The sequence below is a fragment of the Salmo salar genome, chromosome 10 (assembly GCF_965601325.2).
Source record: "Salmo salar chromosome 10, fSalSal1, whole genome shotgun sequence".
Classification (NCBI taxonomy): domain Eukaryota; kingdom Metazoa; phylum Chordata; class Actinopteri; order Salmoniformes; family Salmonidae; genus Salmo; species Salmo salar.
Window position 1 is genome coordinate 115,904,504 of NC_138300.1, and position 144,179 is coordinate 116,048,682.

The following is a 144,179-nucleotide window of genomic DNA, read 5'->3' on the forward strand; positions in this document are numbered from 1 at the left end:
GCAGGTCCATTTGTTGGTGCTTGCTTACTAGTCTAGAACTTGACTGTAGCACTAATCTGGTTGCTCTTAACATCTTACAGTAGGGGGAAATCTGTTGTTTCACTATTGTTGGGCCCTTCCAAGAAAGCTGTTGTGCATAATAGGCCTCTTAGCCCTACCCCTAACCCTTAGCCAACAGTATGGCCTGTGGACAATCTAGATACAGATTCAGATTCAGAAAACGTTAATGACCTCAGAGAGGTAATTCATCTTGCAGCAGTCATAAAACATATCACATCTAAAAATAAATAGCAAAGGATATGTACTAAGCAATAGGCAGGGTAAGTGCAGTTTCATAGTGCAAGTGCTAAGTACAATTAGTCCAACATGTTAAGTTGCAGAATTGCATTCGGAATAAAAGAGAACTTGGCCCTATTTTTTTTTTTACCCTCGGTAGTCCATACTTGCGGAATTCAGGGTGGAGTGGATATTAGATAGGATGACTCACACGACAGTAAAATCATTCAGAGCTGGTCCGATGACAGATAACTTGCACTTGCTTATGTTGGGTAATAAACATTATTAATAAAAAAGATTGAGAGGGGCAGTGGTTGTACTGTAGGCTATTTGGCAAAAGGCTCTCTTTTAGTTCTTGTTCCTTACAGAGTACATGCAGTATCAAATGAATACCATCGCATTTTGTTCAGCTTAGTGTAAGACTATGAGCAAAACATGATTGGATTAAGCCCACCCTGAGATATTAAAACGCAATTGTGACACTTGAGATTCAAAATCTTAGTATTGCCTCCACATAGCAACAATCACCGTACGCTTCATTGACAACAATCCCCACATGGCTTATCCTATTTTTACATTTTAGTCAATTAGCATACACACTTACAGGAGCAATTAGGGTTGGGTGCATTGCTCAAGGGCACAGACAGATTTTTCACCTAGTCGGCTTGGGGATTTGAACCAGCGACCATTCGGTTGCAGGCCTAGGGCTGGGCAATATAAACTCAGCAAAAAAAGAAACGTCCTCTCACTGTCACCTGCGTTCATTTTCAGCAAACTTAACATGTGTAAATATTTGTATGAACATAACAAGATTCAACAACTGAGACATAAACTGAACAAGTTCCACAGACATGTGACTAACAGAAATGTAGTAATGTGTCCCTGAACAGAAACAGTCAGTATCTGGTGTGGCCACCAGCCACATTAAGTATGCTGTGCATCTCCTCCTCATGGACTGCACCAGTCTTCCACCAAGGGACCTGCTATTTCCAGGACATTTCTGGGGGTAATGGTCCTAGCCCTCACCCTCCGATCCAACAGGTCCCAGACGTGCTCAATGGGATTGAGATATGGGCTCTTCACTGGCCATGGCAGAACACTGACATTCCTGTCTTGCAGGAAATCACGCACAGAACGAGCAGTATGGCTGGTGGCATTGTCATTCTGGAGGGTCATGTCAGGATGAGCCTGCAGGAAGGGTACCACATGAGGGAGGAGGATGTCTTCCCTGTAACGCACAGCGTTGAGATTGCCTGCAATGACAACAAGCTCAGTCCGATGATGCTGTGACACACCGCCCCAGACCATGACGGACCCTCCACCTCCAAATCGATCCTGCTCCAAAGTACTGGCCTCGGTGTAACGCTCATTCATTCCTTTGACGATAAACGTGAATCCGACCACCACACCTGGTGAGACAAAACCATGACTCGTCAGTGAAGAGCACTTTTTGCCAGTCCTGTCTGATCCAGCGACGGTGGGTTTGTGCCCATAGGTGACGTTGTTGCCGGTGATGTCTGGTGAGGACCTGCCTTACAACAGGCCGACAAGCCCTCAGTCCAGCCTCTTTCAGCTTATTGCACACAATCTGAGCACTGATGGAGGGATTGTGCATTCCTGGTGTAACTCGGGCAGTTGTTGTTGCCATCCTGTACCTGTCCCGCAGGTGTGATGTTCGGATGTACCGATCCTGTGCAAGTGTTGTTACACGTGGTCTGCCACTGTGAGGACGATCAGCTGTCCGGCCTGTGTCCCTGTAGCGCTGTCTTAGGCGTCTCACAGTACGGATATTGCAATTTATTGCCCTGGCCACATCTGCAGTCCTCATGCCTCCTTGCAGCATGCCTAAGGCACGTTCACGCAGATGAGCAGGGACCCTGGGCATTTTTCTTTTGGTGTTTTTCAGTAGAAAGGCCTCTTTAGTCTCCTAAGTTTTCATAACTGTAACCTTAATTGCCTACCGTCTGTAAGCTGTTAGTGTCTTAACGACCTTTCCACAGGTGCATGTTAATTAATTGTTTATGGTTCATTGAACAAGCATGGGAAACAGTGTTTAAACCCTTTACAATGAAGATCTGTGAAGTTATTTAGATTTTTACGAATTATCTTTGAAAGACACAGTCCTGAAAAAGGGACGTTTCTTTTTTTGCTAAGTTTATATCAAATGAATTCGAATGTATGTTTTAGCGCAATGTTCCAAATGCCTGTATCTGTAACGATTGTCGTGTGTGGAGGACCAAGATGCGACAGGGAAGTGTATACTCATCTTCCTTTTATTAATATTGAAGAAGGTGAAACAAAATGAAACACGTATACAATTACGTTCTGGCCATTATTATGAGCCGTTCTCCCCTCAGCAGCCTCCTGTTCTCAACTCCCAAAATATAGAACAGAGCAGACCCTACTCGAGAGTATCAATGAACATGGTTGTGGTAAATGAACGTGCGGTACCACGTACCGCCAGCAGCATTTTAGCCACAGACTGTTATGTGCTACCTGTCTAGTCTGTGTTTTATAAATGTGCAATGAGCATAAAAAGATGCATTTGTATAAGGAATTGGCAACTCGTTCTCATTCTGAGAAATAAACATCTTGTTATCCAGGTAGGCCACTTGATTGTCTGAACAGGCTATGTTGTTCAAACAGTTAGAGACGGACAGGAGGGTGTATTCATAAGAGTTCAACTGTTCTACCTTGTTAGGAAGCAAATAATGTAGATCCAAGTTTACTGGTCAACCAGACTGTGTTTACTGGCCAACCAGTCCAAAGAGGAGTGCAACAGTGGTTCCAGTCCAGACGACCAGGCCAAAGGGGTCAGGGGGTGACACTCTGCAGTTACTGTCAAGCTGCTGCATCGGGTACATGTCATGCACGATGCACGGAGCATGGAGTGGCGAGCCGACCGAGCGACAGAGGTTCTTCAGACAGGTCCATTGTCTGAGGGCACTGGCTCAATGGAAAGACAAAAGGAGCACCTGCCAGATCACTGAACCCCCAACCACCTCCAGCATTTTAGCCATGGTCCAACTGGGCCCCATAATGGCCTGCCACGCGTCAGGCGCAAGGCTACCGTTGTCTGCTCCCTCCCTCCACCACCCTCTCCATCCCCTCTACTCTCTCTCTGTCCCCAGCCAGCACTCATTCTCCCTGGGATCTGTGGTTTATACACAAGCCAGGGCATGTTCAGATCAGCGGACAGAGAGAGACACGCTACACGCCAACAAACAGGGTTTGCTCTATTAGTGCCATCCCCATTCCTGGCATCCCCCTCCGTAAATGCCCCCGCACCCGCCTTGCCAGCCGAGCCCGTCTGCCTCGTTAACAAGCACCGGGAACAAAAGCAACAACCTGCCTGTCGCCATTGCAAACGTGCCCCTCTCTTCTGGTCGCGTATAAAGTTTAGCAGATGTTATAGCAGCCAAATGCTTGTTTTCCTAGCTCCTATGAATGCTGTATTCACTCATAAAGGGCTGTATACTCTGTATACCTTTGTCATCGTCTTTAAAAATAATTGTATTGTACTTTTAATTGTACCGTTTTTTCTATAAGGCCTGGCCTGGGTCCATAGTGCATGGGGTCACACATTTTAAGAGGCTGGTGCCATGTGTGACAGGGTAGGGCAGACAGGCAGATGGGGAGACAGACAGACAGACAGACAGACAGACAGACAGACAGACAGACAGACAGACAGACAGACAGACAGACAGACAGACAGACAGACAGACAGACAGACAGACAGACAGACAGACGGGGAGACAGGCAGGCGGGGAGACAGGGAGACAGACAGACAGGGAGACAGACAGACAGGGAGACAGACAGACAGACAGACAGACAGACAGACAGACAGACAGACAGACAGACAGACAGACAGACAGACAGACAGACAGACGGACAGACGGGCAGACGGGCAGGCGGGCAGGCGGGCAGGCGGGCAGGCGGGCAGGCGGGTAGACAGGGCGACAAAAAGGAAGACAGACAGACGGACAGACAGACAGACAGACAGACAGACAGACAGACAGACAGACAGACAGACAGACAGGCAGGCAGGCAGGCAGGCAGGCAGGCGGGGAGACAGGCAGAGTTTTATTTACGCATGAGAACGGAAAAGATGGTTATTTGAAGGTTTTTTAAATAACTTCCTTAAAACTTTCACTGAATGTTTCATATAAGACTTTTATAAACATTTCTAGGTTATTTTGGGTTTACTGTTTAGAACTCCAAGCACAGATAGGACACATGGAAATACATTTTATTAGGCATTAATCATTTAAAACATGTATTTATTTCGATACAACATAATCTTCTGTTCCTTATCATGCCATGTTTATTTACGCCTACAAAGTTGTTCATTTGAATCTATTGAACAGACCCCATTTCAATGGAAACAAGCACTCATTAGTGCCCACTAATCAGTGTGGCCGATTAGTGGGCACGGCCAACACACTTGAACACACTTTACAAGATAGAGGATAGAGAGAGTTTTGTTGATGCTGAGAACAGAATATATATGTTTTTAAATAACATTCTTAGAACACTACTAACATTCTCTGAACATTACTAAAGTTTTCTTGGGTTTTTTATGGAACATTTTCTTAAGGTTCTCGGAACAATTTGAGAACATGACTTTAAATAAAACCATGGGGAAACCTGTAGGAAACGTTATGCTGAAGTACTGAAATTCCCACAGAAGAACATTGTTTCTTAATGTTCTCTGAACTAATTGAGATCATTCTCAATGTCACACCAGTTGGAGAACATTCATAGAACATTACCAAAATTAAATGTAACCATGTTTGAACTTTTAGGAAACGTTCTGTTAAAGTAATGAAATTCAAAGATAATTATGTGATTTTGTCTGAGAATGCCGAGAATGTTGCTGAGAATGTTCCAAAGCCAAGCAACTATCCTGCACCATTCGCAGAACATTGTGGGAAGGTTGTATGCAAAACAACCATAGCACAACCACGCTGTCACCAAGCTCTAAGAAATATATGGTTCTCAGAACGCTATACATTAGCTGGGAATACATAACAAAATACTATTTCCCATCCCACAGATCTAGGAAAGCTTTGTCACCACCACAGACCAACACACCTTTTAGAGGTGTTTCCTGGGACAACTGTCTGCAAACATTCTGCCCTCTCTTTCATCTTTCCTCAGTAAAAAAACGATGCTGTATTGAGACAATAGCCATGACGAAACTACACAACAAACCCAGAGACTCAGCTAGCATAGTTCAACCCCATCTTAAAGAATGCAGACCTAGTCTGCGTCACAAATAGCACCCTGTTCCCTACATAGTGCACTACTTTTGAGCAGAGCCCTATGGGCCCTGGTTAAAAGTAGTTCACTATATATGGAATAGGGTGCCATTTAGGACTCAACACTAAAATGTCCAGACATTCAAGTTAGCCTAATCCAAGTGGACAGCCAATCAGTACACCATAGTTGGCAGACACAATGCCTCATAATTACTCTTTCACTAAATGCAAGCATCTAAATGTATGTGTAGATTGAAGCAACAAAAAAAAAAAGCTTTATAAAACGATTACAAGCCTGGGATAGACTGAGGGAGCCGAGGTCTATTTGAGTAAAGAACTGAGATCTATGTATCTGGCTGAATGAGTATGATCTAGGCAGAATAGATGTTTCAGACAGAAACATCAGTTAGGAGCATTGATACATGTGATATGCACACCCCAAGGTCAGCAGTTAAAAAATGGGAAACTGGCGTTGGTAACACCTTCTACACTTTTTAACAGAAATCTAAATGGCAAAAGGAAGGACTTAGCAAACACGTTGTTCTCTTTGAAGATACTTGTTTAATAGATTCTAAAGAGGACAAGTAATTGAGAGAGAAACAAGGTTATTGTCACGTCCTGACCAGTAAAAGGGGTTATTTGTTATTGTAGTTTGGTCAGGGCGTGGCAGTGGGTGTTTGTTTTGTGTGTTTCGGGGGTTTTGATTTATGTTCTATATTTTCTATTTCTATGTTTATTCTAGTTTTCTATTTCTATGTTGTGTTTTTCAATGACCTCCAATTAGAGGCAGCTGGTTGTCATTGTCTCTATATTGGAGGCCATATTTAAGTGTGCATTTTATGTTTCAGTCCGTACCATACAACCACAATGTGTGCTGGGGTCAAAATAGTCCTCATCATTTCTAATAGGGGGATAGACGGAGTCGGAAGTAGGTCATTAGCCACTTAATACATTTTTATCAGAAAACTTTAAGGGGAAATGACCCCTGGTCGCTTAGGGACAAAGTGCTGCAGTGTGTCAGAGACTGTCCGTAGCCTCATGATTCTGGCTGACCCTGGTTAGTAGAGTTCATATGAGTTGGAGATGACACGGATATGAAGGGATATGAATGGTGATGTGGTCTGAATGTGGTCTGGTCTTGGAAATCATGGGTTCAACAGTCAGAGCATGCTACGTTTGACATGTGGTGTCTTATAAAATGTAACCAACAGATGGACATACCACTAGAAATAGAAGTCTCACTGGAATACTGGAAATCCTATTTCCGATTAGACTACTAGTGTACAGATAGCCTACTGATTAGTTGAGATTGTGTGATTGTCATTTTTAGTAGTATCAATGCTTTATAAATACACTTCCATCTGAATCTCCAATGAACATTTACTGTGAATATTACAGTATTACTAATTACTAAATCAAGTGGACTATATTCAATGAAGAGTACCCACTACTATGTTGTATGACGAGAAAATAGAACCCCCAGGTTTGAGAGAGGGAGAAAAAGGAGAAAAAAGAAAGTATGTAGAACAAGAGTTCCCAGGAGCTTAAAGACAGAGAAACATAAACAACCCTTTCCGTCCATATCCAGGCCATCTGCGATTCCTGTAGAGGAATGCCAAGCATACCCCTGCTCTGCATCGCCAGTACCTGCTGTCCCTGATGGAGACGTTATTACCAGGAGTGGAAATGGAAGTGGACATGTAAACAAATGGACATGTAAACAATCACTTTTTAAGGTGGATTAAAGGACTTTACATTGTTAGGTTCCCAGGATGACTTTAATTTTTTATTATTACCAGAGTGCCATCATGGAGGTCTGGATCTTGGTCTCCAGAAAACATTGGGCTTTTAGGGTCTACTACTCCGTCTCCATCCTTCACTCCTCACTAATAATAAACATCATTTGTTCGTACATTATGAGATTGATCAGGGGTCACAGCATAAAGGGACTTTTAGGTTTAAGAATGACCCACTGAGTGTGTTTACTTAGAGGATCTTGAGGAAAAATACAAAAGAGCCCCAGCCTACCACTGCTCTCACTCTAAGTGCACTACCTCATCATCTTTCGCTAACTAGCATATCCCTGAGCAGGCCTCCTCCGAATGTCATTGTAAAAAATAATGTGTATGAATTCCCCCAGTGTTTATAGGAAGCTAGAGGAGGCTAGGTGGCCTCAGGGTTTTCCCACGGTAGGAGAATCATCTAGTCATCCAGGTCCTCTGTGACCCCTGATGTTCCAGACCACAAAGACACCCCAGGACTGTCCTCTCGTGAGAGCCATTTACTGATAACAACCGCACCTTGATTAACACCAACCCCAAGATGCAAACCCCATAGCCCCCAGTGTGGTCCCCTGAAGCGCAGGGTACTTATCCACTCAACAGCTGATAGGGCCAGTGGAAAGGCAAGGTGCCACTGGCACGAGATAGGTTGTTGCGGCTTTGTTGTTTTGCTGATTCTCTTTAGATGGTTGTTACGGTGAGACTTTGGGGGTAGGACATTATTGGAAAGCTGGAGTAATGGGCACAATAGGAGTTGCTATAACATGTGTCAAACCTGTAGTTCTACGAGTAGGGCTGAAGTTATAAGGGGACTATGATAATCAACAATGTTAGAAGATGGCCACTCAAAGTATGTGCTAGATGATATGACATTTAAACAGGTACTGTATTACATGAACTATGAACAAACATTTTATTTTAACATGTAATAAATGCAAAATAATCAACCATGAATCAATCAATAAATCAATAACCATTTTTTCCAGCAAAATAACTTTACCTATCAACTCAGATTTTATTGGTCACATACACATATTTACAGATGTTATTGCGGGTGTAGCGGAATCTTTTAATGGGGGACTTAAAGGCAGCAACATAACTGGTTTTAAGTCTGTCATAACTGGTTTTAAGTCTGTCAAAACTGTTTTAAGTCTTATAACTGGTTTTAAGTCTGTCATAACTGGTTTTAAGTCTGTCATAACTGGTTTTAAGTCTGTCATAACTGATCTAAGTCTGTCATAACTGATCTTAAGTGTGTCATAACTGATCTTAAGTGTGTCATAACTGGTTTTAATTGTGTCATAACTGGTTTTAAGTGTGTCATAACTGATTTTAAGTGTGTCATAACTGGTTTTATGTCACGGTTGTCGTAGGAATGAGCGGACCAAAGTGCAGCGTGTGTGTCGTTCCACATTTTATTTATACTGTGAAACTATGCAATACATAAATAAACTGAATGACAAAAAACAACAAACCGGGACGCAGAGGTGAAACATACACTACTCAAAATTATCTCCCACAAACCCAGGTGGAAAAAACCCTACTTAAGTATGATCTCCAATTAGAGACAACAAGGACCAGCTGCCTCTAATTGGAGATCATCCCAAACAAACCAACATAGAAATACAAAACTAGAACCTAACAACATAGAAATAGAAAACATAGAATACAACAAAGAACTACAAATCTCGAATGCCCACCCAAATCGCACCCTGACCTAACCAAAATAGAGAAACAAAACGTCTCTCTCAGGTCAGGGCGTGACATTTTAAGTGTGTCATAACTGGTTTTAAGTCTTACATAACTTGTTTTAAGACTGTCATAACTGGTTTTAAGACTGTCATAACTGGTTTTAATTCTGTCATAACTGGTTTTAAGTCTGTCATAACTTGTTTTAAGACTTACATAACTGGTTTTAAGACTGTCATAACTGGTTTTAAATCTGTCATAACTGGTTTTAAGTCTGTCATAACTGGTTTTAAGTCTGTCATAACTGGTTTTAAGTCTTACATAACTGGTTTTAAGACTGTCATAACTGGTTTTAAGTCTGTCATAACTGGTTTTAAGTCTGTCATAACTGGTTTTAAGTCTTACATAACTGGTTTTAAGACTGTCATAACTGGTTTTAAGTCTTACATAACTGGTTTTAAGTCTTACATAACTGGTTTTAAGTCTTACATAACTGGTTTTAAGTCTGTCATAACTGGTTTTAGGTGTGTCATAACTGGTTTTAAGTCTTACATAACTGGTTTAAGTGTGTCATAACTGGTTTTAAGTGTGTCATAACTGGTTTTAAGTCTTACATAACTGGTTTTAAGTCTTACATAACTGGTTTTAAGTCTTACATAACTGGTTTTAAGTCTGTCATAACTGGTTTTAAGTCTGTCATAGGTCTTTGAAGACCCCATCAAGACAACACATGCCCTTGCAAGGGATGCTTGACATACGACATACGAACCAGGCCTCTTTTAAAGATCCCAAACAGCAATACTGTCAGCCTCTCTGTTTAGACTGTGTTTTAAAGACCTCACAGGTTCCCCACATGTGAAGCAGAGATAGGAGCTGAGGGGGTGTGGGGCCCACTTTGTGGTCCTCTCTCATGACAGGAGTCCTGGGTTATGTCCTAAATGGCACCCTATTCCCAATATAGTGCACTACTTTTGGCCAGAACCCTATGTGCCCTGGTCAAAAGAACTTTATAGGAAATAGGTTGTCATTTAGGCCGTAGTCCTGGTTGGCCGTTAGGGGCTGTTAGCTGTTACGTTAACATGGTGTTTTTTAGGGTCCTGACATCCAGGTTGACCCAGACTAAACCTTTAACAGGATACAGTCATCATGTCCAGGAAAGCCTTGTCTGTTTTATGGGCAGCCTGAGCTGTCTTCAGTACGGAACTTTGTGTGTAGCCTGGCCACTCACTCAGTATGGCATAAACAAGGGAAAGTCCATCTCAGAGGATTCAACAGTAACATCTTCATTGGTGATGTAAGGATGATACAGTATTGATCCTCTCTTTGTCTAGGTCGCTGTTTCTAACCTCAAGGGGTCTGTCCTGACGCCATGGTTATGGATGCCCCATTTCTCTGTCACTGGCATTACCTGCCACTGGCATTGAACAAAGCATTTGTGTCCATATATGCTGATTATTCAACCATAAGTCGCTGAAACCCTTAACAAAGAGTTGCAGTCTGTTTTGGAATGGGTGGCTCCTGAGTGGTGCAGTGGTCTAAGGCACTGCATCTCAGTGCTAGAAGTGTCACTACAGACCCTGGTTCGAATCCAGGCTGTATCAACAGCTGTGGTTGGGAGTCCCTTTGGACGGCGCACAATTGGCCCAGCGTTGTTAGGATTTGGCCAAGGTAGGCCGTCATTGTAAATAAGAATTTGTTCTTAACTGACTTGCCTAGTTAAATAAAATAAAGATATATATAAAAAATGTAACTGGTCCTGAGCATTGTATTTGGTACAAATCATTCCCTAAGTTCTAGACCTCAGCTGGATCTGGTAATGAACGGTGTGGCTGTTGAACAAGTTGGGCAGACTAAATTACTTGGTGTTACCTTGAAACTTTTTTTGACACCACACCTCACAAAGCTAGTTATAGTTTTCTCTTATCTTGATTATTGTCCAGTCATATGGTCAAGTGATGCAAATAAAGACCTAGATGAGCTGTAGCTGGCCCAGAACTGAGCTGCAGCTGGCCCAGAACAGAGTGGCACGTCTTGCTCTTCCACAGGGAGGGTTGAGGTAACATGTAACCTAGCTATACCTACAGGGAGGGTTGAGGTACCATGTAACCTAGCTATACCTACAGGGAGGGTTGAGGTACCATGTAACCTAGCTGTACCTACAGGGAGGGTTGAGGTACCATGTAACCTAGCTATACCTACAGGGAGGGTTGAGGTAACATGTAACCTAGCTATACCTACAGGGAGGGTTGAGGTAACATGTAACCTAGCTATACCTACAGGGAGGGTTGAGGTACCATGTAACCTAGCTATACCTACAGGGAGGAATGAGGTAACATGTAACCTAGCTGTACCTACAGGGAGGGTTGAGGTACCATGTAACCTAGCTATACCTCCAGGGAGGGTTGAGGGGTCTTGTAACGTGTGTGCCTGCGTTTCTGTGTGTGTGTGTGTGTGTGTGTGTGTGTGTGTGTGTGTGTGTGTGTGTGTGTGTGTGTGTGTGTGTGTGTGTGTGTGTGTGTGTGTGTGTGTGTGTGTGTGTGTGTGTGTGTGTGTGTATGTGTGTATACTTTGGTTTACTATAGTAGTGAAACTATTTCTCACATTTTTACTGTTCAAAAACACTTTAAAATAATCATTCCCATTTGGCCTCATCCTTTGGATCCTCAGTCTTAGGATCACCCAGGCAGGGAAGATATTTCCATTTGCTGCTCTCAGTCATCTAGACTTCAACAATGATCATATGCAGTGTGGTTCCTTCTCTCATGGAAGCGTGACTGACAGTGATGATGAATGGGGATCTACAGGGGTCTGTGGGACCCATTGGCCCTGGGCCCTTACACCGTCTGTTTCTGCTGGAGCACTGGAGGGCCACTCCCTATTTCCCTCCCTCTCCATCCCTCCCTCCCTCTCTCTCACCCTCCCTCCCTCACCGCTGACTGTCACCCACTGCTGCCAGGACAACAAGGCCTACTCCATCATGACCACACACCTCTGCCTTCCGAGTTACCAGAGGGCCGTGAGGGTGGATGTATAGGTAGATTCAGGGATAATATAGTGCTTAAATTAAAAGGTTGGCCAGCTCTTGGAAATAAATCATTACTTAGATGTATCAGCGACAGACACAATGAATGTTTTGTCCATCAAACTTTCGACAGCATTTTACATACACACATTCTGCATCCTTTAGCGTGTTTTTTAATTTGACCTAATGACACACTACACTACAGTGAAATTACAGCGGTAAAGTATGTTAGCTAAAAGGGATAATTCAATATGCAGGCTAGTGTAATAACCAGTCCAACGTCACATGATCACAGAGAAATGACTCACAGTTTGTCAGCTTGTCAGCCTAAGAAAGTAAACTCGATCAATAATCAACATTGTGAATGTAATGAGTCATTAGGCATTGCTAATTATAACTGTTACTAACTATTACAAACTGTTACTAACTATTACTATCTGTTACTAATTATTATTATCTGTTACTAACTATTACTATATCTAATGGTTACCAACTATTACTATTACTACCTGTTACGATGACTAACTATTACTAACTATTACTATTACTAACTGTTACCAACTATTACTATAACTAACGGTTACCAACTATTACTATTACTACCTGTTACGATGACTAACTATTACTATTACAAACTATTACTATTACTAAATATTACGAACTGCTACTATTACTAACTGTTACTAACTATTACTATGACTAACTGTTACTAACTATTACTATAACTAACGGTTACTAACTATTGCTGTTACGATGACTAACTATTTCTATTACTAACTATTACTAACTGCTACTATTACTAACAATAACTAACTGTTACTATTACTATTACTAACTATTACTAACTGTTACAAACTATTACTATTACTAAATGTTACCAACTATTACTAGTACTAACTATTGCTAGTACTAACTATTACTAGTACTAACTATTACTAGTACTAACTATAACTGACTGTTACTATTACTAACGATTACTATTACTAACTATAACTAACTGTTACTATTACTATTACTAACTGTTACTAACGATTACTATTACTAACTGTTACCAACTATTACTATCTGTTACTAACTATTACTATTACTAACTGTTACTAATTCTTACTAACTGTTACCAACTATTACTATTACTACCCGTTATGATGACTAACTATTACTATTACTAACTGTCACTAACTATTACTATTACTAACTGTTACCAACTATTACTATTACCAACTGTTACCAACTATTAGTATTACTAACCGTTACTAACTATTACTATTACTAACTATAACTAACTGTTACTAACTATTACTATTACTTACTATATCTAACTGTTACTAACTATTACTATTACTAACTGTTACCAACTATTACTATAACTAATTGTTACTAACTATTGCTAACTATAACTAACTATTACTATTACTAACTATAACTAACTGTTACTATTACTATCTGTTACCAACTATTACTAACTGTTACTAACCATTACTATTACTAACTGTTACTAACTATTACTATTACTAACTATTACTATTACTAACTATAACTAACTGTTACTAACTATAACTAACTGTTACTAACTATTCCTATTACTAACTATAACGGACTGTTACTATTACTAACTGTTACTATTACTAACTGTTACTAACTATTACTATTACTAACTATTACTAACTATAACTAACTGTTCCTAACTATAACTAACTGCTACTAACTATCACTATCTGTTACTATTACTATTACTAACTATAACTAACTGTTACTAACTATTACTATTACTGACTATAACTAACTGTTACTAACTATTACTATTACTAACTATAGGCATTACTAACTATTACTAAATGTTGCTAACTATTACTATTACTAACTGCTACTAACTATTACTATCTGTTACTAACGATTACTATTACTAACTATAACTAACTCTTACTAACTGTTACTAACTATTACTATATGTTACTATTACTAACTATAACTAAATGGTACTATTACTAATTGTTACTAACTATTACTAACTGTTACTAACTATTACTATTACTAACTGTTACTAACTATTACTATTACTGACTATAACTAACTGTTACTAACTTAGAATTACTAACTATAACTAGCTGTTACTAACTATTACTAACTGTTACTAACTATTACTATTACTAACTTTTACTAACTATTACTAACTATTACTAACTATAATTCTCTGTTACTAACTATTACTAACTATTACTAACTATAACTAACTGTTACTAACTATTACTATTACTAACTGTTACCAACTATTACTATTACTAACTATTACTAACTGTTACCAACTATTACTATAACTAACTATTACTATTAACAGAGATTTAATGACAGTGAGGACATGTAAATCTTAGCATATCATGAACAGACAAGAATCTTGTGCTGTACTGTCACTGGTAAAATGTTAGGAGTGGGGTGCGCTCTTCTCCAGCCATTTAACAATGACAGCTTTGTCAAAAAGAAGTCTGTACACCCCTGGGCCAGTTGGTGAAGTGTGCCTCACCCCCCTTTCCTCTTCTCCTCTCACATTGCTTCTAAGTCTTCCTTCTTCCCTTTCTTCAGTAGCATTGACGTAATCTCAAAACAAGCCACAGAGGCAGCTGCTCACTCTCGCTCTCTCTTAACTCACTTCATCTTACTCTTTCTGTATGCTTTTGTCTCAGTCTCCTTCATTTCATAATGTATGAATGTCCTGTGATCTCACAAAGACCATCTTATTCTGACATGACATTATGACCTCTGTTTTGTTTTGACTTTTGCAGTGTAAAGACAGATGGCAGATGATGGTACTGTACCCATTCTAGTGAGAACCGCAGCAGAACTCACTCCCAACCCAGTCCAGTCACTGTCTGGTCCCACTGTCTGGTCACTCCCAACCCAGTCCAGTCACTGTCTGGTCCCACTGTCTGGTCACTCCCAACCCAGTCCAGTCACTGTCTGGTCCCTTCATTATACAGCACTAGCTAGCTGTTAGCTGGCCATAGGCATTCTAATGGAAGGTGGCATACACTTCTGTTCCCATAATTCCATAGGGTATTAGGGCAGTGGACCACACACAAAGGACTCTAGATTCATCATTGTCTGGGTCAGGCCAGTCCGTACAGACAATGGCCTAGCTGTGACTAAGTTTGACATCCGTCACAAAGACAGGGTGTGAAGTCATTGTTGCTCCCATCATAATTTAGTGCCTGACATGCTTTCTGATGCACTGCTGCAGCCTCATTATAGACCTGTCTGTCACAGTGTGTCTGCAGACAACAGTTGGGGGAGATTGAAGAAGAGCTGAGCACTTTGATCACAATGCCCATCCCTGGCTAATTCCCTGGGACAATAGCTAGCTACTGATGGTAGAGGAAGGAGGGTGGGTGCTGCCAGGGAAACAAATAGAACCTTACAGTATATCTCAGCAGGGGGCACTCCTCTCTGTGGTCTGTGGAGAGTTGGAGACCTTTGTGGCCCAGGTCAGGACAGACAGACAGTATTTGAGGAAACTGATTTCTAAAGGGTGTCGTCATTCATTGCAAAGGTTTTGAGCTGTCATAGGTCATTACAGATCCCATGGCATGAACCTGTTGCAAGAGTAGTGGTACTACCCCCTGGATACATCCTCAAGCTAATCATCACACTACACACTACATAGTACATAGCACATACTACATGGGTTACTAAATCAGCTACCAATGGGCTCATTAGCACTGTTTCACTATAAAATCACATAAAACTCTAACAACAGAGTGGGGTGACACTCTGGAAGAAGGTGCAGAGAAGAAGGGAAGAAGGGGTGCTTGAGGTGGGGTTGAGGGGGAATGGAGAGGCTGAATAAGGGGTGCTTGTGTTGGGGTTGAGGGTGAATGGGGAGGCTGAATAAGGGGTGCTTGTGTTGGGGTTGAGGGGGAATGGGGAGGCTAAATAAGGGGTGCTTGTGTTGGGGTTGAGGGGGAACGGGGAGGCTGAATAAGGGGTGCTTGTGTTGGGGTTGAGGGAGAATGGGGAGGATAAATAAGGGGTGCTTGTGTTGGTGAGAATGGGGAGGCTGAAGAAGGGGTGCTTGTAGTGGGGTTGATGGGGAATGGGGGAGGCTGAAGAAGGGGGCTTATGGTGGGGTTGAGGCAATTTATATATACTAGATGACTGACAGGGGGAGCTGTTTTGAAGCCCCCGCACCTCCATCTTGGCACTCCCACAACATTGTAAAACAATATTTTGGAAGCTATAAAAATTCATTTATCAATATCTACATTTGTTTTTGCCACATGTATTATATTATAGACACCTTAATGAATAATTTAAAATTACATGATGTGAATTATTTTATTTTTTAAATCAACTATTATTCCTGTCCCCACTACCACAACAAAAATACTTAAATACATGTAATTTTGTCCTTGAAATATTTAATTGAAATACTGTAGAATTCCATTCATTCCTATGGAGGACTGCTCCTTCTGGGGAGTACCAATATGGCTGACAGTGGCTTCAAAGCCTCTCATTGGCCATTACATAGCATCAACAGTCCAGCGTTTATATACATCATTGGGTTGAGGGGGAATGGAGGAGGTGGGGTAGGAGAGGGGGAATGGGGGAGGCTGAATAAGGGGTGCTTGAGGTGGGGTTGAGGGGGAATGGGGGAGGCTGAATAAGGGGTGCTTGAGGTGGGGTTGAGGGGAAATGGGTGAGGCTAAATAAGGGGTGTTTGAGGTGGGATTGAGGGGGAATGGGGGAGGCTAAATAAGGGGTGCTTGAAGTGGGGTTGAGGGGGAATGGGGAGGCTGAATAAGGGGTGCTTGAAGTGGGGTTGAGGGGGAATGGGGAGGCTGAAAAAGGGGTGTTTTGAGGTGGGATTGAGGGGGAATGGGGAGGCTAAATAAGGGGTGCTTGAGGTGGGATTGAGGGGGAATGGGTGAGGCTGAAAAAGGGGAGTTTGTGGTGGGGTTGAGGGGGAATGGGGAACGGGGAGTCTGAATAAGGGGTGCTTGTGGTGGGGTTGAGGGGAATGGGGAATGGGGAGTCTGAATAAGGGGTGCTTGTGGTGGGGTTGAGGGGATTGGGGGAGGCTGAAGAAGGGGTGCTTGTGGTGGTTTTGAGGGGGAGAGTAGCAGAAAGGAAAAGGGGTCAACAAATAGCTGGCGCCAGCGGCTGCAGAAGCCTGCATGCCTGGAGAAGATTTAGTGTTGAAGCAGAGGGAGGCCGAGCATGAGCCCATTGGGCCTGTGAATGTGGGGCTGTTCATGGCTGATTTCATGCCTGGTTGATCAGAGGCTGCCGGGCCAGGCCTCACGACAGCTGCAGGGCCTGCTGGCCGCCCGCGCCCTGGCCCGGCACAAAGGCAGCACAGCACAAGAATGGTTGACAGGCTGTTGTTAACGACGGAAACTGTGTGAGGTATGTATATCAGGGAGCTAAATACTGCCAGTGTTAATCAAGCGAAGAAAGGGGAGAGGGAGCAGAGAGAGGGGGTGAGATGATGTTCTGTATCTGAAGCATTTTTATACTGCAAGGTTTTTACTATACAGAGCATCTAATCATGGCATAATATTAATATAACAATATATTTTTAACAAAGTGTTTCCTTGATTATCCCAAAAAATTTAATCCACTATTTGTCCACTGACCAACATACTTCTGATATTATCGTGTCATAAACCATCCCATTCACAAGACCCAAATATCCCCCACATTACTTCGCTCACACGCCTTGAAGCAACAGGCTGGGGGTAATGTCTTGAGTTTTATTGGACTGAAGGAAGTTTACAAGTGACTGGAAGTCCTGGCCAAGACCATGTTGTCCTTCTGGGCAGGAGTTTATAAGCACAGGGCTCAAAGAGAGGACGTGTGCGGAGGATTCTGAATGCCAAGACACAAAACCACAAAACCTTGACCTTGACCCCCTGTTTCCTCATAGTGAACACACAGGCTGTGCCACGCTCTCCGTAGGCCAGTCTGCATGGCTCTCAGAGGAGAGTTCATGGATCCTACGGGGGGGGGGGGGTGTCAGTCGGAGCTACAGAGACAGCAGAGGGGTGTGCAGTCTCCTGGACAGGGCAGTCTGTTAATCCGTATACAAGGCTCTCTAAGGACATGTCCTGGCCATCCCATATCAGGCCCTCTGTCTGCATGCCTCTCCACCCCTTGGGTCCAACAGGGCTGAACTGATTATGATATCTATAACTGAAGCAGCCAACCTGACCAGTCTGATAACAATCATACCAGTCAGTCCTCATGATACGATTGAGATAATCACATAAAATAACAGCATTCATTACTATTCTTCTCTACAACAGTCCCATGCGACTTGATTCTTAAGTCCATTCTTGTGTCACAATGTAGCTAAACGTTGTCAGGTGCTACACTGTCCCACCATTGTCATGACATCAAGTTGACACATCTTGCTTCTAAATCAGGGGTGCACATGTTGAGGAGAAAACACAATTCTCAAACTAAAGAGTGAAATCTTTAAAGATGAACGTTCAGAAGAAAGGCCTATGTTGTGTGCTGTCAGTGACACAGATGGCCACTGTCCAAGCCGGGGTGGGATACGACCCAATGACCTCTTGTGACCCGTATCGTCACAGTCAACCTAGAGCTAGCTGAACTTTCATAGGCTCTATCCTGACTGACACCCTATAGTGGCCCGCTTCAGACACTCTCTGGTGGACAGTAAGTGGGTTGTGGTACAATGGTTATGGTGTCAATACCATGTTAAGAGTTGTACGCTGTGCCATTGTAACCAACAGAATACGGTTACATTGAAGCAATAACTTAATTATTTGAACCTGAGGAGCATCTCTTGTTGTATGTGATATTGTCGTCAGGTTCTGGACGTGGCAAAACCAGCTGCTAGCTAGTGTAACACACCTCACCTTCTGTGAGTGTGGGCCTGAGACCAGCTCAGCTGAACCAATGAGAAGCTGAGTTGGCTTTGTGGAGGATAGAACATGGTGTGAGTTTGTTGCCATGACGCCGTGACACGACAGCAGTTACCCTTGCAGGGCAGGAGCAGCCAGTCAGTCAGTCTGTCAGTCAGCCAGCCGCCTTAATATGGGTGACGAGAAGGGAACTTTCCCCAGCACTGTTTAACCACTACCACCCCATGTTAATGATGCCCCCAGGTTACAGTGCTAGCGTGTGAACCATGTCTCCACGTCCCCTCACACAGATTACCTTTCTGTATCTCTGGGCTCCATGATCGCCTCACCATTCAACCCTTTGTCCCCCCTGACGCGGAGACTGACTGCTGTTTTCACCCTGGTTTGTATGAAGCATAATAAGATGCATGTAGCAGGTCAAGTCCCTGCCACAGGCTAACAGCATCACCAGTGAGAAGAGAAGCCTTTTCCCACCATAACTGATACTGCATGGATAGTAAAAAAGATATATGTAGCCTAATGTACTATATTGGATGACATGGTATTTGAAGCTTCTAAAATCTCAAAAGGATACATGTAAAATTAGACTTAATTCCTGAAAACGACTGATCTATCAGCCTCATGCAGTAGAGCATCATAATAACTGCACTGGAAGCTAAATGAAGTGGTTTTGTGCCAAGGTCCAAATGTAGTCACCATCCCCTTGGGAACCGACAAAGGCATTTTGTCCTCCACCCTATCAACACTTACAGCAGGACAAGCCCATCATGTGATAAGAGAAAATATGTTGGATCACCTCCAAAGCCAAAAGGTTAGGGGAGGGAGGGAGGGAGGGAGGGAGGGAAGGGAGCGAGCGAGAGAGAGAGAGAGAGAGGGTAGGGAGAGAGGCAAGGGAGAGAGTGAGAGGGCAGGGAGAGAGGGCAGGGAGAGAGAGAAGGGAGAGAGGGAGAGAGAGAGGGCAGGGAGAGAGGGAAGCTAACTATGTTCCACTCAGCCAAGACTGGGTACATTGTCCTGCCACTGTGGGAAACTCTGAAAACTTCATTCTAGTGATTACCAGGAAACTATAGATGCCGTATCAGTCACTCTCCTGCCTTCTCACTTCAGCTGCATGAGCAGAAATATGTCCAATTTGGCGATGCATTACTGCCATACGAGATGACTCTGAAACTCTCTCTCTTCCTCACTCTCTCCATCTTTCTCTCTACCTCCCGCTCTCCATCACCTTATCTGTGAATTAATGACTGTCTGGCCTTCATTGTAAACTGGTGATGTCTTATGGGAAGGCAATATTTCATTATTCTAGATTATTATATTCTTAGTATCAGGAGATTCTTTGAGTGAGAACATTCTTAGATTTTTAGAGTCAGAAGATTCTTAGATTTTTAGAGCCAGAAGATTTTTAGAGTCACCTCCACTTGATCACATTCAGCCATGCAATAGGATGGGTTTCCAAACGGCAAAGGCTATCATATTTACAACAAAAAATCTCTCACTTGTCTGTTTGCACCTGTCACAATAATCTCACACAACTGATGTGCATACACTGCCTCAGTTAAGACTGCCTCAGTTAAGACTGCCTCAGTTAAGACTGCCTCAGTTAAAAAGTGAATGTTCAAGTAAAGACAGAGATCTGTAGACTAGAGGACGTGTTACTGCCATCTAATGGACAGTGCTAGAACATCAGAGCATTACGTTACCTCTAATCCTGTCCTTTCAACTAACAACATCAACAGTGTGTAGCAGTTCCTAGGAGTGTCCAACATCAGGGCCGGATTACCGAACGGACATGCAAGGCATGTGCTCGGGGTCCCCAGGGCCATCTGGGAGGTCTTTCAGAAAGCATATGATACCAAAAAGTGTGGATTTGTAAGAAATTTGCTTTAAAACTGCAACATTTTCTCTTCGCTTCATGACAAAATATGTAGAATAGCATTATAAAACTTTTTCTCTTTGCACCATGGCAAAATGTGTTGAAGGAGGGCTGGAGATCAGTGCCCCGGGGCCCCTGTTCAACATCACACTACTAAGCTATAATGCCTATGTTAATCACATAATACAATACTCAGTTTGAACAAAACCTCTGACGTCTTGAACCACCATCCCTCCACCTTAGCCCCACAAACCTTACAGACCCTGATGCAGCCACAAGTCATGGTTACTCTCCCCTGTATGCAAATCAACCTGTGGTTGATCCATAGGAGATGCAGAGATAACAAACTAATGTTATCAAGGCCTACCTTTCTTCAGACACCCACACAGTGCACTTTAACCACAGGTTAATGGTCTACTGGTTAGGTGAACTAGGCTGTATGGGCGTATGTTTCTGTCATGAGATCAATTTCAACTGGACAGCCCTAGATCAGTGCGGCACTTTGAACCGTGACTGGGGCAAGCACACACACACACACACACACACACACACACACACACACACACACACACACACACACACACACACACACACACACACACACACACACACACACACACACACACACACACACACACACACTTAGAACAACAGTGCTCAGGAAACTAAGGTCCTTATCAGGGTTCCTGCATTGTGATTGATGTACTGTATATACACTATATGTTTTGTTGAAGAGATCCATCAATTTCCACTCATTCATACTAATCACACTAATAAATCACACTAATAAGTTGCACAACCAAGTAAAAAGTCACTGGATCACCATTTCTGCAGCAGACCATGATAACCTCCACCTCGCTCAGCTGGCTGATCAACCGCTCAGACATACACACACACACACACACACACACTCACACACAGGGTGGGTTGGACCGTCAGGAGGGGGAAGAGGGGCAGGAGGGGCAGGAGGGGGAAGAGGTGCAGGAGCGTCAGGAGGGGAAAGAGGGACAGGAGGGGTAGGAGATGGGAAGAGGGGCAGGAGGGTCAGGAGGGGGAAGAGGTGCAGGAGCGTCAGGAGGGGAAAGAGGGACAGGAGGGGTAGGAGGGGGAAGAGGTGCAGGAGCGTCAGGAGGGGAAAGAGGGACAGGACGGGTAGGAGGGGGAAGAGGGGCAGGAGCATCAGGAGGGGAAAGAGGGACAGGAGGGGTAGGAGGGGGAAGAGGGGCAGGAGGGTCAGGAGGGGAAAGAGGGTCAGGAGGGGGAAGAGGTGCAGGAGCGTCAGGAGGGAGAAGTGGGACAGGAACGTCAGGAGGGAGAAGAGGGTCAGGAGGGGGAAGAGGGGGAAGAGGTGCAGGAGGGGGAAGAAGGGCAGGAGGGGGAAGAGGGTCAGGAGGGGGAAGAGGGTCAGGAGGGGGAAGAGGGGCAGGAGGGGGGAGAGGGTCAGGAGGGGGAAGAGGGTCAGGAGGGGGAAGAGGGGCAGGAGGGGGAAGAGGGGCAGGAGGGGGAAGAGGGGCAGGAGGGGGAAGAGAGTCAGGAGGGGGAAGAGGGGCAGGAGGGGGAAGAGGGGCAGGAGGGGGAAGAGGTGCAGGAGCATTAGGAGGGGGAAGAGGGGCAGGAGGGGGAAGATGGGCAGGAGGGGGAAGAGGGTCAGGAGGGTCAGGAGGGGGAAGAGGTGCAGGAGGGGGAAGAGGTGCAGGAGAGTCAGGAGGAGAAGAGGGGGATGGAGGGTCAGGAGGGGGATGGAGGGTCAGGAGGGGGAAGAGGGGCAGGAGGGGCAAGAGGGGGAAGAGGGGCAGGAGTGTCAGGAGGGGGAAGAGGGGCAGGAGGGTCAGGAGGGGAAGAGGTGCAGGAGGGTCAGGAGGGGAAAGAGGGGCAGGAAGGGGAAAGTGGGGCAGGAGGGGCAAGAGGGGGTTGAGGGGCAGGAAGGGGAAAGAGGGGCAGGAGGGGCAAGAGGGGGTAGAGGGGCAGGAGTGTCAGGAGGGGGAAGAGGGGCAGGAGGGGGAAGAGGGGCAGGAGGGGGAAGAGGGTCAGGAGGGGGAAGAGGGGCAGGAGGGGGAAGAGGGGCAGGAGGGGGAAGAGGTGCAGGAGCATTAGGAGGGGGAAGAGGGGCAGGAGGGGGAAGATGGGCAGGAGGGGGAAGAGGGTCAGGAGGGTCAGGAGGGGGAAGAGGTGCAGGAGGGGGAAGAGGTGCAGGAGAGTCAGGAGGAGAAGAGGGGGATGGAGGGTCAGGAGGGGGATGGAGGGTCAGGAGGGGGAAGAGGGGCAGGAGGGGCAAGAGGGGGAAGAGGGGCAGGAGTGTCAGGAGGGGGAAGAGGGGCAGGAGGGTCAGGAGGGGAAGAGGTGCAGGAGGGTCAGGAGGGGAAAGAGGGGCAGGAAGGGGAAAGTGGGGCAGGAGGGGCAAGAGGGGGTTGAGGGGCAGGAAGGGGAAAGAGGGGCAGGAGGGGCAAGAGGGGGTAGAGGGGCAGGAGTGTCAGGAGGGGGAAGAGGGGCAGGAGGGTCAGGAGGGGGAGAAGGATCAGGGTCAGGAGGGTCAGGAGGGAGAGTAGGGGCAGGAGTTTCAAAAGAGGGAGAAGGGTCAAGAGGCACCCTCTGTCTCTTTATATCCATACTTCAATCTTTCTGACCCCTCCCTCTTTCTTTAGATGTCCCTCCTTCACCCGCTCTCTTCTGTTCTAATTTGAATGGACCATGTGTGGTTGGCTGTAATACCTCTCTCATTCTATTAACAACCTCTGAACAATACAGGGTTTCCTCCCACACAGAGAAGGGCTATTATCAGGGCTCTATGAGGAGTTTGATTTCCACACCACCTCCCTAATTGTCTCAACAGCACAGTCTGGTATTCTCAGGTTAGAGAGAACTGATTCAGCCAGGGCCTGTTATTACCATAGATGTGTATAATTAACTAGATATTACAAGGAGGAAGAGAAAATAAAAGAGCAGGTAAGGTGTGACCATACAGTGGAATGACACAATATAAAGTCAGGACCATATGGTGATGTGGATGGACAGACATCATTAGTGACTTGACAACATTTACAGGAGGGTCGGCGGCAGGAAGGTCAGGAAGGGAAGGGGGGGCAGGAGGGGAAGGAGGGTCAGGAGATGGAGGAGGGTCAGGCAGGGGAGGAAGGCCAGGGAGGTTGGGGCCAAAAGGGTCAGGAGGAGGGTCAGCAGCGGGGCAGAGGGCCGGGAGTCAGGGGCAGGAGGGGCAGGAGGGGGAGGAGGGTCAGCAGCGGGCGGAGGGCCGGGAGTCAGGGGCAGGAGGGGCAGGAGGGTCAAAAGAGGGAGGAGGGTCAGGAGGCGGTGGAGGGTCAGGAGGGGGAGGAGGGTCGGGGTCAGGAGGAGGAGGCATGCAGAAATCATGTGGTCAAGTGAAAAAGGCAGGGGGACCTTTTCTTTCACACCCTCTTTCTCTTTATATCCATACTTTTACCTTTCTGATCCCTCCCTCTTTCTTTAGATGTCCCTGCTTCACCCGCTCTCTTCTGTTCTAATTTGAATGGACCATGTGTGGTTGGCTGTAATACCTCTCTCATTCTATTAACAACCTCTGAACAATACAGGGTTTCCTCCCACACAGAGAAGGGCTATTATCAGGGATCGATGAGGAGTTTGATTTCCACCCCACCTCCCTAATTGTCTCAACATCACAGTCTGGTATTCTCAGGTTAGAGAGAACTGATTCAGCCAGGGCCTGTTATTACCATAGATGTGTATAATTAACTAGATATTACAAGGAGGAAGAGAAAATAAAAGAGCAGGTAAGGTGTGACCATACAGTGGAATGACACAATATAAAGTCAGGACCATATGGTGATGTGGATGGACAGACATCATTAGTGACTTGACAACATTTGTTCTGAACAAAAATATAAACGCAACATGCAGCAATTTTAAAGATTTTACTGAGTTACAGTTCATAAGGAAATCAGTCAATTGAAATTCATTAATTAGGTCATAATCTATGGATTTCACATTACTGGGCAGGGGTGCAGCCTGGGAGGGCATAGGCCCACTAACTTGGCAGCCAGGCCCAGCCAATCAGAATTACTTTTACCCACAACAGGGTTTTTATTACAGACAGAAATATAACTGTACATTTTCAAGTGTCCTTTTATTGTCCCTAGCACAAGGTGCACCTGTGTAATTGTACCTTCATTTAACTAAGTCAGTTCAGAGCAAATTCTTATTTACAATGACAGCCTAGGAACAGTGGGTTAACTGCCTTGTTCAGGGGCAGAACAACAGATATTTACCTTGTCAGCTCAGGGATTCGATCTTGCAAACTTTCAGTTACTGGCCCAATGCACTAACCGCTAGGATACCTGCCGCCCCAATAACAACCATACTGCTTAATCAGCTTTTTGATATGCCACACCTGTCAGGTGGATGGATAACCTTGGCAAAGGAGAAATGCTCACTAACAGGGATAAAAAAAAATAATAATTGTGCACAACATGAGAGAAATAATAATTTGGAACATTTATGAGATTTTGTTTATTTCAACTCATGAAACATGGGACCAACAATTGACATGTTACCTTTATATTTTTGTTGATTGTAGTTGAGGTCAGGAGGGTAGGAGGGAGTAGACTCATTACAGTGCTTACAAGATGCATTCATGTCTCTCTTCAAATGTGCAGAATGTAAGGCAGGAAGAAAATGACAACAATAGTGAAAGATGAAAGTATCAGTTAGTGCCACAATAAAGATTCAGAAAGTGCTGTGATGTGACCTAGCGGCAGCTGCTCTATTTGGACCATAGAATGTGAGCGGAGCGGCGCTGGAGCGAGGAGCAAAAGGTGCCCAATTTGACTGGAGCACAGAGTGAGATTCTCAAATGGCGATTTCGCCAGTAGCTCTCACTCAAGCTCAGGGCATGCCCTGCCCAGCATGCATTTATAGTCTACTTGTGTGCTGCTATAGCCCCTTGCTTTAGCTACTGTCATGGAGTTCACTATATGTTTTCATAAAGAAACTGATAAAACACAGGTGCAACATCAAGGTGACTTTCAAATATTAGGACCAAGAGCGGGAGAGCAGTGATGTAGTGTCCACAACTGAATAATTGTAGTGTCCACAACTAAATAATCATTGTGTTATCTGAAAAGACACATACCGAAAGCATGATGGAAAGGGGGATACTTAGTCAGTTGTACAACTGAATGTATTCAACTGAAAGGTATCTTCTGAATTTAACTCAACCCCTCTGAATCAGAGAGGGCTGCCATAATCAACATCCATGTCCTTGGCGCACAGGGAACAGTGGGTTAAGTGCCTTGCTCAGAGGCAGAATGACAGATTTTTACCTTGTCAACTTGGGGATTCAATCAAGCAACCTTTCGGTTGTGTACTTACTACATGCATATGCTAAAAGAAAGGAACGAGGTGGGTAGAGAACTAAGTGTGTCATTTAAACAAAGTATTTATAAACTAAAAATCCGATCTCTTAAAAATTCTGTTCGTTGGACTAGTAACCGAAAGGTTGCAAGATCGTATCCCCGAGCCGACAAGGTAAAAATGTGTCATTCTGCCCCTGAACAAGGCAGTTAACCCACTGTTCCTAGGCTGTCATTGAAAATAAAAATGCATTCTTAACTGACTTGCCTAGTTAAATAAAAAACAATAGGCCATCATTGATTTTGGCTCAGTAGGCATGGCATATTCCCACTTTAAAAGGATATTTCCGTTTTGATTGGGTTATTTTGCCTAAACCTTTAGGCCTACCTTTAACAAGAAAAAACTCTGCCTCCCTGTGCAGCCTGACAAGAGTATCCCGAAGGGTGATTAGCATCCCCAGTGGCTTTGCAAGTCTGGAGAGGATATTCTTGTAAAGGCGTCTGTGTGTAGCTGGTGAGATGAGTCAGGCGCAGGACAGCAGATATGAGTAATAAAATACTTTACTCAAACATAACAGGTAATATACATGGCCACACAATACAACAAACAATCACACAAATACAACATGTAGAACAGAGGGTTAAATAATACACAAGTAATTGATTAAGTGAAGCCAGGTGTGATAAGACAAAGACAGAACAAATGGAAAATGAAGTGGATCGGCGGTGGCTAGAAAGCCGGTGACGTCGACCACCGAACGCCGCCCGAACAAGGAGAGGGACCAACTTCGGCGGAAGTCGTGACAATTCTCCACTGCTGGCCGGCTCTCCAGGCACAATCGCATGAGCCTGAAGCCACAGACTCTGGACAAACTTGTGTTTCTAAAAATGAATTCAAAGGCACTGTAGACTAAGCCAAATAAGGCATTTTTTGTTTAATTAGTATATAATTCTAAGTAAGTCACAGCCTATATGCGCACTTTATAGACTATAATGCTTTAATACAACGAAATGTTGTTTAAATGCTGAGTGCTTTATGTCCCTACCAGCCTAGTGTCGCAAATGCTTCACAATGTATTTCTTTGTAGGCTATAGCCGTCATTGTAAATAAGAATTTGTTCTTAACTTCTCTAGGATGGGGGCAGTATTTTGACGTCCAGATGAAAGGTGTGCCCAAATGAATCTGCCTGCTTCTCGGGCCTTGTGAATGTTAACGTGCTTAAAGGTCTTACTCACATTGGCTACGGAAAGCGTGATCACACAGTGGTCCAGAACAGCTGGTGCTCTCATGCATGGTTCAGTGTTGCTTGCCTCGCAGCGAGCATAGAAGGCATTAACTGCTCTAGGGTAGGGGGCAGTATTTTGCCGTCCGGATGAAAGGCGTGCCCGTAGTAAACTGCCTGCTATTCAGGCTCAGAAGGTAGGATATGCCTATTATTAATAGATTTGGATAGAAAACAGTCTCAAGTTTCTAAAACTGTTTGAATGATGCCTGTGAGTATAACAGAACTCATATGGCAGGCAAAACCCTGAGAAAAAAATCCAACCAGGAAGTGAGTTGTAGTTTTTCTATCTAATCCCTGTTCAAACTACAGTGTCTGTGGGGTCATTTTGCACTTCCTGTCAACAGCCTTTAGAAACTTGTTTCATCCGTCTACTGTTACTGGGCAGAGAATAGGAGCTCAGTCAATCAGTGGACTGCCTGAGAGCAGTGAGTTGTTTACAGCGTGGGCACGTTGGCGCGCCGCTCCTCTTTTTCTTCTGTAATGAATACGTTATTGTCCGGTTGGAATATTATCAACGTTTTATGTTAAAAAGACCATAAGGATTGATTGTAAACATTGTTTGACATGTTTCTACGAACGGTAATGGAACTATTTGACTTTTTGTCTCTTGTTTTATGCTCACGCGTTATGCCTTTGGATAGTGATCTGAACGCGTGAACAAAACGGATGTATTTGGACATAAATATGGAGTATTTCGAACAAAAATAACATTTCTTGTGGAAGTGGGAGTCCTGGTAGTGCATTCTGACCAAGATCAGCAAAGGCAAAGGAAGATTTATAATACTAATTCTGAGTTTAGTTGACTCCAGAACTTGGCGGGTAACTGTATAGCTTGCTTTGATGGCTGAGCTCTGTACTCAGAATATTGAAAAATGTGCTTTCGCCGAAAACCTATTATAAAATCTGACACAGCGGTTGCATTAAATAAAAAAAACAGGTGTTATCACATTGTAAAATAAACATATGAACAAACAGTGTACTGGCCCTACGTCCAGGATCAGAGCTATAAACAGGTTGACCACCAGGCTATGAAGGAGGTCAACCACCAGGCTATGAAGTAGAGCTTGGACAACCTGGATTGGGGAACACAAACCAAATACAATCATCACCTCTCTGTCAGTCATATATTTCTCCAAATGCTCACATGATAGAATTGATTAGAATAATCAAAGTAATTGTTATCGCAAATTGATTTACTCAGTAGTGTATCTGGCATATACATCCAGAAAGACATTCAAGTTGTTCATCATGATGTATAGGAGAACCAGAGCAGACTGAAAATACAGGAAACATGAAAGCAGAAAGCCATTACTATAAATCCCATCAATACCAATAATGCAAGATTGACAAAATGTACTAAAGTACCATATAGACTGAGGGTACAAAACATTAGGAACATTAGAATTCAGAGGGTGAAGGGGCAAGACAAAAGATTGAAGTGCCTTTGAACGGGGTATGGTAGTACGTGCCAGGAGCACCGGTTTGAGTGTGTCAAGAACTGCAATGCTGCTGAGTTTGACGCTTTTACAATTTCCCTTGTGTTACCCTAGGATAGGGGGCGCCACAGCGCATTTTGGAAAAAATCCGTGCCCATTTTCAACGGCCTACTAATCAAACTCAGAAGCTAGGATATCCTCTATGGGCTAGGTGGGACGCTAGCGTCCCACCCGTGGTGCACTCCATCAACAGCAGGTGCATTTCAAGAGCGGCAAATTTGAATCCAAATAAATGTCAAAATTCAAATTTTTCAAACATACAACTATTTTACACCCTTTGAAAGATAAACATCTCCTTAATCTAACCACGTTTTACGATTTCAAAAAGGTTTTACGGCGAAAGCATAAATTTAGAGTATGTTAGTGTAACAGGGTTGGTTATGTTTCCACTTGCCTCTAAAGAAATGTGTACTTAATGTTCAAGCATTCGTATTGGTTGGTTCAACTGATGACACTAAGGTGTGTTGTGATTGGCCCCGCTTGCAGATAGGGGGAGATCGCGAACGTCAGGTCTTCCCAGTATGAAAATGTGATGCAAGGGGTAGGTCACGTTCTGAATACTGTTTTATATTTTATATTTTACAATGTGTTGAAGTTTGCTGTACGTTAGGGATTTATACATGTGTGAGTATATGGTACCTGTTAGGGATTGAGGGGCTTTCTGGGATGTGCTTTGGCATATGATTGCTGTAGATAAGTGTTAGCTAGCATACATCGTTGTAATGGTCACATAAGCCCACTGCTAACACAGTTGTCTTCATGCTACAGCTTTTGTCATCGACAGCCATCAGTACCATTAAGCCCTGCACAACTACCGTGCTGTTTCTCATTTAACAACAGGAATAAATGATGCTCAACTGGGACCGCTGGCTGATGTGATTTATTAGAAAAAAAAACACAACGCAAGGAGAGTACGCTATACATCTGTTACACTGGTGCCGTGACTCGTCTTCTTGTCTTCGCCGGACGTCACGTGGAGGGATCCGAGACCCGGCTTCAAGAAGTACTGCGGTTGCTGATGCACGCCAGAGGCCTAGGTTTCGCAGTCTGCACAAGTGGAATTCTCAGGGAGCTCCTGGTAGCATGAGTGAGTGGGGGGAAATATAATGTACTGGTTATTACTTGTATGTGGTGATGCTATGATTATTTAGTGATGTAATTGTGCTGTTATGCTAGTAACCTTCCGAAGCCAATTAACGTGAGGGCAACGCCATTTTCTACCACACGGTGGTGACAACTATTTGTGATGGCGTTTCTTGTTACCTTTCTGTGTTGATTCTTGGTCTTGTTAGACACTACTGAACGTTTGTTTTGAGTGGATTATGTTCATTTTGATTTGATAGAATTGTTCATATTGATTGTGATTTTTTTGTACTTTTTTTTTTTTTTGGTCTAAATATTTACATAAAAAAATATATATATATATTTTATTTTTATTTTATTTTAAAAATGGAAGGTTTTGGGAGAGGTAGGGGAGTTTTCATGTTTAACCCTTCACCGCCAGTGGGTAGGGGGGCAGCTATTTCTCCAGTTACTTCCACACCTCTGGCCAGGCCGACTGCACAGGCAAGTGTGCGCTTTCCACATGATTTAGAGCTACCTCAACTCAGTGCATTCGAGCCAGTTTCACCTAGTCCTAGGAAGGAGGATGTGTCTATGGATTTCCTGGCAGACATTGTTAAGCAGATAGGTCACTCCATAGGTGAAAATATTGCCTCTTGTTTGGAATCAAAGGCTATGGGAGATGGGGTAGGACAGAAGGTCGATTATGTTGGTGGTACCATGGCTGGGGCCAGCTCTAGTCTAAAGGTAGTGGTGAAAAATGATGTCAGTGAACCAGTGTGTTTCAGGGGGGATGGTTCAGAGAAATGCACAGTGCATGAGTGGGAGGAGACCATGTTAGCGTACATGCAGAGGAAGGGCTATGATGGGCAGGAGAGGTCAGATGAAGTTTTGGGTAAACTGTCAGGGCGGGCACGTGACGTGGTAAGAGTAAGCCTACGCAGTAACCCAGTTGACTTAAGCCAGGGCCCTAGACCAGTTTTTGACATTCTGAAGCGTCACTTTAGCGACACAGTCAACTCCGACATGCCCCTAGCTGATGTTTATTCTACGTTGCCAATGGAAGGGGAGACTCCATTTGACTACTGGATCAGACTGAACAGGGCTATAGAGGTGGCAGAGGACTGTTTGAAGAGGCAGAACAAGGAGCTAGACAATCCATCACGTGTTCTGACTGTCATGTTCATCAAGCACTGTCCGAACCCAGAGCTGTCATTGATATTCATGTGCAAACCATTGCATGAGTGGACGGTTGCGGAGGTCCATGGCAGGCTGGAGGAGTACCAGAGGAAGTGCAAGGCTCCACGTCCCTTGCGGCTGGCCCCACTGGTCACCACACTGACGCAGGAAGTAAGTAGGCCAGTGTCAGCTGTTGCAAACTGTCCGGACCCCTTGCAGCAGCCCACAACTGGCTCATCCGAGGCATTGGATCGGGTGATTGGCATGCTTGAACGGGTCTTGGAGCAGAGGCCACAGCAACCTGTAGGCGGCTATGATAACCGTTTCCAGGGGAGGCCCAGGAGAAGGGTGAACCCGTCTTTGCAATGCAAAGTGTGTGGTGATGCGAATCACAGCACAATGGATCATGGTTATTCTAACCACCTATGCTTCCTCTGTTATGCAGCTGGGCACACTCGTCTAGAATGCCCTCGCACTTCATCGGTAACTCCCGTCGCTCCATCAAACAGCGACACGACACAGCGGCAGGAAAACTAGCTGGCCCGCACGGGATGGGGGGGAAGTGCTGGGCCTTGTGAGGTGCCCCAATCAGTTAGTGGTGTAGATCTAGAGTCAGTATATTCAAATGTTTGTGATGAAGTCAAGTCGAACGAAAAAGTCATTATGCAAAATACACAGAGAGTGCTCCACAACGATGAACTCTTCTATACTAGTGTGTTACTGGGGGATGTTATAGAGGTGAGCGCTATGATTGACAGCGGTTCTATGGCATGCACATTGAGCTCAACAGTGGTGCCACGCCTTGAGAAAGCAGGTGTGCTCAAGAGTGGCTCCCTCAGTCCAACTGAAGTGGTGTTGGTTGGCTGCGGGGGGTTGAAGACCAAGCCTGTAGGTGTGTGTGAATTGAATCTGTCTGTGTATGGCAGCAGTGTCTCTGTCCCTGTTCTAGTAGTGGATGGCCAACGTGATGAGCTTATCCTAGGCAGCAACGTGATTAAACACCTCATCAGGGAGCTGAAGACGACTGGTGACTTCTGGGAGAAGATGTCATCATCTGAACACAATGGAGATGACAAACTGTTCCGTCTGCTGGCTAATGTAGAGAGATGGAAAGGGACTGAAGTGCCAGAAAGAGTGGGCACAGTAAGGCTGAAGCGGGCGGTCACATTGGAGCCTATGCAGGAACATTTAGTCTGGGGCCGGCTGTGTACGCCTCAAAATGTATCCGCGGGCAGTGCTGTCGTTATTGAGCCTACGAGGGCACGCTCAAGACCAAAAAACATTCTAGTGGGGAGAACAGTAGCGACATTGTGGAGCGATGGCTGGGTCCCTGTCAAAGTTATCAATCCCTCACCAAAGCCAGTAACGGTGAGACGGAATGCCAAGATAGCGGATGTTTTTCCTTGCATGGCATTAGAGGACTTTGACACTGACTATATGGATGGGCCCACTGTCAAACCGGTCCCCCTGGTGCAGCAGGTACACAAAATGGATGACAATCCAGACTTTGACAATGGTAGTGGAGATAGCTTGACTGTTGACAGTACCGTCGACCCGCACAGAGTGACAAGTGAGGTGTTGCACGAGTTAGGGTTAGGTGGCATTGACATTGAGTCCACTCAGTTGTCGCAACAGTGTAAGGCCAGGCTAGTTCAGCTTATAGCCCGCTACGAGTCTATCTTCTCCCGGCACAAACTAGATTGCGGGAAGGCTACGGGATATGTCCATCGCATCAGACTCAGTGACACTAAGCCTTTTAGGCTACCTTACCGTAGGCTCTCCCCTAACCATTATGACAAGCTCAGGCAGGCCTTGGATGAGATGGAAGAGCGAGAGATAATCAGGAAATCCAGCAGTGAGTATGCCTCCCCACTCGTCCTGGTCTGGAAGAAGTCTGGTGATCTGAGACTGTGTACAGACTTCCGATGGCTCAATGCTCGCACCGTAAAGGATGCTCACCCTCTACCTCACCAAGCTGATGCTCTGGCGGCCCTGGGTGGCAATGCTTTCTTCTCTACAATGGATTTGACCCCCGGCTACTACAATGTGGAGGTGCATGAAGACGACAAGAAGTTTACAGCCTTCACTTCTCCTTTTGGGTTATATGAATATAACCGTCTTCCACAAGGACTATGTAACAGCCCAGCTACATTCATGAGGATGATGTTGAGTATTTTTGGGGATCAAAATTTTTCTAGCCTCCTATGCTACCTGGACGATGTGCTGGTTTTTGCCCCGACTGAAGAACTTGGATTGCAACGCTTGGAGTCAGTTTTTGAGCGTCTCAAAGCCCATAATCTGAAATTGTCTCCAAAGAAATGCCATTTCATGAAGAGGTCAGTGCGGTTCTTGGGGCATGTCATCAGTGAAGGAGGTGTGGCCACAGACCCAGAAAAAGTGACGGCTATTACAGGGATGACAGAGAAGGATCTCATGGAGGATAACACGGACGTGCCTTCCCAGGGGAAGATTCGGTCCTTTCTCGGAATGATAGTCTATTACCAGCAGTTCATTGAGGGGTGCTCCACCATCGCTAAGCCGCTGCATGGGCTGACAACGGGGACGAAGGCACCACGCCACGGGAAAGGCAAGAGGAAAAGAGGAATACATAGGAAACTCACAGCAGCAGACTGGACTGGTGAGTGCAAACAGGCCTTTAGTCAGTTGAAACAAGCTCTCCTCGATCAGGTCATGCTAGCCCACCCTGATTTTAGTAGACCTTTCTTGCTGTCTGTAGACGCATCTAGTAATGGATTAGGTGCTGTCCTTTCCCAGGTGCCAGAGGATGGGTCTGCAGCCAGACCGGTAGCATTCGCTAGCAAATCACTTACTTATGCACAGTCAAAGTATCCTGCCCATAGGTTAGAGTTTTTTGCTTTACGGTGGGCTGTCTGTGAGAAATTTAGTCATTGGCTAAGGGGCAAGCCTTTTACTGTATGGACAGACAACAACCCATTAACGTACATCCTGTCCAAGCCCAAATTGGACGCCTGTGAACAGAGATGGGTTGCTAAACTTGCTCCATTCGAGTTTGACATCAAGTACATTCCCGGTCCCAAAAATATCATTGCTGATGCACTCAGTAGACAGCCATTTGTGCAGCCGAGCGCTCTCCACCGCATCACAAGGGTTCCATACAAGGCCTTGCTGGAAGAAGCTGCGGGAGTACGTGCTGAGAAGGTGCAAGATGTGTTCCGCTGGTCAACCCACCCATTCGACCTTGAAAGCTGCTCACCGTCAATTGAGGCAGATGCCTGTGAAATTGTCATGGACTGCCAGACTACCTCCTATCCTTCTCCTGGTTCTCTGTCAAAGGAAGCGGTGTCAGCAGTCCTGAGGTCGCAAGGGGAGGCTGGGTTACAGAACTGTGCGCTGCTACTGCCTCAGCTCACTCAGTCACTGGTGCCGTCTGAGATGTCAGATGTGAGAGTGCTATCCCGTGACGACCTGATATCAAAGCAGCGCCAGGATAACGCTCTCGCCAGAGTTGTCTTCTACGTGGACAGGGGCCGTAGACCTTCTAGGAGGGAACGTGGCCATGAACCACTCGAGGCTCTGCGGATTCTGAAGACCTGGGAGAAGCTCACTCTGAAAATGGGTGTACTGTATCGCGTTACCAAAAGTTTGCTGTCAAAGAAGAAGACGTACCAGTATGTAGTACCCACCTCAATGAGGGCGACAGTTTTGAAGGGTGTCCACGATGAAGCCGGTCATCAGGGGCAATAGCGGACGTTGTACTTGACGAGACAGAGGTTCTTCTGGCATGGTCTGGAGTCGGATGTCAGAGAGTATGTCAAGACCTGCAAGAGGTGTGTGTTCAGTAAGGCCCCCGAGCCAGAGGCCAGAGCTCCACTGGAGAACATCATCACGACTGAGCCCCTCGAGTTGGTGTGCGTGGACTTCTGGTCTGCTGAAGACTCCAACAACAAGTCCTTGGATGTCCTGGTCATCACTGATCATTTTACTAAGATGGCCCCTGCCTTCTTGTGTCCGAACCAATCAGCTAAAGCAGTGGCCCTTCAGCTATGGAACAACATCTTCTGTGTGTATGGTTTTCCTCGTCGTATCCACTCTGACCAAGGGGCCAACTTTGAAAGTAAATTGATTGCTGAGTTGTTGAGTGCTGCAGGAGTCCAGAAGTCGCACACAACTCCCTACCATCCGATGGGGAACGGGGGAGTCGAAAGGTTCAATAGAACGCTGGGAAACATGATCAGGGCTTTACCTACAAGAGCGAAGCACAGGTGGCCCCAGAAGCTGAAGTCGTTGACCTTCGCCTACAACTGTACGGTCCATGAAACCACGGGCTACGCCCCTTTCCAGTTGATGTTTGGGAGAACCCCACGTCTGCCTGTCGACATGATGTTTGGTACGGTGCTGCGAGACTCAGAGGTTGTAGACTATGACGAGTACATAAAGTCCCTGACGAGAGACCTGAGGGAGGCCATGGAGACGGTACAGGTGTCGGCAACCAAACAGCTGAAGAGGCATGCGGGCCTCTACAACAGGAAGATCAGAGGGGCTCCAGTGGAGGTCGGTGATCGGGTGCTGCTGGCGAATAAGGGTGAACGTGGAAAGAGGAAGCTGGCGGATCGTTGGGAGAACAACCTCTATATTGTTACGGAAAAGAATAGCGACATCCACATCTTCAATATACAGAACATGTCGACTGGCCAGGAGAAAACGGTCCACCGTAATCTGATAATGCCTGTGAACTTCTTGCCTCTACCTGACACTGCCTTGGAGACACCTAATATGGGAGACCGTGAGGATCCGAGTGAGGAGATGGAGGACTCATCTGTGAACGATATACCAGAAATAGACATTAGTGAGAGGACTAGTGTGTGGGTATCAGAACAGACCTCGGGGGAAGCACAGCCGGAGCACTCTGAAAAAGAAACCCCAGATGTGCTGGAAGATGGGCCACTGGCGAGGGACCCTCAGAACTCACCACATTCTGAGGGTGCCGCTGGTGGCACAAGCGTGTCAGAGCTAACCTTTGGAGAAGAAATGTCCGAACCCTCTGAAGAAGAAAGGCATTCTGAAGATGCCGCTGGTAGCACAAGCTCCAGCAACAGTCACAGAACCCTTGACCTTGACTATCCACCGACTGTGGAAAGTGACCCACCAGTGGTGGTTGTAGGTGAACAGGTTAAACGTAATATCTCTGTTAGGCCTGTCAGGTCAGCGGCTGGTCGGGTTAAGAAACGCCCGGTGAGACTCATAGAGACTATGCAGACACAGAGGGTTTTTCATACAGAATTCATTAGAATACCTGTGTGGGTGTAGGATTAGAATCCAAGTCTGTAGACCATTTTTTTTAAAATTCTCATTCAAGAGACCCCATGGAGGTCATGGTCAGAGGTCAAGTAGACCAAGGTCTTTCTGTGAGGTTCTTATTGTCACTGAGTGTGCTGAACATGTAACAGGCATGTTTTCCTACGGGGTCTTTGAATTCCCCTAATTCTCTTTGGAGAATAGTCTTTGCACTGGAATATTTGGTGACATATGTATTGCAAGGTATTGCATACCTCATTTTGTTTCTTTATAGTGTGCAAGTGTAATTCAGCAGGGGAGAATGTAACAGGGTTGGTTATGTTTCCACTTGCCTCTAAAGAAATGTGTACTTAATGTTCAAGCATTCGTATTGGTTGGTTCAACTGATGACACTAAGGTGTGTTGTGATTGGCCCCGCTTGCAGATAGGGGGAGATCGCGAACGTCAGGTCTTCCCAGTATGAAAATGTGATGCAAGGGGTAGGTCACGTTCTGAATACTGTTTTATATTTTATATTTTACAATGTGTTGAAGTTTGCTGTACGTTAGGGATTTATACATGTGTGAGTATATGGTACCTGTTAGGGATTGAGGGGCTTTCTGGGATGTGCTTTGGCATATGATTGCTGTAGATAAGTGTTAGCTAGCATACATCGTTGTAATGGTCACATAAGCCCACTGCTAACACAGTTGTCTTCATGCTACAGCTTTTGTCATCGACAGCCATCAGTACCATTAAGCCCTGCACAACTACCGTGCTGTTTCTCATTTAACAACAGGTATTTACACATGTTATATTTTGTATTGTATTTTTGTATTTTGTGACCCAGTATGAAAATGTGATGCAAGGGCTTTTGTCATCGACAGCCATCAGTACCATTAAGCCCTGCACAACTACCGTGCTGTTTCTCATTTAACAACAGGAATAAATGATGCTCAACTGGGACCGCTGGCTGATGTGATTTATTAGAAAAAAAAACACAACGCAAGGAGAGTACGCTATACATCTGTTACATTAGGACAGTACATTTACAAGAGTTGTGTGTAATGTTTTGTCAATTCAAAGACAGGGTCACCAAAACCATAAAACCAGCTAAAATGATGCACTAACCTTTTACAATCTCCATCAGATGACACTCCTAGGACATTATGTTAGACAATGCATGCATTTTTAGTTCTATCAAGTTCATATTTATATCCAAAAACAGCGTTTTACTATGGCATTGATGTTGAGGAAATCGTTTCCCTCCAATAACCGGCAGTCAAGTCAACACCACAAATTAAATATTTAAAATTAGAAAACATTGGTAAAATATTATATTGTCATTTAAAGAATTATAGATTTACATCTCTTGAACCCAATCAACTTGCCAGATTTAAAAATAACCTTACTGGGAAATCACACTTTGCAATAATCTGAGCACTGCGCCCAGAAAAATACGCGTTGCGATACAGACTAGACGTCATGTTGGGGAGATCTAAAATCGAAAATACTATGTAAATAATCCATTACCTTTGATTCTCTTCATCAGATGTCACTTCCAGGTATCACAGGTCCATAACGAATGTAGTTTTGTTCAAAAAAGCTCATCATTTATGTCCAAAAATCTCCGTCTTGTTAGCACATGATCTAAACCAGCCGGACTTCTCGTCATGAACGAGGGGAAAAAATATATTTCCGTTCGTTCAAACATGTCAAACGTTGTATAGCATAAATCATTAGGGCCTTTTTTAACCAGAACATGAATAATATTCAAGGTGGACGAATGCATACTCTTTTATAACGTATTGGAACGAGGGTACCCAACATGAACTCGCGCGCCAGGTGTCTAATGGGCCATCATCGTTCCATGGCTCTTGTTCGGTCAGATCTCCCTCCAGAAGACTCAAAACACTTTGTAAAGGCTGGTGACATCTAGTGGAAGCAATAGGAAGTGCCAAAATATTCCTCAGCCCCTGTGTTTTTCAATGGGATAGGTTTAAAGGTAATACAACACATCAGGTATCCACTTCCTGTCAGAAAATGTCTCAGGGTTTTGCCTGCCAAATGAGTTCTGTTATACTCACAGACACCATTCAAACAGTTTTAGAAAATTTAGGGTGTTTTCTATCCATATGTAATAAGTATATGCATATTCTAGTTACTGGGTAGGAGTGGTAACCAGATTAAATCGGGTATGTTTTTGTATCCAGCCGTGTCAATACTGCCCCCTAGCCCTAACAGGTTTTAAGCATATAATTAATACCTGTGGATAGAAAACACCCTAAAGTTTCTAAAACTGTTTGAATGGTGTCTGTGAGTATAACAGAACTCATATGGCAGTCAAAACCCCGAGACCGATTGAAACAGGAAGTGGAATTCTGAATTGTGGACTCAACTTCACGTCGTTGCCTATTATTCACACCGTGAGCTATCGTTCATTGAGCACTTCCTATTGCTTCCACAAGATGTCCCCAGTCTTTACAAAGTGTTTTGAGCCTTCTACTGTCGAAACTCAGTGAATGAGACGCGTTGGAAATTGGTCACAGGGGGAGGGCCATCACCATTATGACGCCGGCGGCCCTGTCTACCCCCACCTTTGGAAACGTTTTGAAACACAATACAATCGTCCCCCTCGAATCTTATTGGCTCTCTTGTTGAAACAGGCCCTGAAGATTTATGTTATACAACGTTTGACATGTTTGAACGAACCTAAATGGGAAAAAAATGTTTTATTTCGAAACGGCTGTCCCGCGCCCGGTAGAGCATTTGGATACAGCATTCAGACACGCTAACAACAGCAAGCTAATGGAACATAAAGAATGGACTTTTTTGACCGAAAATACATCTGTTGTGGACCTGGGATTCCTGGAAGTGCTTTCTGAAGACAACTAAAGGTAAGCGATTATTGACAATATTATACAAGATTAGATGTGATATGCGATTGTTCCAAGATGGCGCCGAGCTCGGTTTACTAGCTCATTTTCTGAGTATCGCATCCCCTTTTATCGCTAAGTGTGATTACCCAGTAAAGTTATTTTAAATCTGGTATGACAGGTGCTTTCAAGAGATATTCATCTATAAATCTTAGAATGACAATATTACATTTTAAAAATGTTTTCGAATAGTAATTCAGTAAATTGTAGCTCTGTTTCATCGGATGCATTTGACGGGAAAATAGTTAGTCAACGTCAGACGCCGATGTAAAATGCTGTTTTCATATATAAATATGAACTTTATTGAACAAAAGAATGCATGCATTGTGTAACATGATGTCCTAGGTGTGTCATCTGATGAAGTTTGTAAAAGGTTAGTGCTGCATTTAGCTGTTTTTTGGTTATTTGTGATGCATGTGGTTGGTCGGAAAATGGCTATGTTGCTGCTTTTACGATGGACTCCTCTAACATAATCTAATGATTTGCTTTTCCTGTAAAACCTTTTTGAAATCCGACGACGTGGGTCGATTCAGGAGAGGTGTATCTATAAAATGATATGAGACAGTCCTATATTTGAAAAAATATATATATTAAATTTCGTTATGCTATTGTCGCTAGGAGTTTTCGCTGGATTTTGATCCCGCATACGGGACGAGACGCTGGAGAGGTTAAGACTGGTCCACCACCTAAAGGACATCCAGCCAACTTCCTGTGGCTATGGAACCCTGACCTTTTCACCAGACACGCTACCTTGTCATGCTGCTGATCTAGTTTCAACTGTTCTGCCTGCGGCAATGGAACCCTGACCTGTTCACCGGACATGCTACCTTGTCCCAGACCTGCTGGTTTCCACCCTCTCTTTCTCTCTCCCTCTCTCTCCCTACAGCACCTGCTGTCTCAGCCTTTGAGTGCTGACCTGTTGCACCCTCTACAACCACAGTGATGATTATTTGACCATGCTGGTCATCTATGGACGTTTGAACATCTTGAAGAATGATCTGGCCTTATGGAAATGTACTCTTATCTCCACCCGGCACAGCCCTCAGTGCCTGGTTCCTCTCTAGGTTTCTCTCTAGGTTCCTGCCTTTCTAGGGAGTTTTTCCTAGCCACCGTGCTTCTACATCTGCATTATTTGCTCTCTGAAGGTTTATGTTAGGTTTCTGTGTAAGCACTTTGTGACATCTGCTGATGTAAAAATTATTTTATAAATACATTTGATTTAATTTGTCCCAACTGTGGGAAGTATTGGAGTCAACATGGGCCAGAATCCCTGTGGAACGCTTTCGACACCTTGTGGAGTCCATGCCCCGACGAACTGTTCTGATGGTAAAAGGTGGTGCAACTCAATATTAGGAAGGTGTTCCTAATGTTTTGTACACCATATGTTTGTTCCTTTAGATTTTATGGTAACTTAAGTTTAGTCATACTCACTGCAAAGTCATCAAAGTTGTTTGACCGGTAGCCAAGCTGTTCATAAGAACCACAATGTAGAGTTTTGTTTACAGTCATTGTCATGATTCTGGGGTCGGCGGTAGTGCTGTAAGAAATAGATAATACATTTAGGCAGGAAATAGGTTGTTTATAGGAAATAGGTAGTTTATTGTTGATGCTCGATTAAAAGCTGTGATTTCTGAGACATCATATTGTCTTCATACCTCAGGTTACTAGCAGGTGCTATGATAGAGCCTTAGAACAACCAGACCCCAACCACAGCAAATACATAATAAACCACCTGCAAACAAAGACAGCACTTCTTTACAATCGTACCAGTTTAACAGCTCTGTCTCTACTACACACAAAAAAACTACCCAAACAAAACAACCACTTGGGTTTCTCACCACTAATATACCGGAAGAGGCTCTGAGGCTTTTCACCAGGTCAACCATGCTGCTGGCAAACAGAGCCATGAGCTTTAAAGGAATATGACAAAATGATTAGGGGGAACTGATGACAATCAAATGTTATACATCTATTCTAACAGAAATCAGCAGTTGTTACAATGAGGCAGGGCTGGACTCCAAAGACAGTTGTTTTTCAGAGAAGTTACCTTAATGTTGGGGATGAACCTCAGGAAGTGGAATACACTCAGTATCTTGACCAGACGGACCATCTCCCAGAGTGACGTCAGACCTCCATGGTCTGGGATCCTGTGATACAGTTTAGTCAGAGAGCTCTGCTATGACTTCTGTTATGTACTGGTTTTGACAGTGTTATGTAGCCCTCATGACTTATGACAAAGGGGTCAAGTAAAGTGTTCTGGAATATGTTGTGGTATGGTTATAGTTCTACTGAATATTTCAGCTCATTTGTGTTGAATATGCCTTGGGCAAGATATTATTGAGCTATACAGCATAGACAAAAATATAAATATATAATAAGATATATGGCCTCGTTAATCTGACAAATGTAATGTTTTCAACAGGTCAGAACTTTACTATAGTGATGATGCTGTATAAATCACCACTAGAGGTGAGTAAAGTAACAAAGTTTCACTAAGGACACACCTCAGATTTCACACACGCTTGACATCAGTGACAGGGTAGAAAGGGAGTCTGTGTTCACCATTCCTTCAACAAGGCTCGTTGGTCTAGGGGTATGATTCTCGCATTGGGTGCGAGAGGTCCCGGGTTCAAATCCCGGACGAGCCCTGCTTTTCTGAACACTACAGGCTCAATGTACTATCCAAGATAATAATAGTCTATTTGGGTAGGTGGAGCAGACTGTAGTTTTATTTGCAAATCTGACAATGTACTGTACACTGAGTGTACTAAACAACAGGAACACCTTCCTAATATTGAGTTGCATTCCCTTTTGCCTTCAGAAAAGCCTCAATTCGTCAGGGGCATGGACTCTACAGGGTGTCTAAAGTGTTCCACAGGGATGCTGTCCCATGTTGACTCCAATGCTTCCTACAGTTGTGTCAAGTTGGTTGGATGTCCTTTGGGTGGTGGACCATTCTTGATACACACGGGAAACTATTGAGAGTGAACAAAATAGCAGAGTTGCAGATCTTGACACACTCAGACCGGTGCGCCTGGCACCTACTATCATACCCCATTCAAAGGCACTTCAATATTTTATCTTGTCCATTCACCCTCTGAATGGCACACATACAGAATACATGTCAAGGCTTAAAAATCCTTCTTTAACCTGTCTCCTCCCCTTCATCTACACTGATTGTACTGAATTTAACAGCTGACATCAATACGGGATGATAGACTTCAGCTGGATTCACCTAATCAGTCTGTGTCATGGAAAGAGCAGGTGTTCATAATGTTTTGTACACAGACTATTTATTTGATCTTTTATGTAACCTTTATTTAACTAGGCAAGTCATTTAAGAACAAATTCTTATTTACAATGACGGCATACCCTGACCAAACCCGGACGACGCTGGGCCAATTGTGCACCGCCCAATGCGACTCCCAATCACGGCCGGATGTGATACAAATCCCGGACGAGACCTCCTTTTAAGAAGTCAAATGACTTACAGACTACACACAGTCTATATGACAGACTACATACAGTCTATAACAGACCTGGTAAGTCTATGTCATGGAATGAGCAGGTGTTCCTAATGTTTTGTGCGCTCAGTGTTTGTAAAACTTCCTAAAAGTGTCAGTTACCACTAGAGGGCAGTCTAATAGCAAAAACCTGCCACATCACAGATTCTGGAAGTTCACTCACAGGCTTATGAGGAGAAGGGGATGGGAAAATTGTAACGATAGGGTGGGTTTCCCTAAGCAGACTTGTTGGTTTAAGGGTATGCTTCTCGCTTAGGGTGTGAGTCGTCCTGGGTTTAAATCCCAGATGAGCCCACCTTTTGAGAAATTATTTGATTGATGTATTTAGGGTTGTCCTAAGTGAGTTATTGGTTTATTGAAAGATCGCAAACAAAGTGGGGAGAAAAATCTTACCAATAGGAAAATGGTAGGCTGTAAGTAGCAAATATGGATATCGGTAGGCCCTTTGGTAAAACAGAGATATAAAACAATATCCAGTCAGTATGGAATATAATGTACAGTGTCGTAATTTCAACGAGTGACTTTGAATTGTGTGACAGACGGTAATATAGATACATCAACTAGAATCTTTTCTAAATTGCCCATGCTTCAAAATGGACCCTGCATTATCCTTACATACAGTATGTAATACTGAACTGCACCTACCAGTGAAAGAACTGTGAGAGATCCATCAAATACGTTACTCCCATAGGACACATATCCTGTCCAGCCAAATGCTACCACCTTCAGCGCCATCTCCAGCAGGTAGTAAAGGATGAAGAAACAGTTGATTGTCTGAAAAAACACAGATCAGTGGAGGCTGCTGAGGGGAGAACGGTTCATCATAATGGCTGGAACGGAGCAAATGGAATGGCATCAAACCATCTGTTTGATACCATTCCACCGATTCCCCTCTAGGCATAACCACGGGCTGGTCCTCCCAATTAAAGTGCCACCAACCTCCTGTGACAGAGATACATATAAAGTCTGTGAGCTATTGACACAAACTGTGCAAGACCCTTACCTGCTATACATGAGTCAGTCATGTCGGCAGTGCACTGCAGGTACAGTAACTAATGTCCACTTGTAAATACTACTTGTAGTACATTTTACATTCAAATGGTCTTAAATGTTGAGCCTCTAAATAGTAGTTGTCTCGTTCAGAGATTCTACTCACAGTCAATCACCAGGAGAATCTGGAGGAACATTGATGATGCTTAGATACATATACAGTAGACTTAATACATGCATATACTGTACATGACCTTTGACCTTACACATTTTCTAAAAATGGGATACAATGCACCCCTGCAAATTCGGAAGAAACACTCATTTTTAGACCAGAGACATCAAATGCAGAGAAGGTGAACAAAATGGGTCAGGGCCTATATCTACTGCCTTTCCAATTGAATGATCAACAGAGATAGATAGGACTTATCTTTGTGTCTGTGACAGCCTCAATGGCTCTGCCCATGCTATCTCCATTTTAAAGTAGTCAATTGTCTTCTTCAATGGCTGATCAAATCAAATTTATTTTTATATAGCCCTTCGTACATCAGCTGATATCTCAAAGTGCTGTACAGAAACCCAGCCTAAAACCCCAAACAGCAAGCAAAGCATGTGAAAGAAGCACGGTGGCTAGGAAAAACTCCCTAGGAAAAACTCCCTAGAAAGGCCAAAAACCTAGGAAGAAACCTAGAGAGGAACCAGGCTATGAGGGGTGGCCAGTCCTCTTCTGGCTGTGCAGGGTGAATATTATAACAGAACATGGTCAAGATGTTAAAATGTTAAAATGTTCATAAATGACCAGCATGGTCAAATAATAATAATCATAGTAGTTGTCGAGGGTGCAACAAGCACGTCCGGTGAACAGGTCAGGGTTCCATAGCCGCAGGCAGAACAGTTGAAACTGGAGCAGCAGCACGGCCAGGTGGACTGGGGACAGCAAGGAGTCATCATACCAGGTAGTCCTGAGGCATGGTCCTAGGGCTCAGGTCCTCCGAGAGAAAGACAGAAAGAGAGAAAGAGAGAATTAGAGAGAGCATATTTAAATTCACACAGGACACCGGATAAGACAAGAGAAATACTCCAGATGTAACAGACTGACCCTAGCCCCCCGACACATAAACTACTGCAGCATAAATACTGGAGGCTGAGACAGGAGGGATCAGAAGACACTGTGGCCCCATCCGATGATACCCCCGGACAGGGCCAAACAGGCAGGATATAACCCCACCCACTTTGCCAAAGCACAGCCCCCACACCACTAGAGGGATGTCTCCAACCACCAACTTACCGTCCTAAGACAAGGCCGAGTATAGCCCACAACGATCTCCGCCATGGCACAACCCAAGGGGGGGCACCAACCCAGACAGGAAGACCACGTCAGTGACTCAACCCACTCAAGTGACGCACCCCTCCCATGGACAGCATGGAAGAACACCAGTAAGCCAGTGACTCAGCCCCTGTAAAAGGGTTAGAGGCAGAGAATCCCAGTGGAAAGAGGGGAACCGGCAAGGCAGAGACAGCAAGGGCGGTTCGTTGCTCCAGCCTTTCCGTTCACCTTCACACTCCTGGGCCAGACTATACTTAATCATAGGACCTACTGAAGAGATAAGTCTTCAGTAAAGACTTAAAGGTTGAGACTGAGTCTGCGTCTCTCACATTGGTAGGCAGACCATTCCATAAAAATTGAGCTCTATAGGAGAAGGCCTACCTCCAGCCGTTTGCTTAGAAATTCTAGGGACAATTAGGAGGCCTGCGTCTTGTGACCGTAGCGTACGTGTAGGTATGTACGGCAGGACCAAATCGGAAAGATAGGTAGGAGCAAGCCCATGTAATGCTTTGTAGGTTAGCAGTAAAACCTTGAAATCAGCCCTTGCCTTAACAGGAAGCCAGTGTAGGGAGGCTAGCACTGGAGTAATGTGATCAAATTTTTTGGTTCTAGTCAGGATTCTAGCAGCCGTATTTAGCACTAACTGAAGTTTATTTAGTGCTTTATCCGGGTAGCCGGAAAGTAGAGCATTGCAGTAGTCCAGCCTAGAAGTAACAAAAGCATGGATTAATTTTTCTGCGTCATTTTTGGACAGAAAATTTCTGATTTTTGCAATGTTACGTAGATGGAAAAAAGCTGTCCTTGAAACAGTCTTGATATGTTCTTCAAAAGAGAGATCAGGGTCCAGAGTAACGCCGAGGTCCTTCACAGTTTTATTTGAGACGACTGTACAACCATCCAGATTAATTGTCAGATTCAACAGAAGATCTCTTTGTTTCTTGGGACCTAGAACAAGCATCTCTGTTTTGTCCGAGTTTAAAAGTAGAAAGTTTGCAGCCATCCACTTCTTTATGTCTGAAACACAGGCTTCTAGCGAGGGCAATTTTGGGGCTTCACCATGTTTCATTGAAATGTACAGCTGTGTGTCGTCCGCATAGCAGTGAAATTTAACATTATGTTTTCGAATGACATCCCCAAGAGGTAAAATATATAGTGAAAACAATAGTGGTCCTAAAACGGAACCTTGAGGAACAGAGGTTTTGTCAGAGGACAAACCATTCACAGAGACAAACTGATATCTTTCCGACAGATAAGATCTAAACCAGGCCAGAACTTGTCCATGTATACCAATTTGGGTTTCCAATCTCTCCAAAAGAATGTGGTGATTGATGGTATCAAAAGCGGCACTAAGATCTAGGAGCACGAGGACAGATGCAGAGACTCGGTCTGACGTCATTAAAAGGTCATTTACCACCTTCACAAGTGCAGTCTCAGCGCTATGATGGGGTCTAAAACCAGACTGAAGCGTTTCGTATACATTGTTTGTCTTCAGGAAGGCAGTGAGTTGCTGTGCAACAGCTTTTTCTAAAATTTTTGAGAGTAATGGAAGATTCGATATAGGCCGAAAGTTTTTTATAATTTCTGGATCAAGATTCGGCTTTTTCAAGAGAGGCTTTATTACTGCCACTTTTAGTGAGCTTGGTACACATCCAGTGGATAGAGAGCCGTTTATTATGTTCAACATAGGAGGGCCAAGCACAGGAAGCAGCTCTTTCAGTAGTTTAGTTGGAATAGGGTCCAGTATGCAGCTTGAGGGTTTGGAGGCCATGATTATTTTCATCATTGTGTCAAGAGATATAGTACTAAAACACTTTAGTATCTCCCTTGATCCTAGGTCCTGGCAGAGTTGTGTAGACTCAGGACAATGGAGCTTTGGAGGAATACCCAGATTTAAAGAGGAGTCTGTAATTTGCTTTCTAATGATCATGATCTTTTCCTCAAAGAAGTTCATAAATTTATTACTGCTGAAGTGAAAGCCATCCTCCATTTGCGAAGGCTGCTTTTTAGTTAGCTTTGCGACAGTATCAAAAAGAAATTTCGGATTGTTCTTATTTTCCTCAATTAAGTTGGAAAGATAGGATGATCGAGCAGCAGTGAGGGCTCTTCGATACTGCACGGTACTGTCTTTCCAAGCTAGTCGGAAGACTTCCAGTTTGGTGTGGCGCCATTTCCGTTCCAATTTTCTGGAAGCTTGCTTCAGAGCTCGTGTATTTTCTGTATACCAGGGAGCTAGTTTCTTATGACAGATGTTTTTAGTTTTTAGGGGTGCAACTGCATCTAGGGTATTGCGCAAGGTTAAATTGAGTTCCTCGGTTAGGTGGTTAACTGATTTTTGTCCTCTGACGTCCTTGGGTAGGCAGAGGCAGTCTGGAAGGGCATCAAGGAATCTTTGGGTTGTCTGAGAATTTATAGCACGACTTTTAATGCTCCTTGGTTGGGGTCTGAGCAGATTATTTGTTGCAATTGCAAACGTAATAAAATGGTGGTCCGATAGTCCAGGATTATGAGGAAAAACATTAAGATCCACAACATTTATTCCACGGGACAAAACTAGGTCCAGAGTATGACTGTGGCAGTGAGTAGGTCCAGAGACATGTTGGACAAAACCCACTGAGTCGATGATGGCTCCGAAAGCCTTTTGGAGTGGGTCTGTGGACTTTTCCATGTGAATGTTAAAGTCACCAAAAATTAGAATATTATCTGCTATGACTACAAGATCCGATAGGAATTCAGGGAACTCAGTGAGGAACACTGCATATGGCCCAGGAGGCCTGTAAACAGTAGCTATAAAAAGTGAGTGAGTAGGCTGCATAGATTTCATGACTAGAAGCTCAAAAGACGAAAACGTCATAGTTTTCTTTTTTGTAAATTGAAATTTTCTATCGTAAATGTTAGCAACACCTCCGCCTTTGCCGGATGCACGGGGGGTATGGTCACTAGTGTAACCAGGGGGTGAGGCCTCATTTAACACAGTAAATTCATCAGGCTTAAGCCATGTTTCAGTCAGGCCAATCACATCAAGATTATTATCAGTGATTAGTTCATTGACTATAACTGCCTTGGAAGTGAGGGATCTAACATTAAGTAACCCAATTTTGAGATGTGAGGTATCACAATCTCTTTCAATAATGGCAGGAATGGAGGAGGTCTTTATACTAGTGAGATTGCTAAAGCGAACACCGCCATTTTTAATTTTGCCCAACCTAGATCGAGGCACAGACACGGTCTCAATGGGGAAAGCTGAGCTGACTACGCTGACTGTGCTAGTGGCAGACTCCAACAAGCTGGCAGGCTGGCTAACAGCCTGCTGCCTGGCCTGCACCCTATTTCATTGTGGAGCTAGAGGAGTTAGAGCCCTGTCTATGTTCGTAGATAAGATGAGAGCACCCCTCCAGCTAGGATGGAGTCCGTCACTCCTCAACAGGCCAGGCTTGGTCCTGTTTGTGGGTGAGTCCCAGAAAGAGGGCCAATTATCTACAAATTCTATCTTTTGGGAGGGGCAGAAAACAGTTTTCAACCAGCGATTGAGTTGTGAGACTCTGCTGTAGAGCTCATCACTCCCCCTAACTGGGAGGGGGCCAGAGACAATTAATCGATGCCGACACATCTTTCTAGCTGATTTACACGCTGAAGCTATGTTGCGCTTGGTGACCTCTGACTGTTTCATCCTAACATCGTTGGTGCCGACGTGGATAACAATATCTCTATACTCTCTACACTCGCCAGTTTTAGCTTTAGCCAGCACCGTCTTTAGATTAGCCTTAACGTCGGTAGCCCTACCCCCTGGTAAACAGTGTATGATGGCTGGATGATTAGTTTTAAGTCTAATACTGCGGGTAATGGAGTCGCCAATGACTAGGGTTTTCAATTTGTCAGAGCTAATGGTGGGAGCCGTCGGCGTCTCAGACCCCACAACGGGATGAGTAGAGACCAGAGAAGTCTCGGCCTCCGACTCCGACTCGCTTAATGGGGAGAACCGGTTGAAAGTTTCTGTCGGCTGAATAAGCGACACCGGTTGAGCATTCCTACAGCGTTTCCCTCCAGAAGCCATGAGAAAGATGTCCGGCTGCGGGGACCGTGCGAGGGGGTTTATACTAACGTTACTATCTGTACTTACTGGTGGCACAGACGCTGTTTCATCCTTTCCTACACTGAAATTACCCTTGCCTAACGATCGCGTCTGAAGCTGGGCTTGCAGCACAGCTATCCTTGCCGTAAGGCGATCGTTCTCCTGTATATTATAAGTACAACGACTGCAATTAGAAGGCATCATGTTAATGTTACTTAGCTTCGGCTGTTTGAAGTCCTGACGAACCATGTCCAGATAAAACCTCCGGGGTGAAAAAGTTGAATGAAAAAAGTTGAGTGAGGGAAAAAGTAAAAATATACGGTAATGAAAAAGTAAAAAACCGTCAGGTAGCAAAGTAAGATCGGCAACAAAACGCACAGCAGCGTAAACAAGTCTGCAAGTTGTGACCGGAAACAGGAAACGTGATTGCTCCCAACTCATCCATTTGATCAACATGTCTGTGCAGAGTCTAGAACAGCCACTAGGTGGGAGTCTCTGAGCAGTTTTACTGAGCATGCAACAGCATTGACTTGCCAGGAATTCCTTATACATGTGGCATGCAGTGGAATTTAAACTCTTGGTTGTTGACACTATGACAGGCTCGTTGGTCTAGGGGTATGATTCTCGCTTAGGGTGCGAGAGGTCCCGGGTTCAAATCCCGGACGAGCCCTCCTTTTAAGTTGTCAAATGACTTACAGTATAAACAGGCCTACATAGAGATACTTTAGTGAATTTACACCACTATGCTTTGTACCTTCTATCAACAATATTACTGTGAATAAGTAGCCTGGAATCTTAACTGATAAGCTCTGTTTCAATATTGTTATGGTGAAACAAAGCATGTCAGTTAGGATTCCAGGCTAGTGTCGTAACTAAGAGCTGTTAGGATCAAGCAGAAACAAACATTTAAGTTAATTCATAAAATATTGTGACATAGTGAACACAGATGCAGACAACATTGGCCAGGGCCACAGCATTCCCCACCACAGTGACATAATGCTGACTAAACATATACTGAACCTTGCACAGGAACTTAGACGAGTACTCATACAATGTAGGATGCTACAGAGGAAAACAAATACTTCAATATCCTGTTCAATCTCCTTTCACAATAACTTTTCAGGTTTGCTTCTTTCCAAATTTTTGCTTCCGTTGCAAATGCAAGCACAAAGGTAAATGATGAAAGTCTGTCTTTTTGACATACCAAAAGTGTTCATAATTCAGAAAACGTGATTGTAACTTCATAAAACAACGTTTTTTAACGCTATGTATTACAGTATGTTGTTTCAGGTAAGGCGGGAACCATCTCACCTTCATGATGGCATCTCTGTAATAACCTTTCATCTGAACTCTCCTCATCACCTTCAAGACTGTCTGGACCATAATACACTCAACTGGAACACAGTCGATATTATTTTATACATACAGTAAGCGCTCCACCATTTTGCTGTTGTATATTAATAAAATAAACACGGTATCATCCTCAGAGAAGGTAGGTTCCTAGCTCTGAAAGTGCAGCAGCTCAAAAGCTGCCCTGACTCCCAAACTCCTCCTCAGGATGGATGTCTGGATTGACATCTGCTAAATAAAGGGTTATCAATCAAATTTATAAAGCCCTTCTTACATCAGATGATGTCACAAAGTGCTGTACAGAAACTCAGCCTAAAACCCCAAACAGCAAGCAATGCAGGTGTAGAAGCACAGTGGCTAGGAAAAACTCCCTAGAAAGGCCAGAACCTAGGAAGAAAGCTAGAGAGGAACCAAGCTATGAGGGGTAGCCAGTCCTCTTCTGGCTGTGCAGGGTGGAGATTATAACAGAACATGGCCAAGATGTTCAAATGTTAATAGATGACCAGCAGGGTCAAATAATAATAATCACAGTGGTTGTCGAGGGTGCAACAAGTCAGCACCTCAGGAGTAAATGTCAGTTGGCTTTTCATAACCGATCATTCAGAGTATCTCAACCGCTCCTGCTGTCTCTAGAGAGTTGAAAACAGCAGGTCTGGAACAGGTAGCACGTCCGGAGAACAGGTCAGGGTTCCATAGCCACAGGCAGAACAGTTGAAACTGGAGCAGCAGCACGGCCAGGTGGACTGGGGACAGCAAGGAATCAGTCCAGGTAGTCCTGAGGCATGTTCCTTGTGTTCAGGTCCTCCAAGAGAGTGAAAGAAAGAGAAAAAGAGTGAGCAAAAGAGAAAAAGTGAGAGTAAAAAAGAGAGAGAGAATTTGAGAGCATTCTTATATTCACACAAAACACAGGATAAGACAGGAGAAATACTCCAGATATAACAGTCTGACCCTAGCCCCCCCGACAAACTACTGCAGCATAAATCCTGGAGGCTGAGACAGGAGGGGTCAGGAGACACTGACCATTCATGTTATCATGATCAATACTACTCACATACCTATGGGAAATTGGCCACCCACTGACAACACTCCCTTCCCACTTACCTAAATATTTATAAACTTTGTGAAGTACAACAAGCCAGTTACTCACCACTAAGTATCCTCTAAACTGGTTGTATATGATGGCAGTCAGCAGTTCAGCAGGATGTATGTTCCTACAATAGAGTGATAACATGTAAAGTAAGCATTTATTGAACATACAGATTGAATCAATTCAAACAGTTTGAAATATATTTATATCTAAATACTACTGTAATCAACACAATGGCACAGAAACAAACTCACCAAATGTCACGCTTGTTGAAATGAGTGGACCAAGACGCAGCTTGCATAGAGTTCCACATTATATTTAATAGTGACACTTACGACGACGACGACTATAACAAACGTGCAGACACAGAGCGCAAAAAGCACTAACCAAAACAATATCCCACAAAGCAGGTGGGAGATAGGGCTTCCTAAATATGATCCCCAATTAGAGGCAACGATTACCAGCTGCCTCTAATTGGGAACCATACAAACCAGCAACATAGAAAATGAATGACTAGAACACCCCCCTAGTCACGCTCTGACCTAAACACCATAGAGAACCGAGGGCTCTCTATGGTCAGGGCGTGACACCAAATCCACTGAAGAGGATGAAGAAGACAGAGAAAACTCTGTTTAAAGTGTAAGCTGGCATCATCACATTAGAGCAGAGAAAAACATGCCATGTTTAAAATGAAAAGCTCATCCACTTTGACTTACAGCAGTGATAAATTAAAATCTACACTAGCATGTGAAAAACCTGTTATGAATAAGCCTACAGTCAGGGTTGTTAGCAGTTGTGAGAAGAACCAAGAGAGACGTAAGAGACCGAGAGAGGTTTTTGAAATAGAACTCCCATTCCATGTTCTTCTCTGGGTTCTAGAACAAGACACATCAGAGCAGGTATCACATAAGAACAATGACTACTTGCTATGTAGACTATGCACTTTGATTAGAATGTTCTATGTGTTTTCACTGATCTGGCCTTCTTGGCAAGGTCTCCCTTGAGAAAGAGGTCTTCTGACCTCAATGGCACTTCCTGGTTAAATAAAGATGAAATAAAAAAATTATCAAATATTCTCATCAAATAAATCTTCTGAAAATCCCCTAAAGGCCACTGGCCTTCAACTAAAATTAGCAGAGGGCCTACACGCTTAAAAAAATACCATTATTGTGACGATCGTCGTATGGAGGAGACCAAGGTGCAGCGTGGTAAGTGCTCATGATTAATAATTTATTATAACTCAGAACACTAAATCAAAACAACAAACAAAGGAAAACGGACGTCACGTTCTGCAGGCTTTACTGAGCTGTGCAAAAACAAGATCCCACAACTGAAGGAGGGAAAAAGGGCTGCCTAAGTATGATTCCCAATCAGAGATAACAATAGACAGCTGCCTCTGATTAGGAACCATACTCGGCTAAACACAAAGAAATAGAATATATAGAATGCCCACCCCATGTCACACCCTGACCTAACCAAACTAGAGGAAATATAACATCTATCCCCGGTCATGGCGTGACAGTACCCCCCCCCCCCCCCCAAAGGTGCGGACTCCCGGCCGCAAACCTGAACCTATACGGGAGGGTCCGGTTGGGAATCTAACCATGGTGGCGGCTCCGCCCGCTGATCCCTTCGCTTTTGTATTACCGGACCGCAGATCGTCTCAGAGGAACCGGACTGCAGACCGTCGCCGGATGCTCTGGACCGGGGACCGTCGCCGGATACTCCGGACCGGGGACCGTCGCCGGTTGCTCCGGACCGGGGACCGTCGCCGGTTGCTCCGGACCGGGGACCGTCGCCGGTTGCTCCGGACCGGGGACCGTCGCCGGTTGCTCCGGACCGGGGACCGTCGCGTCCGCCAGATGTTTCGGACCGGGGACTGTCGCCGGATGCTCCGGACCGGGGACCGTCGCTGCAGGCTCCGTGCCATGAATCGTCACAACAGGCTCCGCGCCATGGATCGTCACTGGAGGCTCCGGGCCATGGATCATCACTGGAGGCTTCGTGCCATGGATTATCACTGGAGGCTCCGGGCCATGGATTATCACTGGAGGCTTCGTGCATGGATTATCACTGGAGGCTTCGTGCCATGGATTATCACTGGAGGCTTCGTGCCATGGATCATCACTACAGGCTCCGGGCCATGGATCATCACTGGAGGCTTCGTGCCATGGATCATCACTGGAGGCTTCGGACCATGGATCATCTCTGGAGGCTTACATTTTTTACATTTACATTCTTACGTGGAGCTGGAATCGGTCTCACCGAACTGGGGAGACGCACTGGAGACCGGGTGCGCAGAGCAGGCACAGGGTATACTGGGCTGTGGAGGCGCACTGGAGGTCTGGAGCTAAGGGCTGGCACAACCCGTCCTGGCTGGATGCTTACTTTAGCCCGGCAAATGCGGGGCGCTGGCACAGGACGAACTGGGCTGTGAAGGCGCACTGGCGACACAGTGCGTAGAACTGGCGCAGAATATACTGGGCTGTGGAGACCCACTGGAGGTCTGGAGCGTATGGCTGGCACAACCCGTCCTGGCCGGATGCTCAGTTTAGCCCGGCAAGTGCGGGGCGCTGGCACAGGACGAACTGGGCTGTGAAGGCATACTTGCGACACAGTGCGTAAAGCTGGCGCAGGATATCTTGGACCGAGGAGGCGCACTGGAGACCAGGAGCGCTGAGCCGGCACAATCCGTCCTGGCTGAATGCCCCCTCTAGCACGGCAAATGCGGGGCGCTGGCACAGATCGCACTGGGCTATGAATGCGCATCACAGCATAACTCGGTGCCTGACTGGTCACCTGCTCCCTATGGTAAGCACGGGGAGTTGGCTCAGGTCTGAACCCTGATTTAGCCAATCTCCCCGTGTGGCCCCTCCCCCAAAAAATGTGTGGCTGCCTCTCGTGCTTGCCTCGTTGCCGTGCTAGTTCCTCATCTCGTCGCCGCTCTGCTCTCGCTGCCTCCACCTGTTCCCATGGGAGGCGATCCCATCCAGCCTGGATCCCCTCCCACGTCCAGGATCCCTTGCCGTCCAGGATGTCTTCCCAGATCCATGTCTCCTGACCACGCTGCTTGGTCCTTTTGTGGTGGGATCTTCTGTGACGATCGCCGTAAGGAGGAGACCAAGGTGCAGCGTGGTAAGTGCTCATGATTAATAATTTATTATAACTCAGATCACTAAATCAAAACAACAAACAAAGGAAAACGGATGTCATGTTCTGCAGGCTTTACTGAGCTGTACAAAAACAAGATCCCACAACTGAAGGAAGAAAAAAGGCTGCCTAAGTATGATTCCCAATCAGAGATAACTGTCACGTCCTGACCAGTTAAGGGTTATTTGTTGTTGGAGTTTGGTCAGGATGTGGCAGAGGGTATTTGTTTTATATGGTTTGGGGTGGTGGTGTAGGTAGTAGGTTGTTTTATTTATGTATTCCGGGGTTTTTTGGCACTGCTCTGTGTTTATTTATTTCTAGGTTTAGTTAGTTTGTTGTGGGTATAGGTTCTAGGTTTGTTTTCTATGTAGAGTTAATTGGGATTGGACTCCCAATTGAAGGCAGGTGTGTTGAGTTGCCTTTGATTGGGAGTCCTATATTAGTAGGGTGTGTTTGTCTGTGTGTTTGAGGGTAAATGTTTGTGAGCACTGCTTGTTTAGCCTGCCACACTGTTTGGTCGTGAGTATCGTTTATTGTTTGGTTTTTCCTGTGGATGGTTTGTGTTTTTTCATTAAAAGAATGAGTATCCACATACAGTTTGGTCAATTCACATGCAGTTTGGTCAATTCAACACGGCACTTTTTGTGACAATAACGATAGACAGCTGCCTCAGATTAGGAACCATACTCGGCTAAACACAAAGAAATAGAAAACATAGAATGCCCACCCCATGTCACACCCTGACCAAACCAAACTAGAGGAAATAAAACATATCTCACATGTCAGGGTGTGACAATTAAAGTAATGTTCACACTATCCAATCAATAAACAGGTACTGGGGATGTTGCGTACCTCTCCCTTTGTGAATAGCAGCATTCCAAACATGGTGAAGACACACAGGTGGAGAACCACTACTAAGATCAAACTGGAGAGAAGAAGAAAGCCCTATAGTCAGCCAAAATGAAGGACCTTATGCATTTCTGTATTCACTAATCATTTGACTCAATTCAATACCATTACCTTGTTATTGTCACGTCCTGGCCAGTATATAAAGTTAATTGTTTTGTAGTTTGGTCAGGGCGTGGCAGAGGGTATTTGTTTTATGTGGTTTGGGGTGGTGTGTTTGTTAAAAGGGTGTTTGGTTTAGTATTTCCGGGTTTTGGTTTATGTCTAGGTAGTTCTATGTGGAGTCTAGTGAGTGTATGTCTATGTTTGGTTAATTGGGGTTGGGACTCTCAGTTGAAGGCAGGTGTTGTCTATCTGCCTTTGATTGAGAGTCCCATATATTAGGGTGTGTTTGTGTTTGTGATTTGTGGGTGATTGTTCTGTGTTGAGCCTATGCTAGCCAGACTGTTTGTAGTTGTTCGTTCGTTCTTTTTGTTTTGTGATTTTGAACGTTCATTTTTTGAAGTTAATAAATTCTCAAGATGAGCATACACGTACCTGCTGCGTATTGGTCCTCCTTCACCGACGACAACCGTGACAGTTATTTCTGGTATTGTTCTTTTGATGCATTTCAACGTCTTCTTCATCAATTATGAGTTGTGAAGGAGGTAGAATGGCTGAAGAAGTTTTCTGATTCTCATAGTCTACGACACAAATGATGCAAAACACATCAGGACAGAAGAATCAGATGACCTTTCTACTTCATGAAACAAGCTTACTAAGTGTTGTACACTCAATATACTGTAGAATAGAATAGAATATGATTACATGAAAAAGCTATATCAAGGTCCCAGAGGAGAGATTATAAAGGGGTATACATGTGACTTTGCAGCTCCTCATTTGTTGGAAAGGGAAACATGGGGAGAACATGGGTTTAATTGAATGATCTTACTCTGTGCATGTGCGTGAGAGAGAGAGCGAGTGAGCGATTTTGAAGAACTTACCATGTCCCTGTGTCCCCCAATAGAAAGGTGTTTCTTTTGGAGTCCTGTAATTGTCTGATCCAGAATGAACACCCCCAGGTAGCAGGGGGAAACTCTCCATCATCACCACAATGTTGCTCAACAAGTTTATAACAGGTGACTAAGAAAATAAAGGAAAGGACCGCTTACATTTTGCTCCATCTTTAAACCTTCTCAGCGAGTTCATTTTCATAATCTACACACATCTCACTTAAATGTAGGGTTACTAGGCGTTTTGTTGTTCTGATAGTGCTGTACATGTAGTGTTGTGTCTCTCTTGTTGTTCTGATAGTGCTGTACATGACTGTCGGTGTGCTTCACTTCGGCGAGGCGCTAAACATTCGGACTAAGGCACTTCACTTTGAAAGAGTCATAGTGAAAGTGAACCTACCTCACCAGCAATGAAAACACAGTAACTAGAGAAAGATTCATAGTGAAAGTGAACCTACCTCACCAGCAATGAAAACACAGTAACTAGAGAAAGATTCATAGTGAAAGTGAACTTTCCTCACCAGCAATGAAAACACAGTAACTAGAGAAAGATTCATAGTGAAAGTGAACTTACCTCACCAGTAATGAAAACACAGAAACTATAGAAAGAGCCATAGTTAAAGTGAACAATGTCAAGTCAGTGGGAGAAACAAGCTGTTTCAGTGCCTGTGTAAGCCCACTGTATTTCTAGAGAAAGAGCTGCACAAAGGAAAGGTAGATCTAGCCAGAAACACAACACTCAATTGAAAGTTGAGACACAAGTTGGTATGTTTTTACACAGAGAGAGTAGAGAGATGAAGTCACCCAGTTTCCAAAGCCCCAGCAGCAGCTAACCTAACCACCCCCTCACACCATGTCATCAGCTATCTTCAACATTCAGATGGTACCTGTCTATCTATTGAACTCCTCAAACTGAACAAAGAAAATCTTTGCGTCCATGACTGAATTATTAGGAGTTTAGTATAACCCTTTACGCAGAATGTAGAACTTAAAGCACTCAACAGGTGATGTTATATCGGACAATATTGTGTTTCAGAGTCAGTAAAAGAAGCAGTAGAGTTACAAAACAGTCTTTTGATCCACTCAGGAAACAATGCAAAAGCTCATTCATAGAACCGCAATTAAAGCAATAACCGGGAACCCGCTTCCATTACACAAAATATCTATATTTTATCCAGTGACATGGACATAGTTAGGTGCTGAAGGTGTGGGTGGGCATGCAGTTTTGTGACAACTTTCTCTTCAGTAGGCTCTGCTATCTGTTGTCTGAAAAACTAGGAGTCAAAACACAAAGGCAACCCTTGCAGGGTACAGTTTATGAATCAATCAATGAAATGTATTTATAAAGCCCTATTAACATCAGCAGACAGCAGTTGTCACAAAGTGCTTCACAGTAACCCGGCCTAGTATATATAACCTGTATGAAATCGGTCCAAACCTTTCATATCTGAAATGACAAACTTGGCAACAGAACAGATAGTTCCATATTACATAATGCCAAGAGCACACTTCCTGTGTGTTGACAGATAATGTAATCAAGTGCAGTGGCTGCGGAGATAGGTCAGGTCTGCCAAAAGGCCCAGCGCATACTGCGGCCAATCATCAACTCAATTCATTAACACTAATGGCAGGACCAAAACACAGAGCAAAGCCAAAGCATAGCGTACCTACAATGTCATGAATGCCAAGTCAAAAGCAGAGCTAAAGCCTGTTCAGGGCAGACCCAAAAACACAAAGCCAAAACAAAAGCCAAAGCTAAAACCTGTTCAAGTCAGACCCAAAAACACTAAGCCAAAGCTAAAACCTTTTCTAAAAACACTGGTGTAACTGGTCCTACCTGAACATCAGCTGGATGGTAGTGTCATGACGTGGCCCTCTTTGGGTACAGCGAGCACCATCCCCCTCTCACCACCTCTCTCTCTTCCCCCTACACCCAGGCTCTGTTAGGCAGGTCATAAAGTCCTAGAGGAGTTTCTCTCCTCATGGCCAGAGTATAGAGAGAGTGAGTTTCACAGGAGAACAAAGGAACCTCTTCCACATCACAGAACTTGAGAACTGAACAATGTCCATGTTTTGGAGAATGTGTACACGGTCGGGGAAGAATCCAGCTACGACCGGTCCATTTCATTTAATGATTGTGAAACTCATGAGAGACAATACAGCCACATTACCATAACTCTGTTTATACAAGAGTCTCAGTTGTGAGGCTTGCATCTAACTGTTGTATAAAATGAATGAGTAAAGATGAAACTATTTGTGAAATTATGTCATGTGATTAAAAACTGTTTAATGAAGGAAACTCCAATTACCTTTGGAGTTTAACTAGGTCATAGGCCCGCCCCATGAGCACAGACATTGACCAGGCGTCATGGGACAGCGCTCTTCTGCTGTTACGAATATAACCCCCACCTGAAGGATTTCTTATCAGACCAGCTTACCTCAATTACCACGAGAGGGCTAAGGTTTGAGTGGATTGCTGAATCTTTTAACCATACCACGTGGTTAAACTCTGAGACTATCGATCCGATAGAATAAGAGCAAATCTTTGATACGAATTACTAGTCTGCAGCTAGGAATTCTATACCATTGAATGCGAAGGCCGACAACCGCCGAAACATATATTCTATTACAACAGTTTTGAATGGGACTCTGAACTATCCATTCTAACTACGGAAGAGAGAAAGTGTGGACAAACTCTCCAACAGAAACAAACTTTCCAACAGAGATCACGACGACACACTGAGCGTAAATATATATATTGATTGCAATTATTCCCGAACGAGTGAGTGTTCATGTGCAAAGGTTTAGCATTTCAATTGTTAGAATTATCAACTGTGTAGTGTCTTATCTTTCGCGCCCTTCTCAGTCCCATTGTCTACCAAGCCGCCATGCCGGTTTAGCCCACTAGGGCACATCCCCTATCATTTCCTTGTAACCATATCTACTTTGTTTGTTTGTGTGTGCATTTCTGTGATTATTTAGTTAGTTAATAAATAAATGATTAAGACCATTGATGTATGGATGATTCTTAGTGAAGACTGGGTTTGTGCAGATAACCAACAATTTATGACTTTTGGAATGAGACTAACGTGAGGTAAAGAATAATTCATTAATTAGAAGACTAAATGATCAGATATTAAAGTATCTGAAAGTTATATTATGAAAATTATAACTTTGTAATCTGAATATTTTCCTTGGTGCCCCGACTTCCTAGTTAATTACATTTACATGATTAGAATAATCACATAATAATAATTACAGAGAATTGATTTGATAAACTAACAGTCTTCGGTTTTAATGATGCCAAAGACACGACAGTAGTCTCCAAGTCTGTCCTCTCCATATTACGGGTTGATTGAAGTGCCTTTGAATGGGGTATGGTAGTATGTTCCGGGAGCACTGGTTTGAGTGTGTCAAGAACTGCAGCGCTGCTGAGTTTTTTACGCTCAGCACTTACCCTTGTGTATTAAGAATGGTCCACCACCCAAAGGACATCCAGCCAACTTGTGTTAACTAACCTCCAGACGAGCTTCAATGCCATACAACTCTCCTTCCGTAGCCTCCAACTGCTCATAAATACAAGTAAAACTAAATGTGTGCTCTTCAACCGATCGCTGCCTACACCTGCCCGCCCGCCCAACATCACTACTCTGGACGGTTCTGACTTGGAATTTGTGGACAACTACAAATACCTAGGTGTCTGGTTAGACTGTAAACTTTCCTTCCAGACTCACATCAAACATCTCCAATCCAAAGTTAAATCTAGAATTGGCTTCCTATTTCGCAAAACAAAGCATCCTACAGTCATGCTGCCAAATATGCCCTCGTAAAACTGACCGATCCTCGACTTCGGTGATGTCATTTACAAAATAGCCTCCAACACCCTACTCAACAAATTGGATGCAGTCTATCACAGTGCCATCCGTTTTTTCACCAAAGCCCCATATACTACCCACCACTGCGACCTGTACGCTCTCGTTGGCTGGCCCTCGCTTCATACTCGTCGCCAAGCCCACTGGTTTCAGGTCATCTACAAGACCCTGCTAGGTAAAGTCCCGCCTTATCTCAGCTCGCTGATCACCATAGCAGCACCCACCCGTAGCATGCGCTCCAGCAGGTGTATTTCACTGGTCCCCCCCAGGGTCAATTCCTCCTTTGGCCGCCTCGCCTTCTAGATCTCTGCTGCCAATGACTGGAACGAACTACAAAAATCTCTGAAACCGGAAACACTTATCTCCCTCACCAGCTTTAAGCACCAGCTGTCAGAGCAGCTCACAGGTCACTGCACCTGTACATAGCCCATCTATAAATAGCCCAAACAATTACCTCATCCCCTACTGTATTTATTTATTTTGCTCCCTTGCACCCCAGTATTGTCACGTCCTGAACACAGTAAGATGTTATTTTCTATGGTAGAGTAGGTCAGGGCGTGACAGGGGGTGTTTTGTGTTTTTCCATGTTTTGTAGTTCTATGTTTAGGTTCTAGTTTTCTATTTCTATGTTGGGGTTTTTGGGATGATCTCCAATTAGAGGCAGCTGGTCCTCATTGTCTCTAATTGGAGATCATACTTAAGTAGGGGTTTTTTCCACCTGTGTTTGTGGGTAGTTGTCTTCTGTTTAGTTTTCTGTACCTGACAGAACTGTGCACTTTCATTTTCTCTTTGTTATTTTTTCTTGAGTGTTCTGAGTTAAAATAAATATTCATCATGAGCAATCAACACGCTGCGCTTTGGTCCCCTCTCTACGACAGCCGTTACAAGTATTTCTACTTTGCACATTCACCTACTGCAAATCTACAATTCCAGTGTTATTTAATTGCTATATTGTATTTACTTCGCCACCGTGGCCCTTTTATTGCCTTTACCTCCCTTATCTCACCTCATTTGCTCACATTTTATATAGACTTATTTCTCTACTGTATTATTGACTGTATGTTTGTTTATTCCATGTGTAACTCTGTGTTGTATGTGTCGAACTGCTTTGCTTTATCTTGGCCAGGTTGCAGTTGTAAATGAGAACTTGTTCTCACCTTGCCTACCTGGTTAAACAAAGATAAAATAAATAAACTTCCTGTGGCTATGGAACCCTGACCTTTTCACCAGACATGCTACCTTGTCTTGCTGCTGATCCAGTTTCAACTCTTCTGCCTGCGGCGATGTAACCCTGACCAGTGACGATTATTTGACAATGCTGGCCATCTGTGAACGTTTGAACATCTTGAACTGTTCTGAGGACAAAAGGGGGTGCAACTCAATATTAGGAAGGTGTTCCTAATGTTTTGTACACCATATGTTTATTCATTTAGATTTTGTGGTAACTTTGTAAGGACCAACGTTGGAGATGAGAAGCAGGTATGGGGAGTCAACATGTAATCAGGAACAAACAGGTAACAAGAGAGGCACAACATCAGCACAGCGGGTAACAAAAATACATATGACAATCAATATTGAAGCAGGGAACAGAGCGGGGAACCAGACATGTATAGGGAAGGTAATGACAGAGGAGGGGTGACCTTCATGTATGTCAAGTAGAGGCACTATGGGCTCAGGTACATCTGCCTCACCAGGCAGCCATATTGGTAGGATGTGTGTATAGACCTCCTAGCTCTAAGGTGTCCTATTTGGATGACTTATGCACTGGGTTTGACAAGGCCCCAGATAGCAACAGAGATGTATTTATCTTGGGTGATTTTAATATAAATTGGAAGGATCACAATAATTCGAATAGAACAAAATTGATGAGATATGCCGAGAACTGTGGTTTGAAACAAATGGTTAATGATACTACTAGATCATCAATTAAGTTGGGTCATCGTTCAGACACATGCATTGATCTGATTTTCTGTAATATACCATCGCAATGCTTAAAAGCCAGATCAATGCCAGTGGGCTGGACAGACCATAATATTGTGACCATAACCATGAACACCAAGGTTCCAAAGAAACCCCCTAGGATTGTGGTCAAGAGAAATTTTAAAACATTTAATTATGAGCTATTTCTAAATGATTTGGCTGCTGTACCCTGGGAGCTGATTTATCTAGAGGATGATTTAAATCACGCTACAGAATGTTTTATTGATTTGCTCACTGAGGTTATGGACCATCATGCCCCAGTAACAAAGAGTACAGTTGGTGCTCGTCCATCTCCATGGATTGATGATGAACTGGGTGAGGCTTTTTCTCAAAGAAATATGTTAAAAGTCTTAGCAGCCAAATCAAAATCAGAAATTGATGAACAGAATTATAGAACATTGCGTAATTATGCAGTTAAATTGAATCGAAGGAAAAAAAAGTTATTTTTCAACAAGGCTTTTATTGATTGTAAAAATGATTCTAAAAAGGTATGGAATACAGTTAAGGGTTTACTTGGTACATCTATCTCATCATGCCCATCTAGTGTGGAGGTTGACGGGAGAATAATAACAAAACCAGTTGATATTGCCAATCATTTTGCAGATTTCTTCACAAAGAAAATGTATTTACTGAGCAACAATGTAAACATACATTCTTCCAAACAAGCTATTGTCCAATGGATTGATGATCATATTATGAGCAACAAGATCTGCTCTTTTAGTCTGCAAACGGTGTCAGTGGAGGAGGTGTTAAACCTTTTGAAGTCATTACCTGATGGGAAATCTACAGGTTATGATCTTATGGACAATTTTTTGCTTCGCTGTGCTGCTCCCCAGATTGCAGTTCCACTGAGATACATATTTAATTGGTCACTGGAAAAGGGGATGTTTGCAAATGTATGGAAGCATGCTAAACTTTGTCCTATTCCAAAAGACTGCAAAGAACCCGCTACTCCTGCCAATAGTCGACCAATTAGTCTACTCCCTACACTCAGTAAGATATTGGAGGGTATTGTGAGTAGACAAATATGGGAGTACATGGAAAATAATGATCTGATTACAGCCAATCAGCATGCTTATCGCAAAAATCATTCCACTACCACTGCATTGGTTGACATGACTGACCAGTGGCTCAATGCTATGGATAATGGCAAGTTTGTGGGGGTACTATTTTTAGATTTCAGTGCAGCATTTGATTTAGTGGATCATGAGATCATTTTGACAAAATTAATGCATTATGGTTTTAAGGAGGTAGCATTGAATTGGGTACAGTCATATCTAACTGCCATGAAACAGTCCACCTATATCAATGGTTCATTTTCTTCCCCTCATGCTTTAAACTGTGGAATACTGCAGGGCAGCTGCCTTGGGCCACTTCTTTATTTAATATATACCAACGACCTTTCCCTAGCTGAAACTCAAGCTACTATATTTGCAGATGATACTACAATTTATGCAGCAGGACAATCGGTTCAACAGGTACAGCAAGCTTTACAAGGAGATTTGGAGAATATTATGGAGTGGGTTTGCCAGAATAAACTTGTTTTAAACACCAAGAAAACCAAAGTTATGTTGGTCTGTTCCACTAGGAAAAGGCCAAAACAGCATGGCATACAATTAAGTATGGGAGGAGTACAAATTGAAGAAGTGGCAGAAACCAAACTATTAGGAGTGCAGCTAGACAACTGCTTATCATGGTCATCTCAAATAACTAATCTATGTAAAAAAATTATTAAAACAGCATGTATAATCAGAAGGATAGCTAAATATTTACCAGGAAAAATTCTTAAGCAAATAACACAAGCTTTAATTGAGAGTCAAGTGAACTACTGTTCTGTGGTCTGGGGAAATGCATCATCAAGTGAAGTTAGGAGGCTGCAGATTGCACAGAACAAAGCAGCAAGGATTGGTTTATGGTGGAGATATGGTTTTTCTGTTGCAGTCATACGCAATGTTCTTGTTTGGTCATCAATCGACAAGATAATTGAAAAAAACATGCTTATTTTATTTCATAATATACATAATTTAAAACGGCCAAGTACAATTCACAACGGTAATCAGTTGGTAAGAGACAGACATTCCGTAAATACTAGGAATAGATTGTCCACCATCTATGCGTTATCCAGACAGAAAAGAGAAATAGGCAAAAGAACATTTCGATTTAGAGCAATAAAGAAATTGAATAAATTAACTGAGCAAACCAGAAACCTTTCAATATATAAATTTAAACATTATTTTAAAACAATTTAAATATAATACACAGAAATGTTGTGGCATTACAGTAGATGAAGAATCCATACTTTTTAGATTGATTATTTATTGGTTTATTACGTTAGTATATTATGTAGGTTTGTAATAGTGTGTTATATGTGAAAATGTGTTCGTATATAAATTGTATTTTAATATTTAAGGACTCTTGGAAGATTAGTCCAAATGGGGACTAAAAGAGATCCAAATCAAATCAAATCAAATCAAATGACAGAGGTGATAGAGTCCAGGTGAGTCCAATAGTCGCTGATGCTCGTGACGGGGGAAGGCAGGTGTGAGTAATGGTGGCAGGAATGCGCAATGCTGGGGAGCCTGTTGACCTCGAACACCAGGGGGGAAGAGCGGGAGCAGGCACGACAAACTCTAGTTGAGTGATACTCACTGCAAAGTCATAAAAGTTGTTTGACCAGCAGCCAAGCTGTTCATAAGAACCACATTGTAGAGTTTTGTTTACAATCATGGTCATAATTCTGGGGTCGGCGGTAGTGCTGTAAGAAATAGATAATTCATGATTTTTGAGACATATTTTCTTCATACCTCAGGTTACTATGATAGAGCCTTAGAACAACCAGACCCCAAGCACAGCAAATACATAATAAACCACCTGCAAACAAAGACAGCACTTCTTTACAATCGTACCAGTTTAACAGCTCTGGTATGACCTATGTTATGTACTGGTTTTGACAGTGTTATGTAGCCCTTATGACAAAGGGGTCAAGTAAAGTGTTCCTGAATATGCTGTGGTATGGTTATATTTCTACTGGATATTTCAGCTCATTTGTGTTGAATATGCCTTGGGCAAGATATTATTGAGCTATACAGCATAGACAAAATATAAATATATAATAAGATATATGGCCTCGTTAATCTGACAAATCTAATGTTTTCAACAGGTCAGAACTTTACTATAGTGATGATGCTGTATAAATCACCACTAGAGGTGAGTAAAGTAACAAAGTTTCACTAAGGACACACCTCAGATTTCACACACGCTTGACATCAGTGACAGGGCAGAAAGGGAGTCTGTGTTTACCTTTCCTTCAACAAGGCTCGTTGGTCTAGGGGTATGATTCCTTCTTTTCTGAACACTACAGGCTCAATGTACTATCCAAGATAATGATAGTTTATTTGGGTAAGTGGAGCAGACTGTGCATATTCAGCAGAAACACTGACAATCAGTCATGTATAGGTTTCTATAACAAAGAGCAGGCTCACAGGATACCAATCTCAACTATTTTGTATTATGAGAACTAGCCGAACGACGAGTCGTATAACTGGCAAGCCTAATTCATAAATACTCTTATCTGTCAGCCACTGAGAAACGTCCATATAGTTTTATTTGCAGCTGTAACGCTATAGTGCTGGATAGGTCTCAGTCCTCATAATGCAAATGATAACCTACAGCAAATAAGATGTCAACCACAGACAACGGTTTTATTTGCAAATCTGACAATGTACTGTACACTGAGTGTACTTAATAGGAACACCTTCCTAATATTGAGTTGCATTCCTTTTTGCCTTCAGAAAAGCCTCAATTCGTCAGGGGCATGGGTGTCTAAAGTGTTCCACAGGGATGCTGTCCCATGTTGACTCCAATGCTTCCTACAGTTGTGTCAAGTTGGTTGGATGTCCTTTGGGCAGTGGACCATTCTTGATAAACACGGGAAACTGTTGAGAGTGAACAAAACAGCAGAGTTGCAGTTCTTGACACTCAGACCGGTGTGCCTAGCACCTACTATCATACCCCGTTCAAAGGCACTTCAATATTTTATCTTGTCCATTCACCCTCTGAATGGCACAAAAAGAATACGTCTCAAGGCTTAAAAATCCTTCTTTAACCTGTCTCCTCCCCTTCATCTACACTGATTGAACTGAATATAACAGGTGACATCAATACGGGATGATAGACTTCAGCTGGATTCACCTGATCAGTCTGTGTCATGGAAAGAGCAGGTGTTCATAAAGTTTTTTACACAGACTATTTATTTTGATCTTTTATGTAACCTTTATTTAACTAGGCAAGTCATTTAAGAACAAATTCTTATTTACAATGACGGCATACTCTGGCCAAACCCGGACGACGCTGGGCCAAATGTGCACCGCCCAATGCGACTCCCAATCACGGCCGGATGTGATACAAATCCCGGACGAGCCCTCCTTTTAAGAAGTCAAATGACTTACAGACTACACACAGTCTATATGACAGACTACATACAGTCTATGACAGACCTGGTAAGTCTATGTCATGGAAAGAGCAGGTGTTCCTAATGTTTTGTGCGCTCAGTGTTTGGAAAACTTCCCAAAAGTGTCAGTTACCACTAGAGGGCAGTCTAATAGCAAAAACCTGCCACATCACAGATTCTGGAAGTTCACTCACAGGCTTATGAGGAGAAGGGGATGGGAAAATTGTAATGATAGGGTGGGTTTCCCTAAGCAGGCTTGTTGGTTTAAGGGTATGCTTCTCGCTTAGGGTGTGAGTAGTCCTGGGTTTAAATCCCAGCTTCAAAATGGACCCTGCATTATCCTTACATACAGTATGTAATACTGATCTGCACATATCAGTGAAATAACTGTGAGAGATCCATCAAATACGTTACTCCCATAGGACACATATCCTGTCCAGCCAAATGCTACCACCTTCAGCGCCATCTCCAGCAGGTAGTAAAGGATGAAGAAACAGTTGATTGTCTGAAAAAACACAGATCAGTGGAGGCTGCTGAGGGGAGAACGGTTCATAATAATGGCTGGAACGGAGCAAATGGAATGGCATCAAACCATCTGTTTGATACCATTCCACCGATTCCCCTCCAGGCATAACCACGGGCTGGTCCTCCCCAATTAAGGTGCCACCAACCTCCTGTGACAGAGATACATATAAAGTCTGTGAATTGCACGGAGCTATTGACAAACTGTGCAAGACCCTTACCTGCTATACATCAGTCAGTCATGTCGGCAGTGCACTGCAGGTACAGTAACTAATGTCCACTTGTAACTACTACTTGTAGTACATTTTACATTCAAATGGTCTTAAATGTTGAGCCTCTAAATAGTAGTTGTCTCGTTCAGAGATTCTACTCACAGTCAATCACCAGGAGAATCTGGAGGAACATTGATGATGCTTAGATGAATATACAGTAGACTTAATACATGCATATACTGTACATGACCTTTGACCTTACACATTTTCTAAAAATGTGATACAATGCACCCTTGTAAATTCTGAAGAAACACTCATTTTTAGACCAGAGACATCAAATGCAGAGAAGGTGAACAAAATGGGTCAGGGCCTATGTCTGCCTTTCCAATTGAATCTAATGATGATCAACAGAGATAGATAGGACTTATCTTTGTGTCTGTGACAGCCTCAATGGCTCTGCCCATGCTATCTCCATTTTAAAGTAGTCAATTGTCTTCTTCAATGGCTGATTGCTCCAAACTCATAGGAATACCCACCCAGTTGACTAATTTAAAATAGTGGAAGCCCTCAAATGCAATGGCCATTCCAAATTGCGTTTTATCCATGATGAGTCCTCTGTCTGTTTCCATTTGATCAACATGTCTGTGCAGAGTCTAGAACAGCCACTAGGTGGGAGTCTCTGAGCAGTTTTACTGAGCATGAAACAATATTAACTTGCCAGGAATTCCTTATACATGTGGCACGCAGTGGAATTTAAACTCTTGGTTGTTGTCAATATGACAGGCTCGTTGGTCTAGGGGTATGATTCTCGCTTAGGGTGCGAGAGGTCCCGGGTTCAAATCCCGGACGAGCCCTCCTTTTAAGTTGTCAAATGACTTACAGTATAAACAGGCCTACATAGAGATACTTTAGTGAATTTACACTACTATGCTTTGTACCCTCTATCAACAATATGACTGTGAATAAGTAGCCTGGAATCTTAACAGATAAGCTCTGTTTCAATATTGTTATGGTGAAACAAAGCATGTCAGTTAGGATTCCAGGCTAGTGTCGTGACTAAGAGCTGTTAGGATCAAGCAGAAACAAACATTTAAGTGAATTCATAAAATATTGTGACATAGTGAACACAGATGCAAACATTGGCCAGGGCCACAGCATTCCCCACTACAGTGACATAATGCTGACTAAACATATACTGAACCTTGCACAGGAACTTAGATCAGTACTCAGACAATATAGGACGCTACAGAGGAAAACAATGACTTCAATATCCTGTTCAATCTCCTTTCACAATAACTTTTCAGGTTTGCATCTGTCCAAATGTTAGCTTTCATTACAAATACAAGCATAAAGGCAAATTATGAAAGTCTGACTTTGGACATACCAAAAGTGCTCACAATTCAGAGGTGTGGCCATGTACATATATAACTACATAAAACAACGTTTTTTAACGCTATATATTACACTATGTTGTTTCAGGTAAGGCGGGAACCATCTCACCTTCATGATGGCATCTCTGTAATAACCTTTCATCTGAACTCTCCTCATCACCTTCGGGACTGTCTGGGCAATAATACACTCAACTGGAACACATTCGATCTTATTTTATACATACAGTAAGCGCTCCACCATTTTGCTGTTGTATATTAATAAAATAAACACGGTATCATCCTCAGAGAAGGTTGGTTCCTAGCTCTGACAGCGCAGCAGCTCAAAAGCTGCCTTGACGCCCAAACTCCTCCTCAGGATGGATGTCTGGATTGACATCTGCTAAATAAAGGGTTATCAATCAAATGTATATATAAAGCCCTTCTTACATCAGCTGATGTCACAAAGTGCTGTACAGAAACTCAGCCTAAAACCCCAAACAGCAACCAATGCAGGTGTAGAAGCACAGTGGCTAGGAAAAACTCCCTAGAAAGGCCAGAACCTAGGAAGAAACCTAGAGAGGAACCAGGCTATGAGGGGTAGCGAGTCCTCTTCTGGCTGTGCAGGGTTGAGATAACAGAACATGGCCAAGATGTTCAAATGTTAATTGATGACCAGCAGGGTCAAATAATAATAATCACAGTGGTTGTCGAGGGTGCAACAGGTCAGCACCTCAGGAGTAAATGTCAGTTGTTTTTTCATAGCCGATCATTCAGAATATCTCAACCTCTCCTGCTGTCTCTAGAGAGTTGAAAACAGCAGGTCTGGGACAGGTAGCACATCTGGTGAACAGGTCAGGGTTCCATAGCCGCAGGCAGAACAGTTGATACAGAAGCAGCAGCACGGCCAGGTGGACAAGGGACAGCAAGGAGTCATCAGGCCAGGTAGTCCTGAGGCATGGTCCTAGGGCTCAGGTCCTCCAAGAGAGTGAAAGAAAGAGAGAAAAAGAGAACTAGAGAGCATTCTTAAATTCACACAGGACACGGGTAAGACAGGAGAAATACTCCAGATACAACAGACTGACCCTAGCCCCTCCCGACACAAACTACTGCAGCATAAATACTGGAGGCTGAGACAGGAGGGGTCAGGAGACACTGACCCCTCCTGTTACCATGATCAATACTACTCACATACCTATGGGAAATTGGCTACCCACTGACAACACTCCCTACCCACTTACCTAAATATTTGTTAACTTTGTGAAGTACAGTCGACAACAAGCCAGTTACTCACCACTAAGTATCCTCTAAACTGGTTGTATATGATGGCAGTCAGCAGGTTCATCAGGATGTACGTTCCTACAATAGAGTGATAACATGTAAAGTAAGCATTTATTGAACATACAGATTGAATCAATTCAAACAGTTTGAAATATATTTATATCTAAATAATATTGTAATCAACACAATGGCACAGAAACACATCAAACAAACTCAACAAATGTCAAGCTTGTTGATATGAGTGGACCAAGGCGCAGCGTGCGTAGAGTTCCACATTATATTTAATAGTGACACAACAAAACAACAAAGACTATAACAAACGTGCAGACACAGAGTTCACAAAGCACTAACCAAAACAAAATCCTACAAAGCAGGTGGGAGAAAGGGCTTCCTAAATATGATCCCCAATTAGAGGCAACGATTACCAGCTGCCTCTAATTGGGAACCATACAAACCAGCAACATAGAAAATGAATGACTAGAACACCCCCCTAGTCACGCTCTGACCTAAACACCATAGAGAACCGAGGGCTCTCTATGGTCAGGGCGTGACACCAAATCCACTGAAGAGGATGAAGAAGACAGAGAAAACTCTGTTTAAAGTGTAAGCTGGCATCATCACATTAGAGCAGAGAAAAACATGCCATGTTTAAAATGAAAAGCTCATCCACTTTGACTTACAGCAGTGATAAATTTAAATCTACACTAGCATATGAAAAACTTGTTATGAATAAGCCTACCGTCAGGGTTGTTAGCAGTTGTGAGAAGAACCAAAAGAGACGTAAGTGACCGAGAGAGGTTTTTGAAATAGAACTCCCATTCCATGTTCTTCTCTGGGTTCTAGAACAAGACACATCAGAGCAGGTATCACATAAGAACAATAACTACTTGCTATGCAGACTATGCACTTTGATTAGAATGTTCTATGTGTTTTCACTGATCTGCCCTTCTTGGCAAGGTCTCCCTTGAGAAAGAGGTCTTCTAACCTCAATGGCACCTCCTGGTTAAATAAAGATGAAATAAAAAATTATCAAATATTCTCATGAAATAAATCTTCTGAAAATCCTCTGAAGGCCACTGGCCTTCAACTAAAATTAGCAGATAATTACAAAAAAGACCCAAGGGCCTACACGCTTAAAAAAAAAAACATTGTGACGATCGTCGTAAGGATCGACCAAGGTGCAGCGTGGTAAGTGCTCATGATTAATAATTTATTATAACTCAGAACACTAAATCAAAACAAACAAAGGAAAACGGACGTCACGTTCTGCAGGCTTTACTGAGCTGTGCAAAAACAAGATCCCACAACTGAAAGAGGGAAAAAGGGATGCCTAAGTATGATTCCCAATCAGAGACAACGATAGAAGAAATAGAAAACATAGAATGACCTCCCCATGTCACACCAAACTAGAGGAAATAAAACGTCTCTCACAGGTCATGGCGTGACAGTACACCCCCCCAAAGGTGCGGACTCCCGGCCGCAAACCTGAACCTATAAGGGAGGGTCCGGGTGGGCATCTAACCATGGTGGCGGCTCCGCCCGCTGATCCCTCCGCTTTTGTATTACCGGACTGTGGATCGTCTTCAGAGGAACCAGACCGGGGACCGTCGCCAGATGCTCCGGACCGGGGACCGTCGCCGGAGGCTCCGTACTGGGGACCGTCACCGGAGGCTTCGTGCCATGGATCGTCACTGGAGGCTCCGGGCCATGGATCGTCACTGGAGGCTTCGGGCCATGGATTATCACTGGAGGCTCCGGGCCATGGATTATCACTGGAGGCTCCTGGCCATGGATTATCACTGGAGGCTCCGGGCCATGGATTATCACTGGAGGCTCCGGGGCCATGGACTATCACTGGAGGCTCCGGGCCATGGATTATCACTGGAGGCTCCGGGCCATGGATTATCACTGGAGGCTCCGGGCCATGGATTATCACTGGAGGCTCCGGGCCATGGATCATCACTGGAGGCATACATTTTTTACATTTACATTCTTACGTGGAGCTGGAATCGGTCTCACCGAACTGGGGAGACGCACTGGAGACCGGGTGCGCAGAGCAGGCACAGGGTATACTGGGCCGTGGAGGCGCACTGGAGGTCTGGAGCTAAGGGCTGGCACAACCCGTCCTGGCTGGATGCTTACATTAGCCTGGCAAATGCGGGGCGCTGGCACAGGACAAACTGGGTTGTGAAGGCGTACTGGCGACACAGTGCGTAAAGCTGGCGCAGGATATCCTGGACAGAGGAGGCGCACTGGAGACCAGGAGCGCTGTGCCGGCACAGTCCGTCCTGGCTGAATGCCCCCTCTACCACGGCAAATGCGGGGCGCAGGCACAGATCGCACCGGGCTATGAATGCGCACTGGCGATATAGTGGGCATCACAGCATAACTCGGTGCCTGACTGGTCACCTGCTCCCTACGGTTAGCACGGGGAGTTGGCTCAGGTCTGAACCCTGACTTAGCCAATCTCCCCGTGTGCCCCCCCCCCAAGAAAGAGATTATAAAGGGGTATACATGTGACTTTGCTTACGTCATCACAAGCCATGTTCAAGGTCAAGGTCCAGTCAGTGACAGACACTGAGATGACCACCATGTAGCCCACCAGCCATTTACACTTCAAAAACTCCTCATGACGTATCAGGAACCTCTACAAAAAGAGTAAGGAGGAATCCCTTCCAACAAATAGGCTACTGATCCTCACAGCAGTAAATTAAGATGTCATGTAGCCTATGATGTGCCTACTAATCTACACTCTTAGAAAAAAGGGTTCCAAAAGGGATCTTAGGCTGTCCCTATAGTAGAACCCTTTTTGGTGCCATGTAGAACTATTTTCAGTCCCAGGTAGAACCCTTTTCAGTCCCAGGTAGAACCCTTTTTGGTTCCATGAAGAACCATTTGGGGTTTCATGTGGAATCCTCTGTGGAAAGAGTTCTACATGGAATCTAAAAGGTTCTACCTGGAACCAAAATGGTTCTTCCTGGAACCAAAAATAGTTCTTCAGAGGGTTCTCCTATGGGGACAGTCGAAGAACCATTTTAGTTTTTTTTTCTAAGAGTGTATGAAATTGATTGAGAAATGTACTCAAAAGCTGCATAACCATGACATTACACATGATCGATAGATATCTGATGATAACGGAATAATATGTTATATTAATAGTATTTGTTTAATAGTATTAAGGTATTACAGAGTGTAGTAATAGTTTTATTTGGTGGTTCACTACATCAGAAGTAGATTTAGAGTGTATATTACCTTAACGATGAGGTGGAACGTGAATATGAGAAGGCAGATGATCTCGATGCCCTTGGTGAGGCCACATGGGGGTTCCCAGAGGGTGTGTTTAGAACACAGGCCAGAAGTCACAGACAGGGAGGAGGGCCTCGCAATGAAGGCCAGGGCCAGGATGACAAATATCACCACATTCAGGCCCCTGAGGGCACAGAAGAAAACTGTTATGGGTTATAACTAATATGAAACAAGAACAGTAGACATTTCATGTCCTGTACTGTAGGGCTGTAGATAGCCTACACTAGAAAGTAACATGACTAGAACACACTTTTCACCAAGCAGATTGTGTGTCCGGATCTATCCATTTTGTAATGATTTACTCATTGTACTTACTTACTAAAGAAAGCATTAACTATTTTTACTGTCAATAAATAAAACAAGTTAAGTAGATATGGTAAGAGCAGTAATCAAGAGAGAAACAGAGCTGCTATACATGAACAAATATATATATTTACCATTGACAGCCTTCCCTATAGCCTTCCCTGTAGCTCAGTTGGTAGAGCATGGTGTTTGCAACACCAGGGTTGTGGGTTCGGTTCCCACGGGGGGCCAGCACAGAAAAAAAAAAAAATGTAAATAATTGTATGAAATGTATGCATTCACTACTGTAAGTCGCTCTGGATAAGAGCGTCTGCTAAATGACTAAAATGTAAAAAAAAAAAAAATGTAAAAATGACAGAGCCTGGAGTAGTACTATCTGTGAAGTTCTATTGATCTTGGGTCCATGTGATGGTTGATAGATCGATACTACTACTATAAGGAATGTAAACAAATGTACTACAAAAGTGTTGATAAACAAAGTAATGTACAGAAACTGTATTTAAAAAGCAGCTCATGGTGGAAAATAGCAAGTTATTCCTAAATGTACAGCATCTATCGTTGAGGACCACAGCCTGTTGAATGTACAGCTCCTCATCAGTTGGAAAGGGAAACATGGGGAGATCATGGGTTTAATTGAATGATCTTACTCTGTGCATGAGCGAGCGATTTTGAAGAACTTACCATGTCCCTGTGTCCCCCAATAGAAAGGTGTTTCTTTTGGAGTCCTGTAATTGTCTGATCCAGAATGAACACCCCCAGGTAGCAGGGGGAAACTCTCCATCATCACCACAATGTTGCTCAACAAGTTTATAACAGGTGACTAAGAAAATAAAGGAAAGAACCGCTTACATTTTGCTCCATCCTTAAACCTTCTCAGCGAGTTCATTTTCATAATCTACACACATCTCACTTAAATGTAGGGTTAAAAGGCGTTTTGTTGTTCTGATAGTGCTGTACATGTAGTGTTGTGTCTCTTGTTGTTCTGATAGTGCTGTACATGTAGTGTTGTGTCTCTCTTGTTGTTCTGATAGTGCTGTACATGTAGTGTTGTGTCTCTCTTGCTATGATGTGTGTTTTGTCCTATATTTATATTGTATTTATTGTTTTAATCCCAGGCCCCTGTCCCCACAGGAGGCCTTTTGCCTTTTGGTAGGCTGTCATTGTAAATAAGAATTTGTTCTTAACTGACTTGCCTAGTTAAATAAAGGTTAAATAATATATATACAAAATAAATCCCAACAAATTCGGACAATTATTTGTTACTCATTCGCTGAAGACTACAATAAGTAGTATATAAAATGGTTGGAACATGAGAAACTGTAACAAGCGCCTACCTCAGAGTTGGTTCATCTGGACAGTTTTCAAACCTAATATCAATTGTTTTTTCTGTTGGGAAATAAACTACCATCACTGGGACACACTTCTGTCGACATGAACAGTACATTGCCCAGTGACTAACCAGTGAAACTCTCTCGAAGTGCAATTAATGAGGTTAAACATACACGACTCAAAATTAATCTCCCACAAACCCAGGTGGAAAAAAAACCCCCACTTAAGTATGATCTCCAATTAGAGAGAGCGAGGACCAGCTGCCTCTAATTGGAGATAATCCCAAACAAAACCAACATAGAAATACAAAACTAGAACATGAACATAGAGAGAAAAAAACCTGTCACGCCCTCACCTATTCTACCATAGAAAATAACATCTTTCTATGGTCAGGACGAGACAGCTCTGCTATCTGTTGTCTGAAAAACTACGAGTCAAAACACAAAGACAAACCTTACAGGGTACAGTTTGTGAATCAATCAATCAAATGTATTTATGAAGCGCTTTTAACATCAGCAGACAGCAGTTGTCACAAAGTGCTTTACAGTAACCCGGCCTAGTATATATAACCTGTATGAAATCGATCCAAACCTTTCATATCTGAAATGACAAACTTGGCAACAGAAAAGAGAGTTCCATATTACATAATGCCAAGAGCACACGTCCTGTGTGTTGACAGATAATGTAATCAAGTGCTGCTCAGGTCTGCAAAAACGCCCAGCGCGTACAGCGGCCAATCATAAACTCAATTCATTAACACTAATGGCAGGACCAAAACACAGAGCAAAGCCATAGCATAGCCTACCTACAATGTCATGAATGCCAAGCCAAAAGCAGAGCTAAAGCCTGTTCAGGGCAGACCCAAAAACACAAAGCCAAAACAAAAGCCAAAGCTAAAACCTGTTCTAAAAACACTGGTGTTACTGGTCCTACCTGAACATCAGCTGGATGGTAGTGTCATGACGTGGCCCTCTTTGGGTACAGCGAGCACCATCCCCCTCTCTCTGCACCCTCCCTTTCTCTCTCACCACCTCTCTCTCTTCCCCCTACACCCAGGCTCTGTTAGGCAGGTCATAAAGTCCTAGAGGAGTTTCTCTCCTCATGGCCAGAGTATAGAGAGAGTGAGATTCACAGGAGAACAAAGGAACCTCTTCCACATCAGAGAACTTGAGAACTGAACAATGTCCATGTTTTGGAGAATGTGTACACGGTCGGGGAAGAATCCAGCTACGACCGGTCCATTTCATTTAATGTATGTGAAACTCATGAGAGACAATACAGCCACATTACCATAACTCTGTTTATACAAGAGTCTCAGTTGTGAGGCTTGCATCTAATTGTTGAATAAAGTGAATGAGTAAAGATGAAACTATTTGTGAAATTATGTAATTTGATTATAAACTGTTTAATGAAGGAAACTCCAATTCCCTTTGGAGTTTAACTAGGTCATAGGCCCGCCCCATGAGCACAGACATTGACCTGGCGTCATGGGACAGCCCTCTTCTGCTGTTACGAATATAACCCCAACCTGAAGGATTTCTTATCAGACCAGCTTACCTCGATTACCACGAGAGGGCTAACGTTTGAGTAGATTGCTGAATCTTTTAACCATACCACGTGGTTAAACTCTGAGACTATCGATCCGATAGAATAAGAGCAAATCTTTGATACGAATTACTAGTCTGCAGCTAGGAATTCTATACCATTGAATGCGAAGGCCGACAACCGCCGAAACATATATTCTATAACAACAGTTTTGAATCGGACTCTGAACTATCCACTCTAACCACGGAAGAGAGAGAGAGTGCGGACAAACTCTCCAACAGAAACAAACTTTCCAACTGAGATCACGACGACACACTGAGCATAAATATATATATTGATTGCAATTATTCCCGAATGAGTGAGCGTTCATGTGCAAAGAGTTAGCACTTCAATTGTTAGAATTATCAACTGTGTAGGGTCTTTTATCTTACACGCCCTTCTCAGTCCCTTTGTCTACCAAGCCACCATACCAGTTTAGCCCACTAGGGCACATCCCCTATCCTTTCCTTGTAACCATATCTACTTTGTTTATTTGTGTGTGCATTTCTGTGATTATTTAGTTAGTTAATAAATAAATGATTGAGACAATTGATGTATGTGTCACGCCCTGGCCATAGAGAGGGTTTTATTCTCCATTTTGGTTTGGCCAGGGTGTGACTAGGGTGGGCATTCTATGTCCTTTTTTCAATGTTTTGTATTTCTTTGTTTTGGCCTGGTATGGCTCTCAATCAGGGACAGCTGTTCATCGTTGTCGCTGATTGGGAGCCATACTTAGGTAGCCTGTTTTCCTTTGGGATTTGTGGGTGGTTAATTTCTGTTTAGTTCTAGTTATCATGACAGAACTGTTGGCAGTCGTTTTGTTTATTTGTAAAGTGTTCATTTTTCCATTAAATTACAAAGATGAACAAATTCCACGCTGCACCTTGGTCTCTTCACAACGACGGCCATTACAGTATGGATGATTCTTAGTGAAGACTGGGTTTGTGCAGATAACCAATAATTTACGACTTTTGGAATGAGACTAATGTGAGGTAAAGAATAATTCATTAATTAGAAGACTAATTGATCAGATATTACACTACACTCATGCTGCCAAATATGCCGTCGTAAAACTGACCATCCTACCGATCCTCGACTTCGGTGATGTCATTTACAAAATAGCCTCCAACACCCTACTCAACAAATTGGATGCAGTCTATCACAGTGCCATCCGTTTTTTCACCAAAGCCCCATATACTACCCACCACTGCGACCTGTACGCTCTCGTTGGCTGGCCCTCGCTTCATACTCGTCGCCAAGCCCACTGGTTTCAGGTCATCTACAAGACCCTGCTAGGTAAAGTCCCGCCTTATCTCAGCTCGCTGATCACCATAGCAGCACCCACCCGTAGCATGCGCTCCAGCAGGTGTATTTCACTGGTCCCCCCCAGGGTCAATTCCTCCTTTGGCCGCCTCGCCTTCCAGATCTCTGCTGCCAATGACTGGAACGAACTACAAAAATCTCTGAAACCGGAAACACTTATCTCCCTCACCAGCTTTAAGCACCAGCTGTCAGAGCAGCTCACAGGTCACTGCACCTGTACATAGCCCGTCTATAAATAGCCCAAACAATTACCTCATCCCCTACTGTATTTATTTATTTTGCTCCCTTGCACCCCAGTATTGTCACGTCCTGAACACAGTAAGATGTTATTTTCTATGGTAGAGTAGGTCAGGGCGTGACAGGGGGTGTTTTGTGTTTTTCCATGTTTTGTAGTTCTATGTTTAGGTTCTAGTTTTCTATTTCTATGTTGGGGTTTTTGGGATGATCTCCAATTAGAGGCAGCTGGTCCTCGTTGTCTCTAATTGGAGATCATACTTAAGTAGGGTTTTTTTCCACCTGTGTTTGTGGGTAGTTGTCTTCTGTTTAGTTTTCTGTACCTGACAGAACTGTGCACTTTCATTTTCTCTTTGTTATTTTTTCTTGAGTGTTCTGAGTTAAAATAAATATTCATCATGAGCAATCAACACGCTGCCCTTTGGTCCCCACTCTACGACAGCCGTTACAAGTATTTCTACTTTGCACATTCACCTACTGCAAATCTACAATTCCAGTGTTATTTAATTGCTATATTGTATTTACTTCGCCACCGTGGCCCTTTTATTGCCTTTACCTCCCTTATCTCACCTCATTTGCTCACACTTTATATAGACTTATTTCTCTACTGTATTATTGACTGTATGTTTGTTTTACTCCATGTGTAACTCTGTGTTGTTATGTGTCGAACTGCTTTGCTTTATCTTGGCCAGGTCGCAGTTGTAAATGAGAACTTGTTCTCAACTTGCCTACCTGGTTAAACAAATATAAAATAAATAAACTTCCTGTGGCTATGGAACCCTGACCTTTTCACCAGACACGCTACCTTGTCTTGCTGCTGATCCAGTTTCAACTGTTCTGCCTGCGGCAATGGAACCCTGACCAGTGACGATTATTTGACAATGCTGGCCATCTGTGAACGTTTGAACATCTTGAACTGTTCTGAGGACAAAAGGGGGTGCAACTCAATATTAGGAAGGTGTTCCTAATGTTTTGTACACCATATGTTTATTCATTTAGATTTTGTGGTAACTTTGTAAGGACCAACGTTGGAGATGAGAAGCAGGTATGGGGAGTCAACATGTAATCAGGAACAAACAGGTAACAAGAGAGGCACAACGTCAACACAGCGGGTAACAAAAATACATATGACAATCAATGTTGAAGCAGGGAACAGAGCGGGGAACCAGACATGTATAGGGAAGGTAATGACAGAGGAGGGGTGACCTTCATGTATGTCAAGTAGAGGCACTATGGGCTCAGGTACATCTGCCTCACCAGGCAGCCATATTGGTAGGATGTGTGTATAGACCTCCTAGCTCTAAGGTGTCCTATTTGGATGACTTATGCACTGGGTTTGACAAGGCCCCAGATAGCAACAGAGATGTATTTATCTTGGGTGATTTTAATATAAATTGGAAGGATCACAATAATTCAAATAGAACAAAATTGATGAGATATGCCGAGAACTGTGGTTTGAAACAAATGGTTAATGATACTACTAGATCATCAATTAAGTTGGGTCATCGTTCAGACACATGCATTGATCTGATTTTCTGTAATATACCATCGCAATGCTTAAAAGCCAGATCAATGCCAGTGGGCTGGACAGACCATAATATTGTGACCATAACCATGAACACCAAGGTTCCAAAGAAACCCCCTAGGATTGTGGTCAAGAGAAATTTTAAAACATTTAATTATGAGCTATTTCTAAATGATTTGGCTGCTGTACCCTGGGAGCTGATTTATCTAGAGGATGATTTAAATCACGCTACAGAATGTTTTATTGATTTGCTCACTGAGGTTATGGACCATCATGCCCCAGTAAGAAAGAGTACAGTTGGTGCTCGTCCATCTCCATGGATTGATGATGAACTGGGTGAGGCTTTTTCTCAAAGAAATATGTTAAAAGTCTTAGCAGCCAAATCAAAAGCAGAAATTGATGAACAGAATTATAGAACATTGCGTAATTATGCAGTTAAATTGAATCGAAGGAAAAAAAAGTTATTTTTCAACAATGCTTTTATTGATTGTAAAAATGATTCTAAAAAGGTATGGAATACAGTTAAGGGTTTACTTGGTACATCTATCTCATCATGCCCATCTAGTGTGGAGGTTGACGGGAGAATAATAACAAAACCAGTTGATATTGCCAATCATTTTGCAGATTTCTTCACAAAGAAAATGTATTTACTGAGCAACAATGTAAACATACATTCTTCCAAACAAGCTATTGTCCAATGGATTGATGATCATATTATGAGCAACAAGATCTGCTCTTTTAGTCTGCAAACGGTGTCAGTGGAGGAGGTGTTAAACCTTTTGAAGTCATTACCTGATGGGAAATCTACAGGTTATGATCTTATGGACAATTTTTTGCTTCGCTGTGCTGCTCCCCATATTGCAGTTCCACTGAGATACATATTTAATTGGTCACTGGAAAAGGGGATGTTTGCAAATGTATGGAAGCATGCTAAACTTTGTCCTATTCCAAAAGACTGCAAAGAACCCGCTACTCCTGCCAATAGTCGACCAATTAGTCTACTCCCTACACTCAGTAAGATATTGGAGGGTATTGTGAGTAGACAAATATGGGAGTACATGGAAAATAATGATCTGATTACAGCCAATCAGCATGCTTATCGCAAAAATCATTCCACTACCACTGCATTGGTTGACATGACTGACCAGTGGCTCAATGCTATGGATAATGGCAAGTTTGTGGGGGTACTATTTTTAGATTTCAGTGCAGCATTTGATTTAGTGGATCATGAGATCATTTTGACAAAATTAATGCATTATGGTTTTAAGGAGGTAGCATTGAATTGGGTACAGTCATATCTAACTGCCATGAAACAGTCCACCTATATCAATGGTTCATTTTCTTCCCCTCATGCTTTAAACTGTGGAATACCGCAGGGCAGCTGCCTTGGGCCACTTCTTTATTTAATATATACCAACGACCTTTCCCTAGCTGAAACTCAAGCTACTATATTTGCAGATGATACTACAATTTATGCAGCAGGACAATCGGTTCAACAGGTACAGCAAGCTTTACAAGGAGATTTGGAGAATATTATGGAGTGGGTTTGCCAGAATAAACTTGTTTTAAACACCAAGAAAACCAAAGTTATGTTGGTCTGTTCCACTAGGAAAAGGCCAAAACAGCATGGCATACAATTAAGTATGGGAGGAGTACAAATTGAAGAAGTGGCAGAAACCAAACTATTAGGAGTGCAGCTAGACAACTGCTTATCATGGTCATCTCAAATAACTAATCTATGTAAAAAAATTATTAAAACAGCATGTATAATCAGAAGGATAGCTAAATATTTACCAGGAAAAATTCTTAAGCAAATAACACAAGCTTTAATTGAGAGTCAAGTGAACTACTGTTCTGTGGTCTGGGGAAATGCATCATCAAGTGAAGTTAGGAGGCTGCAGATTGCACAGAACAAAGCAGCAAGGATTGGTTTATGGTGGAGATATGGTTTTTCTGTTGCAGTCATACGCAATGTTCTTGTTTGGTCATCAATCGACAAGATAATTGAAAAAAACATGCTTATTTTATTTCATAATATACATAATTTAAAACGGCCAAGTACAATTCACAACGGTAATCAGTTGGTAAGAGACAGACATTCCGTAAATACTAGGAATAGATTGTCCACCATCTATGCGTTATCCAGACAGAAAAGAGAAATAGGCAAAAGAACATTTCGATTTAGAGCAATAAAGAAATTGAATAAATTAACTGAGCAAACCAGAAACCTTTCAATATATAAATTTAAACATTATTTTAAAACAATTTAAATATAATACACAGAAATGTTGTGGCATTACAGTAGATGAAGAATCCATACTTTTTAGATTGATTATTTATTGGTTTATTACGTTAGTATATTATGTAGGTTTGTAATAGTGTGTTATATGTGAAAATGTGTTCGTATATAAATTGTATTTTAATATTTAAGGACTCTTGGAAGATTAGTCCAAATGGGGACTAAAAGAGATCCAAATCAAATCAAATCAAATCAAATGACAGAGGTGATAGAGTCCAGGTGAGTCCAATAGTCGCTGATGCTCGTGACGGGGGAAGGCAGGTGTGAGTAATGGTGGCAGGAATGCGCAATGCTGGGGAGCTTGTTGCCGTCGAACACCAGGGGGGAAGAGCGGGAGCAGGCATGACAAACTCTAAGATGAGTGATACTCACTGCAAAGTCATAAAAGTTGTTTGACCAGCAGCCAAGCTGCTCATAAGAACCACATTGTAGAGTTTTGTTTACAATCATTGTCATAATTCTGGGGTCGGCGGTAGTGCTGTAAGAAATAGATAATACATGTAGGCAGGAAAAAGGTTGTTTATAGGAAATAGGTAATAGGTAAAAGCTGTGATTTCTGGGACATATTTTCTTCATACCTCAGGTTACTTGCAGGTGCTATGATAGAGCCTTCGAACAACCAGACCCCAAGCACAGCAAATACATAATAAACCACCTGCAAACAAAGACAGCACTTCTTTACAATCGTACCAGTTTAACAGCTCTGGTATGACCTATGTTATGTACTGGTTTTGACAGTGTTATGTAGCCCTTATGACAAAGGGGTCAAGTAAAGTGTTCCTGAATATGCTGTGGTATGGTTATATTTCTACTGGATATTTCAGCTCATTTGTGTTGAATATGCCTTGGGCAAGATATTATTGAGTGATACATCACAGACAAAATATAAATATATAATAAGATATATGGCCTCGTTAATCTGACAAATGTAATGTTTTCAACAGGTCAGAACTTTACTATAGTGATGATGCTGTATAAATCACCACTAGAGGTGAGTAAAGTAACAAAGTTTCACTAAGGACACACCTCAGATTTCACACACGCTTGACATCAGTGACAGGGTAGAAAGGGAGTCTGTGTTTACCGTTCCTTCAACAAGGCTCGTTGGTCTAGGGGTATGATTCTCGCTTTGGGTGCGAGAGGTCCCGGGTTCAAATCCCGGACGAGCCCTTCTTTTCTGAACACTACAGGCTCAATGTACTATCCAAGATAATGATAGTCTACTTGGGTAAGTGGAGCATATTCAGCAGAAACACTGACAATCAGTCATATATAGGTTTCTATAACAAAGAGCAGGCTCACAGGATACCAATGTCACCTATTTTGTATTATGAGAACTAGCCGAACGACGAGTCGTATAACTGGCAAGCCTAATTCATAAATACTCTTATCTGTCAGCCACTGAGAAACGTCCATATAGTTTTATTTGCAGCTGTAACACTATAGTCCTGGATAGGTCTCAGTCCTCATAATGCAAATGATAACAGCCTTCCCTGTAGCTCAGTTGGTAGAGCATGGTGTTTGCAACACCAGGGTTGTGGGTTCGATTCCCACGGGGGGCCAGCACAGGAAAAAAAAAAAAAATGTATGAAATTGTATGAATTGTATGAAATGTATGCATTCACTACTGTAAGTCGCTCTGGATAAGAGCGTCTGCTAAATGACTAAAATGTAAATGTATAACCTACAACACTTAAGATGTCAACCACAGACAACGGTTTTATTTGCAAATCTGACAATGTACTGTACACTGAGTGTACTAAACAACAGGAACACCTTCCTAATATTGAGTTGCATTCCCTTTTGCCTTCAGAAAAGCCTCAATTCGTCAGGGGCATGGACTCTACAGGGTGTCTAAAGTGTTCCACAGGGATGCTGTCCCATGTTGACTCCAATGCTTCCTACAGTTGTGTCAAGTTGGTTGGATGTGCTTTGGGTGGTGGACCATTCTTGATACACACGGGAAACTGTTGAGAGTGAACAAAACAGCAGAGTTGCAGTTCTTGACACACTCAGACCGGTGCGCCTGGCACCTACTATAATACCCTGTTCAAAGACACTTCAATATTTTGTCTTGTCCATTCACCCTCTGAATGGCACACATACAGAATACATGTCAAGGCTTAAAAATCCTTCTTTAACCTGTCTCCTCCCCTTCATCTACACTGATTGAACTGAATTTAACAGGTGACATCAATACGGGATGATAGACTTCAGCTGGATTCACCTGATCAGTCTATGTCATGGAAAGAGCAGGTGTTCATAATGTTTTGTACACAGACTATTTATTTTGATCTTTTATGTAACCTTTATTTAACTAGGCAAGTCATTTAAGAACAAATTCTTATTTACAGTGACGGCATACCCTGGCCAAACCCGGACGGCGCTGGGCCAACTGTGCACCGCCCAATGCGACTCCCAATCACGGCCGGATGTGATACAAATCCCTGACGAGACCTTTTAAGAAGTCAAATGACTTACAGACTACACACAGTCTATATGACAGACTACATACAGTCTATGACAGACATGGTAAGTCTATGTCATGGAAAGAGCAGGTGTTCCTAATGTTTTGTGCGCTCAGTGTTTGGAAAACTTCCTAAAAGTGTTAGTTACCACTAGAGGGCAGTCTAATAGCAAAAACCTGCCACATCACAGATTCTGGAAGTTCACTCACATGCTTATGAGGAGAAGGGGATGGGAAAATTATAACGATAGGGTGGGTTTCCCTAAGCAGGCTTGTTGGTTTAAGGGTATGCTTCTCGCTTAGGGTGTGAGTAGTCCTGGGTTTAAATCCCAGATGAGCCCACCTTTTGAGAAAATATGTGATAGATGTATTTAGGGTTGTCCTAAGTGAGTTAGTATATTGAAAGATCCCAAACAAAGTGGGGAGAAAAATCTTACCAATAGAAAAATGGCAGACTGTAAGTAGCAAATATGGATATCTGTAGGCCCTTTGGAAAAACAGAGATATAAAACAATATCCAGTCAGTATGGAATATAATGTACAGTGTCGTAATGTCAACGAGTGTCTTTGAATTGTGTGACAGACGGTAATATAGATACATCAACTAGAATCTTCTCTAAATTGCCCATGCTTCAAAATGGACCCTGCATTATCCTTACATACAGTATGTAATACTGATCTGCACCTACCAGTGAAATAACTGTGAGAGATCCATCAAATACGTTACTCCCATAGGACACATATCCTGTCCAGCCAAATGCTACCACCTTCAGCGCCATCTCCAGCAGGTAGTAAAGGATGAAGAAACAGTTGATTGTCTGAAAAAACACAGATCAGTGGAGGCCGCTGAGGGGAGAAAGGTTCATCATAATGGTTGGAACGGAGCAAATGGAATGGCATCAAACCATCTATTTGATACCATTCCACCGATTCCCCTCCAGGCAAAACCACGGGCTGGTCCTCCCCAATTAAGGTGCCACCAACCTCCTGTGACAGAAATACATATAAAGTCTGTGAATTGCACGGAGCTATTGACAAACTGTGCAAGACCCTTACCTGCTATACATGAGTCAGTCATGTCGGCAGTGCACTGCAGGTACAGTAACTAATGTCCACTTGTAACTACTACTTGTAGTACATTTTACATTCAAATGGTCTTAAATGTTGAGCCTCTAAATAGTAGTTGTCTCGTTCAGAGATTCTACTCACAGTCAATCACCAGGAGAATCTGGAGGAACATTGATGATGCTTAGATGCATATACAGTAGACTTAATACATGCATATACTGTACATGACCTTTGACCTTACACATTTTCTAAAAATGGGATACAATGCTCCCCTGAAAATTCTGAAGAAAAACTCATTTTTAGACCAGAGACATCAAATGCAGAGAAGGTGAACAAATGGGTCAGGGCCTATATCTTCTGCCTTTCCAATTAAATCTAATGATAATCAACAAAGATAGATAGGACTTATCTTTGTGTCTGTGACAGCCTCAATGGCTCTGCCCATGCTATCTCCATTTTAAAGTAGTCAATTGTCTTCTTCAATGGCTGATTGCTCCCAACTCATCCATTTGATCAACATGTCTGTGCAGAGTCTAGAACAGCCACTAGGTGGGAGTCTCTGAGCAGTTTTACTGAGCATGCAACAGCATTAACTTGCCAGGAATTCCTTATACATGTGGCACGCAGTGGAATTTAAACTCTTGGTTGTTGTCAATATGACAGGCTCGTTGGTCTAGGGGTCTGATTCTCGCTTAGGGTGCGAGAGGTCCCGGGTTCAAATCCCGGACGAGCCCTCCTTTTAAGTTGTCAAATGACTTACAGTATAAACAGGCCTACATAGAGATACTTTAGTGAATTTACACTACTATGCTTTGTACCCTCTATCAACAATATGACTGTGAATAAGTAGCCTGGAATCTTAACAGATAAGCTCTGTTTCAATATTGTTATGGTGAAACAAAGCATGTCAGTTAGGATTCCAGGCTAGTGTCGTAACTAAGAGCTGTTAGTATCAAGCAGAAACAAACATTTAAGTGAATTCATAAAATATTGTGACATAGTGAACACAGATGCAGACAACATTGGCCAGGGCCACAGCATTCCCCACCACAGTGACATAATGCTGACTAAACATATACTGAACCTTGCACAGGAACTTAGATCAGTACTCAGACAATATAGGACGCTACAGAGGAAAACAAGGACATCAATATCCTGTTCAATCTCCTTTCACAATAACTTTTCAGGTTTGCTTCTGTCCAAATTTTTGCTTCCGTTGCAAATGCAAGCACAAAGGTAAATGATGAAAGTCTGACTTTTGACATACCAAAAGTGTTCACAATTCAGAGGTGCGGCCATGTACATATATAACTTGATAAAACAACTTTTAACGCTATGTATTACAGTATGTTGTTTCAGGTAAGGCGGGAACCATCTCACCTTCATGATGGCATCTCTGTAATAACCTTTCATCTGAACTCTCCTCATCACCTTCGGGACTGTCTGGGCAATAATACAGTAACTAGAACACAGTCAATATTATTTTATACATACAGTAAGCGCTCCACCATTTTGCTGTTGTATATTAATAAAATAAACACGGTATCATCCTCAGAGAAGGGAGGTTCCTGGCTCTGAAAGTGCAGGAGCTCAAAAGCTGCCTTGACGCCCAAACTCCTCCTCAGGATGGATGTCTGGATTGACATCTGCTAAATAAAGGGTTATCAATCAAATGTATTTATAAAGCCCTTCTTACATCAGCTGATGTCACAAAGTGCTGTACAGAAACTCAGCCTAAAACCCAAAACAGCAACCAATGCAGGTGTAGAAGCACAGTGGCTAGGAAAAACTCCCTAGAAAGCCAGAAACTAGGAAGAAACCTAGAGAGGAACCAGGCTATGAGGGGTAGCCAGTCCTCTTCTGGCTGTGCGGGTGGAGATTAAAACAGAACATGGCCAAGATGTTCAAATGTTAATTGATGACCAGCAGGGTCAAATAATAATAATCACAGTGGTTGTTGAGGGTGCAACAGGTCAGCACCTCAGGAGTAAATGTCAGTTGGCTTTTCATAGCCGATCATTCAGAATATCTCAACCACTCCTGCTGTCTCTAGAGAGTTGAAAACAGCAGGTCTGGAACAGGTAGCACGTCCTGAGAACAGGTCAGGGTTCCATAGCCACAGGCAGAAGAGTTCAAACTGGAGCAGCAGCACTGCCAGGTGAACTGGGGACAGCAAGGAATCAGGCCAGGTAGTCCTGAGGCATGGCCCTAGGGCTCAGGTCCTCCAAGAGAGTGAAAGAAATAGAGAAAAAGAGAATTAGAGAGCATTCTTAAATTCACACAGGACACGGGTAAGACAGGAGAAATACTCCAGATAAAACAGACTGACCCTAGCCCCCCCCCGACACAAACTACTGCAGCATAAATACTGGAGGCTGAGACAGGAGGGGTCAGGAGACACTGACCCCTCCTGTTACCATGATCAATACTACTCACATACCTATGGGAAATTGGCTACCCACTGACAACACTCCCTACCCACTTACCTAAATATTTATTAACTTTGTGAAGTACAGTCGACAACAAGCCAGTTACTCACCACTAAGTATCCTCTAAACTGGTTGTATATGCTGGCAGTCAGCAGGTTCATCAGGATGTATGTTCCTACAATAGAGTGATAACATGTAAAGTAAGCATTTATTGAACATACAGATTGAATCAATTCAAACAGTTTGAAATATATTTATATCTAAATAATATTGTAATCAACACAATGGCACAGAAACACATCAAACAAACTCAACAAATGTCAAGCTTGTTGATATGAGTGGACCAAGGCGCAGCGTGCGTAGAGTTCCACATTATATTTAATAGTGACACAACAAAACAACAAAGACTATAACAAACGTGCAGACACAGAGCGCACAAAGCACTAACCAAAACAAAATCCTACAAAGCAGGTGGGAGAAAGGGCTTCCTAAATATGATCCCCAATTAGAGGCAACGATTACCAGCTGCCTCTAATTGGGAACCATACAAACCAGCAACATAGAAAATGAATGACTAGAACACCCCCCTAGTCACGCTCTGACCTAAACACCATAGAGAACCGAGGGCTCTCTATGGTCAGGGCGTGACACCAAATCCACTGAAGAGGATGAAGAAGACAGAGAAAACTCTGTTTAAAGTGTAAGCTGGCATCATCACATTAGAGCAGAGAAAAACATGCCATGTTTAAAATGAAAAGCTCATCCACTTTGACTTACAGCAGTGATAAATTAAAATCTACACTAGCATATGAAAAACTTGTTATGAATAAGCCTACCGTCAGGGTTGTTAGCAGTTGTGAGAAGAACCAAAAGAGACCGAGAGAGGTTTTTGAAATAGAACTCCCATTCCATGTTCTTCTCTGGGTTCTAGAACAAGACACATCAGAGCAGGTATCACATAAGAACAATAACTACTTGCTATGCAGACTATGCACTCTGATTAGAATGTTCTATGTGTTTTCACTGATCTGCCCTTCTTGGCAAGGTCTCCCTTGAGAAAGAGGTCTTCTGACCTCAATGGCACCTCCTGGTTAAATAAAGATGAAATAAAAAATTATCAAATATTCTCATGAAATAAATCTTCTGAAAATCCTCTGAAGGCCACTGGCCTTCAACTAAAATTAGCAGATAATTACAAAAAAGACCCAAGGGCCTACACGCTTAAAAAAAAAACATTATTGTGACGATCGTCGTAATGATCGACCAAGGTGCAGCGTGGTAAGTGCTCATGATTAATATTTTATTATAACTCAAAACACTAAATCGAAACAACAAACAAAGGAAAATGGACGTCACGTTCTGCAGGCTTAACTGAGCTGTGCAAAAAGAAGATCCCACAACTGAAAGAGGGAAAAAGGGATGCCTAAGTATGATTCCCAATCAGAGACAACGATAGAAGAAATAGAAAACATAGAATGCCCTCCCCATGTCACACCCTGACCTAACCAAACTAGAGGAAATAAAACGTCTCTCACAGGTCATGGCGTGACAGTACCCCCCCCCCCCCCCCCCAAAGGTGCGGACTCCCGGCCGCAAACCTGAACCTATAAGGGAGGGTCCGGGTGGGCATCTAGCCATGGTGGCGGCTCCGCCCGCTGATCCCTCCGCTTTTGTATTACCGGACTGTGGATCGTCTTCAGAGGAACCAGACTGGGGACCGTCGCCGGATGCTCCGGACCGGGGGACTGTCGCCGGATGCTCCGGACCGGGGACCATCGCATCCGCCAGATGCTCCGGACCGGGGATCGTCGCATCCGCCAGATGCTCCGGACCGGGGACCGTCGCATCCGACAGATGCTCCGGACAAGGGACTGTCGCCGGATGCTCCGGACCAGGGACTGTCGCCGGATGCTCCGGACCGGGGACCGTCGCATCCGACAGATGCTCCGGACCGGGGACCGTCGCCGGATGCTCTGGACCGGGGACCGTCGCTGCAGACTCCGTGCCACGGATCGTCACTACAGGCTCTGCGCCATGGATCATCACCGGAGGCTCCGGGCCATGGATCAACACCGGAGGCTTCGGGCCATGGATTATCACCGGAGGTTCCGGGCCATGGATTATCACTGGAGGCTTCGTGCCTTGGATTATCCCTGGAGGCTTCGGGCCATGGATCATCACTGGAGGCTTCGGGCCATGGATCATCACTGGAGGCTCCGGGCCATGGATCGTCACTGGAGGCTTCGGATCATGGATCATCACTGGAGGCATACATTTTTTACATTTACATTCTTACGTGGAGCTGGAATCGGTCTCACCGAAATGGGGAGACGCACTGGAGACCGGGTGCGCAGAGCAGGCACAGGGTATACTGGGCCGTGGAGGCACACTGGAGGTCTGGAGCTAAGGGCTGGCACAACCCGACCTGGCTGGATGCTCAGTTTAGCGGGGCGCTGGCACAGGACGAACTGGGCTGTGAAGGCGTACTGGCGACACAGTGCGTAAAGCTGGCGCAGGATATCCTGGACCGAGGAGGCGCACTGGAGACCAGGAGCACTGAGCCGGCACAATCCGTCCTGGCTGAATGCCCCCTCTAGCACGGCAAATGAGGGGCGCAGGCACAGATCGCACCGGGCTATGAATGCGCACTGGCGATATAGTGCGCATCACAGCATAACTCGGTGCCTGACTGGTCACCTGCTCCCTACGGTAAGCACGGGGAGTTGACTCAGGTCTGAACCCTGACTTAGCCAATCTCCCCGTGTCCCCCCCCCCACAAACAAATGTGTGGCTGCCTCTCGTGCTTGCCTCGTTGCCGTGCTAGTTCCTCATCTCGTTGCCGCTCTGCTCTCGCTGCCTCCACCTGTTCCAATGGGAGGCGATCCCATCCAGCCTGGATCCCCTCCCACGTCCAGGATCCCTTGCCGTCCAGGATGTCTTCCCAGGTCCATGTCTCCTGACCACGCTGTTTGGTTCTTTTGTGGTGGGATCTTCTGTGACGATCGTCGTAAGGAGGAGACCAAGGTGCAGCGTGGTAAGTGCTCATGATTAATAATTTATTATAACTCAGAACACTAAATCAAAACAAAAAACAAAGGAACAATAACGTCACGTTCTGCAGGCTTTACTGAGCTGTACAAAAACAAGATCCCACAACTGAAGGAAAGAAAAAAGGCTGCCTAAGTATGATTCCCAATCAGAGATAACGATAGACAGCTGCCTCTGATTAGGAAACATACTCTGCTAAACACAAAGAAATAGAAAACATAGAATGCCCACCCCATGTCACACCCTGACCTAACCAAACTAGAGGAAATAAAACGTCTCTCACACGTCAGGGCGTGACAATTATAGTAATGTTCACACTATCCAATCAATAAACAGGTACTGGGGATGTTACTGTACCTCTCCCTTTGTGAATAGCAGCATTCCAAACATGGTGAAGACACACAGGTGGAGAACCACTACTAAGATCAAACTGGAGAGAAGAAGAAAGCCCTATAGTCAGCCAAAATGAAGGACCTTATGCATTTCTGTATTCACTAATCATTTGACTCAATTCAATACCATTACCTTGTTATTTCTGGTATTGTTCTTTTGATGCATTTCAACGTCTTCTTCATCAATTATGAGTTGTGAAGAGGAAAATGGCCGAAGAAGTTTTCTGATTCTCATAGTCTACGACACAAATGATGCAAAACATATCAGGACAGAAGAATCAGATGACCTTTCTACTTCATGAAACAAGCTTACTAAGTGTTGTACACTCAATATACTGTAGAATAGAATAGAATATGATTACATGAAAAAGCATATCAAGGTCCCAGAGGAGAGATTATAAAGGGGTATACATGTGACTTTGCTTACGTCATCACAAGCCATGTTCAAGGTCAAGGTCCGGTCAGTGACAGACACTGAGATGACCACCATGTAGCACACCAGCCATTTACACTTCAAAAACTCCTCATGACGTATCAGGAACCTCTACAAAAAGAGTAAGGAGGAATCCCTTCCAACAAATAGGCTACTGATCCTCACAGCAGTAAATTAAGATGTCATGTAGCCTATGATGTGCCTACTAATCTACACTCTTAGAAAAAAGGGTTCCAAAAGGGATCTTAGGCTGTCCCTATAGTAGAACCCTTTTTGGTGCCATGTAGAACTATTTTCGGTTCAAGGTAGAACCCTTTTCAGTCCCAGGTAGAACCCTTTTTGGTTCCATGAAGAACCATTTGGGGTTTCATGTGGAATCCTCTGTGGAAAGAGTTGTACATGGAATCTAAAAGGTTCTACCTGGAACCAAAATGGTTCTTCCTGGAACCAAAAATAGTTCTTCAGAGGGTTCTCCTATGGGGACAGTCGAAGAACCATTTTAGTTTTTTTTCTAAGAGTGTATGAAATTGATTGAGAAATGTACTCAAAAGCTGCATAACCATGACATTACACATGATCAATAGATATCTGATGATAACGGAATAATATGTTATATTAATAGTATTTGTTTAATAGTATTAAGGTATTACAGAGTGTAGTAATAGTTTTATTTGGTGGTTCACTACATCAGAAGTAGATTTAGAGTGTATATTACCTTAATGATGAGGTGGAACGTGAATATGAGAAGGCAGATGATCTCGATGCCCTCGGTGAGGCCACATGGGGGTTCCCAGAGGGTGTGTTTAGAACACAGGCCAGAAGTCACAGACAGGGAGGAGGGCCTCGCAATGAAGGCCAGGGCCAGGATGACAAATATCACCACATTCAGGCCCCTGAGGGCACAGAAGAAAACTGTTATGGGTTATAACTAATATGAAACAAGAACAGTAGACATTTCATGTCCTGTACTGTAGGGCTGTAGATAGCCTACACTAGAAAGTAACATGACTAGAACACACTTTTCACCAAGCAGATTGTGTGTCCGGATCTATCCATTTTATAATGATTTACTCATTGTACTTACTTACTAAAGAAAGCATTAACTATTTTTACTGTCAATAAATAAAAAAAGTTAAGTAGATATGGTAAGAGCAGTAATCAAGAGAGAAACAGAGCTGCTATACATGAACAAATATATATATTTATTATTGACAGAGCCTGGAGTAGTACCATCTGTAAAGTCCTATTGATCTTGGGTCCATGTGATGGTTGATAGATCGATACTACTACTATAAGGAATGTAAACAAATGTACTACAAAAGTGTTGATAAACAAAGTAATGTACAGAAACTGTATTTAAAAAGCAGCTCATGGTGGAAAATAGCAAGTTATTCCTAAATGTACAGCATCTTCGTTGAGGACCACAGCCTGTTGAATGTACAGCTCCTCATCTGTTGGAAAGGGAAACATGGGGAGAACATGGGTTTAATTGAATGATAGGGTTACTAGGCATTTTGTTGTTCTGATAGTGCTGTACATGTAGTGTTGTGTCTCTCTTGTTGTTCTGATAGTGCTGTACATGACTGTCGGTGTGCTTCACTTCGGCGAGGCGCTAAACATTCGGACTAAGGCACTTCACTCTGAAAGAGTCATAGTGAAAGTGAACCTACCTCACCAGCAATGAAAACACAGTACCTAGAGAAAGATTCATAGTGAAAGTGAACTTTCCTCACCAGTAATGAATACACAGTAACTAGAGAAAGATTCATAGTGAAAGTGAACTTTCCTCACCAGTAATGAATACACAGTAACTAGAGAAAGATTCATAGTGAAAGTGCACTTACCTCAACAGTAATGAAAACACAGTAACTAGAGAAAGATTCATAGTGAAAGTGAACCTACCTCACCAGCAATGAAAACACAGTACCTAGAGAAAGATTCATAGTGAAAGTGAACCTACCTCACCAGTAATGAAAACACAGTAACTATAGAAAGAGCCATAGTTAAAGTGAACAATGTCAAGTCAGTGGGAGAAACAAGCTGTTTCAGTGCCTGTGTAAGCCCACTGTATTTCTAGAGAAAGAGCTGCACAAAGGAAAGGTAGATCTAGCCAGAAACACAACACTCAATTGAAAGTTGAGACACAAGTTGGTATGTTTTTACACAGAGAGAGTAGAGAGATGAAGTCACCCAGTTTCCAAAGCCCCAGCAGCAGCTAACCTAACCACCCCCTCACACCATGTCATCAGCTATCTTCAACATTCAGATGGTACCTGTCTATCTATTGAACTCCTCAAACTGAACAAAGAAAATCTTTGCGTCCATGACTGAATTATTAGGAGTTTAGTATAACCCTTTACGCAGAATGTAGAACTTAAAGCACTCAACAGGTGATGTTATATCGGACAATATTGTGTTTCAGAGTCAGTAAAAGAAGCAGTAGAGTTACAAAACAGTCTTTTGATCCACTCAGGAAACAATGCAAAAGCTCATTCATAGAACCGCAATTAAAGCAATAACCGGGAACCCGCTTCCATTACACCCAATATCTATATTTTATCCAGTGACGGACATAGTTAGGTGCTGAAGGTGTGGGTGGGCATGCAGTTTTGTGACAACTTTCTCTTCAGTAGGCTCTGCTATCTGTTGTCTGAAAAACTAGGGGTCAAAACACAAAGGCAAACCTTGCAGGGTACAGTTTGTGAAACAATCAATGAAATGTATTTATAAAGCCCTATTAACATCAGCAGACAGCAGTTGTCACAAAGTGATTCACAGTAACCCGGCCTAGTATATATAACCTGTATGAAATCGGTCCAAACCTTTCATATCTGAAATGACAAACTTGGCAACAGAACAGAGAGTTCCATATTACATAATGCCAAGAGCACACTTCCTGTGTGTTGACAGATAATGTAATCAAGTGCAGTGGCTGCTGAGATAGCTCAGGTCTGCCAAAAGGCCCAGCGCATACTGCGGCCAATCATCAACTCAATTCATTAACACTAATGGCAGGACCAAAACACAGAGCAAAGCCAAAGCATAGCGTACCTACAGTGTCATGAATGCCAAGTCAAAAGCAGAGCTAAAGCCTGTTGAGGGCAGACCCAAAAACACAAAGCCAAAACAAAAGCCAAAGCTAAAACCTGTTCAAGGCAGACCCAAAAACACTAAGCCAAAGCTAAAACCTGTTCTAAAAACACTGGTGTTACTGGTCCTACCTGAACATCAGCTGGATGGTAGTGTCATGACGTGGCCCTCTTTGGGTACAGCGAGCACCATCCCCCTCTCACCACCTCTCTCTCTTCCCCCTACACCCAGGCTCTGTTAGGCAGGTCATAAAGTCCTAGAGGAGTTTCTCGACTCACGGCCAGAGTATTGAGAGAGTGAGTTTCACAGGAGAACAAAGGAACCTCTTCCACATCACAGAACTTGAGAACTGAACAATGTCCATGTTTTGGAGAATGTGTACACGGTCTGGGAAGAATCCAGCTACGACCGGTCCATTTCATTTAATGTTTGTGAAACTCATGAGAGACAATACAGCCACATTACCATAACTCTGTTTATACAAGAGTCTCAGTTGTGAGGCTTGCATCTAACTGTTGTATAAAATGAATGAGTAAAGATGAAACTATTTGTGAAATTATGTCATGTGATTAAAAACTGTTTAATGAAGGAAACTCCAATTACCTTTGGGGTTTAACTAGGTCATAGGCCCGCCCCATGAGCACAGACATTGACCAGGCGTCATGGGACAGCGCTCTTCTGCTGTTACGAATATAACCCCCACCTGAAGGATTTCTTATCAGACCAGCTTACCTCGATTACCACGAGAGGGCTAAGGTTTGAGTGGATTGCTGAATCTTTTAACCATACCACGTGGTTAAACTCTGAGACTATCGATCCGATAGAATAAGAGCAAATCTTTGATACGAATTAATAGTCTGCAGCTAGGAATTCTATACCATTGAATGCGAAGGCCGACAACCGCCGAAACATATATTCTATAACAACAGTTTTGAATGGGACTCTGAACTATCCATTCTAACTACGGAAGAGAGAAAGTGTGGACAAACTCTCCAACAGAAACAAACTTTCCAACAGAGATCACGACGACACACTGAGCGTAAATATATATATAGATTGCAATTATTCCCGAACGAGTGAGTGTTCATGTGCAAAGGTTTAGCATTTCAATTGTTAGAATTATCAACTGTGTAGTGTCTTATCTTTCGCGCCCTTCTCAGTCCCATTGTCTACCAAGCCGCCATGCCGGTTTAGCCCACTAGGGCACATCCCCTATCATTTCCTTGTAACCATATCTACTTTGTTTGTTTGTGTGTGCATTTCTGTGATTATTTAGTTAGTTAATAAATAAATGATTGAGACCATTGATGTATGGATGATTCTTAGTAAAGACTGGGTTTGTGCAGATAACCATCAATTTATGACTTTTGGAATGAGACTAACCTGAGGTAAAGAATAATTCATTAATTAAAAGACTAAATGATCAGATATTAAAGTATCTGAAAGTTATATTAGGAAAATTATAACTTTGTAATCTGAATATTTTCCTTGGTGCCCCGACTTCCTAGTTAATTACATTTACATGATTAGAATAATCAAGTAATAATAATTACAGAGAATTGATTTGATAAACTAACAGTCTTCGGTTTTAATGATGCCAAAGACACGACAGTAGTCTCCAAGTCTGTCCTCTCCATATTACGGGTTGATTGAAGTGCCTTTGAATGGGGTATGGTAGTATGTTCCGGGAGCACTGGTTTAAGTGTGTCAAGAACTGCAGCGCTGCTGAGTTTTTTACGCTCAGCAGTTACCCTTGTGTATTAAGAATGGTCCACCATCCAAAGGACATCCAGCCAACTTGTGTTAACTAACCTCCAGACGAGCTTCAATGCCATACAACTCTCCTTCCGTAGCCTCCAACTGCTCATAAATACAAGTAAAACTAAATGCATGCTCTTCAACCGATCGCTGCCTACACCTGCCCGCCAGCCCAACATCACTACTCTGGACGGTTCTGACTTAGAATATGTGGACAACTACAAATACCTAGGTGTCTGGTTAGACTGTAAACTTTCCTTCCAGACTCACATCAAACATCTCCAATCCAAAGTTACATTTAGAATTGGCTTCCTATTTCGCAAAACAAAGCATCCTACACTCATGCTGCCAAATATGCCGTCGTAAAACTGACCATCCTACTGATCCTCGACTTCGGTGATGTCATTTACAAAATAGCCTCCAACACCCTACTCAACAAATTGGATGCAGTCTATCACAGTGCCATCCGTTTTTTCACCAAAGCCCCATATACTACCCACCACTGCGACCTGTACGCTCTCGTTGGCTGGCCCTCGCTTCATACTCGTCGCCAAGCCCACTGGTTTCAGGTCATCTACAAGACCCTGCTAGGTAAAGTCACGCCTTATCTCAGCTCGCTGATCACCATAGCAGCACCCACCGTAGCATGCGCTCCAGCAGGTGTATTTCACTGGTCCCCCCCAGGGTCAATTCCTCCTTTGGCCGCCTCGCCTTCCAGATCTCTGCTGCCAATGACTGGAACGAACTACAAAAATCTCTGAAACCGGAAACACTTATCTCCCTCACCAGCTTTAAGCAACAGCTGTCAGAGCAGCTCACAGGTCACTGCACCTGTACATAGCCCATCTATAAATAGCCCAAACAATTACCTCATCCCCTACTGTATTTATTTATTTTGCTCCCTTGCACCCTAGTATTGTCACGTCCTGAACACAGTAAGATGTTATTTTCTATGGTAGAGTAGGTCAGGGCGTGACAGGGGGTGTTTTGTGTTTTTCCATGTTTTGTAGTTCTATGTTTAGGTTCTAGTTTCTATTTCTATATTGGGTTTTTTGGGTTGATCTCCAATTAGAGGCAGCTGGTCCTCGTTGTCTCTAATTGGAGATCATACTTAAGTAGGGTTTTTTTCCACCTGTGTTTGTGGGTAGTTGTCTTCTGTTTAGTTTTCTGTACCTGACAGAACTGTGCACTTTCTTTTTCTCTTTGTTATTTTTTCTTGAGTGTTCTGAGTTAAAATAAATATTCATCATGAGCAATCAACACGCTGCGCTTTGGTCCCCACTCTACGACAGCCGTTACAAGTATTTCTACTTTGCACATTCACCTACTGCAAATCTACAATTCCAGTGTTATTTAATTGCTATATTGTATTTACTTAGCCACCGTGGCCCTTTTATTGCCTTTACCTCCCTTATCTCACCTCATTTGCTAACATTGTATATACTTATTTTTCTACTGTATTATTGACTGTATGTTTGTTTTACTCCATGTGTAACTCTGTGTTGTTATATGTGTCGAACTGCTTTGCTTTATCTTGGCCAGGTCGCAGTTGTAAATGAGAACTTGTTCTCAACTTGCCTACCTGGTTAAACAAATATAAAATAAATAAACTTCCTGTGGCTATGGAACCCTGACCTTTTCACCAGACACGCTACCTTGTCTTGCTGCTGATCCAGTTTCAACTGTTCTGCCTGCGGCAATGGAACCCTGACCAGTGGCGATTATTTGACAATGCTGGCCATCTGTGAACGTTTGAACATCTTGAACTGATCTGAGGACAAAAGGGGGTGCAACTCAATATTAGGAAGGTGTTCCTAATGTTTTGTACACCATATGTTTATTCATTTAGATTTTGTGGTAACTTTGTAAGGACCAACGTTGGAGATGAGAAGCAGGTATGGGGAGTCAACATTTAATCAGGAACAAACAGGTAACAAGAGAGGCACAACGTCAACACAGCGGGTAAAAAAATACATATGACAATCAATGTTGAAGCAGGGAACAGAGCGGGGAACCAGACATGTATAGGGAAGGTAATGACAGAGGTGATAGAGTCCAGGTGAGTCCAATAGTCGCTGATGCTCGTGACGGGGGAAGGCAGGTGTGAGTAATGGTGGCAGGAATGCGCAATGCTGGGGAGCTTGTTGCCCTCGAACACCAGGGGGAAGAGCGGGAGCAGGCACGACAAACTCTAGTTGAGTGATACTCACTGCAAAGTCATAAAAGTTGTTTGACCAGCAGCCAAGCTGTTCATAAGAACCACATTGTAGAGTTTTGTTTACAATCATCGTCATAATTCTGGGGTCGGCGGTAGAGCTGTCAGAAATAGATAATACATGTAGGCAGGAAAAAGGTTGTTTATAGGAAATAGGTAATAGGTAAAAGCTGTGATTTCCTGGGACATATTTTCTTCATACCTTAGGTTACTTGCAGGTGCTATGATAGAGCCTTCGAACAACCAGACCCCAACCACAGCAAATACATAATAAACCACCTGCAAACAAAGACAGCACTTCTTTACAATCATACCAGTTTAACAGCTCTGGTATGACCTATGTTATGTACTGGTTTTGACAGTGTTATGTAGCCCTTATGACAAAGGGGTCAAGTAAAGTGTTCCTGAATATGCTGTGGTATGGTTATATTTCTACTGGATATTTCAGCTCATTTGTGTTGAATATGCCTTGGGCAAGATATTATTGAGTGATACATCACAGACAAAATATAAATATATAATAAGATATATGGCCTCGTTAATCTGACAAATGTAATGTTTTCAACAGGTCAGAACTTTACTATAGTGATGATGCTGTATAAATCACCACTAGAGGTGAGTAAAGTAACAAAGTTTCACTAAGGACACACCTCAGATTTCACACACGCTTGACATCAGTGACAGGGTAGAAAGGGAGTCTGTGTTTACCGTTCCTTCAACAAGGCTCGTTGGTCTAGGGGTATGATTCTCGCTTTGGGTGCGAGAGGTCCCGGGTTCAAATCCCGGACGAGCCCTTCTTTTCTGAACACTACAGGCTCAATGTACTATCCAAGATAATGATAGTCTACTTGGGTAAGTGGAGCAGACTGTGCATATTCAGCAGAAACACTGACAATCAGTCATATATAGGTTTCTATAACAAAGAGCAGGCTCACAGGATACCAATCTCAACTATTTTGTATTATGAGAACTAGCCGAACGACGAGTCGTATAACTGGCAAGCCTAATTCATAAATACTCTTATCTGTCAGCCACTGAGAAACGTCCACATAGTTTTATTTGCAGCTGTAACACTGTAGTCCTGGAACGGTCTCAGTCCTCATAATGCAAATGATAACCTTCAGCACTTAAGATGTCAACCACAGACAACGGTTTAATTTGTAAATCTGACAATGTACTGTACACTGAGTGTACTAAACAACAGGAACACCTTCCTAATATTGAGTTGCATTCCCTTTTGTCTTCAGAAAAGCCTCAATTCGTCAGGGGCATGGACTCTACAGGGTGTCTAAAGTGTTCCACAGGGATGCTGTCCCATGTTGACTCCAATGCTTCCTACAGTTGTGTCAAGTTGGTTGGATGTCCTTTGGGTGGTGGACCATTCTTGATACACACGGGAAACTGTTGAGAGTGAACAAAACAGCAGAGTTGCAGTTCTTGACACACTCAGACCGGTGCGCCTGGCACCTACTATAATACCCTGTTCAAAGACACTTCAATATTTTGTCTTGTCCATTCACCCTCTGAAAGGCACACATACAGAATACATGTCAAGGCTTAAAAATCCTTCTTTAACCTGTCTCCTCCCCTTCATCTACACTGATTGAACTGAATTTAACAGGTGACATCAATACGGGATGATAGACTTCAGCTGGATTCACCTGATCAGTCTGTGTCATGGAAAGAGCAGGTGTTCATAATGTTTTGTACACACAGACTATTTATTTAGTTTTTTTATGTAACCTTTATTTAACTAGGCAAGTCATTTAAGAACATATTCTTATTTACAGTGAGGGCATACCCTGGCCAAACCCGGACGACGCTGGGCAATTGTGCACCGCCCAATGCGACTCCCAATCACGGCCGGATGTGATACAAATCCCTGACGAGCCCTCCTTTTAAGAAGTCAAATGACTTACAGACTACACACAGTCTATATGACAGACTACATACAGTCTATGACAGACCTGGTAAGTCTATGTCATGGAAAGAGCAGGTGTTCCTAATGTTTTGTGCGCTCAGTGTTTGGAAAACTTCCTAAAAGTGTTAGTTACCACTAGAGGGCAGTCTAATAGCAAAAACCTGCCACATCACAGATTCTGGAAGTTCACTCAAAGGCTTATGAGGAGAAGGGGATGGGAAAATTATAACGATAGGGTGGGTTTCCCTAAGCAGGCTTGTTGGTTTAAGGGTATGCTTCTCGCTTAGGGTGTCAGTAGTCCTGGGTTTAAATCCCAGATGAGCCCACCTTTTGAAAAAATATGTGATAGATGTATTTAGGGTTGTCCTAAGTGAGTTAGTATATTGAAAGATCCCAAACAAAGTGGGGAGAAAAATCTTACCAATAGGAAAATGGCAGACTAAGTAGCAAATATGGATATCTGTAGGCCCTTTGGTAAAACAGAGATATAAAACAATATCCAGTCAGTATGGAATATAATGTACAGTGTCGTAATGTCAACGAGTGTCTTTGAATTGTGTGACAGACGGTAATATAGATACATCAACTAGAATCTTCTCTAAATTGCCCATGCTTCAAAATGGACCCTGCATTATCCTTACATACAGTATATAATACTGAACTGCACCTACCAGTGAAAGAACTGTGAGAGATCCATCAAATACGTTACTCCCATAGGACACATATCCTGTCCAGACAAATGCTACCACCTTCAGCGCCATCTCCAGCAGGTAGTAAAGGATGAAGAAACAGTTGATTGTCTGAAAAATCACAGATCAGTGGAGGCTGCTGAGGGGAGAACGGTTCATAATAATGGCTGGAACGGAGCAAATGGAATGGCATCAAACCATCTGTTTGATACCATTCCACCGAATCCCCTCCAGGCAAAACCACGGGCTGGTCCTCCCCAATTAAGGTGCCACCAACCTCCTGTGACAGAAATACATATAAAGTCTGTGAATTGCACGGAGCTATTGACAAACTGTGCAAGACCCTTACCTGCTATACATCAGTCAGTCATGTCGGCAGTGCACTGCATGTACAGTAACTAATGTCCACTTGTAAATACTACTTGTAGTACATTTTACATTCAAATGGTCTTAAATGTTGAGCCTCTAAATAGTAGTTGTCTCGTTCAGACATTCTACTCACAGTCAATCACCAGGAGAATCTGGAGGAACATTGATGATGCTTAGATGCATATACAGTAGACTTAATACATGCATATACTGTACATGACCTTTGACCTTACACATTTTCTAAAAATGGGATACAATGCTCCCCTGAAAATTCTGAAGAAAAACTCATTTTTAGACCAGAGACATCAAATGCAGAGAAGGTGAACAAATGGGTCAGGGCCTATATCTTCTGCCTTTCCAATTAAATCTAATGATAATCAACAAAGATAGATAGGACTTATCTTTGTGTCTGTGACAGCCTCAATGGCTCTGCCCATGCTATCTCCATTTTAAAGTAGTCAATTGTCTTCTTCAATGGCTGATTGCTCCCAACTCATCCATTTGATCAACATGTCTGTGCAGAGTCTAGAACAGCCACTAGGTGGGAGTCTCTGAGCAGTTTTACTGAGCATGCAACAGCATTAACTTGCCAGGAATTCCTTATACATGTGGCACGCAGTGGAATTTATACTCTTGGTTGTTGTAACTATGACAGGCTCGTTGGTCTAGGGGTATGATTCTCGCTTAGGGTGCGAGAGGTCCCGGGTTCAAATCCCGGACGAGCCCTCCTTTTAAGTTGTCAAATGACTTACAGTATAAACAGGCCTACATAGAGATACTTTAGTGAATTTACACTACTATTGTTTGTACCCTCTATCAACAATATGACTGTGAATAAGTAGCCTGGAATCTTAACAGATAAGCTCTGTTTCAATATTGTTATGGTGAAACAAAGCATGTCAGTTAGGATTCCAGGCTAGTGTCGTGACTAAGAGCTGTTAGGATCAAGCAGAAACAAACATTTAAGTGAATTCATAAAATATTGTGACATAGTGAACACAGATGCAGACAACATTGGCCAGGGCCACAGCATTCCCCACCACAGTGACATAATGCTGACTAAACATATACTGAACCTTGCACAGGAACTTAGACGAGTACTCAGACAATGTAGGATGCTACAGAGGAAAACAAGGACATCAATATCCTGTTCAATCTCCTTTCACAATAACTTTTCAGGATTGCTTCTGTCCAAGTTTTTGCTTCCGTTGCAAATGCAAGCACAAAGGTAAATGATGAAAGTCTGACTTTTGACATACCAAAAGTGTTCACAATTCAGAGGTGCGGCCATGTACATATATAACTTGATAAAACAACTTTTAACGCTATGTATTACAGTATGTTGTTTCAGGTAAGGCGGGAACCATCTCACCTTCATGATGGCATCTCTGTAATAACCTTTCATCTGAACTCTCCTCATCACCTTCGGGACTGTCTGGACAATAATACAGTAACTAGAACACAGTCAATATTATTTTATACATACAGTAAGCGCTCCACCATTTTGCTGTTGTATATTAATAAAATAAACACGGTATCATCCTCAGAGAAGGGAGGTTCCTGGCTCTGAAAGTGCAGGAGCTCAAAAGCTGCCCTGACGCCCAAACTCCTCCTCAGGATGGATGTCTGGATTGACATCTGCTAAAAAAAAGGGTTATCAATCAAATGTATTTATAAAGCCCTTCTTACATCAGCTGATGTCACAAAGTGCTGTACAGAAACTCAGCCTAAAACCCCAAACAGCAACCAATGCAGGTGTAGAAGCACAGTGGCAAGGAAAAACTCCCTAGAAAGGCCAGAACCTAGGAAAAAACCTAGAGAGGAACCAGGCTATGAGGGGTAGCCAGTCCTCTTCTGGCTGTGCAGGGTTGAGATAACAGAACATGGCCAAGATGTTCAAATGTTAATTGATGACCAGCAGGGTCAAATAATAATAATCACAGTGGTTGTCGAGGGTGCAACAGGTCAGCACCTCAGGAGTAAATGTCAGTTGGCTTTTCATAGCCGATCATTCAGAATATCTCAACCGCTCCTGCTGTCTCTAGAGAGTTGAAAACAGCAGGTCTGGGACAGGTAGCACATCTGGTGAACAGGTCAGGGTTCCATAGCCGCAGGCAGAACAGTTGATACAGAAGCAGCAGCACGGCCAGGTGGACAAGGGACAGCAAGGAGTCATCAGGCCAGGTAGTCCTGAGGCATGGTCCTAGGGCTCAGGTCCTCCAAGAGAGTGAAAGAAAGAGAGAAAAAGAGAATTAGAGAGCATTCTTAAATTCACACAGGACACGGGTAAGACAGGAGAAATACTCCAGATATAACAGACTGACCCTAGCCCCCCCAACACAAACTACTGCAGCATAAATAATGGAGGCTGAGACAGGAGGGGTCAGGAGACACTGACCCCTCCTGTTACCATGATCAATACTACTCACATACCTATGGGAAATTGGCTACCCACTGTCAACACTCCCTACCCACTTACCTAAATATTTGTTAACTTTGTGAAGTACAGTCGACAACAAGCCAGTTACTCACCACTAAGTATCCTCTAAACTGGTTGTATATGATGGCAGTCAGCAGGTTCATCAGGATGTATGTTCCTACAATAGAGTGATAACATGTAAAGTAAGCATTTATTGAACATACAGATTGAATCAATTCAAACAGTTTGAAATATATTTATATCAAAATAATATTGTAATCAACACAATGGCACAGAAACACATCAAACAATCTCAACAAATGTCACGCTTGTTGAAAAGAGTGGACCAAGGCGCAGCGTGCGTAGAGTTCCACATTATATTTAATAGTGACACAACAAAACAACAAAGACTATAACAAACGTGCAGACACAGAGCGCACAAAGCACTAACCAAAACAAAATCCTACAAAGCAGGTGGGAGAAAGGGCTTCCTAAATATGATCCCCAATTAGAGGCAACGATTACCAGCTGCCTCTAATTGGGAACCATACAAACCAGCAACATAGAAAATGAATGACTAGAACACCCCCCTAGTCACGCTCTGACCTAAACACCATAGAGAACCGAGGGCTCTCTATGGTCAGGGCGTGACACCAAATCCACTGAAGAGGATGAAGAAGACAGAGAAAACTCTGTTTAAAGTGTAAGCTGGCATCATCACATTAGAGCAGAGAAAAACATGCCATGTTTAAAATGAAAAGCTCATCCACTTTGACTTACAGCAGTGATAAATTAAAATCTACACTAGCATATGAAAAACTTGTTATGAATAAGCCTACCGTCAGGGTTGTTAGCAGTTGTGAGAAGAACCAAAAGAGACGTAAGAGACCGAGAGAGGTTTTTGAAATAGAACTCCCATTCCATGTTCTTCTCTGGGTTCTAGAACAAGACACATCAGAGCAGGTATCACATAAGAACAATAACTACTTGCTATGCAGACTATGCACTTTGATTAGAATGTTCTATGTGTTTTCACTGATCTGCCCTTCTTGGCAAGGTCTCCCTTGAGAAAGAGGTCTTCTAACCTCAATGGCACCTCCTGGTTAAATAAAGATGAAATAAAAAATTATCAAATATTCTCATGAAATAAATCTTCTGAAAATCCTCTGAAGGCCACTGGCCTTCAACTAAAATTAGCAGATAATTACAAAAAAGACCCAAGGGCCTACACGCTTAAAAAAAAAACATTATTGTGACGATCGTCGTAAGGATCGACCAAGGTGCAGCGTGGTAAGTGCTCATGATTAATAATTTATTATAACTCAGAACACTAAATCAAAACAACAAACAAAGGAAAACGGACGTCACGTTCTGCAGGCTTTACTGAGCTGTGCAAAAACAAGATCCCACAACTGAAAGAGGGAAAAAGGGATGCCTAAGTATGATTCCCAATCAGAGACAACGATAGAAGAAATAGAAACATAGAATGCCCTCCCCATGTCACACCCTGACCTAACCAAACTAGAGGAAATAAAACGTCTCTCACAGGACATGGCGTGACAGTACCCCCCCCCCCCCAAAGGTGCGGACTCCCGGCTGCAAACCTGAACCTATAAGGGAGGGTCCAGGTGGGCATCTAACAATGGTGGCGGCTCCACCCGCTGATCCCTCCGCTTTTGTATTACCGGACTGTGGATCGTTTTCAGAGGAACCAGACTGGGGACCGTCGCCGGATGCTCCGGACCGGGGACCGTCGCATCCGCCAGATGCTCCGGACCGGGGACCGTCGCATCCGCCAGATGCTCCGGACCGGGGACCGTCGCATCCGCCAGATGCTCCGGACCGGGGACCGTCGCATCCGACAGATGCTCCGGACCGGGGACTGTCGCCGGATGCTCCGGACCGGGGACCGTCGCCGGATGCTCCAGACCGGGGACCGTCGCTGCAGACTCCGTGCCACGGATCGTCACTACAGGCTCCGCGCCATTGATCATCACTGGAGGCTCCGGGCCATGGATCATCACCGGAGGCTTCGGGCCATGGATTATCACCGGAGGCTTCGTGCCATGGATTATCACCGGAGGCTTCGTGCCATGGATTATCACTGGAGGCTTCGTGCCTTGGATTATCACTGGAGGCATCGGGCCATGGATTATCACTGGAGGCTTCGGGCCATGGATTATCACTGGAGGCTTCGGGCCATGGATCATCACTGGAGGCTTCGGATCATGGATCATCACTGGAGGCTTCAGATCATGGATCATCACTGGAGGCTTCGGATCATGGATCATCACTGGAGGCTTCGGATCATGGATCATCACTGAAGGCTTCGGATCATTGATCATCACTGGAGGCATACATTTTTTACATTTACATTCTTACGTGGAGCTGGAATCGGTCTCACCGAACTGGGGAGACGCACTGGAGACCGGGTGCGCAGAGCAGGCACAGGGTATATTGGGCCGTGGAGGCGCACTGGAGGTCTGGAGCTAAGGGCTGGCACAACCCATCCTGGCTGGATGGTTACATTAGCCTGGCAAATGCGGGGCGCTGGCACAGGACAAACTGGGCTGTGAAGGCGCACTGGCGACACAGTGCGTAGAACTGGCACAGTATATACTGGGCTGTGGAGACCCACTGGAGGTCTGGAGCATATGGCTGGCACAACCCGACCTGGCTGGATGCTCAGTTTAGCCCGGCAAGTGCGGGGTTCTGGCACAGGACGAACTGGGCTGTGAAGGCGTACTGGCGACACAGTGCGTAAAGCTGGCGCAGGATATCCTGGACCGAGGAGGCGCACTGGAGACCAGGAGCGCTGAGTCGGCACAATCCATCCTGGCTGAATGCCCCCTCTAGCACGGCAAATGCGGGGCACAGGCACAGATTGCACCGGGCTATGAATGCGCACTGGCAATATAGTGCGCATCACAGCATAACTCGGTGCCTGACTGGTCATCTGCTCCCTACGGTAAGCACGGGGAGTTGGCTCAGGTCTGAACCCTGATTTAGCCAATCTCCCCGTGTGCCCCCCCGCCAAAAAAAGTGTGGCTGCCTCTCGTGCTTACCTCGTTGCCGTGCTAGTTCCTCATCTCGTTGCCGCTCTGCTCTCGCTGCCTCCACCTGTTCCCATGGGAGGCGATCCCATCCAGCCTGGATCCCCTCCCACGTCCAGGATCCCTTGCCGTCCAGGATGTCTTCCCAGGTCCATGTCTCCTGACCACGCTGTTTGGTTCTTTTGTGGTGGGATCTTCTGTGACGATCGTAGAGGGGGAGATCAAGGTGCAGTTTGGTAAGTGCTCATGATTAATAATTTATTATAACTCAGAACACTAAATCAAAACAAAAAACAAAGGAACAAGAACGTCACGTTCTGCAGGCTTTACTGAGCTGTACAAAAACAAGATCCCACAACTGAAGGAAAGAAAAAAGGCTGCCTAAGTATGATTCCCAATCAGAGATAACGATAGACAGCTGCCTCTGATTAGGAACCATACTAGGCTAAACACATAGAAATAGAAAACATAGAATGCCCACCCCATGTCACACCCTGACCTAACCAAACTAGAGGAAATAAAACGTCTCTCACACGTCAGGGCGTGACAATTATAGTAATGTTCACACTATCCAATCAATAAACAGGTACTGGGGATGTTACTGTACCTCTCCCTTTGTGAATAGCAGCATTCCAAACATGGTGAAGACACACAGGTGGAGAACCACTACTAAGATCAAACTGGAGAGAAGAAGAAAGCCCTATAGTCAGCCAAAATGAAGGACCTTATGCATTTCTGTATTCACTAATCATTTGACTCAATTCAATACCATTACCTTGTTATTTCTGGTATTGTTCTTTTGATGCATTTCAACGTCTTCTTCATCAATTATGAGTTGTGAAGAGGAAGAATGGCTGAAGAAGTTTTCTGATTCTCATAGTCTACGACACAAATGATGCAAAACATATCAGGACAGAAGAATCAGATGACCTTTCTACTTCATGAAACAAGCTTACTAAGTGTTGTACACTCAATATACTGTAGAATAGAATAGAATATGATTACATGAAAAAGCATATCAAGGTCCCAGAGGAGAGATTATAAAGGGGTATACATGTGACTTTGCTTACGTCATCACAAGCCATGTTCAAGGTCAAGGTCCGGTCAGTGACAGACACTGAGATGACCACCATGTAGCCCACCAGCCATTTACACTTCAAAAACTCCTCATGACGTATCAGGAACCTCTACAAAAAGAGTAAGGAGGAATCCCTTCCAACAAATAGGCTACTGATCCTCACAGCAGTAAATTAAGATGTCATGTAGCCTATGATGTGCCTACTAATCTACACTCTTAGAAAAAAGGGTTCCAAAAGGGATCTTAGGCTGTCCCTATAGTAGAACCCTTTTTGGTGCCATGTAGAACTATTTTCGGTTCAAGGTAGAACCCTTTTCAGTCCCAGGTAGAACCCTTTTTGGTTCCATGAAGAACCATTTGGGGTTTCATGTGGAATCCTCTGTGGAAAGAGTTGTACATGGAATCTAAAAGGTTCTACCTGGAACCAAAATGGTTCTTCCTGGAACCAAAAATAGTTCTTCAGAGGGTTCTCCAATGGGGACAGTCGAAGAACCATTTTAGTTTTTTTTCTAAGAGTGTATGAAATTGATTGAGAAATGTACTCAAAAGCTGCATAACCATGACATTACACATGATCAATAGATATCTGATGATATGGAATAATATGTTATATTAATAGTATTTGTTTAATAGTATTAAGGTATTACAGAGTGTAGTAATAGTTTTATTTGGTGGTTCACTACATCAGAAGTAGATTTAGAGTGTATATTACCTTAACGATGAGGTGGAACGTGAACATGAGAAGGCAGATGATCTCGATGCCCTCGGTGAGGCCACATGGGGGTTCCCAGAGGGTGTGTTTAGAACACAGGCCAGAAGTCACAGACAGGGAGGAGGGCCTCGCAATGAAGGCCAGGGCCAGGATGACAAATATCACCACATTCAGGCCCCTGAGGGCACAGAAGAAAACTGTTATGGGTTATAACTAATATGAAACAAGAACAGTAGACATTTCATGTCCTGTACTGTAGGGCTGTAGATAGCCTACACTAGAAAGTAACATGACTAGAACACACTTTTCACCAAGCAGATTGTGTGACCGGATCTATCCATTTTGTAATGATTTACTCATTGTACTTACTTAGTAAAGAAAGCATTAACCATTTTTACTTTTAATAAAAAAAGTTAAGTAGATATGGTAAGAGCAGTAATCAAGAGAGAAACAGAGCTGCTGTACATGAAAAAATATATATATATTTACCATTGACAGAGCCTGGAGTAGTACCATCTGTAAAGTCCTATTGATCTTGGGTCCATGTGATGGTTGATAGATCGATACTACTACTATAAGGAATGTAAACAAATGTACTACAAAAGTGTTGATAAACAGAGTAATGTACAGAAACTGTATTTAAAAAGCAGCTCATGGTGGAAAATAGCAAGTTATTCCTAAATGTACAGCATGTTCGTTGAGGACCACAGCCTGTTGAATGTACAGCTCCTCATCTGTTGGAAAGGGAAACATGGGGAGAACATGGGTTTAATTGAATGATCTTACTCTGTGCATGTGCGTGAGAGAGCGAGCGATTTTGAAGAACTTACCATGTCCCTGTGTCCCCCAATAGAAAGGTGTTTCTTTTGGAGCCCTGTAATTGTCTGATCCAGAATGAACACCCCCAGGTAGCAGGGGGAAACTCTCCATCATCACCACAATGTTGCTCAACAAGTTTATAACAGGTGACTAAGAAAATAAAGGAAAGGACCGCTTACATTTTGCTCCATCCTTAAACCTTCTCAGTGAGTTCATTTTCATAATCCACACATCTCACTTAAATGTAGGGTTACTAGGCGTTTTGTTGTTCTGATAGTGCTGTACATGTGGTGTTGTGTCTCTCTTGTTGTTCTGATAGTGCTGTACATGTAGTGTTGTGTCTCTCTTGTTGTTCTGATAGTGCTGTACATGTAGTGTTGTATCTCTCTTGTTGTTCTGATAGTGCTGTACATGTAGTGTTGTGTCTCTCTTGTTGTTCTGATAGTGCTGTACATGTGGTGTTGTGTCTCTCTTGTTGTTCTGATAGTGCTGTACATGTAGTGTTGTATCTCTCTTGTTGTTCTGATAGTGCTGTACATGTAGTGTTGTGTCTCTCTTGTTGTTCTGATAGTGCTGTACATGTAGTGTTGTATCTCTCTTGTTGTTCTGATAGTGCTGTACATGTAGTGTTGTATCTCTCTTGTTGTTCTGATAGTGCTGTACATGTAGTGTTGTGTCTGTCTTGTTGTTCTGATAGTGCTGTACATGTAGTGTTGTATCTCTCTTGTTGTTCTGATATGCTGTACATGTAGTGTTGTATCTCTCTTGTTGTTCTGATAGTGCTGTACATGTAGTGTTGTATCTCTCTTGTTGTTCTGATAGTGCTGTACATGTAGTGCTGTGTCTCTCTTGTTGTTCTGATAGTGCTGTACATGTAGTGTTGTGTCTCTCTTGTTGTTCTGATAGTGCTGTACATGTAGTGTTGTATCTCTCTTGTTGTACTGATAGTGCTGTACATGTAGTGTTGTGTCTCTCTTGTTGTACTGATAGTGCTGTACATGTAGTGCTGTGTCTCTCTTGTTGTTCTGATAGTGCTGTACATGTAGTGTTGTGTCTGTCTTGTTGTTCTGATAGTGCTGTACATGTAGTGTTGTGTCTCTCTTGTTGTTCTGATAGTGCTGTACATGTAGTGTTGTGTCTCTCTTGTTGTTCTGATAGTGCTGTACATGTAGTGTTGTGTCTCTCTTGTTGTTCTGATAGTGCTGTACATGTAGTGTTGTATCTCTCTTGTTGTTCTGATAGTGCTGTACATGTAGTGTTGTGTCTCTCTTGTTGTTCTGATAGTGCTGTACATGTAGTGTTGTATCTCTCTTGTTGTTCTGATAGTGCTGTACATGTAGTGTTGTGTCTCTCTTGTTGTTCTGATAGTGCTGTACATGTAGTGTTGTGTCTCTCTTGTTGTTCTGATAGTGCTGTACATGTAGTGTTGTGTCTCTCTTGTTGTTCTGATAGTGCTGTACATGTAGTGTTGTGTCTCTCTTGTTGTTCTGATAGTGCTGTACATGTAGTGTTGTATCTCTCTTGTTGTTCTGATAGTGCTGTACATGTAGTGTTGTATCTCTCTTGTTGTTCTGATAGTGCTGTACATGTAGTGTTGTGTCTCTCTTGTTGTTCTGATAGTGCTGTACATGTAGTGTTGTGTCTCTCTTGTTGTTCTGATATGCTGTACATGTAGTGTTGTGTCTCTCTTGTTGTTCTGATAGTGCTGTACATGTAGTGTTGTATCTCTCTTGTTGTACTGATAGTGCTGTACATGTAGTGTTGTGTCTCTCTTGTTGTTCTGATAGTGCTGTACATGTAGTGCTGTGTCTCTCGTTGTTCTGATAGTGCTGTACATGTAGTGTTGTGTCTCTCTTGTTGTTCTGATAGTGCTGTACATGTAGTGTTGTGTCTCTCTTGTTGTGATGTGTGTTTTGTCCTATATTTATATTGTATTTATTGTTTTAATCCCAGGCCCCTGTCCCCGCAGGAGGCCTTTTGCCTTTTGGTAGGCTGTCATTGTAAATAAGAATGTGCTCTTAACTGACTTGCCTAGTTAAATACAGGTTAAATAAAAATATATAAAAAATAAATCCCAACAAATTCGGGACAAATATTTGTTACTCATTCGCTAAAGACTACAATAAGCAGCATATAAAATGGTTGGGACATGAGAAACTGTAACAAACGCCTACCTCAGAGTTGGTTCATCTGGACAGTTTTCAATCCTAATATCAATTGTTTTTTCTGTTGGGAAATAAACTACCATCACTGGGACACACTTCTGTCGACATGAACAGTACATTGCCCAGTGACTAACCAGTGAAACTCTCTCGAAGTGCAATTAATGCAAGCATTTCACACCTCCAGTGTAAAAATGGAGAGTTGCGAAGGGCCATGTCCTCCTTGCTGCCTGCCCTGTGTTAACCATCAGTTTGCTTTACCCTAACACTGTTCCATAGGTCTAATGTTGGATATAGGCCTACCACATAGTGTTTGATGTGCTGTGGTTTTCTCTGTGGCTCACAGACTCCAGCCCTAATGCTCCAGCCTCATGGGAAAACACAGTAACTTTGAGAAAGAGCCATAGTGAAAGTGAACCTACCTCACCAGTAATGAATACACAGTAACTAGAGAAAGATTCATAGTGAAAGTCAACCTACCTCACCAGTAATGAATACACAGTAACTAGAGAAAGATTCATAGTGAAAGTGAACTTTCCTCACCAGTAATGAATACACAGTAACTAGAGAAAGATTCATAGTGAAAGTCAACCTACCTCACCAGTAATGAATACACAGTAATTTTGAGAAAGAGCCATAGTGAAAGTGAACCTACCTCACCAGTAATGAAAACACAGTAACTAGAGAAAGATTCATAGTGAAAGTGAACCTACCTCACCAGTAATGAAAACACAGTAACTAGAGAAAGATTCATAGTGAAAGTGAACCTACCTCACCAGTAATGAAAACACAGTAACTAGAGAAAGATTCATAGTGAAAGTGAACCTACCTCACCAGTAATGAAAACACAGTAACTTTGAGAAAGAGCCATAGTGAAAGTTAACAATGTCAAGTCAGTGGGAGAAACAAGCTGTTTTAGTGCCTGTGTAAGCCCACTGTATTTCTAGAGAAAGAGCTGCACAAAGGAAAGGTAGAGCTAGCCAGAACCACAACACTCAATTGAAAGTTGAGACACAAGTCGGTATGTTTTTCCACAGAGTAGAGAGATGAAGTCACCCAGTTCCCAAAGCCCCAGCAGCAGCTAACCTAACCACCCCCTCACACAGGGGCGGAAATCCCGGGGGGGACGGGGGGGACACGACCCCCCCATCCTGGGAAAAATATGATTTGTCCCCCCCAATATATCACTGAAACATAACTATGTAATTTAAATAATATTAATAATACGCAATGAAAGCAATTGTGCTGATTATAGACACTTAATAGCGCGTTTTTTAAGTTTCAATAGATTGCGACACCCCCACCCTTTGCCTCACAATGGTTTGATCCACTGCCAGTTCCTTAGCTTGCTCCGTAACAGAGAGGTCGTATCTACTGTCTGAAAGGCACTCAATGAACGTAACTGACGTGAGGTTCATCCAGACAATCGCGCACACACACTACTAGCTGAATATGCAGCGCTAGCGGGCAAATATTAACTATTAAGCTAGCTAGTACCTATTCCATTTATGTGGCCTCGTCAAAGATGGAATCTTTGCGATAGTCAATTTATTCGAAGATCAGCATGATAAGGTTAGCGATAAACTGAAGTCCAAACTGAACAGAACTACACTATCTTCTTACCATTGTCTTAAATATATTTAATGGTCTCGTTGCAAAAGCTAAATTGTCGCAAGGGAACTTTATTTATTTATTTTATTTCAACTTTATTTAACCCGGGTAGAAAAGATTATAGCAAACACCACTGAAACGGAATTGGTGCTCACTAGCTTTGCAAATTCAGCTATTGTTGGAAGCCAGCCAATATGAAACAAACGATTAAAATTACAAAAGGATGCAGCATATGTTGTGTAAATGATGAACTCATACAGCTGTCAACTCTTGTCATTTTAATCCGTTTCACATTTGCTAGCTACCTTTTAGTTCGAAGTCCATATAGAATGATTGAAGATGATAGAAACCCATCTCCTACTGTAAATAACCTACACACTGTGTGTGTGTGTGTGTGTGTAGCCAGCCAGCCAGGTAGAAAAATGGCGGACATCAGAGTATTTTTCAGTACACCAAAACACAAAGTAAGAACCCTAGTAGCCTAATATCTCAAAGACTAGTTGATAAAATGTTCATAAGAAAGAAGTGAAATGCTAATAGAAATGTTTCACATTGATGTCATTAGGCAGAGCAGGCAACAGATGGCACACGGACAGCAGAGTTGGCGCCAGATATGAAGGGACAGACTGGCAGAGACAGGGAGTCTCAGGTAAGTTTGAGTCTTTGTTTGGCAACATTATGAAAGGTTCACATTTTTTAAAACTTTTTTAAACACGTGTTTGCATTAATTAAAGTACAGCTAAATCAGAAGTTACTATGTGATGACTATTTTGTTCTATTACCAGAAACGAACTGTCGCGACATTAACAGTACCGGTAGTTAGGAGTACGGCAAACACCTTATTTCTTTTCTAGGAGACAGACTGTGAGACAGTGAGGGTGGTGAAAGGGAAAGAGCCAGGGAGAGAGACTTCAGAGGACAGTGTCACAGCCACGGCAGGACCAGGTGTCACCCTTGTTGCCAGCAGCACCAGTATAGGGGACAGTGGCACAGCATTGTCCAGTTACCTCAGTGATGGCACAAAACCATATCAGCCACACCCACAATTTATAGAACCGCAAACTCTTGCCAACAGAGTGTTGACGTTTCAAGAGAGATGGTTTCACGATTTCCCCTGGCTTCATTATAACCCATCAATAAAAGGAGTGTTGTGTTTTCACTGTAGCCAAGGGTTTTCAAGCCAGCCATCTTTTGGCCATAGAGCAGATGCTGCCTTCATTAGTGCAGGATTTAGGAACTGGAGAAAAGCCATTGAAAAATTCACAGCAGATCAAAACTGCCAAACCCACCGCCACTTTGTAACTGTAACAGCACACCAGCTAAATCCAATCAGTGCCCAGTTATCCAGCGCGTGGGGTAAACAACAGGAGGACGCAAGGCATTGCTTGATGAAAATTGTTAGTTCGGTGCGGCATGTAGTAAGACAGGGACAAGCCTTTAGAGGCCACACGGATGACAGTGGGAATTTATACCAGCTTTTGAAACTTAGGGCAGAAGAGGATGATCCCATTTTACTGAAGTGGTTAACAGAGCGTACCACAATGTACACTGGCCAGAAAGCACAGAATGAAATTCTGAACATCATGGCCAATACAGTCATTCAAGGCATTGCAGCTGAGATTAGGTCTCTTCCGATTGTACAATTTTCAGTAATTGTTGATGGTACTCAAGATGTCTCTGGTGCTGAACAGGAGAGTGTCTGCCTGCGTTATGTTGACCATGACCTTGTCCCTCACGAGGAGTTTATTGGGCTATACAGGGTGTCGGAGACAACAGGCGAGGGCATTGCAAAAGTGGCAACTGATGTGTTGTTGAGGCTCAATTTGCCCATGTCTGGCTTACGTGGGCAGAGTTACGATGGTGCCTCAAACATGGCAGGAAAATACACAGGTGCACAGGCAATTGTGAGGAGGCAGCAGCCATTAGCCCTCTATGTGCATTGTGGAGCACACTGTGTAAATCTGATTACACAGGCTGGCTGCACAGCCTCCCCACTGATCCGGGATTCCCTTTCTTGGGTCCATCAGTTAGGTGTCCTCTATGGCCAGTCAGGAAAGTTTAAGAGCATGTTTGAATCAATTGCCACGTCCAAAGATACAAATCTGACCACCCTGAAACCCCTATGTCCAACGAGGTGGACTGTGCGGAATACTGCTATTAGAGCTGTGCTAGGGCAGTATGAGCGGGTACTAAGCAGCCTAGAGGAGATGGCAAAAACTGCATCCAAGACAGCTTCAACTGCCAGTGGCTTATTCGAGCACTTCAGCAAAGGTAAGACTGTGTTGGGCCTCACACTTGCCTCTGCTGTTCTTGGAGAGCTTGAATGTCTAAACATTTCACTGCAGAAGAAAACTCAGACTGTCTCTGGTATGCAGGCTGCAGTCGAGTGTGTGCGGTCATCTCTTAGGGGCAAGAGAAATGACGAAAGCTACCTTGCACTGTATGAGAAAGCAACAACATTGATTGACTCTATTGAATCCATTGAATCCATTGAGACGCACTCAAGACGATTTGCTGGCAAAGCAGTGGATCACTATAGGGCAGAATTTTTTTAAGTGTTGGATGGTGTGGAGGTTCAGTTTGGCGACCGTTTTGACCAGCACAGTCTAAACGTCCTGCAAAAGTTGGAAAGAGCGCTTCTCACGGGGGAGTTGGATGAGTCTCTAGATCAGTACCCAGAGCTGAACATAGATTCTCTTTCAGTGCAGATCCCTCTCTTTCACAACAAATACCCCTGTAGCAGCAGTGGAGAGGCAGCAGAGGTCCTCAGGAGGCTTCCAGTGGAGGTGCGGGGGTTGTTTGACCAAGTTGAGGTGCTGATCAGAATTTTGTTTGTGGTGCCAGTGTCTTCATGTGAGGCTGAGAGGAGTTTCAGTGCACTCCGCAGGTTAAAGACTTGGCTACGAGCTAGCATGGGCCAAGAGAGACTGAACGGCGTAGTTGTCTGTAATGTACATAAAGACAGGCTGGACAGTCTCAAGAGGGAAAATATCTGCCAGCAATTTGTTGGATCCATTGAAACCCGCAAACATATGTTCGGTTCTTTTGTTCAGTAGTGTGTATAGCAGTGAGGGGTACTAGAACCCCTGCATATTTTGAGGCAAGGCAGGCAAGGTTTTGAGTGGTCCTCAGGGACCTCCACCCCCTCTATATTATATGTAAAGTTACTGGAAACCTTGTGGTACTGAATACGTTCATTACACTTTTTTATTTCACGGACCCCTTGCAATTACACCAGGTACCCCTAGGGCTCCATGGACCCCTGTTTGAGAACCCCTGGTGTATAGTATGATATTTGTTCTTTTGTTTAGTAGTTTTCAGTTTTTAGTACATGGCAGTACACTTACTAATTATTTATTTCATGTTATTTTATTTAAAATTGCATACTTTGTGTGACATACTTGTCCATAGATGCTGTTTGAAGAGTTGAGATACAGACTGAAGGATATTTTGGTTGATTTATTTGGGTTATTCATTGAAGTAGTTATTTAGCTTTTAGAACTGTACTTATTTTTAGCTTTTTGTTCTTGTAAAGCTATTGTAGTAGACTCAGGCCAGTGGCACATATTTAATGACTTTATAAATGTATCAGAAAAAGTACAATTAAAAGGTCAATTCAATACGGAGAACAACTTTGTGATGTTACTCAATGGAGATTATTTTAGACGAGATCACACCATGTTCATTGTATTTACGAAAACTGCACCCATACAGTGTACAGTACCATTGCCACCTACTGGCCTTTCTTGGTATTGCTGGTTGTAAATAGAAATACCTGCAGACATACTGGACTGATAAGGAACACTGCTATAACTATTATTAGTAGTAGTATTATGATGATTTAAACATTTGAACAAGTTGGGACAACCCTTCTGTTAACTACTGTACCTATCAATTATCCAGTAGTAGTAATTATGGTTCCTCAATATACATTTAACATATTACAACGTAGGCTATGTGTTACAGCACTACTTTTGGTGTCCCCCTCAAGAATTGCTCTTGAGAAAATGTAATGTAATTGTCCCCTCCAAAGTTGATGTCAGATTTTCGCCCCTGCCCTCACACCAGGTCATCAGCTATGATGGTACCTGTCTATCTATTGAACTCCTCAAACTGAACAAAGAAAATCTTTGTGTCCATGACTGAATTATTAGGAGTTTAGTATAACCCTTTATGCAGAATGTAGAACTTAAAGCACTCAACAGGTGATGTTATATCGGAAAATATTGTGTTTCAGAGTCAGTAAAAGAAGCAGTAGAGTTACAAAACAGTCTTTTGATCCACTCAGGAAACAATGCAAAAGCTCATTCATAGAACTGCAGTTAAAGTAATAACCGGGAAGCCGCTTCCATTACACCCAGTATCTGTATTTTATCCAGTGACATGGACATAGTTAGGTGCTGAAGGTGTGAGTGGGCATGCAGTTTTGTGACAACTTTCTCTTCAGTAGGCTCTGCTATCTGTTGTCTGAAAAACTAGGGGTCAAAACACAAAGGCAAACCTTGCAGGGTACAGTTTGTGAATCAATCAATCAAATGTATTTATAAAGCCCTATTAACATCAGCAGACAGCAGTTGTCACAAAGTGCTTCACAGTAACCCGGCCTAGTATATATAACCTGTATGAAATCGGTCCTCTTTGGGTACAGCGAGCACCATCCCCCTCTCACCACCTTTCTCTCTTCCCCCTACACCCAGGCTCTGTTAGGCAGGTCATAAAGTCCTAGAGGAGTTTCTCTCCTCATGGCCAGAGTATAGAGAGAGTGAGTTTCACAGGAGAACAAAGGAACCTCTTCCACATCACAGAACTTGAGAACTGAACAATGTCCATGTTTTGGAGAATGTGTACACGGTCGGGGAAGAATCCAGCTACGACCGGTCCATTTCATTTAATGTTTGTGAAACTCATGAGAGACAATACAGACACATTACCATAACTCTGTTTATACAAGAGCCTCAGTTGTGAGGCTTGCATCTAACTGTTGTATAAAATGAATGAGTAAAGATGAAACTATTTGTGAAATTATGTCATGTGATTAAAAACTGTTTAATGAAGGAAACTCCAATTCCCTTTGGAGTTTAACTAGGTCATAGACCCGCCCCATGAGCACAGACATTGATCAGGCGTCATGGGACAGCGCTCTTCTGCTGTTACGAATATAACCCCCACCTGAAGGATTACTTATCAGACCAGCTTACCTCGATTACCACGAGAGGGCTAAGGTTTGAGTGGATTGCTGAATCTTTTAACCATACCACGTGGTTAAACTCTGAGACTATCGATCCGATAGAATAAGAGCAAATCTTTGATACGAATTACTAGTCTGCAGCTAGGAATTCTATACCATTGAATGCGAAGGCCGACAACCGCCGAAACATATATTCTATAACAACAGTTTTGAATGGGACTCTGAACTATCCATTCTAACTACGGAAGAGAGAAAGTGTGGACAAACTCTCCAACAGAAACAAACTTTCCAACAGAGATCACGACGACACACTGAGCGTAAATATATAAATAGATTGCAATTATTCCCGAATGAGTGAGCATTCATGTGCAAAGGATTAGCATTTCAATTGTTAAAATTATCAACTGTGTAGTGTCTTATCTTTCGCGCCCTTCTCAGTCCCTTTGTCTACCAAGCCGCCATGCCGGTTTAGCCCACTAGGGCACATCCCGTATCATTTCCTTGTAACCATATCTACTTTGTTTGTTTGTGTGTGCATTTCTGTGATTATTTAGTTAGTTAATAAATAAATGATTGAGACAATTGATGTATGGATGATTCTTAGTGAAGACTGGGTTTGTGCAGATAACCAACAATTTATGACTTTTGGAATGAGACTAATGTGAGGTAAAGAATAATTCATTAATTAGCCTCTTAGGGCTAGGGGGCAGTATTTACACCGCCGGATAAAAAACATACCCGGTTTAATCTGGTTACTACTCCTACCCAGGATTTAGAATATGCATATACTTATTAGATATGGATAGAAAACACCCTAAAGTTTCTAAAACTGTTTGAATGGTGTCTGTGAGTATAACAGAACTCATATGGCAGGCAAAAACCTGAGAGATTCCTTTACAGGAAGTGGCCTGTCTGACCATTTATTGGCTTTCTTTGACATCTCTTTCCAAAACAAAGGATCTCTGCAGTAACGTGACACTTCCCACGGCTCCCATAGGCTCTCAGAGCCCGGGAAAAAGCTGAATGTCGTCATTCCAACCCCAGGCTGAAACACATTATCGCCTTTGTCAAGTGGCCGATTAAGGGACAGTGGGCTTAGGCGCGTGCACTGGTCGCCCCCGTCTTTCTTTTTTTCCCTCTATTTACCGAAACGCAGATTCCCTGTCGGAATATTATCGCTTTTTTACGAGATAAATTGCATAAAAATGTATTTTAAACAGCGGTTGACATGCTTCGAAGTACGGTAATGGAATATTTAGAATTTTTTTGTCACGAAATGCGCCATGCTCGTAACCCTGATTTACCATTTCGGATAGTGTCTAGAACGCACGAACAAAATGCCGCTGTTTGGATATAACAATGGATTATTTGGGACCATACCAACATTTGTTATTGAAGTAGAAGTCCTGGGAGTGCATTCTGACGAAGAACAGCAAAGGTAATAACATGTTTGTTACAGTAAATCTGATTTTGGTGAAGGCTAAACTTGCTGGGTGTCTAAATAGCTAGCCCGTGATGGCTGGGCTATGTACTTAGAATATTGCAAAATGTGCTTTCACCAAAAAGCTATTTTAAAATCGGACATATCGAGTGCATAGAGGAGTTCTGTATCTATAATTCTTAAAATAATTGTTATGCTTTTTGTGAACGTTTATCGTGAGTAATTTAGTAAATTGTTAGTAAATTCCCCGGAAGTTTGCGGGGTGTATGCTAGTTCTGAACGTCACATGCTAATGTAAAAAGCAGTTTTTTGATATAAATATGAACTTGATTGAACAAAACATGCATGTATTGTATAACATAATGTCCTAGGGTTGTCATCTGATGAAGATCATCAAAGGTTAGTGCTGCATTTAGCTGTGGTTTGGGTTTATGTGACATTATATGCTAGCTTGAAAAATGTGTGTCTGATTATTTCTGGCTGGGTACTCTGCTGACATAATCTAATGTTTTGCTTTCGTTGTAAAGCCTTTTTGAAATCGGACAGTGTGGTTAGATTAACGAGAGTCTTGTCTTTAAATAGCTGTAAAATAGTCATATGTTTGAGAAATTGAAGTAACAGCATTTCTAAGGTATTTGAAAATCGCACCACAGGATTCAACTGGCTGTTACGTAGGTGGGACGATTTGGTGCCACCTAGCCCAGAGAGGTTAAAAGACTAATTGATCAGATATTAAAGTATCTGAAAGTTATATTAAGAAAATTATAACTTCGTAATCTGAATATTTTCCTTGTTGCCCCGACTTCCTAGTTAATTACATTTACATGATTAGAACAATCACGTAATAATAATTACAGAGAATTGATTTGATAAACTAACAGTCTTCGGTTTTAATGATGCCAAAGACACGACAGTAGTCTCCAAGTCTGTCCTCTCCATATTACGGGTTGATTGAAGTGCCTTTGAATGGGGTATGGTAGTATGTTCCGGGAGCACTGGTTTAAGTGTGTCAAGAACTGCAGCGCTGCTGAGTTTTTTACGCTCAGCAGTTACCCTTGTGTATTAAGAATGGTCCACCATCCAAAGGACATCCAGCCAACTTGTGTTAACTAACCTCCAGACGAGCTTCAATGCCATACAACTCTCCTTCCGTAGCCTCCAACTGCTCATAAATACAAGTAAAACTAAATGCATGCTCTTCAACCGATCGCTGCCTACACCTGCCCGCCAGCCCAACATCACTACTCTGCAAGGTTCTGACTTAGAATATGTGGACAACTACAAATACCTAGGTGTCTGGTTAGACTGTAAACATAATGCCAAGAGCACACTTCCTGTGTGTTGACAGATAATGTAATCAAGTGCAGTGGCTGCTGAGATAGCTCAGGTCTGCCAAAAGGCCCAGCGCATACTGCGGCCAATCATCAACTCAATTCATTAACACTAATGGCAGGACCAAAACACAGAGCAAAGCCAAAGCATAGCGTACCTACAATGTCATGAATGCCAAGTCAAAAGCAGAGCTAAAGCCTGTTCAGGGCAGACCCAAAAACACAAAGCCAAAACAAAAGCCAAAGCTAAAACCTGTTCAAGGCAGACCCAAAAACACTAAGCCAAAGCTAAAACCTGTTCTAAAAACACTGGTGTTACTGGTCCTACCTGAACATCAGCTGGATGGTAGTGTCATGACGTGGCCCTCTTTGGGTACAGCGAGCACCATCCCCCTCTCACCACCTCTCTCTCTTCCCCCTACACCCAGGCTCTGTTAGGCAGGTCATAAAGTCCTAGAGGAGTTTCTCGACTCACGGCCAGAGTATTGAGAGAGTGAGTTTCACAGGAGAACAAAGGAACCTCTTCCACATCACAGAACTTGAGAACTGAACAATGTCCATGTTTTGGAGAATGTGTACACGGTCGGGGAAGAATCCAGCTACGACCGGTCCATTTCATTTAATGTTTGTGAAACTCATGAGAGACAATACAGCCACATTACCATAACTCTGTTTATACAAGAGTCTCAGTTGTGAGGCTTGCATCTAACTGTTGTATAAAATGAATGAGTAAAGATGAAACTATTTGTGAAATTATGTCATGTGATTAAAAACTGTTTAATGAAGGAAACTCCAATTACCTTTGGGGTTTAACTAGGTCATAGGCCCGCCCCATGAGCACAGACATTGACCAGGCGTCATGGGACAGCGCTCTTCTGCTGTTACGAATATAACCCCCACCTGAAGGATTTCTTATCAGACCAGCTTACCTCGATTACCACGAGAGGGCTAAGGTTTGAGTGGATTGCTGAATCTTTTAACCATACCACGTGGTTAAACTCTGAGACTATCGATCCGATAGAATAAGAGCAAATCTTTGATACGAATTACTAGTCTGCAGCTAGGAATTCTATACCATTGAATGCGAAGGCCGACAACCGCCGAAACATATATTCTATAACAACAGTTTTGAATGGGACTCTGAACTATCCATTCTAACTACGGAAGAGAGAAAGTGTGGACAAACTCTCCAACAGAAACAAACTTTCCAACAGAGATCATGACGACACACTGAGCGTAAATATATATATAGATTGCAATTATTCCCGAACGAGTGAGTGTTCATGTGCAAAGGTTTAGCATTTCAATTGTTAGAATTATCAACTGTGTAGTGTCTTATCTTTCGCGCCCTTCTCAGTCCCATTGTCTACCAAGCCGCCATGCCGGTTTAGCCCACTAGGGCACATCCCCTATCATTTCCTTGTAACCATATCTACTTTGTTTGTTTGTGTGTGCATTTCTGTGATTATTTAGTTAGTTAATAAATAAATGATTGAGACCATTGATGTATGGATGATTCTTAGTAAAGACTGGGTTTGTGCAGATAACCAACAATTTATGACTTTTGGAATGAGACTAACGTGAGGTAAAGAATAATTCATTAATTAAAAGACTAAATGATCAGATATTAAAGTATCTGAAAGTTATATTAGGAAAATTATAACTTTGTAATCTGAATATTTTCCTTGGTGCCCCGACTTCCTAGTTAATTACATTTACATGATTAGAATAATCAAGTAATAATAATTACAGAGAATTGATTTGATAAACTAACAGTCTTCGGTTTTAATGATGCCAAAGACACGACAGTAGTCTCCAAGTCTGTCCTCTCCATATTACGGGTTGATTGAAGTGCCTTTGAATGGGGTATGGTAGTATGTTCCGGGAGCACTGGTTTAAGTGTGTCAAGAACTGCAGCGCTGCTGAGTTTTTTACGCTCAGCAGTTACCCTTGTGTATTAAGAATGGTCCACCATCCAAAGGACATCCAGCCAACTTGTGTTAACTAACCTCCAGACGAGCTTCAATGCCATACAACTCTCCTTCCGTAGCCTCCAACTGCTCATAAATACAAGTAAAACTAAATGCATGCTCTTCAACCGATCGCTGCCTACACCTGCCCGCCAGCCCAACATCACTACTCTGGACGGTTCTGACTTAGAATATGTGGACAACTACAAATACCTAGGTGTCTGGTTAGACTGTAAACTTTCCTTCCAGACTCACATCAAACATCTCCAATCCAAAGTTACATTTAGAATTGGCTTCCTATTTCGCAAAACAAAGCATCCTACACTCATGCTGCCAAATATGCCGTCGTAAAACTGACCATCCTACTGATCCTCGACTTCGGTGATGTCATTTACAAAATAGCCTCCAACACCCTACTCAACAAATTGGATGCAGTCTATCACAGTGCCATCCGTTTTTTCACCAAAGCCCCATATACTACCCACCACTGCGACCTGTACGCTCTCGTTGGCTGGCCCTCGCTTCATACTCGTCGCCAAGCCCACTGGTTTCAGGTCATCTACAAGACCCTGCTAGGTAAAGTCACGCCTTATCTCAGCTCGCTGATCACCATAGCAGCACCCACCGTAGCATGCGCTCCAGCAGGTGTATTTCACTGGTCCCCCCCAGGGTCAATTCCTCCTTTGGCCGCCTCGCCTTCCAGATCTCTGCTGCCAATGACTGGAACGAACTACAAAAATCTCTGAAACCGGAAACACTTATCTCCCTCACCAGCTTTAAGCAACAGCTGTCAGAGCAGCTCACAGGTCACTGCACCTGTACATAGCCCATCTATAAATAGCCCAAACAATTACCTCATCCCCTACTGTATTTATTTATTTTGCTCCCTTGCACCCTAGTATTGTCACGTCCTGAACACAGTAAGATGTTATTTTCTATGGTAGAGTAGGTCAGGGCGTGACAGGGGGTGTTTTGTGTTTTTCCATGTTTTGTAGTTCTATGTTTAGGTTCTAGTTTCTATTTCTATGTTGGGTTTTTTGGGTTGATCTCCAATTAGAGGCAGCTGGTCCTCGTTGTCTCTAATTGGAGATCATACTTAAGTAGGGGTTTTTTCCACCTGTGGTTGTGGGTAGTTGTCTTCTGTTTAGTTTTCTGTACCTGACAGAACTGTGCACTTTCATTTTCTCTTTGTTATTTTTTCTTGAGTGTTCTGAGTTAAAATAAATATTCATCATGAGCAATCAACACGCTGCGCTTTGGTCCCCACTCTACGACAGCCGTTACAAGTATTTCTACTTTGCACATTCACCTACTGCAAATCTACAATTCCAGTGTTATTTAATTGCTATATTGTATTTACTTAGCCACCGTGGCCCTTTTATTGCCTTTACCTCCCTTATCTCACCTCATTTGCTAACATTGTATATACTTATTTTTCTACTGTATTATTGACTGTATGTTTGTTTTACTCCATGTGTAACTCTGTGTTGTTATATGTGTCGAACTGCTTTGCTTTATCTTGGCCAGGTCGCAGTTGTAAATGAGAACTTGTTCTCAACTTGCCTACCTGGTTAAACAAATATAAAATAAATAAACTTCCTGTGGCTATGGAACCCTGACCTTTTCACCAGACACGCTACCTTGTCTTGCTGCTGATCCAGTTTCAACTGTTCTGCCTGCGGCAATGGAACCCTGACCAGTGACGATTATTTGACAATGCTGGCCATCTGTGAACGTTTGAACATCTTGAACTGATCTGAGGACAAAAGGGGGTGCAACTCAATATTAGGAAGGTGTTCCTAATGTTTTGTACACCATATGTTTATTCATTTAGATTTTGTGGTAACTTTGTAAGGACCAACGTTGGAGATGAGAAGCAGGTATGGGGAGTCAACATTTAATCAGGAACAAACAGGTAACAAGAGAGGCACAACGTCAACACAGCGGGTAAAAAAATACATATGACAATCAATGTTGAAGCAGGGAACAGAGCGGGGAACCAGACATGTATAGGGAAGGTAATGACAGAGGTGATAGAGTCCAGGTGAGTCCAAAAGTCGCTGATGCTCGTGACGGGGGAAGGCAGGTGTGAGTAATGGTGGCAGGAATGCGCAATGCTGGGGAGCTTGTTGCCGTCGAACACCAGGGGGGAAGAGCGGGAGCAGGCACGACAAACTTTAGTTGAGTGATACTCACTGCAAAGTCATAAAAGTTGTTTGACCAGCAGCCAAGCTGTTCATAAGAACCACATTGTAGAGTTTTGTTTACAATCATTGTCATAATTCTGGGGTCGGCGGTAGTGCTGTAAGAAATAGATAATACATGATTTTTGAGACATATTTTCTTCATACCTCAGGTTACTTGCAGGTGCTATGATAGAGCCTTCGAACAACCAGACCCCAACCACAGCAAATACATAATAAACCACCTGCAAACAAAGACAGCACTTCTTTACAATCGTACCAGTTTAACAGCTCTGGTATGACCTATGTTATGTACTGGTTTTGACAGTGTTATGTAGCCCTTATGACAAAGGGGTCAAGTAAAGTGTTCCTGAATATGCTGTGGTATGGTTATATTTCTACTGGATATTTCAGCTCATTTGTGTTGAATATGCCTTGGGCAAGATATTATTGAGCTATACAGCATAGACAAAATATAAATATATAATAAGATATATGGCCTCGTTAATCTGACAAATGTAATGTTTTCAACAGGTCAGAACTTTACTATAGTGATGATGCTGTATAAATCACCACTAGAGGTGAGTAAAGTAACAAAGTTTCACTAAGGACACACCTCAGATTTCACACACGCTTGACATCAGTGACAGGGTAGAAAGGGAGTCTGTGTTTACCTTTCCTTCAACAAGGCTCGTTGGTCTAGGGGTATGATTCTCGCTTTGGGTGCGAGAGGTCCCGGGTTCAAATCCCGGACGAGCCCTTCTTTTCTGAACACTACAGGCTCAATGTACTATCCAAGATAATGATAGTCTACTTGGGTAAGTGGAGCAGACTGTGCATATTCAGCAGAAACACTGACAATCAGTCATATATAGGTTTCTATAACAAAGAGCAGGCTCACAGGATACCAATCTCAACTATTTTGTATTATGAGAACTAGCCGAACGACGAGTCGTATAACTGGCAAGCCTAATTCATAAATACTCTTATCTGTCAGCCACTGAGAAACGTCCACATAGTTTTATTTGCAGCTGTAACACTGTAGTCCTGGAACGGTCTCAGTCCTCATAATGCAAATGATAACCTTCAGCACTTAAGATGTCAACCACAGACAACGGTTTAATTTGTAAATCTGACAATGTACTGTACACTGAGTGTACTAAACAACAGGAACACCTTCCTAATATTGAGTTGCATTCCCTTTTGTCTTCAGAAAAGCCTCAATTCGTCAGGGGCATGGACTCTACAGGGTGTCTAAAGTGTTCCACAGGGATGCTGTCCCATGTTGACTCCAATGCTTCCTACAGTTGTGTCAAGTTGGTTGGATGTCCTTTGGGTGGTGGACCATTCTTGATACACACGGGAAACTGTTGAGAGTGAACAAAACAGCAGAGTTGCAGTTCTTGACACACTCAGACCGGTGCGCCTGGCACCTACTATAATACCCTGTTCAAAGACACTTCAATATTTTGTCTTGTCCATTCACCCTCTGAATGGCACACATACAGAATACATGTCAAGGCTTAAAAATCCTTCTTTAACCTGTCTCCTCCCCTTCATCTACACTGATTGAACTGAATTTAACAGGTGACATCAATACGGGATGATAGACTTCAGCTGGATTCACCTGATCAGTCTGTGTCATGGAAAGAGCAGGTGTTCATAATGTTTTGTACACACAGACTATTTATTTAGTTTTTTTATGTAACCTTTATTTAACTAGGCAAGTCATTTAAGAACATATTCTTATTTACAGTGACGGCATACCCTGGCCAAACCCGGACGACGCTGGGCAATTGTGCACCGCCCAATGCGACTCCCAATCACGGCCGGATGTGATACAAATCCCTGACGAGCCCTCCTTTTAAGAAGTCAAATGACTTACAGACTACACACAGTCTATATGACAGACTACATACAGTCTATGACAGACCTGGTAAGTCTATGTCATGGAAAGAGCAGGTGTTCCTAATGTTTTGTGCGCTCAGTGTTTGGAAAACTTCCTAAAAGTGTTAGTTACCACTAGAGGGCAGTCTAATAGCAAAAACCTGCCACATCACAGATTCTGGAAGTTCACTCAAAGGCTTATGAGGAGAAGGGGATGGGAAAATTATAACGATAGGGTGGGTTTCCCTAAGCAGGCTTGTTGGTTTAAGGGTATGCTTCTCGCTTAGGGTGTCAGTAGTCCTGGGTTTAAATCCCAGATGAGCCCACCTTTTGAAAAAATATGTGATAGATGTATTTAGGGTTGTCCTAAGTGAGTTAGTATATTGAAAGATCCCAAACAAAGTGGGGAGAAAAATCTTACCAATAGGAAAATGGCAGACTAAGTAGCAAATATGGATATCTGTAGGCCCTTTGGTAAAACAGAGATATAAAACAATATCCAGTCAGTATGGAATATAATGTACAGTGTCGTAATGTCAACGAGTGTCTTTGAATTGTGTGACAGACGGTAATATAGATACATCAACTAGAATCTTCTCTAAATTGCCCATGCTTCAAAATGGACCCTGCATTATCCTTACATACAGTATATAATACTGAACTGCACCTACCAGTGAAAGAACTGTGAGAGATCCATCAAATACGTTACTCCCATAGGACACATATCCTGTCCAGACAAATGCTACCACCTTCAGCGCCATCTCCAGCAGGTAGTAAAGGATGAAGAAACAGTTGATTGTCTGAAAAATCACAGATCAGTGGAGGCTGCTGAGGGGAGAACGGTTCATAATAATGGCTGGAACGGAGCAAATGGAATGGCATCAAACCATCTGTTTGATACCATTCCACCGAATCCCCTCCAGGCAAAACCACGGGCTGGTCCTCCCCAATTAAGGTGCCACCAACCTCCTGTGACAGAAATACATATAAAGTCTGTGAATTGCACGGAGCTATTGACAAACTGTGCAAGACCCTTACCTGCTATACATGAGTCAGTCATGTCGGCAGTGCACTGCATGTACAGTAACTAATGTCCACTTGTAAATACTACTTGTAGTACATTTTACATTCAAATGGTCTTAAATGTTGAGCCTCTAAATAGTAGTTGTCTCGTTCAGACATTCTACTCACAGTCAATCACCAGGAGAATCTGGAGGAACATTGATGATGCTTAGATGCATATACGTTAGCTACATGCATATACTGTACATGACCTTTGACCTTACACATTTTCTAAAAATGGGATACAATGCACCCCTGAAAATTCTGAAGAAACACTCATTTTTAGACCAGAGACATCAAATGCAGAGAAGGTGAACAAAATGGATCAGGGCCTATGTCTACTGCCTTTCCAATTGAATCTAATGATGATCAACAACAGAGATAAATAGGACTTATCTTTGTGTCTGTGACAGCCTCAATGGCTCTGCCCATGCTATCTCCATTTTAAAGTAGTCAATTGTCTTCTTCAATGGCTGATTGCTCCCAACTCATAGGAATACCCACCCAGTTGACTAATTTAAAATAGTGGAAGCCCTCAAATGCAATGGCCATTCCAAATTGCGTTTTATCCATGATGAGTCCTCTGTCTGTTTCCATTTGATCAACATGTCTGTGCAGAGTCTAGAACAGCCACTAGGTGGGAGTCTCTGAGCAGTTTTACTGAGCATGAAACAGCATTAACTTGCCAGGAATTCCTTATACATGTGGCATGCAGTGGAATTTAAACTCTTGGTTCTTGACCATATGACAGGCTCGTTGGTCTAGGGGTATGATTCTCGCTTAGGGTGCGAGAGGTCCCGGGTTCAAATCCCGGACGAGCCCTCCTTTTAAGTTGTCAAATGACTTACAGTATTAACAGGCCTACATAGAGATACTTTAGTGAATTTACACGACTATGCTTTGTACCCTCAATCAACAATATTACTGTGAATAAGTAGCCTGGAATCTTAACAGATAAGCTCTGTTTCAATATTGTTATGGTGAAACAAAGCATGTCAGTTAGGATTCCAGGCTAGTGTCGTGACTAAGAGCTGTTAGGATCAAGCAGAAACAAACATTTAAGTGAATTCATAAAATATTGTGACATAGTGAACACAGATGCAGACAACATTGGCCAGGGCCACAGCATTCCCCACTACAGTGACATAATGCTGACTAAACATATACTGAACCTTGCACAGGAACTTAGATCAGTACTCAGACAATATAGGACGCTACAGAGGAAAACAATGACTTCAATATCCTGTTCAATCTCCTTTCACAATAACTTTTCAGGTTTGCTTCTGTCCAAATGTTTGCTTCCGTTGCAAATGCAAGCACAAAGGCAAATGAAAAAAAAAGTCTTACTTTGGACATACCAAAAGTGCTCACAATTCAGAGGTGTGGCCATGTACATATATAACTTGATAAAACAACTTTTAACGCTATGTATTACAGTATGTTGTTTCAGGTAAGGCGGGAACCATCTCACCTTCATGATGGCATCTCTGTAATAACCTTTCATCTGAACTCTCCTCATCACCTTCAGGACTGTCTGGACCATAATACTCTCAACTTGAACACAGTCAATATTATTTTATACATACAGTAAGCGCTCCACCATTTTGCTGTTGTATATTAATAAAATAAACACGGTATCATCCTCAGAGAAGGTTGGTTCCTGGCTCTGACAGCGCAGCAGCTCAAAAGCTGCCCTGACGCCCAAACTCCTCCTCAGGATGGATGTCTGGATTGACATCTGCTAAAAAAAAGGGTTATCAATCAAATGTATTTATAAAGCCCTTCTTACATCAGCTGATGTCACAAAGTGCTGTACAGAAACTCAGCCTAAAACCCCAAACTGCAACCAATGCAGGTGTAGAAGCACAGTGGCAAGGAAAAACTCCCTAGAAAGGCCAGAACCTAGGAAGAAACCTAGAGAGGAACCAGGCTATGAGGGGTAGCCAGTCCTCTTCTGGCTGTGCAGGGTTGAGATAACAGAACATGGCCAAGATGTTCAAATGTTAATTGATGACCAGCAAGGTCAAATAATAATAATCACAGTGGTTGTCGAGGGTGCAACAGGTCAGCACCTCAGGAGTAAATGTCAGTTGGCTTTTCATAGCCGATCATTCAGAATATCTCAACCGCTCCTGCTGTCTCTAGAGAGTTGAAAACAGCAGGTCTGGGACAGGTAGCACATCTGGTGAACAGGTCAGGGTTCCATAGCCGCAGGCAGAACAGTTGATACAGAAGCAGCAGCACGGCCAGGTGGACAAGGGACAGCAAGGAGTCATCAGGCCAGGTAGTCCTGAGGCATGGTCCTAGGGCTCAGGTCCTCCAAGAGAGTGAAAGAAAGAGAGAAAAAGAGAATTAGAGAGCATTCTTAAATTCACACAGGACACGGGTAAGACAGGAGAAATACTCCAGATATAACAGACTGACCCTAGCCCCCCCAACACAAACTACTGCAGCATAAATAATGGAGGCTGAGACAGGAGGGGTCAGGAGACACTGACCCCTCCTGTTACCATGATCAATACTACTCACATACCTATGGAAAATTGGCTACCCACTGACAACACTCCCTACCCACTTACCTAAATATTTGTTAACTTTGTGAAGTACAGTCGACAACAAGCCAGTTACTCACCACTAAGTATCCTCTAAACTGGTTGTATATGATGGCAGTCAGCAGGTTCATCAGGATGTATGTTCCTACAATAGAGTGTTAACATGTAAAGTAAGCATTTATTGAACATACAGATTGAATCAATTCAAACAGTTTGAAATATATTTATATCTAAATAATATTGTAATCAACACAATGGCACAGAAACACATCAAACAAACTCAACAAATGTCACGCTTGTTGAAAAGAGTGGACCAAGGCGCAGCGTGCGTAGAGTTCCACATTATATTTAATAGTGACACAACAAAACAACAAAGACTATAACAAACGTGCAGACACAGAGCGCACAAAGCACTAACCAAAACAAAATCCTACAAAGCAGGTGGGAGAAAGGGCTTCCTAAATATGATCCCCAATTAGAGGCAACGATTACCAGCTGCCTCTAATTGGGAACCATACAAACCAGCAACATAGAAAATGAATGACTAGAACACCCCCCTAGTCACGCTCTGACCTAAACACCATAGAGAACCGAGGGCTCTCTATGGTCAGGGCGTGACACCAAATCCACTGAAGAGGATGAAGAAGACAGAGAAAACTCTGTTTAAAGTGTAAGCTGGCATCATCACATTAGAGCAGAGAAAAACATGCCATGTCTAAAATGAAAAGCTCATCCACTTTGACTTACAGCAGTGATAAATTAAAATCTACACTAGCATATGAAAAACTTGTTATGAATAAGCCTACCGTCAGGGTTGTTAGCAGTTGTGAGAAGAACCAAAAGAGACGTAAGAGACCGAGAGAGGTTTTTGAAATAGAACTCCCATTCCATGTTCTTCTCTGGGTTCTAGAACAAGACACATCAGAGCAGGTATCACATAAGAACAATAACTACTTGCTATGCAGACTATGCACTTTGATTAGAATGTTCTATGTGTTTTCACTGATCTGCCCTTCTTGGCAAGGTCTCCCTTGAGAAAGAGGTCTTCTAACCTCAATGGCACCTCCTGGTTAAATAAAGATGAAATACAAAATTATCAAATATTCTCATGAAATAAATCTTCTGAAAATCCTCTGAAGGCCACTGGCCTTCAACTAAAATTAGCAGATAATTACAAAAAAGACCCAAGGGCCTACACGCTTAAAAAAAATAAAAAATATTGTGACGATTGTCGTAAGGATCGACCAAGGTGCAGCGTGGTAAGTGCTCATGATTAATAATTTATTATAACTCAGAACACTAAATCAAAACAACAAACAAAGGAAAACGGACGTCACGTTCTGCAGGCTTTACTGAGCTGTGCAAAAACAAGATCCCACAACTGAAAGAGGGAAAAAGGGATGCCTAAGTATGATTCCCAATCAGAGACAACGATAGAAGAAATAGAAAACATAGAATGCCCTCCCCATGTCACACCCTGACCTAACCAAACTAGAGGAAATAAAACGTCTCTCACAGGACATGGTGTGCCGCAAACCTGAACCTATAAGGGAGGGTCCGGGTGGGCATCTAACCATGGTGGCGGCTCCACCCGCTGATCCCTCCGCTTTTGTATTACCGGACTGTGGATCGTTTTCAGAGGAACCAGACTGGGGACCGTCGCCGGATGCTCCGGACCGGGGACCGTCGCCGGATGCTCCGGACCGGGGACCATCGCATCCGCCAGATGCTCCGGACCGGGGACCGTCGCATCCGCCAGATGCTCCGGACCGGGGACCGTCGCATCCGACAGATGCTCCGGACCGGGGACCGTCGCATCCGCCAGATGCTCCGGACCGGGGACCGTCGCATCCGACAGATGCTCCGGACCGGGGACTGTCGCCGGATGCTCCGGACCGGGGACCGTCGCATCCGACAGATGCTCCGGACCGGGGACCGTCGCCGGATGCTCCGGACCGGGGACCGTCGCTGCAGACTCCGTGCCACGGATCGTCACTACAGGCTCCGCGCCATAGATCATCACTGGAGTCTCCGGGCCATGGATCATCACCGGAGGCTTCGGGCCATGGATTATCACCGGAGGCTTCGTGCCATGGATTATCACCGAAGGCTCCGGGCCATGGATTATCACTGGAGGCATCGGGCCATGGATTATCACTGGAGGCTTCGGGCCATGGATTATCACTGGAGGCTTCGGGCCATGGATCATCACTGGAGGCTTCGGATCATGGATCATCACTGGAGGCTTCAGATCATGGATCATCACTGGAGGCTTCGGATCATGGATCATCACTGGAGGCTTCGGATCATGGATCATCACTGAAGGCTTCGGATCATGGATCATCACTGGAGGCATACATTTTTTACATTTACATTCTTACGTGGAGCTGGAATCGGTCTCACCGAACTGGGGAGACGCACTGGAGACCGGGTGCGCAGAGCAGGCACAGGGTATACTGGGCCGTGGAGGCACACTGGAGGTCTGGAGCTAAGGGCTGGCACAACCCATCCTGGCTGGATGGTTACATTAGCCCGGCAAATGCGGGGCGCTGGCACAGGACAAACTGGGCTGTGAAGGCGCACTGGCGACACAGTGCGTAGAACTGGCACAGTATATACTGGGCTGTGGAGACCCACTGGAGGTCTGGAGCATATGGCTGGCACAACCCGACCTGGCTGGATGCTCAGTTTTGCCCGGCAAGTGCGGGGCGCTGGCACAGGACGAACTGGGCTGTGAAGGCGTACTGGCGACACAGTGCGTAAAGCTGGCGCAGGATATCCTGGACAGAGGAGGCGCACTGGAGACCAGGAGCGCTGAGCCGGCACAATCCATCCTGGCTGAATGCCCCCTCTAGCACGGCAAATGCGGGGCGCAGGCACAGATCGCACCGGGCTATGAATGCGCACTGGCGATATAGTGCGCATCACAGCATAACTCGGTGCCTGACTGGTCATCTGCTCCCTACGGTAAGCACGGGGAGTTGGCTCAGGTCTGAACCCTGATTTAGCCAATCTCTCCGTGTGCCCCCCCGCCAAAAAAAGTGTGGCTGCCTCTCGTGCTTGCCTCGTTGCCGTGCTAGTTCCTGATCTCGTTGCCGCTCTGCTCTCGCTGCCTCCACCTGTTCCCATGGGAGGCGATCCCATCCAGCCTGGATCCCCTCCCACGTCCAGGATCCCTTGCAGTCCAGGATGTCTTCCCAGGTCCATGTCTCCTGACCACGCTGTTTGGTTCTTTTGTGGTGGGATCTTCTGTGACGATCGTCGTAAGGAGGAGATCAAGGTGCAGCGTGGTAAGTGCTCATGATTAATAATTTATTATAACTCAGAACACTAAATCAAAACAAAAAACAAAGGAACAAGAACGTCACGTTCTGCAGGCTTTACTGAGCTGTACAAAAACAAGATCCCACAACTGAAGGAAAGAAAAAAGGCTGCCTAAGTATGATTCCCAATCAGAGATAACGATAGACAGCTGCCTTTGATTAGGAACCATACTCTGCTAAACACAAAGTAATTGAAAACATAGAATGCCCACCCCATGTCACACCCTGACCTAACCAAACTAGAGGAAATAAAACGTCTCTCACACGTCAGGGCGTGACAATTATAGTAATGTTCACACTATCCAATCAATAAACAGGTACTGGGGATGTTACTGTACCTCTCCCTTTGTGAATAGCAGCATTCCAAACATGGTGAAGACACACAGGTGGAGAACCACTACTAAGATCAAACTGGAGAGAAGAAGAAAGCCCTATAGTCAGCCAAAATGAAGGACCTTATGCATTTCTGTATTCACTAATCATTTGACTCAATTCAATACCATTACCTTGTTATTTCTGGTATTGTTCTTTTGATGCATTTCAACGTCTTCTTCATCAATTATGAGTTGTGAAGAGGAAAATGGCCGAAGAAGTTTTCTGATTCTCATAGTCTACGACACAAATGATGCAAAACATATCAGGACAGAAGAATCAGATGACCTTTCTACTTCATGAAACAAGCTTACTAAGTGTTGTACACTCAATATACTGTAGAATAGAATAGAATATGATTACATGAAAAAGCATATCAAGGTCCCAGAGGAGAGATTATAAAGGGGTATACATGTGACTTTGCTTACGTCATCACAAGCCATGTTCAAGGTCAAGGTCCGGTCAGTGACAGACACTGAGATGACCACCATGTAGCCCACCAGCCATTTACACTTCAAAAACTCCTCATGACGTATCAGGAACCTCTACAAAAAGAGTAAGGGGGAATCCCTTCCAACAAATAGGCTACTGATCCTCACAGCAGTAAATTAAGATGTCATGTAGCCTATGATGTGCCTACTAATCTACACTCTTAGAAAAAAGGGTTCCAAAAGGGATCTTAGGCTGTCCCTATAGTAGAACCCTTTTTGGTGCCATGTAGAACTATTTTCGGTTCAAGGTAGAACCCTTTTCAGTCCCAGGTAGAACCCTTTTTGGTTCCATGAAGAACCATTTGGGGTTTCATGTGGAATCCTCTGTGGAAAGAGTTGTACATGGAATCTAAAAGGTTCTACCTGGAACCAAAATGGTTCTTCCTGGAACCAAAAATAGTTCTTCAGAGGGTTCTCCTATGGGGACAGTCGAAGAACCATTTTAGTTTTTTTTCTAAGAGTGTATGAAATTGATTGAGAAATGTACTCAAAAGCTGCATAACCATGACATTACACATGATCAATAGATATCTGATGATAACGGAATAATATGTTATATTAATAGTATTTGTTTAATAGTATTAAGGTATTACAGAGTGTAGTAATAGTTTTATTTGGTGGTTCACTACATCAGAAGTAGATTTAGAGTGTATATTACCTTAACGATGAGGTGGAACGTGAATATGAGAAGGCAGATGATCTCGATGCCCTTGGTGAGGCCACATGGGGGTTCCCAGAGGGTGTGTTTAGAACACAGGCCAGAAGTCACAGACAGGGAGGAGGGCCTCGCAATGAAGGCCAGGGCCAGGATGACAAATATCACCACATTCAGGCCCCTGAGGGCACAGAAGAAAACTGTTATGGGTTATAACTAATATGAAACAAGAACAGTAGACATTTCATGTCCTGTACTGTAGGGCTGTAGATAGCCTACACTAGAAAGTAACATGACTAGAACACACTTTTCACCAAGCAGATTGTGTGTCCGGATCTATCCATTTTATAATGATTTACTCATTGTACTTACTTACTAAAGAAAGCATTAACTATTTTTACTGTCAATAAATAAAAAAAGTTAAGTAGATATGGTAAGAGCAGTAATCAAGAGAGAAACAGAGCTGCTATACATGAACAAATATATATATTTATTATTGACAGAGCCTGGAGTAGTACCATCTGTAAAGTCCTATTGATCTTGGGTCCATGTGATGGTTGATAGATCGATACTACTACTATAAGGAATGTAAACAAATGTACTACAAAAGTGTTGATAAACAAAGTAATGTACAGAAACTGTATTTAAAAAGCAGCTCATGGTGGAAAATAGCAAGTTATTCCTAAATGTACAGCATCTTCGTTGAGGACCACAGCCTGTTGAATGTACAGCTCCTCATCTGTTGGAAAGGGAAACATGGGGAGAACATGGGTTTAATTGAATGATAGGGTTACTAGGCATTTTGTTGTTCTGATAGTGCTGTACATGTAGTGTTGTGTCTCTCTTGTTGTTCTGATAGTGCTGTACATGACTGTCGGTGTGCTTCACTTCGGCGAGGCGCTAAACATTCGGACTAAGGCACTTCACTCTGAAAGAGTCATAGTGAAAGTGAACCTACCTCACCAGCAATGAAAACACAGTACCTAGAGAAAGATTCATAGTGAAAGTGAACTTTCCTCACCAGTAATGAATACACAGTAACTAGAGAAAGATTCATAGTGAAAGTGAACTTTCCTCACCAGTAATGAATACACAGTAACTAGAGAAAGATTCATAGTGAAAGTGAACTTTCCTCACCAGTAATGAATACACAGTAACTAGAGAAAGATTCATAGTGAAAGTGCACTTACCTCAACAGTAATGAAAACACAGTAACTAGAGAAAGATTCATAGTGAAAGTGAACCTACCTCACCAGCAATGAAAACACAGTACCTAGAGAAAGATTCATAGTGAAAGTGAACCTACCTCACCAGTAATGAAAACACAGTAACTATAGAAAGAGCCATAGTTAAAGTGAACAATGTCAAGTCAGTGGGAGAAACAAGCTGTTTCAGTGCCTGTGTAAGCCCACTGTATTTCTAGAGAAAGAGCTGCACAAAGGAAAGGTAGATCTAGCCAGAAACACAACACTCAATTGAAAGTTGAGACACAAGTTGGTATGTTTTTACACAGAGAGAGTAGAGAGATGAAGTCACCCAGTTTCCAAAGCCCCAGCAGCAGCTAACCTAACCACCCCCTCACACCATGTCATCAGCTATCTTCAACATTCAGATGGTACCTGTCTATCTATTGAACTCCTCAAACTGAACAAAGAAAATCTTTGCGTCCATGACTGAATTATTAGGAGTTTAGTATAACCCTTTACGCAGAATGTAGAACTTAAAGCACTCAACAGGTGATGTTATATCGGACAATATTGTGTTTCAGAGTCAGTAAAAGAAGCAGTAGAGTTACAAAACAGTCTTTTGATCCACTCAGGAAACAATGCAAAAGCTCATTCATAGAACCGCAATTAAAGCAATAACCGGGAACCCGCTTCCATTACACCCAATATCTATATTTTATCCAGTGACGGACATAGTTAGGTGCTGAAGGTGTGGGTGGGCATGCAGTTTTGTGACAACTTTCTCTTCAGTAGGCTCTGCTATCTGTTGTCTGAAAAACTAGGGGTCAAAACACAAAGGCAAACCTTGCAGGGTACAGTTTGTGAAACAATCAATGAAATGTATTTATAAAGCCCTATTAACATCAGCAGACAGCAGTTGTCACAAAGTGATTCACAGTAACCCGGCCTAGTATATATAACCTGTATGAAATCGGTCCAAACCTTTCATATCTGAAATGACAAACTTGGCAACAGAACAGATAGTTCCATATTACATAATGCCAAGAGCACACTTCCTGTGTGTTGACAGATAATGTAATCAAGTGCAGTGGCTGCTGAGATAGCTCAGGTCTGCCAAAAGGCCCAGCGCATACTGCGGCCAATCATCAACTCAATTCATTAACACTAATGGCAGGACCAAAACACAGAGCAAAGCCAAAGCATAGCGTACCTACAATGTCATGAATGCCAAGTCAAAAGCAGAGCTAAAGCCTGTTGAGGGCAGACCCAAAAACACAAAGCCAAAACAAAAGCCAAAGCTAAAACCTGTTCAAGGCAGACCCAAAAACACTAAGCCAAAGCTAAAACCTGTTCTAAAAACACTGGTGTTACTGGTCCTACCTGAACATCAGCTGGATGGTAGTGTCATGACGTGGCCCTCTTTGGGTACAGCGAGCACCATCCCCCTCTCACCACCTCTCTCTCTTCCCCCTACACCCAGGCTCTGTTAGGCAGGTCATAAAGTCCTAGAGGAGTTTCTCGACTCACGGCCAGAGTATTGAGAGAGTGAGTTTCACAGGAGAACAAAGGAACCTCTTCCACATCACAGAACTTGAGAACTGAACAATGTCCATGTTTTGGAGAATGTGTACACGGTCTGGGAAGAATCCAGCTACGACCGGTCCATTTCATTTAATGTTTGTGAAACTCATGAGAGACAATACAGCCACATTACCATAACTCTGTTTATACAAGAGTCTCAGTTGTGAGGCTTGCATCTAACTGTTGTATAAAATGAATGAGTAAAGATTAAACTATTTGTGAAATTATGTCATGTGATTAAAAACTGTTTAATGAAGGAAACTCCAATTACCTTTGGGGTTTAACTAGGTCATAGGCCCGCCCCATGAGCACAGACATTGACCAGGCGTCATGGGACAGCTCTCTTCTGCTGTTACGAATATAACCCCCACCTGAAGGATTTCTTATCAGACCAGCTTACCTCGATTACCACGAGAGGGCTAAGGTTTGAGTGGATTGCGGAATCTTTTAACCATACCACGTGGTTAAACTCTGAGACTATCGATCCGATAGAATAAGAGCAAATCTTTGATACGAATTACTAGTCTGCAGCTAGGAATTCTATACCATTGAATGCGAAGGCCGACAACCGCCGAAACATATATTCTATAACAACAGTTTTGAATGGGACTCTGAACTATCCATTCTAACTACGGAAGAGAGAAAGTGTGGACAAACTCTCCAACAGAAACAAACTTTCCAACAGAGATCATGACGACACACTGAGCGTAAATATATATATAGATTGCAATTATTCCCGAACGAGTGAGTGTTCATGTGCAAAGGTTTAGCATTTCAATTGTTAGAATTATCAACTGTGTAGTGTCTTATCTTTCGCGCCCTTCTCAGTCCCATTGTCTACCAAGCCGCCATGCCGGTTTAGCCCACTAGGGCACATCCCCTATCATTTCCTTGTAACCATATCTACTTTGTTTGTTTGTGTGTGCATTTCTGTGATTATTTAGTTAGTTAATAAATAAATGATTGAGACCATTGATGTATGGATGATTCTTAGTAAAGACTGGGTTTGTGCAGATAACCAACAATTTATGACTTTTGGAATGAGACTAACGTGAGGTAAAGAATAATTCATTAACCTGTTAGGGCTAGGGGGCAGCATTTGCACGTCTGGATAAAAAAAATGTACCCGATTTAATCTGGTTACTAATCCTACCCAGTAACTAGAATATGCATATACTTATTATATATGGATAGAAAACACTCTAAAGTTTCTAAAACTGTTTGAATGGTGTCTGTGAGTATAACAGAACTCATTTGGCAGGCAAAACCCTGAGACATTTTCTGACAGGAAGTGGATACCTGATGTGTTGTATTGACTTTAAACCTATCCCATTGAAAAACACAGGGGCTGAGGAATATTTTGGCACTTCCTATTGCTTCCACTAGATGTCACCAGCCTTTACAAAGTGTTTTGAGTCTTCTGGAGGGAGATCTGACCGAACAAGAGCCATGGAACGATGATGTCCCATTAGACACCTGGCGCGCGAGTTCATGTTGGGTACCCTCGTTCCAATACGTTATAAAAGAGTATGCATTCGTCCACCTTGAATATTATTCATGTTCTGGTTAAAAAAAGGCCCTAATGATTTATGCTATACAACGTTTGACATGTTTGAACGAACGGAAATATATTTTTTCCCCTCGTTCATGACGAGAAGTCCGGCTGGCTTAGATCATGTGCTAACAAGACGGAGATTTTTGGACATAAATGATGAGCTTTTTTGAACAAAACTACATTCGTTATGGACCTGTGATACCTGGAAGTGACATCTGATGAAGAGAATCAAAGGTAATGGATTATTTACATAGTATTTTCGATTTTAGATCTCCCCAACATGACGTCTAGTCTGTATCGCAACGCGTATTTTTCTGGGCGCAGTGCTCAGATTATTGCAAAGTGTGATTTCCCAGTAAGGTTATTTTTAAATCTGGCAAGTTGATTGCGTTCAAGAGATGTAAATCTATAATTCTTTAAATGACAATATAATATTTTACCAATGTTTTCTAATTTTAATTATTTAATTTGTGACGCTGACTTGACTGCCGGTTATTGGAGGGAAACGATTTCCTCAACATCAATGCCATAGTAAAACGCTGTTTTTGGATATAAATATGAACTTGATAGAACTAAAAATGCATGCATTGTCTAACATAATGTCCTAGGAGTGTCATCTGATGGAGATTGTAAAAGGTTAGTGCATCATTTTAGCTGGTTTTATGGTTTTGGTGACCCTGTCTTTGACTTGACAAAACATTACACACAACTCTTGTAAATGTACTGTCCTAACATACTCTAAATTTATGCTTTCGCCGTAAAACCTTTTTGAAACGTCGGTGGGAGATCTTTCAAATGGTGTAAAATAGTTGTATTTTTGAAAAATTTGAATTTTGACATTTATTTGGATTCAAATTTGCCGCTCTTGAAATGCACCTGCTGTTGATGGAGTGCACCACGGGTGGCACGCTAGCGTCCCACCTAGGCCATAGAGGTTAATTAAAAGACTAAATGATCAGATATTAAAGTATCTGAAAGTTATATTAGGAAAATTATAACTTTGTAATCTGAATATTTTCCTTGGTGCCCCGACTTCCTAGTTAATTACATTTACATGATTAGAATAATCACGTAATAATAATTACAGAGAATTGATTTGATAAACTAACAGTCTTCGGTTTTAATGATGCCAAAGACACGACAGTAGTCTCCAAGTCTGTCCTCTCCATATTACGGGTTGATTGAAGTGCCTTTGAATGGGGTATGGTAGTATGTTCCGGGAGCACTGGTTTAAGTGTGTCAAGAACTGCAGCGCTGCTGAGTTTTTTACGCTCAGCAGTTACCCTTGTGTATTAAGAATGGTCCACCATCCAAAGGACATCCAGCCAACTTGTGTTAACTAACCTCCAGACGAGCTTCAATGCCATACAACTCTCCTTCCGTAGCCTCCAACTGCTCATAAATACAAGTAAAACTAAATGCATGCTCTTCAACCGATCGCTGCCTACACCTGCCCGCCAGCCCAACATCACTACTCTGGACGGTTCTGACTTAGAATATGTGGACAACTACAAATACCTAGGTGTCTGGTTAGACTGTAAACTTTCCTTCCAGACTCACATCAAACATCTCCAATCCAAAGTTACATTTAGAATTGGCTTCCTATTTCGCAAAACAAAGCATCCTACACTCATGCTGCCAAATATGCCGTCGTAAAACTGACCATCCTACCGATCCTCGACTTCGGTGATGTCATTTACAAAATAGCCTCCAACACCCTACTCAACAAATTGGATGCAGTCTATCACAGTGCCATCCGTTTTTTCACCAAAGCCCCATATACTACCCACCACTGCGACCTGTACGCTCTCGTTGGCTGGCCCTCGCTTCATACTCGTCGCCAAGCCCACTGGTTTCAGGTCATCTACAAGACCCTGCTAGGTAAAGTCACGCCTTATCTCAGCTCGCTGATCACCATAGCAGCACCCACCGTAGCATGCGCTCCAGCAGGTGTATTTCACTGGTCCCCCCCAGGGTCAATTCCTCCTTTGGCCGCCTCGCCTTGAAGATCTCTGCTGCCAATGACTGGAACGAACTACAAAAATCTCTGAAACCGGAAACACTTATCTCCCTCACCAGCTTTAAGCAACAGCTGTCAGAGCAGCTCACAGGTCACTGCACCTGTACATAGCCCATCTATAAATAGCCCAAACAATTACCTCATCCCCTACTGTATTTATTTATTTTGCTCCCTTGCACCCTAGTATTGTCACGTCCTGAACACAGTAAGATGTTATTTTCTATGGTAGAGTAGGTCAGGGCGTGACAGGGGGTGTTTGTGTTTTTCCATGTTTTGTAGTTCTATGTTTAGGTTCTAGTTTCTATTTCTATGTTGGGTTTTTTGGGATGAACTCCAATTAGAGGCAGCTGGTCCTCGTTGTCTCTAATTGGAGATCATACTTAAGTAGGGGTTTTTTCCACCTGTGGTTGTGGGTAGTTGTCTTCTGTTTAGTTTTCTGTACCTGACAGAACTGTGCACTTTCATTTTCTCTTTGTTATTTTTTCTTGAGTGTTCTGAGTTAAAATAAATATTCATCATGAGCAATCAACACGCTGCGCTTTGGTCCCCACTCTACGACAGCCGTTACAAGTATTTCTACTTTGCACATTCACCTACTGCAAATCTACAATTCCAGTGTTATTTAATTGCTATATTGTATTTACTTAGCCACCGTGGCCCTTTTATTGCCTTTACCTCCCTTATCTCACCTCATTTGCTAACACTGTATATACTTATTTTTCTACTGTATTATTGACTGTATGTTTGTTTTACTCCATGTGTAACTCTGTGTTGTTATATGTGTCGAACTGCTTTGCTTTATCTTGGCCAGGTCGCAGTTGTAAATGAGAACTTGTTCTCAACTTGCCTACCTGGTTAAACAAATATAAAATAAATAAACTTCCTGTGGCTATGGAACCCTGACCTTTTCACCAGACACGCTACCTTGTCTTGCTGCTGATCCAGTTTCAACTGTTCTGCCTGCGGCAATGGAACCCTGACCAGTGACGATTATTTGACAATGCTGGCCATCTGTGAACGTTTGAACATCTTGAACTGATCTGAGGACAAAAGGGGGTGCAACTCAATATTAGGAAGGTGTTCCTAATGTTTTGTACACCATATGTTTATTCATTTAGATTTTGTGGTAACTTTGTAAGGACCAACGTTGGAGATGAGAAGCAGGTATGGGGAGTCAACATTTAATCAGGAACAAACAGGTAACAAGAGAGGCACAACGTCAACACAGCGGGTAAAAAAATACATATGACAATCAATGTTGAAGCAGGGAACAGAGCGGGGAACCAGACATGTATAGGGAAGGTAATGACAGAGGTGATAGAGTCCAGG

The 144,179-nt window shown here is 43.1% G+C and overlaps 1 long non-coding RNA gene, 9 other non-coding genes and 4 pseudogenes across 10 annotated transcripts; 9 read left to right on the forward strand and 5 right to left on the reverse strand.

Moving 5' to 3' along the window:
* Positions 1 to 17,318: 17,318 nt before the first annotated feature.
* LOC145858559 (two pore channel protein 2-like) lies at positions 17,319 to 50,630 on the reverse strand (annotated as a pseudogene).
* trnap-ugg (transfer RNA proline (anticodon UGG)) lies at positions 41,917 to 41,988 on the forward strand. Its single transcript has one exon. It is a non-coding gene; the product is annotated as a tRNA-Pro (tRNA).
* On the forward strand, positions 49,846 to 49,917 carry trnap-agg (transfer RNA proline (anticodon AGG)). Its single transcript has one exon. It is a non-coding gene; the product is annotated as a tRNA-Pro (tRNA).
* LOC106561630 (two pore channel protein 2-like) lies at positions 50,232 to 56,499 on the reverse strand (annotated as a pseudogene).
* A 12,051-nt stretch (positions 56,500 to 68,550) lies between these two features.
* Positions 68,551 to 68,622, forward strand: trnap-agg (transfer RNA proline (anticodon AGG)). Its single transcript has one exon. It is a non-coding gene; the product is annotated as a tRNA-Pro (tRNA).
* A 241-nt stretch (positions 68,623 to 68,863) lies between these two features.
* LOC123723960 (two pore channel protein 2-like) lies at positions 68,864 to 95,151 on the reverse strand (annotated as a pseudogene).
* Positions 83,418 to 83,489, forward strand: trnap-ugg (transfer RNA proline (anticodon UGG)). Its single transcript has one exon. It is a non-coding gene; the product is annotated as a tRNA-Pro (tRNA).
* Positions 86,517 to 86,588, forward strand: trnap-agg (transfer RNA proline (anticodon AGG)). The gene has a single exon. It is a non-coding gene; the product is annotated as a tRNA-Pro (tRNA).
* A 4,790-nt stretch (positions 95,152 to 99,941) lies between the features above and the next one.
* trnap-ugg (transfer RNA proline (anticodon UGG)) lies at positions 99,942 to 100,013 on the forward strand. The gene has a single exon. It is a non-coding gene; the product is annotated as a tRNA-Pro (tRNA).
* Positions 100,014 to 102,245: 2,232 nt separating this feature from the next.
* LOC123723869 (two pore channel protein 2-like) lies at positions 102,246 to 110,422 on the reverse strand (annotated as a pseudogene).
* On the forward strand, positions 102,853 to 102,924 carry trnap-agg (transfer RNA proline (anticodon AGG)). The gene has a single exon. It is a non-coding gene; the product is annotated as a tRNA-Pro (tRNA).
* Positions 110,423 to 126,853: 16,431 nt separating the features above from the next.
* trnap-ugg (transfer RNA proline (anticodon UGG)) lies at positions 126,854 to 126,925 on the forward strand. Its single transcript has one exon. It is a non-coding gene; the product is annotated as a tRNA-Pro (tRNA).
* Positions 126,926 to 129,864: 2,939 nt separating this feature from the next.
* trnap-agg (transfer RNA proline (anticodon AGG)) lies at positions 129,865 to 129,936 on the forward strand. The gene has a single exon. It is a non-coding gene; the product is annotated as a tRNA-Pro (tRNA).
* A 241-nt stretch (positions 129,937 to 130,177) lies between these two features.
* On the reverse strand, positions 130,178 to 133,392 carry LOC145858659 (uncharacterized). The gene is made up of 3 exons (XR_014379143.1): positions 132,473 to 133,392; positions 131,747 to 131,811; positions 130,178 to 131,431 (listed from the first exon to the last, which is right to left on the reverse strand). It is a non-coding gene; the product is annotated as an uncharacterized LOC145858659 (long non-coding RNA).
* Between the last annotated feature and the right edge of the window lie 10,787 nt (positions 133,393 to 144,179).